Here is a 144,179-nt window from a genome sequence, read left to right on the forward strand (position 1 = left end):
TGTTCTATCGCTGTGAATATCAGTGACTACAGATGATCACATTTCCCCCCCTCCCCGAACATCAGAGGCTATCAGGCTAATGGTAGCCACTGTGAGGAGCTAGAGTAACCAAACCCCGAGGATTTCAGAGTTGGAATAGAATGCTGCTCTATCAAAATGTATTACATTCAACGGATGACAAGGTCCAAAACAAATCTACATCAAACTTTCAGCGCTGATATGACGCTGGGGTTTAAATACGATTTTTGAAACTGTCCGAGAACTGACACAAAATACAGGTGCAAACTGATCAGCTGGTTTGTTGAAATGACTTGGTCAGCGCTGACGCTGTCTGATGATGGATCAAACTGCATAGCCAAATGCCATTTTACTTTGCGTCGACTTGACGTTTGGAGCTGCAACACATTGGGTCAGTTGTTTAGCAAGAAGTTCGGATGAAAGTAAACATCTGGTACAATGTTAAGCTACATGGTGCGAAGCGTAATGTACTATTCGTGCTAAAGCGTATGGGTCCTGCGTACTCAAGCTCCCGACTCCCACACAAAAAGGATTCTCTGTGCTGCTGGGGGTGCAGTGCAGTAGCTGTCACAGCTCCACATCTGGCTACTGGCTGTCTAGTTAACTAGCTAGCTAACTGTCTCAAACTCTGTGGTCTCTCTGTTGTATAGCTAGTGAATTAGTTCCTGTATCATTCGAGAGAAAGATTGCTTTGTGAAATCACTTCGGTGGTTATCGTGTTTCGAAGAAGAGGCCTGTATTTTGGACAATATCTGAGATCAATCGAAACGTTTGAAGTGGTCCAGTGCTGTCTTCTAAAGGAAAACACTTAAGGATTTTGCGTAAGGCACGTATTTTTTAAAGGCAGAGTTGGGTGACATTGCGGTCTCTTTATATCGAATATAACGTCGCCCGACAAAAAAGGGAAAGTGGGGCATTGTCCATCATACGTATTAACGCAGTGGGATTTTTACGTCTGGCCCGCGTTTCCACCCACCCCTCCCGCGTTGACGGTGATGGGTCGGAAGCGGTGTGTCGGTGCAGATTGTTCCAAGATGGCGGCTGGGTGCTGCGGGGTGAAGAAGCAGAAGCTGTCGGGATCCCCCGGGTCGGGGGGTCCTGGCGGGGTGGGGGCGGGTAACGGGGTGGTAGGGACCGGACATTGTGGCTCGGACTTGGGGATTGGTTCCTCCTCGACTGTGGTGGCAGGGAACATGAATCGAGTGAACGGCCTGGGGGGTCCTGGGGGTAGTAGTAGTAGCACCAACGCATTGTCCCCAGCCCCAGGAGGCTACAACTCAACTGGCATCTCCCCGAATCTTAGCCCGGGATGTGGTTCGGGAAGTGGAGGCAGGAAGATGGTTGTTTCAGCGGAGATGTGCTGCTTCTGTTTCGACGTGCTTTATTGCCATCTGTATGGATACCAACCTCCCCGAACACCCAGGTTTACAAACGATCCCTAGTAAGTTCTATTATTATGTTGTTAGCCAGCTAGCTTGGTAGTTAACTACCGGTGCTATTGTGAACATTATCATCGACTGTCTAGTTAAGATAGCTAGTAGTATCTAATGTTCTTAGCTAGCCAGCCATCCGATAACGAAACAATTACAATGTGGCAGTTTAATAACAGTCTGTTAGTTGAATTATGCAAGGTTGGGAAGTTAATATATTGCTGCTGCCACTTGGATAAATAAGTTATTTTCACTAGGTGGTGTGGTGCCCATGAATGCTAGCTAGCTAGCTAGCTAGCTCAACAAAGAAAAAAGTAGCTAGTTAGCATTAATGGCTACGTTAACTTGGTAGCCAGGCAGGGCGAGCGTTGCCACTTCCCAGTTGAGAAAGTTTGGAACACCTCACACAGCGCGTGGTGTGTTTGTCATTTAATCTACTTGTTGGAAAATGAAGCTGCTAGATTCTATTCCGTCATCTAACATAGAGATGTAGAACGTTGATAGCGAATGTGTTTGTTAGCTATATGGCTAGCGCGCTAGTTGCCGCTGTCTGAGCAGCCAGCATTCAGGTTAGCGAGGTAGCATACCTCATCCAGGGAAACTTTAAAGGGGCCATCTGCAGTTGCTAAGTACATTTTTTTGACTAATAAAATAATTATGTACCCATTTGATTCCTGAAGAATATAACTTAGAAATGCCGTATGAGCTTAGTTCAACTGTCATACCCCACCAGAACCCAAAATATAAGTTTGTTTTACGGCAATGTTTGTAAACAAAGTAATTCTAAACTAACACTATATGGCCACAAAACATGGTTAAAACAATAATGATATCATTGATGGTCAGACATTTTATCAATAGCTGTCTATGAATTTGAGTGGTTACATTTCTCCAGCCCCATCCCTCATCTTTTATTAACCCTATCAGTCCCGGGACCCCAGCAAATATTTGATTTTCATTTATCTGTATTAGCCCATGTTTTACATTTATTAGCCCATGTTTTTCATTTTTCTTTCTTCAGGACAACAAGTATAACACACAAATAGTTGCATTCATGAGTTTTAGTGACAAAGGTCAATAAAAAAATATGTTCCGAAAACCTGATAAAAATGTATTTATAAGAATGCTGTATGTAGTTTGCTCATCGGGAAATGAATATCCAACTAGTCAGTGACAACTTTGTGGAGTTTGGGATAAATACATTCTGTTATGGTAATATATGAATAAAGGATAGAATATTGTGGTCACGTCACCACACCAAATAATACCTTAGTCATTGTGATAATCTTGTGACATATTGTTTCTTATATGTCCTGCTAGTCAAAAAACTGGTTTGACAGATCTCGCACAAAACCCCAAATGGCCCCAAAATCATTGATGCATTTCAGCATTGTTGCTACCATATACATTTCACACTGATTCTGTCTACACTCTGTTAACTAGAATATTAGCGCTGCTGTGCCTTCATTTGAAAGTAAAATGAACATGCTGTCCTGTGTATGTATATCCTATGTAATTCTAGATGTTTGAAACTTCATAAATGGGAGGCCTGGAGACAAACTAGCGATGCCATTTATTTCAACATTGTTTTCTTCTTTATAGAACATCAGACATCAACATGCAGCTCAAAACATTGTTATGCGTTAATTCTTTTTGAAATATATTTTTTTATTATGGCAAACGCAGTGCCTTCAGAAAGTATTCAGACCCCTTGACTTTTTCCACATTTTGTTACGTTACAGCCTTATTCTAAAATTGATTAAATTGTTTTTCCTCATCATTCTACACACAATACTTTCCAAATGCGCTGTAGATACAGGTTTCTGTATCCCACTTTTTATCGTCATTCCTTTTGGAAATTGCTGACGTTTCTATAGATATGTAAGGGAAAGAGTGCATATAACATATTTATCTCTCCTCTCCCTTTCACACACATGCATACGCCTGATCACATGAAAGTATATCCTTCCCATTTTTGTCATGTTGGATAGAGGAGGAGTAAAGTAATTGGTTGACAGTTGGACACGTGATCCCATTTCTCAGTTTACACGAACAGGGATTTCTTGAATGAGAGGTCTAGTGTATATATATATATATATATATAGATATATATATATATATATACTAGTGAGAGTATCCGGGTTGCTATTGGTCTATTGAATTGAAGGGTATTTTCCCTTGATTCTGAAGTCCAGTTTTCAGCTAGTGTGTAATGCTAACCAATGTCTTGTGTATGTTGTCATACTGCGTATTCACCCAAGCACGATGCAGAAGAAGAATAGTCTGAATCAGTATGTTCTTTGAGTGTGACATGAAGCAGCTAGTGCTCAGGGCCATGGGGATAATGCACTGTAATCCGTTGATCTGTCTGATGCCCGCTGTCTCTGGATTTAGAGGTCAAAGGAAAGTTCTGCCTGATGTCAGGAAATGGGACTGAAAATCCAAGCATGGAGTGGTAGATGGGAGGGGTTGGAGGAGGTTGGAAACCCAGCCTTTTATTTTCCTTCAAAGGGAAATTCCCCCGTGAAATTATTATTTTATATCCAGTTCTGCTGTTCTGGAAAGACTAAACAAAACCTGAACAAAAATACACGTGTGTGTGTGTGTGTGGTGTGTGTGTGTGTGTGTGTGTGTGTGTGTGTGTGTGTGTGTGTATAGCATTAGGAACTGCTCTTTCCATGACGGACTGACCAGGTGAATCCAGGTGAAAGCTATGATCCTTTATTGATGTCACTTATTAAATCCGCTTCAGAGTAGATGAAGGGGAGGAGACAGGTTAAAGAAGGATGTTTAAGCCTTGAGACAATTGGACATGGATTGTGTATGTATTCCATTAAGAGGGTGAATGGGTAAGACAAAATATTTAAGTGCCTTTGAACGGGCTATGATAGTAGGTGCCAGCATACCGGTTTGTGTCAAGAACTACAACGCAGCTGGGTTTTTCATGCTCAACAGTTTCCCAATTGGGTGGTGGACCATTTTTGATACAAAGGACATCCAGCGAACTGTTGGGAGCATTGGAGTCGACATTGGCCAGCATCCAAGTGGAACGCTTTAAACAACTTGTAGAATCGATGTGGCTGTTCTGGGGGCAAAAGGGGGTGGAACTCAATATCAGCAAGGTGTTCCTAATGTTTTATCCACTCAGTGCATGTTGGGCTGTTTTTCTTCAGTAGAAGGCATCTCATACATTCATATATGTGTATGTATATCTATCTATCTATCTATCTATCTATCTATCTATCTATCTATCTATCTATCTATCTATCTATCTATCTATCTATCTATCTATCTATCTATCTATCTATCTATCTATGTGTGTTTTTTAAGGTTATATATTCTTAAATGGGGAATTGATCACCCAGAGGTGGTTGTTTGCAGGAGGCAACGGAATACACACGGTTCCAGCCCCTCCACTCGGTTCTGACATTACTATGGTACTAATATAGAGCGCTGTCTGCAATCTCTGTCCATCTATGAAGACAATGAACTGAAAGCCCCGCTGTTTCTATCTCTTTTAACGCAGTTGACATCTTTATGCTAATGTTCGTATTGAATAGCAAGGGCTTTCGCTGTGTTGAGACTGCACTCGGGTCCTCTCCAAATTTACCCCCGTTAGCCCGTAAGTCCAAAACGGAGACGCGAGTAGTCTGATCCGTCCAGGCGAGTGTGTTTACCACCAGGAGGATTCACCTGATCAGATGGGTGGGATCAGCTCCAGGAGGAAGAGGGTTGTTGTTGTCTTCTGGGCATGGCCCATCACCATGGCTGTATAATAAAGCAGCTCTGCTGGGGCTTATAGGAACATTAAACTTACCCTTGTACCTCAAGCCTCCAGATTGATTTATTCTACCAGAATGGGGTAGATGTACTGGGCCTGCCAGGTTGATACCAAGTGGCCCACGCAACCTGGTTGTTTCTGCTGAAGGAACTGATGTGAGGAACATGACACCAGTCCCTCCCATCCCCCATCTGATCTCTGCACACACTCCTGCCCACAACACCAGCTCCACTTGTGACCCATACATTAGTAGCCAAGGGAGTGTATTATATGAATAACAACTATTTTCTCAACTTGGTAGATACTTAGCCATAACAACAATATTGAATCTCCTGAATAATCCCCCCCCCCCCCCTCCCCCACACACACACACAGTGTGAAAGCTGGCACTGGGCCTGGGGATTGTAGTGTAATGTGCAATTGTGACTGGTGGGACTGACGTCATCAGGACTGATTAGTAGTCGGTCTGCAGTGTGAAGGTGGCTGTGTGAACTGGGCTCCAGATGTAGCAATGCGCATGAAAACGCCCCTGCAGCCTTTTCTACTGTTTCCACAGTTTGGGATGGCACGGGCCTTCTTTTTATGGACTGATTGGTACAAAGCAAAGGATTAGAAGCAACTCTTAAAACAGGATGTGATGACATAAAACCTATTAACTAATGTGTACCTGTCAAGACTTTCCCTTTGTTTGACTTAGTGTTTTAAATGAAGACTGAGTGACTAACTGGGCACAGTTAAATATGTTTGACAAAGCTTTTTAAAAGCAGCCTTTGTTTGATGTGCTTTGCAGAGACATAGCGTGTCCTCAGAATTGGACCTCTGCAGTGCAGAAAGTTGGTTCTCCGACTGGATTCCATCCCAATGTGTTTGTGTGCCCGAGTTGGCCATGGATGAATACCAAATGGATGAATACCAAATGGGAAGAGATGGATCACCCTTTTACACATCTCATTTAATTGAAACCTTTGAGGATGTCTGCTCTTCACTCTTCAGACATAAAGAACAGTCGGGGTGGGGGTTGCTATGGTATGTGAGGATAGCGTTGGCTGTGGGGGTGGGATGGATGATGAGTGGAACCGTCAAGGTCACAGTATGGCACGTGATGCGATAGGACATCCCTTTAGTATGTGGCCGGCAGGCTGGGATTAGTGTTCAGAATTGGCACACTGAACCGAGTGGGACATCTGGGAGAGGAGAGAGAGAGGAAAAAGAGCCTGAATAGCACGATGAGCACCTTTTTTTTTTATAGGTGCCCAGAGAAGAGCGTTACAGCATCTGAATGTACATTTTCAGTGGACAGAAAGACCATCATGCTGCTCTGTTGATACCTGCCTGAACAGTGAAGACGATTTTCTGGTTTCTAGCCGATTAAACACAGGCCTACTTTGTAGTCTCCCTTTCATATCTGCCCTATTGTCCTTTTTTTAAACCATTTTCATCACTCCACCATGGGGTTTTAGACAGATTTTCGTTTGCTTAGACCTCATGGTGTGATTTGATTCATCAGCAGTTTATTAATAGAAATCAATGTTTACTCGCATGAGTCTGTCTTTTTTTTAACATACTGAACCCATCAACCCTGGCTGCATGTCAAAAATGTACTCCGTCGACCCATCCCTCCAGAACACACACCATAGAAGAAGGTTTACTTAGCAGGCACAACTGACCACTCACTCACGAGACCCGTCATGGATTTTTGTCATGAAAATATCTGATAGAACATTTCTCTAACTGAAAAAAGAATTTCAGTTTTGAAATGGAACTCCCGCTTTTGTCAGACCAGTGGAAGACTATTGATAAATGTGTTCTTTCACCCCTCAGAGGTGTTTGGGGCAACAACTGAAGCTCTTGTTGGCTGTCTTTGCCTCTGCCCTCGTTTTCCCATTTGACTCACACCACGGCCTCTCTCAGGCTCACCTTGTTTGCCAAGGGGTTCCTCGGCCAGATTAAAAGCGATTCATCTTGAGGGAGCTGCAGGCTGGCTTGACTGACTCACTGACTGGCTGTCTGGAGGAACTTGTCTCTCTGAAGTCATCCCATTACATCAGAGCTAAAGTTGTCTGCCTGCCCCTCCAGAGATCACTTCTTATTAGGATCGACTGACATCAATCTGTCTTTCGTTTCTCCCTCTCTCAAGCATGTTTATGCGACGCATCCGTCTCTCACACACACTCACTCTGACAGATTTTTCTGTTGTGCAGTCTCTCGCTCTCCTACCCATCTCCAGTCTTCTTTCAGACTGAAGGTCACTGTGAAGTGGTTGTCCACCGTTCTGTTCTTTTCAGACACTTATCGAGTGCTGTCTGTGCAGTCCAGAGAGGAGTGGATTTAAATGTAGGTTGGCTGCTCCTCAGTTTTGATTATTCGGATCCCCATTAGCCGACGCCAATGGCGACAGCTAGTCCTCTGTCTAAACAGATCTTGCTGATAAAAATGTTGATTAACAAGCAACACCTCCTTTCCTCACTCTGTATCATATTCTCTCCCAAGGCCATCTTTCCTCCCTCCCCCATGCATTGCCCTGGCTTTTAAATATACACTATATATACAAAAGTATGTGGACACCCTTTCAAATGACTGGATTCGGCTATTTCAGCCACACCTGTTGCTGACGGGTGTATAAAATCGAACACATAGCCATGCAATCTCCATAGACAATACATTGTCAGTTGAATGGTTTTACTGAAGAGCTCAGTGACTTTCAACATGGCACCATCACAGGATGCCCCCATTCCAAAAAGTCAGTTTGTCAAATTTCTGCCCTGCTAGAGCTTCCCCGGTCAACTGTAAGGGCTGTTATTGTGAAGTGGAAACGTATAGAAGCAACAACAGCTCAGCTGCGAAGTGGTAAGCAACACAAGCTCACGGAAAGGGACCGACGAGGGCTGAAGCGCGTAGTGCGTAAAAATCATCTGTTGTTCCCTGGAGTGATGAATCACGCTTCACCACCTGGCAGTCCAACGGACGAATCTGGGTTTGGCAAATGCCAGGAAAACGCTACCTGCCTCAATGCATAGTGCCAACTGTAAAGTTTGGTGGAGGAGGAATAATGGTCTGGGGTTGTTTTTCATGGTTCGGGCTAGGCCCCTTAGTTAAATTGAAGTGAAATCTTAACGCTACGGCATACATTCTAGATGATACTGTGGTTCCAATGACAATGCCCCTGTGCACAATGCAAGGTCCATACAGAAATGGTTTGTTGAGATCAGTGTGGAGAACTTGACTGGCCTGCTCTTGTGGCTAAATGAAAGCAAGTCCCGCAGCAATGTTCCAACATCTAGTAGAAAGCCTTCCCAGAAAAGTGGAGGCTGTTATAGCAGTAAAGGGGCGACCAACTCCATATTAATGCCCATGATTTTGGAATGAGATGTTTGACGAGCAGGTGTCCATATACTTCTGGTAATGTACATGAAGTCATGAACCTCAAAGGCGTTTATATTAAGAATAGTTCTACAGTGAGGGGAAAAAAGTATTTGATCCCCTGCTGATTTTGTACGTTTGCCCACTGACAAAGAAATGATCAGTCTATAATTTTAATGGTAGGTTTATTTGAACAGTGCGAGACAGAATAACAACAAAAAAATCCAGAAAAACGCATGACAAAATTGTTATACATTTATTTACATTTTAATGAGGAAAATAAGTATTTGACCCCTCTGCAAAACATGACTTAGTACTTGGTGGCAAAACCCTTGTTGGCAATCACAGAGGTCAGACGTTTCTTGTAGTTGGCCACCAGGTTTGCACACATCTCAGGAAGGATTTTGTCCCACTCCTTTTTGCAGATCTTCTCCAAGTCATTAAGGTTTGGAGGCTGACGTTTGGCAACTCGAACCTTCAGCTCCCTCCACAGATTTTCTATGGGATTAAGGTCTGGAGACTGGCTTGGCCAAACCAGGACCTTAATGTGCTTCTTCTTGAGCCACTCCTTTGTTGCCTTGGCCGTGTGTTTTGGGTCATTGTCATGCTGGAATACCCATCCACGACCCATTTTCAGTGCCCTGGCTGAGGGAAGGAGGTTCTCACCCAAGATTTGACGGTACATGGCCCCGTCCATCGACCCTTTGATGCGGTGAAGTTGTCCTGTCCCCTTAGCAGAAAAACACCCCCAAAGCATAATGTTTCCACCTCCATGTCTGACGGTGGGGACAACACTTTCACCCAGTTGTCCTCTGAATCATTCAGATGTTCATTGGCAAACTTCAGACGGGCATGTATATGTGCTTTCTTGAGCAGGGGGACCTTGCGGGCGCTGCAGGATTTCAGTCCTTCACGGCGTAGTGTGTTACCAATTGTTTTCTTGGTGACTATGGTCCCAGCTGCCTTGAGATCATTGACAAGATCCTCCCGTGTAGTTCTGGGCTGATTCCTCACTGTTCTCATGATCATTGCAACTCCACGAGGTGAGATCTTGCGTGGAGCCCCAGGCCGAGGGAGATTGACAGTACTTTTGTGTTTCTTCCATTTGCGAATAAACGCACCAAATGTTGTCACCTTCTCACCAAGCTGCTTGGCGATGGTCTTGTAGCCCATTCCAGCCTTGTGTAGGTCTACAATCTTGTCCCTGACATCCTTGGAGAGCTCTTTGGTATTGGCCATGGTGGAGAGTTTGGAATCTGATTGATTGATTGCTTCTGTGGACAGGTGTCTTTTATACAGGTAACAAACTGATATTAGGAGCACTCCCTTTAAGAGTGTGCTCTTAATCTCAGCTCGTTACCTGTATAAAAGACACCTGGGAGCCAGAAATCTTTCTGATTGAGAGGGGGTCAAATACTTATTTCCCTCATTAAAATGAAAATCAATTTATAACATGTTTAACATGCATTTTTCTTGATTTCTTTGTTGTTATTCTGTCTCTCACTGTTCAAATAAACCTATTTCAATTTTTCTGTCCCTCTCTTTATGATGGTCATCATGAATAATACTATATCTACCTCTACAAGTTGCTCTGTTCAACAGCTGCATCTTCTTCTGGAGAACTAAGTGAATACTGTAGACTGGAGATGCCTATTTATACTCCGCTCTGAGCATAGACATCTGCTTAGCTGTGAATGAGGCTGGAGCCCTTTCATCGTCTTCCTTATCTGCCCAGATTGTGACTTAGTGATGTCTGTACTAACAAAGTGTATTAACCTAGGCAAGGATCTGCCTTTTGTGTTGTGCTATATCTTTTTTTTTTGATATGGTGTGTGTATATATACTTAGCTAGCGACAGTAATCCTGGGGGTTATTGAGAAAAGGTCTTGTGATTTTAGGGCAAAGAGGTGGAGCTGCTGCCAGGCTTTTAGTGGATTAGTTGGACACCCTAATCTGCAATGTTTCCTGCATATGAGGATCTTGTCGGTGTGTTTTAGTGTTTTGTTGGCAAGAGACTAACCATGACAAGGCGATCAGTTTACAGGGAAGGCAAAGTAGTATATCAGTTGGTGCAATGAAATGTTACTGACTGCTGCCTCATTTGTCTGTCTGTCTCAAATGGATTTTGTCTCCCAATGGGCAGTCGAGCTCAAAATGTGGTGCTGACTAAGTCCAAATGGCCGTAATTAGAGGACAGAGTAAACTGGACAGGTTTTCACAGCCACAGAGCTGCTTTGAAAGAAAATGGTAACTTTTATTTTATCCAGAGAACACCTGAATGTAAAACAGAGATGATCTCTCTAACAGCAAAATACACTGAACAAAAATGTAAATACAACACGTGTTGGTCCCATGTTTCATGAGCTGAAATAAAAGATCCCAGAAATGTTCCATATGCACAAAAACCTTATTTCTCAAAAATGTTGTACACAAATGTGTTTATATCCCTGTTAGTGAGCATTTTTCCTTTGCCAAGAGAATCCATCCACCTGAAAGGTGTGGCAGGCATATCAAGAAGCTGATTAAACAGCATGGTCATTAGACGGGTGCACAGACAATAAAAGGCCACTCTAAAATGTGCAGTTTTGTCTCAACACAATGGCCACAGATGTCTCAAGTTGAGGGAGCAAGCAATTGGCATGCTGACTGCAGGAATGTCCACCAGAGCTGTTGCCCGAGAATTGAATGTTAATTTCTTTACCATAAGCCGCCTCCATCATTTTAGAGAATTTGGCAGTATGTCCAACTGGCCTCAACTACAGACCACGTCTATGGCTAGTGGTTTGCTGATGTCAACGTACAGTGCTCCATGGTGGCGGTGGGGTTATGGTATGAACAGGCATTAGCTACGGACAACGAACACAATTGCATTTCATCGATAGCAATTTGAATGCACAGAGATTCCGTGACGAGATCCTGAGGCCCATTGTCGTGCCATTCATCCGCCGCCATCACCTTATGTTTCAGCATGATAATGCACAGCTCTATGTCGCAAGGATCTGTACACAATTCCTGGAAGCTGAAAATGGCCCAGTTCTTCCATGGTCTGCATACACGCCAGAAATGTCACCCATTGAGCATGTTTGGGATGCTCTGGATCAACGTGTACAACAGCGTGTTCCAGTTACCTCAAATATCCAGCAACTTCGCACAGCCATTGAAGAGGAGTGGGACAACATTCCATAGGCTGCAAATCAACAGCCTGATCAACTCTATGCGAAGGAGATGTGTCACGCTGCATGAGGCAAATGGTGGTCACACCAGATACTGACTGGTTTTCTGCCAGATGGTGAAGGATGATTCATCACTTCAGAGAACACGTTTCCACTGCTCCAGAGTCCAATGACGGCGAGATTTACACCACTCCAGCTGATTATTGGCGTTGCGCATGGTGATCTTAGGCTTCTGTGCGGCTGCTTGGCCATAGAAACCCATTTCATGAAGCTCCCCACAATCAGTTCTTGTGCAGACGTTGCTTCCAGAGGCAGTTTGGAACTTGGTAGTGAGTGTTGCAACCGAGGACAAACGATTTTTACACACTTCAGCACTCGTTGGTCCTGTTCTCTGAGCTTGTGTGGCCTACCACTTTGCGGCTGAGCTGTTGTTGCTCCTAGACGTTTCCACGTCACAATAACAGCATGTACAATTGTCCGGGCAGCTCTAGCAGGGCAGAAATTTGAACTGACTTGTAAAGAAGGTGGCATCCTATGACAGTGCCGTGTTGAACGTCACTGAGCTCTTCAGTAAGGCCATTCTACTGCCAATGTTTGTCTATGGAGATTGCATGGCGGTGTGCACGGTTGTATACACCGGTCAGCAACGGGTGTGGCTGAAATAGCTGAATCCACTAATAAGTGGTGTCCATATACTTTTGTATGTATAGTGTATCTGTGACCAACAGATGCATATTTGTATTGCCGGTCATGTGAAATCCATAGATTAGGGCCTAATACATTTATTTCAATTGACTGATTTCCTTAAATTAACTAACTCAGCAAAATCTTTGGATTTGTTCCATGTTGCGTTTATCTTTGTTCAGTGTATATAACAGAATGTAGCCATCTTATTTTTAGTACTTGCTACACATTGTCAATCAATATGTGTCAGTGCAATGTGAGGTAAGAAAAACCCTTTGCCGGTGTCCAATATCACCACTAGGAATGTGAGAAATCAATGCAAATATTGCCTCAATTGTTTTTCTCAACCCTAAGTGGGTCCTGGATCTTCAAATAAACACCCAATAGAGGGTAGGCCTGGTTTTTACATGATGTTCTAATGTGTTAAACTCTAAAGGTCCCAACATTGTCTTCCCTTCTCTTTCAGCCCGCTGTTCGTCACATGGAAAATAGGCAGAGACAAGCGGTTGAGGGGATGTATAGGTACATTTTCTGCCATGAACCTGCACTCAGGACTCAGGGAGTACACCCTTACCAGGTAAGCCTCTCTCTTAACTTGATCATCATGCCCAGAGGTCCAAGCATGTACTGCGCTTTCCTTTAGGCTAAACCACTGCAGTCAGGCTTTTTCTCCAAACAAAAGTCTCCCTCAGTGGAAGATAAAAGTAGAGCAGCTGGTTCCGACCCGTCAAGCGCTATGAGGCGGAGGGTGGTGAGCAGTGACGGGGGAGACGAGTGTAGGCGCTAGCAGACGCACCGTGTCTGTGTTGTCTCCCTGTAGTCTGCTGGGATATCTCCGGAGGGACTTGGCTGACTGTCACACTTTTGCCTCATAGGCATGAACAACAAAATAGGGGAAGGGAATGAGGGATGATGACAAATCCCTTTTGTGGTATTGAAGTAAAAAAATGATCTGGGTGTAAAGTTGATTTATCTTTTGTGTCTGTTCTTATTATTCAGTCACTGAACGAGACCCCCGCCATCAGAGCAACAATTCTGCTTTGTTGGATTATGTAAGGAAAGGGCTCATTGATCGGGGACAAACGGCATACCAGCTGGACAGGAAAAAATGACTGTGTTTGAATGGGCGGGGGGTGCACGTAAGGCTGAGCTGTAGCTCTCTGTTGCTTTCTCACACACATATAGTGACATACACACTACACTCACTCACAGACACACACTGACATCTGGAACTGGGCTCCTATTGGCTACAAGTTAAGACTCCTGCCAGCCTCCTATTGGCCAGCGCTGTTGCTAGGATGATTCCACACTGAGGCCTATAGAGGAGGTGATGCGCTGCAACAGAGAGATCAATGTTTCTGCTGTTACAGCAAATGTCAAGTTGGACTCGACTAAATCAATTCATTTATTTGATCTGATAACATAGAAGCCCTTACAATAGCATTTCAGCCAAAAAATAATGTTTTATTTAGTTGACATGCATATTTTTTAAGAGCCTCAAGCAGAGTTTCCCTTAGCTTTCGTTTTTAAGTTCACCGTAGGTAGTCAAGGTTCAAGGATAATGCTTTTTAAAGTTTCTTCTGTGGACTGAACTGTACCTAGGTACCACAAATTTCAGTCCTCCCGTTTTTTTGTGTGGTTTTTTTAGAGGGGGAGAGCAGCGTGTTGTCAGGGGGAACCAAAAAAACAGGGCGAGGAGTCCAGATGAGGATGCCAGTAAAGCTGAGGGTTTTCTTCACTCAGTATGAATGCCTTTGTGAGCACGAATGTCATTAGTGAGGCCTGGGTTTCTTCTGGGGAAAAAGGGGGCCTTTTTGTAGTCAACTCGTAACAGTAATGTTATCAATATTACTGTCTTCTTTGATCAAAAGGATAATCCTTCATGTTTTACATGCAAAAGTAATTATGCTATGATTTTCTAGCTTGTTTATCTGAAAATAGCTGTATCTGATCATATATTTTGCTGAGCCAAACAGACAGGGCAGCTTTAGTTTCTGTCTCAGGGCTCGTGCTAACTTATGGTCGTTTTTTGTTTTCAGACACTTTTTCCTCCAGCTGCATTCCAATCTCCCTGGTTCTCATTATTCAAATTTGAAGATCTCATAATGCCACAATCTCACCAGGCAGAACAGAATGCATGCCTGGGAAGATGTTATTGTGTCAAACACACAGTTTGTTTCTGACTGTGCCTGTCCCATCCTCCCTACAAACAATTGTGGCTCGCTTCTGCTGCTGATACTTTTTTAAAACCAATGTTTTAAATAATGTTTTCAAAGAGCAGAATGTTCATGGCTGAGGGAGAGAATGATTATTATACAGTTGCCTGGAAGCCGCTATTGTACCAAGTAAGCCGTGTCCTATAATTATCCAGTTAATGTTTAGGGAATTTAGGCTATACCTCAGCAGTTCTACAGAACACCCCTCCCACTCTTACATATACAAAAATATAACAAGGAGCTTGTGCCTTGGAGCTTGGGTGTGTGTGTGTGTGTGTGTGTGTGTGTGTGTGTGTGTGTGTGTGTGTGTGTGTGTGTGTGTGTGTGTGTGTGTGTGTGTGTGTGTGTGTGTTTTCAGTTATGTGTACGTCAAAGGACATTTGGTGCTGAATAAATCATGCAGCACATGCACATCCAGAGGAGGAACAGCCCCAGGGACTTCCAGGAAGGTTTTACCTCCCTGAGAGATGCTGCTCAGTGCTCACCCTGGCTCTCAGACATGTATGTAACTCATTTACACTGTCATGGCCTGTTCAGATGCATCTTTGCCTGTTTAAAGGGCCCCAACAGTCATTCTGATTCACATGTAAAATAGCCTTTTGTGTGACTAAAACATCACACACACAATTTGTCTGATTTTAAAATGCTCAAAATTTGAGGAAAAGTACTTATTCTCTCATGTCCAGCTACCAGGAAGTCTGAAAAGACAGACTGGGCTAATAGGCCGAGTGGCGGGGGAGCTTACCTTGACGTAGTTCTTTGAAAATGCCTATATCAAGCAACATGGACCCAGTGTTGCAGCAAGATTATCTCAAGGAAATCTGCTGATACACAAAGCAGCTCCCATTGTTTCGCAAATTATTAGTTTATCGTGTTTGGTTATTGTAACAGCATCAATATAGACAATGTTGACCATATAATTTAGCTAACTAGCCCAAATACAATTGTCAGCAGTGTTTATCAAGCTAGCTATTTCATCTTGGACAATTTTACTTTCAAATCACATTTTATTTGTCACATGCTTCGTGAAAGAAAGATGTAGACTTAAAGTGAAATGCTTACTTCCCAATAATGCAATCCAACAAAATTAGAAATGTTTAAAAAAATTATAACACAAGGAACAAATACACAATAAGTAATGATAACTAGGCTATATACGCAGGGGTACGAGGTAATTTGAGGTAGAAATGTTCATATAGGTAGGGATAAAGTGACTAGGCACCGGGATAGATAATAATCAGTAACAGCAGCTTATGTGATGAGTCAAAAGACTTAGTGCAGATATTCCAGGTAGCAAATAGTTAGTTATTTAGCAGTCTTATAGCTTGTGGGTAGAAGCTGTTCAGGGTCCTGTTAGTTCCGGGAACCGCTTGCTGTGCAGGTGAGCGTCTGGGTATATTTCCAGGATGAAGCTCCCAACCAACAGTTATTGTGCTGACGTTGCTTCCAGAGGCAGTTTGGAACTCGGTAGTGTGTGTTGCAACCCGAGGACAGACGATTTTTACACGCTTCAGCACTTGTCAGTCCTGTTCTGTGCGCTTGTGTGGCCTACCACTTCGCGGCTGAGCTGTTGTTGCGCCTACATGTTTCCATTATTAACAACACAGTTGACCGGGGCAGCTCTAGCAGGGCAGAAATTTGACGAACTGACTTGTTGGAAAGGTGTCATCCTATGACAGTGCCACGTTGAAAGCTACTGAGCTCTTCAGTAAGGCCATTCTACCGCCAGTGTTTGTTTATGGAGATTGCATGGCTGTGTGCATGATTTTTATACACCTCTCAGCAACGGGTGTGACTGAAATAGCAGAATCCACGAATTTGAGGGGTGTCCACATACTTTTACATATACAGTACCACTCAAAAGTTCAGACACACCTACTCATTCAAGGGTTTTTCTTAATTTTTACTAAACTCAGCAAAAAAAAGAAACGTCCCTTTTTCAGGACCCTGTCTTTAAAAGATAATTCGTAAAAATCCAAATAACTTCACAGATCTTCATTGTAAAGGGTTTAAACACTGTTTCCCATGCTTGTTCAATGAACCATAAACAATTAATCAACATGCACCTGTGGAACGGTCGTTAAGACACTAACAGCTTACAAACAGTAGGCAATTAAGGTCACAGTTATGAAAACTTAAGACACTAAAGAGGCCTTTCTACTGACTCTGAAAAACACTAAAAGAAAGATGCCCAGGGTCCCTGCTTATCTGCGTGAATGTGCCTTAGGCTGCAAGGAGGCATGTAGACTGCAGATGTGGCCATGGCAATAAATTGCAATGTCCGTACTGTGAGACGCCTAAGACGGCGCTACAGGAAGACAGGACGGACAGCTGATCCGCCTCGCAGTGGCAGACCACGTGTAACAACATCTGCACAGGATCGGTACATCCGAACATCACACCTGCGGGACAGATCAGCATGGCAACAACAACTGCCCGAGTTACACTAGGAACGCACAATCCCTCCATCAGTGCTCAGACTGTCCCCAATAGGCTGAGTGAAGCTGGACTGAGGGCTTGTAGGCCTGTTGTAAGGCAGGTCCTCACCAGACATCACCGGCAACAACGTTGCCTATGGGCACAAACACACCGTTGCTGGACCAGACAAGACTGGCAAAAAGTGCTGGTTGGATTCGCGTTTATCGTCGACGGAATGAGCGTTACACCAAGGCCTGTACTCTGGAGCGGGATCGATTTGGAGGTGGAGGGTCCGTCATGGTCTGGGGCTGTGTGTCACAGCATCATCGGACTGAGCTTGTTCTCATTGCAGGCAATCTCAACGCTGTGCGTTACAGGGAAGACATCCTCCTGCCTCATGTGGTACCCTTCCTGCAGGCTCATCCTGACATGACCCTCCAGCATGATAATGCCACTAGCCATACTACTCATTCTGTGTGTGATTGCCTGCAAGACAGGAATGTCAGTGTTCTGCCATGGCCAGCGAAGAGCCCGGCTCTCAATCCCATTAAGCATGTCTGGGACCTGTTGGATCGGAGGGTGAGGGCTAGGGCCATTCCCCCCCAGAAATGTCCGGGAACTTGCAGGTGCCTTGGTGGAAGAGTGGGGTAACATCTCGCAGCAAGAACTGGCAAATCTGGTGCAGTCCATGAGGAGGAGATGCACTGCAGTACTTAATGCAGCTGGTGGCCACACCAGATACTGACTGTTACTTTTGATTTTGACCCGCCCTTTGTTCAGGGACACATTATTCCATTTCTGTTAGTCACATGTCTGTGGAACTTGTCCAGTTTATGTCTCAGTTGATGAATCTTATGTTCATACAAATATTTACACATGTTAAGTTTTCTGAAAATAAACGCAGTTGACAGTGGGAGGACGTTTCTTTTTTTGTTTGTTGCTGAGTTTATTTTCTGCATTGTAGAATAATAGTGAAGACATCAAAACTATGAAATAACACATATGGAATCATGTAGTAACCAAGAAAGTGTTAATAAAATCAAAATATATTTGAGATTCTTCAAAGTAGCCATCCTTTGCCTTGATGAAAGCTTTGCACACTCTTCATGAGGTAGTTGAGAGAATTCCAAGAGTGTGCAAAGCTGTCATCAATGCAAAGAGTGGCTACAATCAATAAAGAGTGGCTACAATCTAAAATAAACTAATCCAAATATATTTTTTATAACACTTTTTTTGGTTACACCATGATTCCATATGTGTTATTTCATAGTTTTGATGTCTTCACTCTTATTCTACAATGTAGAAAATAGTAAAAATAAAGAAAAACCCCTGAATGAGTAGGTGTGTCTGAACTTTTGACTGGTAGTGTGTGTGTGTGACAATCAATGATGTCAAGAAGTTTGTATGATTCTCCTGTTTGGCATGTCTCTTGATGTAATGACATTACGACGGTGTCAGAGTTTCGGGCAACTTTCCCCATGCTTTTGTTCCATGCTGGCTAAAGACCTAGCTACCTTTATGATCAAACTTTATCGTTGTACAAGCAACAGTAAAAGGAAATAAGGCAGTATCTAATTTCATGCAAAGTAGGCCCATGTGTATTACATTTGGTTATTGTTTAAGTCATATTTCTTAAACATCTTTCACAGGGTTAGTGAGCTTTAACCAACCTGATAGCCTCGCTGGCCCACAGTGGGGGAGAGAGAGGATGCAGTTGATAACTGTGTTGTTTTTGTGTGTGTTTATACGTCTGTGGCTGGGATGAGACAGAGGAGCAAACAATTCATTAAAGAATGCATTCACGCTATAGTGGCTGGGTACAAGCGGTTTCAATGTTTCTCTGTCTGTGTGTTCCTCACGTGATCTGCGCTCGCGTCGAAAGGGCCTTGCTGCAAAGCTTCACCCGCCCAATGATCTGTCATTCACCGTAGGAATGTCATACATTAGTGTGTGTTCGCTGTACTGTTTTATAGATATATACTGTGAAGTAACTGACCACGTTTGGGAGGTCAAGCTCATCAATTCTCTCATCACTTCTGTCATTTATCTTTGGGACCATAGATCCATTCATTGTAGCCCCTCTACAACTGGTATTAAACATATTAAAATATTTAGTAGATAGATGACAATCGGATCACTGTTTGGCGTCCATCTGGTATTATACTGCGTTTTATGGATAAGCCTACCTCAGCAGCGTTGGTCTGTAGAGAATAAACCGCTTAGTATCCTGCTCCACCTCTCACTGTCAGAGGATCTTACAAAGCATGTTGTGTCTCTGTAATGTGTTATGCATGCTGTTCAGAGCAGCCATTTTGTAGAGAGTTAGATCATCGGTTTGTTTTAGAAGACGGCCCTCGTGCTCTGAAACTACCAGCCAGGCAGACTTGTCACGTCCCTGTTGTACTCCCCTCTCGCTCTGCTAGAACTGGAGATGACTGCACCAGGAAAGGAATGTGGACACATCAACTTAGTGGATGCAGTGTTGTTTGTATTCAGCTATAGGCCTAAATGTAGCTTATAACCGTGAACACGTGTGAAACACAGTATTAAGCCAAGCGTATTTGAATAAAAGGGGCTGCTCAGGAAAACTACAGGTTTATTTGTACAATGACTCATCTGAGACTGAGGGTAAGCCTCACTACTCTCCTGTATTTCCAGAGGTTTGTGGGCAATGTTTGTGTGTGCATCCATATTGAGTCTACTGTCTGAGGAATATTTGCCAACCCTGCCCCTCTAATCAATCAGTTTGATCTGCTGCTCTGCCACCAGCAGCACGAAGCGTTCCCCTCTCTCCCATGGAGTCTTTCAAGGGAGCTGCAGGGAATGGATGCAACACGGGCATTAGAATAATTTCTCCAGCCATGGCTGTTTAGCCACAGGCTCTTAGAGCCGATGTCATAGCTGGTCAGGACATTCTAGAATGTGGGTGGACTGTCTACGATCCTGTTTATCGTGACGAAAATGATCGTGTTTTCCACCCTCCTCGCCATTAACCATGTTAACACAGGAAACGGAGGAGCCAGTGAAATGCGAGAAATGGCAGGTATTGGGAGGGCCTGACTCGTAGGGGATGTGTAATTTGTTGCTAAGGGCCTCTGTGAAATGAAGGATGACCAGCTGAAAGCTCTTGAGTCTAGATTGTAGCCTCAAGTGTTTTAGTTGAGGCTTAGCTGTTTGTTCTGTAGAAGGGTGCTGTGTTGTCTTAATAGATGAAAAGATACTCGCATATACACAGAAATGGGTTCCCTGCACTCCGCCTTAGCTGACCCTGTAATCGAATCAAATTGTATTTGTCACATGCACCGAATGCCACAGGTATTACCGTGAAATGCTTACTTACGAGCCCTTATCCAAGAATGCAGAGTTTTTAAAAAGCAATTATTTGCTGAATAACCTAAAGGAAAAATGGTAATAAAATAGCGATAACGAGGCTATATACAAGTCAATGTGCATGGGCACGGGCTAGTCGAGATAATTGATTTTACATGTAGGTAGGGGTAAAGTGACTAGGCATGGATAGTAAACAGAGTAGCAGCTGTGTGTGTGTGTGGTTAGAGTCCAGTGAGTGTACATCGAGCCTGTGCAAGAGTGTCAGTACATAAAGTAAGTTATGAGTAAGAATAAAATAAGGGAGTCAATGCAAATAGTCCTTGTGGCCTTATGGCTTGGGGGTAGAAGTGCTCCGGTGTCGCTTGTAGCAGAGAGAACAGTCTGACATTGCTAAGGCCTTCCTCTGACACCGCCTGGTTATAGATGTCCTGGATGGCAGGAAGCTCGGCCCCAGTGATGTACTGGGCCGTACGCACTACCCTCTGTATGCCGAGCAGTTGCCATACCAAGCAACCATACCATACCAAGCAACCAGTCAGTATTCTCTCGATGGTGCAGCTGTAAAACTTTTTGAGGAGCTGAGGTCCCTTGCCAAATCTTTTCAGCCTCCTGAGGGGGAATAGGCGTTGTCGTGCCCCCTTCACGACTGCTTGGACCATGATAGTTCCTTAGTGATGCGGACACCAAGGAACATGAAGCTCTCAACCTGCTCCATTGCAGCCCTGTCGACGTGAACGGGGGTGCACACGGCCCTGCTTTTCCTGTAGTCCACGATCAGCTCCTTTGTCTTGCTCACGTTGTGGAAGAGGTTGGCACCACACTTCCAGGTCTCTGACCACCTCCCTTTTGGCTGTGTCGTCGGCAAACTTAATGATGGTGTTGGAGTCGTGCATGGCCACGCAGTCATGGGTGAACAGGGAGTACAGGAAGGGACTAAGCACCCACCCCTGAGGGGCCCCCGGTTTGAGGGTCAGCGTGGCAAATGTGTTGTTGCCAACCCTCACCACCTGGGGGCGTCCCACCAGGAAGTCCAGGATCCAGTTGTGGAGGGAGATGTTCAGTCCCAGGGTCCTTAGCTTAGTGATGAGCTTGGAGGGCACTATGATGTTGAAAGCTGAGCTGTAGTCAATGAACAGCATTCTCACGTAGGTTTTCCTTTTGTCCAGGTGGGAAAAGGCAGTGTTGGAGTGCAATAGAGATTGTGTCAATCCTTGGATCTGTTGGGGCGGTATGCAAATTGGAGGGGGTCCAGGGTTTCTGGGATGATGGTGTTGATGTGAGCCATGACCAGCCTTTCAAAGCCCTTCATTGCTACAGACGTGAGTGCTACGGGCGGTAGTCATTTAGGAAGTTTACCTTGGCGTTCTTGGGCACAGAGACTATGGTGTTCACTTTGAAACATGTAGGTATTACAGACTGGGTCAGGGAGAGGTTAAAAATGTGAAGTGAAGACACTTGCTAGCTGGTCAGCATATGTTCTGAATACGCGTCCTGGTAATCCGTCGGACCCTGCAGGCTTGTGAATATTACATCCGACTAGCGTCAATCGGTGTAGTAGGAGTCGATCTTAGTCCTGTATTGATGCTTTGCCTGTTTGATGGTTCGTTGGAGGTCGTAGTGGGATTTCTTACAAGCGTCTGCATTAGTGTCCCACTCCTTGAAACGGCCAGCTCTAGTCTTTAGCTCATTGCGGATGTTGCCTGTCATCAATGGCTTCTGGTTGGGATATGTACGTACGGTCACTGTGGGGACTACGTCATCGATGCACTTACTAATGAAGCCGGTGACCTCAATGCCATCGGATGAATCCCGGAACGTATTCTGTGCTAGCAAAACAGTCCTGTAGCTTAGCATCCGCTTCCTCGGACCACTTCCGTATTGAGCGTGTCACTGGTACTTCCTGTTTTGAGTATTTACACGTAAGCAGGAATCAGGAGGATAGAATTATGGTCAGATTTGCCAAATGGAGGGTGAGGGAGAGCTTTGTACGTGTCTCTGTGTCTGGAGTAAAGGTGGTCCAGAGGTCCCTCTAGTTGCACATGTGACATGCTGGTAGAAATCAAGGAAAACAGATTTCAATTTTCCTACATTAAAGTTCCACTGCTGTCTTGTCAGGTCCTCTCTGCTTATCATGCCATCAGCGTGCCCTCGGATCCTGAAAAGTCAATTACTCTGAGAGATCACTTGCTGTGTGATGTCAGCCACAGACAGTGAGCTGGCCTGTTTTATGTCTTCATTATGTTGCTTCTCTCCGTCTCCCACTAGTAAGAAAAATATCCGGGCCGGTCTCTGCTGAGCTCAGCTTGTCACTCCCAATCCCGGACTGAAAGAAGCAGAGTTTATTTAACACACTGCTATTCAGTGTTTTAGTTTGTTGTTACAGTAAAAGCATATAGAAGAGACAGACCCTTGATAGAATGCCATCACCACATGGGCATTTCACACTTACGGTTGAATTAGGCAAAGGGTGTGGTATGTTATGGCACATGGACTGTAAGTACGAACTGACTCCTTTAATCTGTCTTGTCTGCTGTCATGACACGGGCAGGAAGGTGCTGTCTTCATGTGCAGGAACGGTTGCAACTTGCAGCAGTCTTTTGTTAGGGTGGAGTGGGGGAGAGAGAGGAAAAATTTGAATCCCGGGTGGGGGTTGAAATGAAGTCTGTGGGTCCAGCCAATATGGAGACGCACCTACCAACAAGTCATTTATATTTTACATCCCCTCAGATGGGCTGTTTCTGAAGCAGTTTTTTTTTTTTTTTTACTGCTGTACACACATTTTCTATACATATACTGTCTATACACACCATTATACACTGAGTGTACAAAACATTAAAGACACCTGCTATTTCCATGACATACTGACCAGCTGAATCCAGGTGACGGCTATAATCACTTATTGATGTCAGGAGACAGGTTAAAGAAAGATTTTTAAGCCTTTAGTCAATTGAGACATGGATTGTGTGTGTGTGCCATTCGGGGGGTGAATGGGGAAAACAAAATATTTAAGTGCCTTTGAATGAGGTATAGTAGTAGGTGCCAGGTGCACCGATTTGTGTCAAGAACTACAACGCTGCTGGGTTTGTCACGCTCAAGTTTCCCGTATGTATCAAGAATGGTCCACCACCAAAAGGACATCCAGCCAACTTGACACTGTGGGAAGCGTTGGAGTCAACATGAGCCAGCATCCCAGTGGAATGCGTTCAAAACCTTGCCCAACAAATCAAGGCTGTTCTGAGGGCAAAAGGGGGGTGCAACTCAATGTTAGGAAGGTGTTCTTAATGTTTTGTACGTAGTGTGTATATACAGTACCAGTCAAAAGTTTGGACACACCTACTCATTCAAGGGTTTGTTTAATATATTCTACATTGTAAAGAAATCAAAACTATGAAATAACATATATGGAATCATGTAGTAACCAAAAAAGTGTTAAACAAATCAAAATATATTTTAGATTCTTCAAAGTAGCCACCCTTCGTCTTGATGACAGCTTTGCACACTCTTGGCATTCTCTCAAACGTCTTCACCTGGTATGCTTTCCAACAGTTTTTGAAGGAGTTCCCACATATGCTGAGCACTTGTTGGCTGCTTTTCCTTCACTCTGCAGTCCAACTCATCCCAAATCATCTTAATTGGTTTGAGGTCGGGTGATTTTGGAGGCCAGGTCATCTGATGCAGCACTCCATCACTCTTCTTCTTGGTCAGATAGCCCTTACACAGCCTGGAGGTGTGTTGGGTCATTGTCGTGTTGAAAAACAAATGATAGTCCCACTGAGCGCAAACCAGATGGGATGGCGTATCGCTGCAGAATGCTGTGGTAGCCATGCTGGTTAAGTGTGCCTTGAATTCTAAATAACTCACCGACAGTGTCACCAGCAAAGCACCATTACACCACCACCTCCATGCTTCACGGTGGGAACCACACATCCGTTCACTTACTCTGTGTCTCACAAAAATCTCAAATATGGACTCATCAGACATATTTCCACCTCTCTCATGTCCATTGCTTGTGTTTCGTGGCCCAGGCAAGTCTCTTCTTCTTATTGGTGTCCTTTAGTAGTGGTTTCTTTGCAGCAATTCGACCATGAACGCCTGATTCACGCAGTCTCCTCTGGACAGTTGATGTTGAGATATTATTTGGGCTGCAATATCTGAAGCTGGTAAATCTAATGAACTTAACCTATGCAGCAGAGGTAACTCTGGGTCTTCCTTTCCTGTGGCGGTCCTCATGAGAGCCAGTTTCATCATAGCGCTTGATGGTTTTTGCGACTGCACTTGAAGGAACTTTCAAAGTTCTTGAAATTTTCCGTATTGAGTGACCTTTAGGTCTTAAAGTAATGGACTGTCATTTCTCTTTGCTTATTTGAGCTGTTCTAGCCATAATATGGACTTGGTCTTTTACCAAATAGAGCTATTTTCTGTATACCACCCCTACCTTGTCACAACACAACTGATTGGCTCAAATGCATTAAGAAGGAAAGAAATTCCACAAATTAACTTTTAACAAGGCACACCTGTTCATTGAAATGCATTTCAGGTGACTACCTCATGAAGCTGGTTGAGAGAATAGTAAGAGTGCAAAGCTGTCATCAAGGCAAAGGGTGGCTACTTTGAAAAGACTCAAATATAAATATATTTTGATTTGTTTAACAGTTTTTTTTTTAATATATTTTTTTACTACATGATTCATAGGGGCGGCAGGTAGCCTAGTGGTTAGAGCATTGGGCCAGTAACCAAAAGGTTGCTAGATCGAATCCCCGAGCTGACAAGGTCAAAATCTGTCGTTCTGCCCCTGAACATTGCAGTTAACCCACTGTTCCTAGGCTGTCATTGTAAATAAGAATTTGTTCTTATTTGACTTGCCTAGTAAAATAAAAAAAAGGAGGATACCTAGTCAACTGCACAACCTTCGATTGAAATGTGTCTTCCGCATTTAACCCAACCCCTCTGAATCAGAGAGGTGCGGGGGGCTGCCTTAATCAACATCCACGTCTTCAGCGCCCGGGGAACAGTGGGTTAACTGACTTGCAGAACAACAGATTTTGACCTTGTCAGCTCGGGGATTCGATACAGCAACCTTTCTTATGTGTTATTTCATAGTTTTGTTGTCTTCACTATTATTTTACAACGTAGAAAATAGTTAAAATAAAGAAATCCTGAAATGAGGTGTGTTCAAACTTGTACAAACACACTATATTTATTTATATTGTATGTACTGTGTGTGTGTGTGTGTGTGTGTGTGTGTGTGTGTGTGTGTGTGTGTGGACACCTCTTCAAATTACTGGATTCGGCAATTTCAGCAACCCCCGTTGCTGATAGATGTATAAAATGTAGCATACAGCGATGGAATCTCCATAGACAAACATTGGCAGTTGAATGGCCTTACTGAAGAGCTCAGTGACTTTCAACCTGGCACCGTCAAAGGATGCCACCATTCCAACAAGTCACTTAGTCAAATATCTGTCCTGGTCAACTGTGTGGTGTTATTGTGGAGTGGAAACTTCTAGCAGCAACAAAGGCTCAGCCACAAAGTGGTAGGCCACACAAGCTCACAAAACGAAACCACTGAATGCTGAAACGCGTAGCGCGTAAAAATCATCTGTCCTCGGTTGCAACACTCACTACTGAGTTCCAAACTGCCTCTGGAAGCAACGTCAGCACAGTAACTATTCGTTGGGAGCTGTAAAGCTTGCCACCATTGGACTCTGGAGCAGTGAAAAAGCCTTCTCTGGAGTGATGAATCACGCTTCACCATCTGGCAGTTTTGACGGACGAATCTGGATTTGGCGGGTGCCAGGAGAACGCTACCTGTGGCTGAATGGAAGCAAGTCCCCGCAGCAATGTTCCAACATCTAGTGGAAATCCTTCCCAGAGAGTGGAGGCTGTTATAGCAGCAAAGGGGGGACCAATTCCATATTAATGCCCATGATTTTGGATTGAGATGTTCGACAAGCAGGTGTCCATATACTTTTGGTCGTGTGTGTAACCTGGGTGGTTCAAGCCCTGAATGCTGATTAGCTGAAAGCTGTGGTATATCAGACCGTATACCACGGGTATGACAAAACATTTTTTACATTTTTACTGCTCTAATTATGTTGGTAACCAGTTTATAATAGCAATAAGGCACCTCGGGTTTGTGGTATATGGCTGCATTGCGTCGTGCCAAATAACAGCCCTTAGCCGTGGTATATTGGCCAAATACCACACCCACTCTGGCCTTGTTGCTTAAATATATTCCGGACTCTGACATTGCTCGTTGTGATATTTCTTTTTTCTTTTTGGATTATGTGTGTATTATTATTTCACTGTTGGCGCTAGAAACACAAGCGTTTCGCTACATCTGTGACCAATAAACATAGTTTATTTGATTTGAATCATGGAAGATGTCGGCTAATGCCATCTGTCTTCTGAAAGGATAAAGAAATATGCTTGCAGGGTTTCCTTATTTAAATGTTCTCTTACCAAAGAGATTTGATCTTTATTTTCATTATAACCATAATGCCCTCGGCTTAGTGTGAGATGAAATGCAAATATAACTTTGGGTAGACATTGTCCTTGATAATCTGTTGGTCTTCCAGTTGGAACTGGTTCAAAGTAATGATGCTTATTTTCACCCTAAACGTCCCGTGCCTTTGTCTCCACAGTGCTCTTAAAGACAGCCGCTTTCCTCCCATGACGAGGGACGAGCTGCCACGCCTCTTTTGCTCAGTGTCTCTGCTCACCAACTTCGAGGACGTCGGTGATTACCTTGACTGGGAGGTAAGAGACTGAAACAAGCCAGGTAGCTATTAATTCATCTAATGCAATACTCTTCAGTCATTGATTTTTCATTGAAATGAAATGGCCTCCACATATGTGAATCCAGCAGTTTAGATTGCCTGTGCCCCGGAGAGCAGTACACTCCCCACACAGAGCACACTGTAAAAGACAATCTCCAGTGTGAAGTTGAGATGAGAATTGGATACGGGAAGGACTCTGCTGCAGTGGCACCTTCATGTCCTGAATGAACTGGACCCCATTGCAGCCTGGAGATTCACACTGCAAGGATGATTTAGGCAGACAATCAGCATACACACACACACACACACACACACACACACACACACACACACACACACACACACACACACACACACACACACAGGCAATATGACTTCGTAGTGAGGACATAAGCAGTCACCTTGTTGACCCAGAGGGGCTATACTGCAGGGAGTGGGCCCCAGGGGGGTAGGGTGGAACAAGGGTTGTGACGTGGGTGGGTAAATTGTGTATCACCTACCGGTTTGGATTATAATGGGAACAATCCTCTGAGCTACCTTGACTGGATCGTGGCCCTGTGCCGAGTGTGCTGGTTTACAGGGACACATCCTGTCTCCCTCCATCCATTCACTCTCCTATTACCGTGGCCCTCCAGTTCTCACCCTAAACCTCCAATTCCCTCGCAGCCTCTCATCCCCCCCTTTCACACAATATAACCCAGTATGTTAGGCTTAGTGCAGCAAGACATATTTAGGCATTCTAGTAGGTTGGACAGTGTGGCCGAAGGCATGTAGTTCGTATAGATTTCTCTCTCTGTTGGTCCTGTCATTAAAGTGATCTCTTCTTCTCTCTCTCTGTCCTTTCTCTGGCCTGTAGGTGGGTGTTCATGGCATTAGGATAGAGTTTTTCAATGAAAAAGGATCAAAGCGCACCGCCACCTATCTACCTGAGGTCGCAAAAGAGCAAGGTAAGTGGAATCCTGTGTCCACCTTTATGATCTCTGAATGACTGGAGGTCTTTGTTGTAGAGCGGAGTGGTATTCAAGGGGGACATAAAGGGGGATATTCAAGAGGAATTAACCTTCTCTGTGCAGGATGGGACCACATTCAGACCATAGATTCCTTACTACGAAAGGGAGGCTACAAAGCTCCCATCACAAATGACTTCAGGAAGACCATTAAGTTGACCAGGTAAGAGGCTGCTCTCCTTTCACACCGGATGCTGTCTGACTTCCACTGCTGGCTTGGGTTTTGCCTTAAGTGTAAATTCTGGAAGTGGAAGTGTTGCTCACTGCTGGGAATATGTGACTGGTGCATAATTACTGTAGGTGACCCTCCCAAAGCCCACCCTGGTCCTGTTTGCCACCGTACCTCCAGGGAGATCAGTGACCGATTACTGCTAGATCCATAGCAGCATTAGGAAGTAAAGATTGTAGTGCCGCTGCCAGGTAAGTTGGGGTAACTATGCCTTCTCTAACTTCCCTCTCCTCCTGCTCAGGTACCGTAGCGAGAAGATGACGAAGAGCTATGCGGAGTACATCGCCCACCGCCAGCACCATCACTATCAGAATGGCATCGGGCATCCTCTACCCCCATACAACCATTATTCCTGACAGCGAGCCGCATGACCAATCACTGAACCTCTCTGCGGACCTTTTCCCAGGAGAGCCCGCCCCCTCCTGGTCTAGCTATCTCTACTACTGTACCATTTTATGATGATAGTTTCCGTTGCCATGTTGACGCTCTCCCAGACGTTGACGTGGCAACGGGTGGCAAAATAAGCATAAATTGATAACGACGAGAAAAAACATTTTTTCCCCCCTTTTTATCCTCCTATTGATTTAGTTTTTGCAGCATATATATTGATATCTATAACCCCTTTCGTTCATATTTTTGACAAGTAAACGAATACTAGATTTTCTTAAACTTTGATTATTTTCAAAGAATCCTAATCAGGTTTTTGATTCTGTGGATGGAAGCAAGTCATATATGGTGGACTAGTCTTGCATAATGGTATATGCTCATATTTTGTATAGGCTTTTCTACAGTGTTCCCTTCTATTAGGAATATGTGTTTTTCTGTTGATTCCTTTCTTAGTAGCCTGATTGACATTGTGTGTATCATGTAGCAAGCCATCAGCAGTTCTGGAAGGTTGCATCGTTTCCTCAATTTTGCGATTCCTCTCAAAAAAGTATTGACTGTTAAGGTTGGTTTGGCCTTTTGTAAACCGTTGTAGTGATGTAATTGAGTAGGTGTTGGGACTTGTATACCCAAGATTTTACATTGTGGGGTTGTGATGCCACACAAACAATATTAGCTGGTCTTTATTGCGTTACCCTACAAAACCTGTTTGCTTTTCTGTGTGTGGTTAGCCGTTTGTGAAGTGCACATCTGACAGGACATTGAAACTGCTAGATTAAATTAGGAATAGGATCATGTCAAAATATTTCCCACCATGCTTGACAGAGCCGTTCATTTTCACCCGAGTGCTCATGGTGTTTTTGATAAACACTTCTAGACTTTATTATTTTTTAATTGAACCTTTATTTAACTAGGCAAGTCAGTTAAGAACAAATTCTTATTTACAATGACGGCCTACACGGGCCAATTGTGCGCTGTCCTATGGGGACTCCCAATCATGGCCGGTGGGGATACAGCCAGGATTCGAACCAGGGTGTCTAGTGACGCCTCAAGCACTGAGATGCAGTGGCTTAGACCGCTGCGCCACTCTGAAACTTGAATTGAATTTGTCCGGCTACAGTTGTTATTTTCCCCCTCTCATTAAAACTTGAGAAATGTATGGAGGAAGCCATTTTAACTTCAAATTAGGTTCTGTTCTTTGTCATTGTGAATCAGGCGAGGAATGAATGTGATCTACAGGGCTGGAGGATGTGGTTGGGTTGGAGAGTTGACTGCGGAGTACAGATAAATAATGATCCAAGTCATTGACCTCTGAGAAAAAGGCCTTCATCCTGTTATTCCATGGCAGTTAGTTTGAGAGGAAAAACCAATGAATGAGACTTGAGTCTAGTGACGGGCACATGCTAAAACTACTAAAAGCCATATTCTCTTTTTAATGCATGCTTTGTAAGAGTGGTCGGCTTTTGCTGTTTGCTTTTCTCCCCTCTAATAAGTAACTTCTCCGTGTTTACTTCCGCTACGAGTCAACTTCCGCTACGAGTCAACTATATTCTGGTGGCTTTGGTCCCAAAAGTTGTTTCCCCTTCGATTGTGCTCTGTGCTTGGTCCTGGTTAGGAATCTGGGCCTGTGAGACATTATCTGGCCTTTCTCTAGTTACTCTGTGGACATGGGTTAGCATCAAGGTTTGAACTCCTTTGTCCTGTTTGTGTCCTCCTCACCTCCACTGGTTCGATACCATTTTAACTGAAGCTCGTGGCCACAATGACACTTAATTTAGCTTGATGTAATCAATGTTTACATCCACATATGTTACATGCTCGATGACTGCCCGGTTGCCATAGATGTGCACTTTCATGTGCTCTCGTCAAACGTTAGGAGCTGCTGTGGAGGCTACTGGACTGAGTAGCTAGCTAACGTTAAACCCCTGGCTCTGATCGTCATCGGTTGAGTTGTTCAAGTCACCCCTCCATTAGTTCCTCTTCATTACATGCTGTTGCTGAGGTGCTTGCTGTTTTCAGGACGAGTTACTCCCCATCTCTGTGCCACTAGAGACCATGCATAGGTTGTTGGTCTGTCTTGTCAGCTGGTTTGCAGCAGCTTTTGGCTGAGTTGGTGGGAACCGATGCAGAGGGAACTAGAAAAGGGTGGATCAAGCTGCATTTAGTCAAACTCGACATAAAGAGCCAGGGCTTTTAAAGGAGCAGGGAAGACATTTCCCCTCCCCCTCAAAGTATTCTTCATTGTCAGTCACATCCACGTCCAGTGGTTGGTTTGTTTTAACAAGTGTCGTTGAGGGTTATCTCGTGACCTCTGTGTAGTGTACAGGATTTGATTTGTGTTTTTTGTGGTGACTGACAGTTTTGAGGGGTGCTTGTAAAAAAAATAAACATATTTTCGTAACAGCCTTTACCAACTGACAGTAGGGTAAATCATTTAATTTAATTTTTATATGCAAAATGTTAAGGGCTTTTGGCACTCCATCCACAGTAACCCGAAATGACCCAGATTTCAGTTGTGTTGCCTTAACGAATGATTAAATAAATGTGGACCGGTAAAATGGTGTTCCTCTGTCCCGTACTGTACTGGCGTCTAACCCCTGACCTCAACCTACAGGGCAGTGAAGGTGAACCGGATTCACCCTCGGATAGACACATTATCGTAGTGGGAGGCAGATGGGAAACTTTTGTGGTCAGACAGGCTACTTCATTAATATAGCCCAGTGTAGAAGTGGTTCAGATGATGTGAAAATAAGCTAATCTCACCTGTTCACTGTGGTTCCCTGCTCAGAGATTGGATGACCTTTCCATCATATCCTCTTGGGGTCAGGGAGCTGATGCCTCAGACCATGCTGCTTAGTAATATTGACAGGACAAATTGGCCTACTTAAAGAGAGATTTTGGCCTTGTAGTTTGTCACAAAAACAGTTTTCAGAGAACTGTGGGAAAAGCTATCCTTGCTGCTGAACAGTCAGGTACCCATTTTCTGGTCCATTAAATACAGCACAACCTGAACTTTTTCTGGTCATGCTGCAAAACCAAGTCCACCGCTGTCTTTTACATGCTTGCCGATTTTATATGTATACACAAATGCAATCCATTCTGTTGCATGTGTGTATGTGTATAAAACATGCAGAATGGTTTAATCCATGACATGCTTGATCTACAGCGTAGAGACTCGTATAACTCGTAAAAATAAAATATATTAAAAAAATAAAATGGTGCTATTGGACCTCGTGTTGGGGCGGTCGCGGGTTTCGTGACTGGTCATGCGGACTCATCGATCATATCCGACTTATTATCCTTGATATATGCAGATCTGTTCAACAGGTGTTTTTTCCCTACCAGTGTAAGTCAACACCCTGCAGGTTTGAAAGGACAAGAAGTCCCAACTAATCCCCCCTCCTCGCTTCTCTACCCCCAACTCCCTGCCTCATGGCCTTGGGGTTAAAGGTGAAATCTGTCGTTCAGTAGATGGTGTCATCAGAAGAGAACATTCTCTCCTGCGCTGGGACAGTAAAGAGTTGGAGTGAACAGGGCTGTCACCCCTGATACTCCATCGTAGGCCCTTTCCTTGCCCAGCCCACGACTGGATGTTCCAACAACACTTCATGTTTTACCTCTCTGTGTTAAATCATTTTTACAGCTGTCCTGTACCCTATACTCATCCATGGGGTTGATTAACAGCTTAAAGGAAAGGTTCTGACTGAAGGCTCTTACCAACTCCCTCAAAGGAAGTCCAGCGTTTTAGCCTTCTTCAATATTGCCATGCATGTACAGTAAGTCTCTATAACAGTGGTTTCTTTAAGCTAAAGGCCATGTTGCGACTTGGCTGGACGTGAGGGTGGGTTTAATGGGCAGGTTTAGTGACAGCTGGACGAGTGATTGCTGACGTCATCAGGATGCTCACATAATTAATGTTTGACTGAGACCATTCGTTATCATTAATGTATATCAGGGGAGCCTGGTAGGAGGAGCTATTGGAAGACGGGCTCATTGCAATAAATGTAATGCTGTCAAACATATAGAAACCACGTTTGACAATGAGCCCGTCCTCCTATAGCTCCTCCCACCAGCCGCCTCTGAAGTATGTTACTTTCACATGGAAATGACTGAAAGTTGTCATTTTTTTACCTCAAGTCAAGATTCATGAATACCAGTCAAATGTGATTCTGACTGCTCATTTGCAGCACACCTCTGCCCATTGTTCATACTGACACAACTAGGATAATGTTAAAGACAGAATGTCATTTGGTTCCATACCAGGGTTTAGGGTTTAGTCCCAGCATTCCTTGTATGCATATATCTTTGTTGAATGCTTAAGCTCATATTACCTTTTGTATGTTCGACCGAACCAAAGATGCCTCTGGCCACGTCCACATGCTGCTCTTCAGGCCTGGCTTCCTGTCCTTCCAAAAAACACCCCTGCAAGAGACAAAATGACTTTTCTGTCTGTTTTTCTTTTTTGTACGATTTCTAACTTGTCTTTTGATTTCTTTAGCAACTGCTTATTCAATGAATTTTTGATTCTGTTTGAAGCCTTACCAGGCATCAAGGATAGTGAAATTACCTGGTTGGACAGTTTATTTTGTCACAGATTTTTTCATTATAATTTGTGCAACAAAAAATAAAACCCCATAGCGTGCCTCCTAGATTTATGGGTTTCTATGTGTTTTTTCCTAAAGACCAGCAGTTATACTTCATATATAAAAGATGAGTTTCTCTTTTTTATGCCATTAAAGATGAAAAAGCCTCTTTTCTTTACTCTGGACCCAGTAGCTGCACTGGAATACAATCGCACTGATATACAAATGAATAAAACTTTTATAAGAAAATGTACTTTAAGAAAAAAAACTTTTTTGTACATCAATTATTTTCAAAAAAAAAATATTTTGGATCTAGTTTCTAAATTAATTGTGGTTTTCTATGTTCAGAAAATTAGACACCAAGTTGAGACATGTTGCTGTGCAGAGTGACAGTCTCTGCTGTGGTGGCATGACAGGATGTGGGGTTGCCTGGCGTAACCCCTCACACCCACCTTTTATTTCTATTTTTGGTTCACTTTAGTAACTTGAAAATGTTGATGGAATAATATGAACTGGGAAATAAACGACTTACCTTTAGAGCTAGATCCTTCCCCATTGAATTGCTGTTAGTGTGATGAAACGTAATGGGCATTTATGATAGTATGGCATAGAAAAAAATTACCCACCCCCAAAAAGTGTGTGGGGGGGGAAAAAAATCGTATATATTGATGGGTTATCAGTGGGTATGTGAGCAATGGCTGTGGAGATGTAGTTAAACATTTACCTTAAAATCATTTATCCAATAAAACATTTTAAAACCAAGTGAAAAAATAAATTGTGTGTGCATGTTTTGTGTAATGGGTGTTTTGTTATTACAATCCAACATGGAGTTGGAGCTTGATTGAATGTTATACAATACAAGGTTATTTACAGCTTGGATAATACTAAGTCCTTAGTGATGGGAAGGAAATGATATTGTTGGTGGTACACATTGGTAGAGGTGTTCTCCCTTACTATATAAATCCAATGAATTATTTATTAGTTCCTGAGCTATTCACTGAGAAGACCATTTAAGGACAGATATCACATTTATTGTCAATATAGCACATTGCACATCCAACCCAAAAAGTGTACAAAAGTATACCGTATCCCTTGTTTTTGTAATGTGTACTGGTAAGGGAACACAAAAATCCCTCATTACAAAATGGGAGCAATCGAAGTGATAGGAAATTGTATTTAAAACCCTATTAAAACAGATACTTCCCTTAAAACAGGGGTTCCCAATGACTCTTCTAAAGTAGAGCTATGCAGGTGATACATTAAACAAAAGTATGTGATCGGTTATATAGGATGTCTATATTGGGATAGATATATGAACTAAAATTGGGCTGCCCCTTAAAAATAGCCAACATAGAATGTAGTTTGAAGTGTAATGTATAGAACATTTGATAGAGAATTGACGTTACACACACATTTCATCCGCAACCTTGATATGCCCTATGAGCAATAAAGGCTCTCTTCAATCTGTATCACTGAAGTCATATGTAGCGTTTACCGCTAACTCAGGAACATTGCCTTTACATTTCAATCACGCTGTAATGCCGAACTTCCGCAATACGGATTTAATAGAGCCCTAAATCCCTTTAATGAATCATCTCTACCTTTCAGATCCCCCTCTCGACAGGCACAGGACATCGCTCCTCTCACCCTTCTGACAACCGTGCTGTATCCAAATACCTACAGTGCATTCAGAAAGTATCCAGACCCCTCGACTTTTTCCACATTTTGTTACAGCCTTTTTTTGTAAAAATGGATTAAATAAAACAAATCCTCAGCAATCTACACAAAATACCCCATAAATACAAAGCAAAAATGTTCGCACATTTAAAATAAAAAAATAACAGAAATAACTTTTACATAAAGAATTCAGACCCTTTGCTATGAGCTCAGGTGCATCCTGTTTCCGTTGATCATCCTTGAGATGTTTCTACAACTTGGGAGTCCACCTGTGGTAAATTCAATTGATTGGACATGATTTGGAAAGGCACACACTTGTCTATATAAAAAGGTCCCACATTTGACTGCATGTCAGAGCAAAAACCAAGCCATGAAGTTGAAGGAATTGTCCGTAGAGCTCAGAGACAGGATTGTGTCGAGGCACAGATCTGGCGAAGGGTACCAAAATATTTCTGCAGCATTGAAGGTCCCCAAGAACACAGTGGCCTCCATCATTCTTAAATGGAAGAGGTTTGGAACCACCAAGACTCTTCCTAGAGCTGGCTACCCAGCCAAACTGAGCAATCGGGGGAGAAGGGCCTTGGTCAGGGAGGTGACCAAGAACCCGACGGTTACTCTGACAGAGCTCCAGAGTTCCTCTGTGGAGATGGGAGAACCTTCCAGAAGGACAACCATCTCTGCAGCACTCCAGCCACTCCTCAGTAAAAGGCACATGACAGCCCGCTTGGAGTTAGCCAAAAGGCACCTAAAGGAGACCATGAGAAACAAGAATCTCTGGTCTGATGAAAACAAGGTTGAACTCTTTGGCCTGAATGCCAAGCGTCACGTCTGGAGGAAACCTGGAACCATCCCTACAGTGACGCATGGTGGTGGCAGCAGCATGCTGTGGGGATGTTTTTCAGCAGCAGGGACTGGGAGACTAGTCAGGATCGAGGGAAAGATGAATGGAGCAAAGTACAGACAGATCCTTGATGAAAACCTGCTCCAAAGCACTCAGGACCTCAGACTGGGGCGAAGGTTTACCTTCCAACAGGACAACGACCTTAAGCACACAGACAAGACAACACAGGAGTAGCTTCGGGACAAGTCTCAGAATGTCCTTCAGTGGCCCTGCCAGAGCCCAGATTTGAACCTGATCAAACATCTCTGGACAAACCCCAAAATAGCTCCCCATCCAACCTGACAGCTTGAGAGGATCTGCAGAGAAGAATGGGAGAAACTCCGAAAAATACAGGTGTGCCTAGCTTGTAGCGATATACCCATGAAAACTTGAGGCTGTAATTGCTGCCAAAGGTGCTTCAACAAATTACTGAGTAAAGGGTTTGAATGTAAGGGGTCTGAATACTTGCAGAAGGCACTGTAGGCATTTGGATACAGCACAGTTGTTATTTTTGTTTTTATTTAATAATTTTGTAAGAATTTCTAAAAACCAGTTTTTGCTTTGTCATTGTGGGGTATTGTGTGTAGATGTATTAAATCGTTTTTTTCATCAATTTTAGAATAAGGCTGTAAGCTAACAAAATGTGGAAAAAGTCAAGGGTTCTGAATACTTTACAAAGGCACTGTACATCAAGATACCTTCCTGTAATTTCCCCTCATCCATAATGATCCAACAGGACAGACACTTGTCTGCATTGTCTGTAAAAAGGCCCCTTACATTCTATCTTTCACCTCTGCAGTTTAGTAAAATCAGTGATGGAGAGATGGGACAAAGATGCAGGAGCCCTCTCATTTCTACCACTTGATCCAGCGAAGACGTGAGGAACAGGTTTCTCCTTGTCAGCAGAGGCTGTGACCACCGATATGACAGAGACCGCTGCATCACAACCGTTACTCTTCTAACAAACAAAATATCACAAAGTGATGGCTTTTACAATGGATTAAACATGTCAAAGATAATGTTATCTTAAATACAAACACAAAATGGCAACTTGACCCAAACCTGGGCAAGCACAAATTAAGAGTTTAAAGTGTACAGTAAATGACAATTCAGTGATATGTGGGTTAGCCCCATTTTTCTGAACATAACTACAAAAGGCAACTTTAGAAATAAAAAAAAGAGTAACTTTAAGAAACATGAGTAACTCATGTTCAGGAAATCTGACCAAAAGAAAAAGCAAATCTCCCCTGGCCAACCACACACCAATTACTACCAACTCCAGCAGTCTTCCCATCATGTGTGCATGCAAGCCAACCCTAACACAAAAATAACTTTCATTTACCCTGAAATGCCTAATTCTTTACAGTAAAAAAAAAAAAGGTAAGTGGTACAAGATGCATTAAAAATGTTGATAGAAAATCCCAACATAAGAACAGGCATTGGATTTAAAAAGGCTACGTCCGTGTGAGTCTGTCGGTCTGTTCAGTCGACCTTGCTGCGCAGTCTGGCGGTGTCCAGCAGGTACCTGCAGGTGGGGCCGGTGTGGTAAGAGAAGAGGGTCAGAGCCTTCCCATGGACCAGGGTCAGCAGGGTCTGGTGACCCGCAGCCCAAACCCGGTACCAAGGCCCGTAAAATGGGTCAGAAACCGCTGGACACAACATGTTATTCAGGTTGACCTCGGTCATCTGGGAAGAGGGAGAGAAAAAGACAGAAGTGAGAGACTAGCTAGCAGAAACACAGAGGCCTTGCTTGGTGTTTGCTTCATTCGTGACTTCAGTCAGGCTATAAGAGAGCAGTCACCTGTGTCACACAGCTCATTTGTCATGCTAGTGTGTCATGTACAGTGCCTTCAGAAATATTTACACCCCTGGACTTACTCCACTTTGTTGTGTGACAGACGGGTTAGAAATCTATTTTAATCCCATCTACACACAATATCCCATAATGACAAAAATGTACACAAGTATTCACACCCCTGAGTCAATACATGTTAGAATCACCTTTGGCAGCGATTACAGCTGTGAGTCTTCTGGGTAAGTCTAAGAGTTTTGCTCACCTGGATTGTACAATATTTGCACATTATTTTTAAAATTCTTCAAGCACAAAGTTGGTTGTTGATCATTGCTAGACTGCCATTTTCAAGCCTTGCCATAGATTTTCAAGCCGATTTAAATCAAAACTGTAACTAGGGCACTCAGGAACATTCAATGACGTCTTGGTAAGTAACTCCAGTATATTTGGCCTTGTGTTTTAGGTTATTGTCCTGCTGAAAGGTAAATTTGTCTCCCAGTGTCTGTTTGAAAGCAGACTGAACAATGTTTTCCTCTAGGATTTTGTATGTGCTTAGCTCTATTCTGTTTATTTTTATCCTAAAAAACTCCCTAGTCCTTGCCAATGACATGCATACCCATAACATGATGCAGCCACCAACATGCCTGAAAATATGAAGAGTGGTACTCAGTGATGTGTCTCCTATTACAGCCATTAAACTGTAACTGTTTTAAAGTCACCGTTGGCCTCATGGTGAAATCCCTGAGTGGTTTCCTTCCTCTCTGGCAACTGAGTTAGGAAGGACGCCTGTATTTTTATAGTGACTGGGTGTATTGATACACCATCCAAAGTGTAATTCATAATTTCACCACGCTCAAATGGATATTCAATGTCTGTTTTGTTTTTGTACCCATCTACCAATAGGTGCCCTTCTTTGCGAGGCATTGGAAAACCTCTCTGGTCTTTGTGGTTGAATCTGTGCTTGAAATGCACTGCTCAACTGAGGGATCTTACAGATAATTGTATGTGTGGGGTAAAGAGATGAGGTAGTCATTCATAAATCATGTTAAACAGTTATGTTATTATGTGACTTGTTAAGCACATTTTTACTCCTGAACTTATTTAGACTTGCCATAACAACAGGGCTGAATACTTATTGACTCAAGACATTTCAGCTTTTCATTCTTTATTAATTTGTAAATATGTCTAAAAACATAATTCCACTTTCACATTATGGGGTATTGTGTTTAGGCCAGTGACACAAAAATCTCAATTTAATCCATTTTAAATTCTGGCTGTGTAACATTTTTGGGAGGAAAAGGTCTGTGTGAAAATACTTTCTGAAGGCACTGCATCTTTACTCAAGTACATCACGCAAACTCTCTCTCCATCCAGCATCATGTTTATGTTGAATCCTCTTAAATAACTGTCATGCACATTCTATGTTTTATCTTACTTTACTGCCTGTGTCCTGTACAATGCTGTATCAATTAGGGATGCACATTTTGGTCAATTCTGCTGCCGACTAACCGACCCTCATTAACTTGTCAACAAACGGTATAAAAATGTCCAAAGAGTAAAATGTGACCAACAGAAAAGACTATGAATGTATACAAGGAATAGACATTTTTCATTAAGAGCTTTAAGCTTTGTTTTGCCTTCAATAGACTGAACTGCTGTTTGTGGTGCACCAGCTGTTTGCGGATCTTGCATGTTAATGGAAACATGCAACAAGAGCAAGCCTATCGTCTTACAGTCAAAAGGCTATAGCCTGTTATTGAACATGCAACGGCTGTAACGAAGCAGCTAATAAAACGTACATTTTCAAACATTTATCAAAATGCAATTTGCGGGAAACAGTTCTTAACAGCGCATCTAATTATTATTTAAAAAAATATAGTTTATTTAACTAATGCGAGTGGTTCCCCATATGTGACAGATATCGTCTAGAAACGTAGAAAATAAATAACTAGGATGGTAATATGACTAGGACTGTTCCTTTCGCTTCAGGACAACAGAAGAAAGTTGATATGAAAACCAATAGAACAGGAGAGAAAAGCTGGTTAAATGGCATAAGGAAGTCTTTATAAAATAATTGCTCCAAATTTCTATGGTTGGATTTTGGCTAGACTACTTTGAAGCAAGGTAAGACATTCCTCATTATTTGAAGTAAATTAAAACGTTCAGGTTCCAAACAATTCGAGTGCCTGAAGCTCCCATTGTAAAGTGGTGGGTGACGCGCTGACAGCCTGCCTACCGTTGACTATAGCCTCTGCACTCGAATGGAGAATGGGAGGCGCACTTTAATTACCAGTTGAGATTGAGAAATAGTAGCTCTTAAAATCGTGACCATCAAAATAGTTAACATGCGATTGCATTTAGAATTGTTATGTGCAGAGGTCTGTGGTACTTCAGTACTTCAGACAAGTGATGGGCCATTCCAATCCTCAAACTAAACTCTGTATGCTGTGCGCATGTGATAAGATACATGACGACTAACGACAATACACACGCGTTAATTTAAATTCCACTAAATGATGCAAATTTCCCTATAGAGGTATGCACGACCAGTCAAATGTACTTTCGGCAGCTAAACATTTAATGGTTAACCTCCCTAGCATCAATATATGATCTATGTCTGTAGGGTACAATCTTGTCAACATCCTGTATTTCTGTGTCATGTGCCTCATGTTACTGGCCTCTCCTTTAAGAGCGAGGGGAGCCGTTTCACCGAGTGTCCAGTAGAGGGCTCCCTCAATTAGTCTCTTACCAGGCCCAGGCCCTGCAGGAACAGGAAGTGATAGAGGAACAAGATGCCAGTGGAGAGGATAGCCCACCACATGTCCCCTAAGGGCTCCGGCTTGTACACACCTGCAGTGGGAGAGAATAGACAATGCATGAACATTATACAAAAAACACAGAGCTGAAGATCCAGTTATGGATTGCTTTCAGTTTATTGGCTGGGAGATTAAATCACCATTGGCATTCTTACTCCCCCGTCAAAGAATGCAGCTGGTAGTGGACCTTTTTCTTCCAGAGACCATGCTTTCCCACTTTGTTCAAAACCAGTGCTGACTAGGGATGGTGGTGTCTAGCTTGTTTGCTGTTTCACAAGCATAATCACATGGAGCCTTTGCATTCATGAGGCCCTTCCTACCCCATAGATCCCCATGTACCCCTCCTCCTCTCTCTGGGCCTGTGGGTGTCTCTCCAACAGAGGATTGATTGAAAACAGGTCCATGTGTTGAGGCATTTTTCCACCCCTGTGCTCTAGTCGAGACAGAGTCAATTAAGTCCGGGCCAGAGAGAGACAGCCCAGCAGCACAGAGCCAGGAACAGAGTGGAGGGGTGGAGAGGGGAGGGGGAGCTGAGGGAACAAGCCCTCCATTCATTGTTCCCTCGCTTGCTCTCAACCCAAAGCCCAGTGGACTAGATAGCACTCTGCCATCACAATGCACAGAGAGCCAGTACAGACACCCAGATACACAGAGATTCCTTATCACAGAGTCATCATGAGCTTGGCTAGGACTCTGAGCTCTCTCTTTGTCTCACTGCCATTTCACATCAGCCATTGGAGCAGAATGCATAGACATGGAGTTCCCCTCCCTGCCTTTGGGACTCGGGGCAGAGTGACTCACAAATTCCACTGTATAATTGACAGAGCAGTATCCTATCAAATACAGATGTTGCCACTAGGCAACATGAAGTCATAGCCTACTGTGAACTCCTCTACAGTACAGATATGGGCTTGGTTGTACTGTAGTTGTGTTGTTTAGCTCACCTCCTCCCAACTCTTTGGAAAGCAACTTTTCATTTATACATCTAGTACACAGTGAAACTGCTATGACAGCCCACCCCTATTGTTTAGGGATATGAATCCTTCCTTATGTTCAAAGATATGTTACACGTGTATGATACGGACTTGGTTGTTCCAAATTTGTATGAATCTGTTAGGAGCCAGGGTGTGAATTTGCTAGGAGCCAGGGTGTGAATTTGCTAGGAGCCAGGGTGTGAATTTGTTAGGAGCCAGGGTGTGAATTTGTTAGGAGCCAGGGTGTGAATTTGTTAGGAGCCAGGGTGTGAATTTGTTAGGAGCCAGGGTGTGAATCTGCTAGGAGCCAGGGTGTGAATCTGCTAGGAGCCAGGGTGTGAATTTGTTAGGAGCCAGGGTGTGAATCTGCTAGGAGCCAGGGTGTGAATCTGCTAGGAGCCAGGGTGTGAATCTGCTAGGAGCCAGGGTGTGAATTTGTTAGGAGCTAGGGTGTGAATCTGCTAGGAGCCAGGGTGTGAATCTGCTAGGAGCCAGGGTGTGAATCTGCTAGGAGCCAGGGTGTGAATCTGCTAGGAGCCAGGGTGTGAATTTGTTAGGAGCCAGGGTGTGAATCTGCTAGGAGCCAGGGTGTGAATCTGCTAGGAGCCAGGGTGTGAATCTGCTAGGAGCCAGGGTGTGAATCTGCTAGGAGCCAGGGTGTGAATCTGCTAGGAGCCAGGGTGTGAATCTGCTAGGAGCCAGGGTGTGAATCTGCTAGGAGCCAGGGTGTGAATCTGCTAGGAGCCAGGGTGTGAATCTGCTAGGAGCCAGGGTGTGAATCTGCTAGGAGCCAGGGTGTGAATCTGCTAGGAGCCAGGGTGTGAATCTGCTAGGAGCCAGGGTGTTCGTGATCTTGTCCATCTTCTTTCAAGCGGTCATAGCAGTTACATTTGAAGCAGTTTAGCTTCTTAACTGTATTGGAGAGAAATAGTAAATCACAGATCGAGAGCTCGTTCAATTCTCTTTGTTCAAATTGTAGTCCAGGCTTTTGTCGTCAGTTGGGGAGCTAATTTGAACATAGGCCACCATAGTCTTTTCTTCTGAATTGTTGTTAGGTAAATGATTACTCTTTTTCATAACCATATATGTTCTGCTTTGATGTTAAACATCTTCAAAAAAAATTATGGCATGTCAACACTGGTGTTGAGGCCATGCACAGAACAGCTAGCTGGCAGGCATATTCACTGTCATTTCAACCTCTCCTTGTTCCAGTCTAACCCCACATTTTTTAAGATTACCACCATCATTCCTGTTCCCAAGAACTTTAAGGCTTCGTGCCACAATGTCTACTGCCCTGTAGCACTCACATCTGTAATCATGAAGTGCTTTGAGAGGCTGGTTATGGCACACAACTCCATCATCCTAGACCCACTCCAGGGAGTAGTGCGTACGCCCCAGTACGTCACTGGAGCCAAGCTTCCTGCCAGCTAGGATCTCTATACCAGGCGGTGTCATATCAGGCCCTAAAAATTGTCAAAAGACTTCAGCCACCCTAGTCAGAGACTGTTCTCTTTCCTACCGTACGGCAAGCGTTAGCGGAGCGCCAAGTCTAGGTCCAAAAGGCTTCTTAACAGCTTCTACCCCCAAGCCATAAGACTACTGAACAGCTATTCAAATGACTACCCAGACTATTTGCATTGCCCCCCCTTCTTTTATGCTGCTGCTACTCTCTGTTTATTATCCATGCATAGTCACTTTACCTACATGTACATATTACCTCAATTACCTCGACTAACCGGTGCCCCCGTGCAATGACTCTACTGGTACCACCTGTATATAGCCTCGTTACTGTTATTTTACTGCTGCTCTTTAATTATTTGTTACTTTTATTTTTGATTTATCAATTTTTTACTTAACACTTATTTTTCTTAAAACTGCATTGTTGGTTAAGGGCTTGTAAGTAAGCATTTCACTGTAAGGTATACACCTGTTGTATTTGGCGCATGTGACAAATACAATTTGATTTGAATTTGCATACCGCCCAAACAGATCCAATTGCACTTCCACGGCACTCACCCACATAGATAAGAAGAATACCTATGAGAGAATGCTGTTCATTGACTACAGCTCAGCGTTCAACACCATTGTCCCCTCCAAGCTCATCAAGCTTAAGACCCTGGGACTAAACACCTCCCTCTGCAACTGGATCCTGGACTTCCTGCCGGGCCGACACCAGGTGGTGAAGGTAGGCAACAACACCTCCGCCACGCTGATCCTCAACACGTGGGGCCTCACAGGGGTGTGTGCTTAGTCCCCTCCTGTACTCCCCATTCACCCACGATTGCGTGGCCACATTACTCCAACATCAAGTTTGCTGGCTACACAACGGTGGTAGGCCTGATCGCCAGCGACGATGACACAGCCTACAGGGAGGGAGGTCAGTGACCTGCCAGTGTGGTGTTGTAACAACAACCTCTCCGTCAGTAAGACCGAGGAGCTGACACACGCGTGAGGAAGGCAGGTTCAACAGGTTTGGCATGGGCCCTCAAATCCTCAAAAAGTTCTACAGCTGCACCATTGAGAGCATCTTGACTGGCTGCATCACTGCTTGGTATGGCAATATCACCGCCCTCGATTACATGGTGCTACAGAGGGTGGTGCGGTCAGTCCAGTACATCACTGGGACCGAGGTCCCTGCCATCCAGGACCTCTATATCAGGCGGTGTGAAAGGAAGGCCGGGAAAATCTCCCGCCAGACTCCAGCCACCCAAGCCATACTGTCCTCTCTGCTTCAGCACAGCAAACGATACCGATATATCAAGTCTGGCACTAACAGGCTCCTCAACAGCTTCTATCCCCAAGCCATAAGACTGCTAAATGGCTAACTAAACAGCTACACAGACTAAGTTGACCCTTGTATTTCATTTTTGCACTGCACTCACAGGGCCCTACACACGTACGCAACTGACACACACACACACTCACTTCATCATTGGTCACACACACTCACCATATCTACCTCTATCATTCCAGTATCCCTGCACATTCTACCTATGGTACTGGTACTGACCCTGTATAAAGTATGCTTACTTACTTTCTCGTGTTCTTATTTTTATGTGTTTTTGTTCTACCTTGTTAATTTATAGTATTACATTGTTATTGATTACTGCATTGTTGGGTTTATAGGTTGCAAGAAAGGCATTTCAATGTACTTATGTGTGTGACCATAAAACTTGAAACTGGTTGCAAGAATGGCATCTCTACACTAGATGGCAGTCTGTCAGTTTTCCCCAGGTCTCCACCTCGGTCAGTACAACAATCTCACAACTGGGAGAAGGGTTGATTGGTTGAGTTAAGGTAGCAGTGATGAATAACTCGAGATGGTTTCATTTCTAGGGAAGCACCCATGGAATTGAGACAGAGCACAGAATTCCATAAGTGCAAAAGAAGATGGAACGTACCTCCTTTCCTGAAGAGGTATACCGGCACCAGGTAGAGCATGGAATGCTGAATGTAGTAGACCTCCTTCTCAAACGGAAGCTGAACACAGACAAACAGAACAGAACAGATCGGTGTTCAGCATCTACATGAACATCAGCTTCATTTCAGCATATACACATACATGAGTGTTTTCCTTACTACAATGAACGTTAAACATTGTCCTCCTCCTGCAATTGACATTGTTTGGCTATGGAAATGTTTGAAAGCACAATTGGATCAAAACATGGCTGGTGTTTAGTCTGTGAATAAAAGTGGCGTTCTGGTTTCAGTTAGGCTAATTTCCATTAAAAACAAGAGAACCATTCCCATAGGCATCAGAGTGTAACAGCTCTGTAAAATGGCCAGCTAGCCTTAACAGTAAAAAGATGTGAGTGAGATTGTGGCTGGAGAGGAAATGAGGTGTCTGTGTAAAGCACAGAAAACCCACAGGCTATACACCTTCTAGACCAGGGGTAATAATCCATGCTGCTGCAGGGCTGCATAGTCTTACAGTTAATCACATAACAAAGCTATTCTTTACACTAAACACAATCAATTCCTGTCCATATGGTGACTTCTCTTAATGCATTACATCTAGGAGGAAATAAAGAAAGAAAACACTACGACCATAGATCAGCGGTATTTAAAGTCGGGGAAACTTTACTATTCTAATATTTTTTTAACAAATAATTAAAAAGCACAGATTATTGTATGGGACAATACAAAGGTTTTTGAGATTTTTTTTTTTCTTCTTATAACTGAGTACACGTATTTATTGGTTTCTTTTTATTTTGATAACAGATTAAAATGTAATGAATTGAAGGTTATTTGTTGATGTAAAAATCTAAAATTTGTCATTAGATTTGGGGTGGGGTCAGGAGAAATTCTTGTGGGGGAAAAAAAAAAATGGGGTCCCCGCTAAAAGAAAGTTAGAATACCACTGCCTTAGGTGATCGGTTATGACCTTATCGATGTCTGTAGCGTAGACACAGAACTCTCCTCCAGCCTGCAGACAGACGGGTGTGTGTGTGGAGCCTCAGTGTTGGTCAGGGGTTCCTGAGAGTTGCAGGTCACGTTCTGCGGTTACTGGGCCAACACAAACCCTGCCTGCCTGCCAGACAGCAATAAAAGGAGGTAGGAATTGGTGGCCACAGACCAAGAGCAGGTTAAGGGAACTCAAGTGTACTGAACAAGGCCAAAGTCACATAATAAGGCCTTAGTTATGTAAGTAGCCTTTGTCTTTACTGTTCAATTCCCCTCTCCTATACATGAATTACAGTTGACAGCATGGCTGGAATCCTTGACTTGAGACATTCGAAGGGTGCATTTACTTTCTAATAAGACAAATCTTCTGAATGAACTAAAACAATTCAAAATGCTTATTGCATATGAGAATGACTAAAAATCGCTCCAAACTGGACGCCACAGATGAACAACCTTCAGGAAATAAAACTACATTTCATTCGGGTATTGTGAACTGAACTAGCAGAATGTGTTGTACGATCTGGTTATTTACCACCATGTTCGCTTTGGTTAACTATTAATAACTTAGTTAGAAATAAAGTATACAGTGCCTTCAGAAAGTATTCACACCACTTGACTTTTTCCACATTTTATTGTGTTACGGGATGAATTTAAAATTGGCCTACACACACACACATACAACCCCGTAATATCAAAGTGGAATTATGTTTTTAGAAACTTTTACAAATGTATTAAAAATGAAATGCTGAAATGTCGAGTCAGTAAGTAATCAACCCTGTTGTTATCGCATGCCTAAATAAATTCAGGAGTACAAATTTACTTAACAAGTCACTTAATAAGTAGTGTGACGACCCTCCCACTGTCTGCCGAATTCTCTCTTTGCTCTTGTTTTCCTTATTAGGAGGTCGGTGGGCGTAGCCGGGAGGGTCATCAGCGAAATGGGACACAACTGGGCTCGGGTGTGTCCTGGTGATAAATACACCTTTCCCTCATTCATTGAGGAGACTCACTCCACGCAGACATACAGTTGGATTTTGGTTATGGCATTTTTGTAGCCGTTTTGTGTGTTTGCTTTGGCACCTCTCAACACCCCTCATTATCACATTTATGCACGCAACCACTGACTTACACTACTGACTACACACCCCATTGTTACTTGTTAACTTTAAATTAATAAACACATTTGTTATTTGTTTATCTCCACGTTGTCTCCTTTTTGTTACGGGCTACAAGCCGGTTTGTGACAGTAGCATGGACTCACTGTGTGCAATAGTGTTTAACACATTTTTATTAACTACCTATTCTCTGTACCCCACACATAAAGAAAATGTTAAGGTCCCTTAGTCGAGCAGTGAATTTCAAACAGATTCAACCACAAAGACCAGGGAGGTTTTCAATGCCTCGCAAAGAAGGGCACCTATTGGAAGATGGGTATACATTTTTTTTTTTTAAAGCAGACATTGAATATCCCTTTCATCATAGTGAAGTTAATAAATATACTTTGGATTACCCAGTCACTACAAAGATACAGGAGTCCTTCCTAACTCAGTTGCCGGAGAGGAAGGAAACCGCTCAGGGATTTCACCATGAGGCCAATGGTGACTTTAAAACAGTTACAGTTTAATGGCTGTGACAGGAAGAAACAGGATGGATCAACATTGTAGTTACTCCACAATACTAACCTAAACAACAGAGTAAAAAGGAAGCCTGCACAGAATAAAAAAATATTCCAAAACATGCATCCTGTTTGCAATAAGGCTCTATACGGCTCCTGAGTGGCGCAATGGTCTAAGGAGCCGCATCTCAGTGCTAGAGGCGTCACTACAGACTCTGGTTTGATTCCAGGCTGTATCACAACCGGCCGTGATTGGGATTCCCATAGGGCGGCGCACAATTGGCCCAACCTCGTTAGGGTTTGGCCGTGGTAGGCCGTCATTGTAAATAAGAATTTGTTCTTAACTGAGTTGCCTAGTTAACCTTTTACATCTAGACGTTCCGCTAGCGGAACACCTGCTCCAATATCCAATGATAGGCGTGGCGCGAATTACAAATTCCTCAAAAATACAAAAACTTCAATTTTTCAAACATATGACTACTTTACAGCATTTTAAAGACAAGACTCTCCTTTATCTAACCACACGGTCCGATTTCAAAAAGTCTTTACAGCGAAAGCAAAACATTAGATTATGTCTGCAGAGTACCCAGCCAGAAATAATCAGACACCCATTTTTCAATCTAGCATATAATGTCACATAAAGCTAAATGCAGCACTAACCTTTGATGATCTTCATCAGATGACACGCCTAGGACATTATGTTATACAATACATGCATGTTTTGTTCAATCAAGTTCATATTTATATCAAAAACCAGCTTTTTACATTAGCATGTGACGTTCAGAACTAGCATTCCCACCGAACACTTCCGGTGAATTTACTAAATTACTCACGATAAACGTTCACAAAAAACATAACAATTATTTTAAGAATTATAGATACAGAACTCCTCTATGCACTCGATATGTCTGATTTTAAAATAGCTTTTCGGTGAAAGCACATTTTGCAATATTCTGAGTAGATAGCCCAGCCATCACGGCTAGCTATTTAGACACCCACCAAGTTTAGCCCTGACCAAACTCCGATTTACTATTAGAAAAGTTTGATTACCTTTGGTGTTCTTCGTCAGAATGCACTCCCAGTACTGCTACTTCAATAACAAATGTTGGTTTGGTCCCAAATAATCCATAGTTATATCCAAATAGCGGCGTTTTGTTCGTGCGTTCAAGACACTATCCGAAGTGTAAATAAGGGTCACGCGCACGACGCATTTCGTGACAAAACATTTCTAAATATTCCATTACCGTACTTCGAAGCATGTCAACCGCTGTTTAAAATCAATTTTTATGCCATTTTTCTCGTAAAAAAGCGATAATATTCCGACCGGGAAAGCGTGTTTACGTACAAAGAGAGAGAAAATAACAGCATGGGATACCCTCGTGCACGAGCCTGAGTCTCATAGTACTGTGACCGGCCACTATCCAAACGCGCTAATGTGTTTCAGCCAGGGGCTGCCTCGATATCATTCCCATGGGAGCCGTAGGAAGTGTCACGTAACAGCAGAGATCCCCTGTATTGGATAGAGATAATCAAGAAGGCCAAGAAATGGTCAGACAGGGTACTTCCTGTACAGAATCTTCTCAGGTTTTGGCCTGCCAAATGAGTTCTGTTATACTCACAGACACCATTCAAACAGTTTTAGAAACTTTGCAGTATTTTCACGGCCAGATAAAAAAACGTACCCGATTTAATCTGGTTACTACTCCTGCCCAGAAACTAGAATATGCATATAATTAGTAGATTTGGATAGAAAACACTCTAAAGTTTCTAAAACTGTTTGAATGGTGTCTGTGAGTATAACAGGCCAAAACCTGAGAAGATTCCATGCAGGAAGTGCTCTGTCTGACAATTTGTTGTCCTTCTGTTACATCGCTATCACAGCATCTGTGCTGTAACGTGACACTTTCTAAGGCTTCCATTGGCTCTCTAAAGCCGCCAGAAAGTGGAATGGGGTGTCTGCTGTCTCTGGGCAAAGTATAGGAGCAGAGTTTGTAAGTGGTCAGCCTGGGGACAGTGAGACTGGAGATGTGCGGTCACGAGAACTCGCCATGTTTTTCTTTCTCTCTTTGAATAAATACAACATTGCCCGGTTGGAATATTATCGCTATTTTACAAGAAAAATAGCATAAAAATTGATTTTAAACAGCGTTTGACATGCTTCTAAGTACGGTAATGGAATATTTTGACATTTTTTGTCACGAAATGCTCTCGCTCGTTACCCTTCGGATAGTGACCTGAACACACGAACAAAACGGAGGATATTTGAACATAACTATGGATTATTTGGAACCAAAACAACATTTGTTGTTGAAGTAGAAGTCCTGGGAGTGCATTCTGACGAAGAACAACAAAGGTAATCCGATTTTTCAAATAGTAATTCTGAGTTTAGGTGACCCCGAAGTAGGCGGATGTCAAAATAGCTAGCCGTGATGGCCGAGCTATTTACTCAGAAAATTGCAAAATGTGCTTTAGCCGATAATTCTTAAAATAATTATGTATTTTGTCAACGTTTATCATGAGTAATTTAGTCATTTCACCGCAAGTGTTCGGTGGGTATGCTAGTTCTGAACATCACATGCTAATGTAAAAAGCTGTTTTTTGATATAAATATGAACTTGATTGAACAAAACATGCATGTATTGTATAACATAATGTCCTAGGAGTGTCATCTGATGAAGATCAAAGGTTAGTGCTGCATTTAGCTGTGGTTTGGGTTTATGTGACATATATCCTTGCTTGGAAAATGGCTGTGTGATTATTTGTGTCTATGTACTCTCCTAACATAATCGAATGTTTTGCTTTCGCTGTAAAGCCTTTTTGAAATCGGACAATGTGGTTAGATTAACGAGAGTCTTATCTTTAAAATGGTGTAAAATAGTTGATTGTTTGAGAAAATTGAATTGTGGTATTTTAGTTGGTTTTGTATTTCGCGCCTTGCGGTGCCATTGGCTGTTGGCTAGGGGTTCCGCAGGCGCTAGCGGAATGTCTGTCCTCAACAGGTTTAAGAGACTTACCCAGAAAGACTCACAGCTGTAATCAAATGTATTTATAAAGCCTTTCTTACATCAGCTGATGTCAGAAAGGGCTGTACAGAAACCCAGTCTAAAACCCCAAACAGCAAGCAATGCAGGCGTAGAAGCACAGTGGCTAGGAAAAACTCCCTAGAAAGGCTGGAACCTAGGAAGAAACCAAGAGAGGAACAACCATATGAGGGGTGGCCAGTCCTCTTCTGGCTGTGCCGGGTGGAAATTATAACAGAACATGGCCAAGATGTTCAAAATGTTCATAGATGACCAGCAGGGTCAAATAATAATAATGACTGCCAAGGTGATTCTAATTCTAACATGTATTGGCTCAGGAATGTGAACAGTGGTGTAAAGTACTTAAGTAAAAATACTTTAAAGTACTACTTAAGTCGTTTTTTGGGGGGTATCTGTACTTTACTATTTGACAAATTTTACTTCACTACATTCCTAAAGAAAATAATGTACTTTTTACTCCGGACATTTTCCCTGACACCCAAAAGTACTCGCTACATTTTGAATGCTTAGCAGGACAGGAAAATGTAGTCTAATTCACACACTTATAAGGAGAACATCCCTGGTCATCTCTACTGTCTCTGATCTGGCAGACTCACTAAACACATGCTTCATTTGTAAATAATGTCTGAATGTTGGAGTGTGCCCCTGGCCATCTGTAAATAAAAACAAACCTAGAAAATGGTGCCGTCTAGTTTGCTTAATATAAGACATTTGAAATGATTTACACTTGTACTTTTAATACTTAACTATATTTTGGCGATTTCATTTACTTTTGATACGCAAGTATATTTTAAACCAAATACTTTTACTCAAGTAGTATTTTACTGGGTGACACTTTTACTTGAGTCATTTTCTATTAAAGGTATCTTCACTTTTACTCAAGTATGAAAATTGGGTACTTTTTCCACCACTGGGTGTGAATACTTAAGTAGATAGTGATTCATTTTCAATAAATGTGAGGAAGGGTACAAAAACATTCCTGCAGCAATTAAGGTCCTCAAGAACACAGTGGCCATCAGTATTAAAATGGAAGAGGTTTGGAACCACCAAGACTCTTCCTAGAGCTGGCTACCCAGCCAAACTGAGCAATCCTAGGAAGAAGAGCCTTGGTCAGGGAGGTGACCAAGAACCCAATGGAACCTGACAGAGCTCCTCTGTGGAGATGGGAGAACCTTCCAGATAGACCTGGCACCATCCCTATGGTGAAGCATGGTGGTGGCAGCATCATGCTGTGGGGATGTTTTTCAGCGACGGACTGAGAAACTAGTCAGGATTGAGGGAAAGATGAATGGAGCAAAGTACAGAGAGATCCTTGATGACCTGCTCCAGAGCACTCAGGACCTCAGACTGGGGCAAAGGTTTACCTTCCAAAAGGACAACAACCCTAAACTCACAGCCAAGACGGTGAAGACCAAGACAACGCACAAGTAGCTTTGGGACAAGTCTCAATGTTCTTGAGTGGCCCAACCAGAGCCCGGACTCGAACATCTCTGGAGAGACCTGAAAATAGATGTCCAGCGACACTCCCCATCCAACCTGACAGAGCATGAGAGCATCGGCAGAGAAGAATGGGAGCAACTCCCCAAATACAGATGTGCCCAGTTTGTAGAATCATACCAAAGAAGACGTGAGGCTGTAATTGCTGCCAAAGGTGCTTCAACAAAGCACTGAGTAAAGGGTCGGAATACTTATGCAAATGTGATATTTCAGTTTTTGCTTTGTCATTATGGGGTATTGTGTATAGATTGATGAGAAAAAAACAAGTTCATCCATTTTAGAATAAGGCTGTAACGTCACAAAATGTGGCAAAAGTAAAGGGGTCTGAATACTTTCTGAAGGCACTGTAACTCCTTATGGACACGATGACACTAAATCAAACCCCAGAACGTCTAGATATGATGTGTGAGTGAGACCATGCCCCATGGGAAGGAGAGAGAGAAAATGGATGTTTCTCAATATGCATACTACAGTGCTCCACACTCATGCGCGGAGGGCATTCTCCGAGGACGTTCTTGTGAGGATGAGAGTGTGGAGAAAGCATCAAACATTTCATTTGAGAAGCATGCCCACTCCTCCTACTGTATTACCTCACGCTGCACCTCCCATTCACTGTACCTTCTTCCAGCCAGGACAATGGCAATAGAGACGAACCAAGATATACACAAAGCAAAAGTTATTTCAGAATTATCAGCTAGCCTTTGCCTTGATGACAGTTTTGCACACTTTTGGCATTCTCTCAACCAGCTTCACCTGGAATGCTTTTCCAACAGTCTTGAAGGAGTTCCCACATAAGCCGAGCGCTTGTTGGCTGCTTTTCCTTCCCTCTGCGGTCCAACTCATCCATCTCAATTGGGTTGAGGTCGGGTGATTGTGGAGGCCAGGTCATCTGATGCAGCACTCCATCACTCTCCTTCTTGGTCAAATAGCCCTTACACAGCCCGGAGGTGTGTTGGGTCATTGTCCTGTTGAAAAACAAATGATAGTGGGACTAAGCACAAACCAGATGGGATGGCGTATCGCTGCAGAATGCTGTGGTATCCATGCTGGTTAAGTGTGCCTTGAATTCTAAATAAATCACTGACAGTGTCACCAGCAAAGCACCCCCACACGTCCTCCTCCATGCTTCGCGGTGGGAACCGCACATGCAGAGATCATCTGTTCACCTACTCTGTGTCTCACAAAGACACAGCGGTTTGAACGAAAAATCACAAGTTTGGATTCATCAGACCAAAATACATATTTCCACCTGTCTAATGTCCATTGCTTGTGTTCCTTGGCCCAAGCAAGTCTCTTCTTCTTATTGGTGTCCTTTAATAGTTGTTTATTTGCAGCAATTCGACCATGAACGCCTGATTCACGCAATCTCCTCTGAACAGTTGATGTTGAGATGTGTCTGTTATTTGAACTCTGTGAAGCATTTATTTGGACTGCAATCTGAGGTGCGGTTAACTCTAAAGAACTCATCCTCTGCAGCAGAGATAACTTGGGGTTTTCCATTCCGGTGGCTGTCCTATGAGAGCCAGTTTCATCATAGCGCTGGATGGTTTTTGCGACTGCACTTGAAACTTTCAAAGTTCTTGAAATATTCTGGTTTGACTGAGCAGGTCTTAAAGTAATGATGGACTGTCGTTTCTCTTTGCTTATTTGAGCTGCTAAGGAAAGAAATTCAACAAATTGACATTTAACAAGACAGACCTGTTAACTGAAATGCATTCCAGGTGACTACCTCATTAAGCTGGTTGAGAGAATGCCAAGAGTGTGGAAAGCTGTCATCAAAGCAAAGGGTGGCTAATTTGAAGAATCTCAAATATAAAATATATTGTGATTTGTTTAACACTTTTTTGGTTACTACATGATTCAATGTGTGTTATTTCATAGTTTTGATGTCTTCACTATTATTCTACAATGTAGAAAATAGTAAAAATAAAGAAAAACACTGGAAAGAGTAGGTATCCAAACTTTTGACTGTTACTGTATTTCTCTGCACACTTTCCGTTGAAGCTTGCAGCAATGCACGCTTCAACATATATGTACATACGGAATATGCATTTGAGAAGAGCCCTCCGTGCGCCGTTTTGTACGGTAGTATGTATTTTGAGAAACACCCAGTGTGTACCTCACTGTGACGACACTCCCACTCTGTCTGCCGTATTCTGTCTCTTTGCTCGTTTTCCTTAATAGGATGTCGGTGGGCGGAGCCGGGAGGGTCGTCAGCGAAATGGTACACACCTGGGCTTGGGTGTGTCCCGGGATAAATACACCTCTTCCCCATTCATTGGGGGGACTCTCTCCATGCAGACAGTGATAGATTTTGGTTGTGTCATTTTTTGTGGCCGTTTTGTTTGTTTTGGCACCTTTCAACACCCCTCATTATCACATTTATGCACGCATCCATTCACTGACTACACACACACACACACACACACACACACACACACCATTGTTAATTGTATTTAGTTTACTTCTGTTAATACATATATTATGTTATTCCTTATCTCCACGTTGTTTCCCTTTTTGTTACGAACTTCGAGCCGGTTTGTGACACACCAAAATAGGACAGGAACCAAGCGACTGAGTAATGAATCTGAGACACTTCCATAACCATCTGACCTGATGGTATTCTAAATAAATAGCATTATGTACAAGTTCACTTCCAATCAAATCCTCAAACCTACAGGAACTGATCACAACACCTCTAAAAACATTTACATTACATTTACATTTAGCCTGTTGGGGCTCGGGGGCAGTATTGAGAAATTTTGAAAAAAATATGTGCCCATTTTTAACTGCCTCCTACACCAACTCAGAAGCTAGGATATGCATATTATTAACACATTCGGATAGAAAACACTGAATTTTCTAAAACAGTTTGAATGGTGTCTGTAAGTATAACAAAACTCATATTGCAGGCAAAAACCTGTGAAAAATAGATTTAAAAAAATGTGAATTTTGTGACTGTACTATTTAGTGTCATTGTTTTATAGATACCATAGTGAGAAAGGATTCATTTCGCAACACCTACGGCTTCCACTAGATGTCAACGATCTTTATAAAGTTGTTTGAAGCGTCTATGATAAACAGAGAGCAAATTAGAATGCAAGGAAGTTGACATGTCGTCACTTAATTTTTTTGCGCCTGCGCATAAATCTGAGAAGCGTGAGTTTGTCATTAATTGTTTATCAAGACATAGGATAGGTTGTGTGAAAATATTACTGATGTTTAACGTTAAAAATGGACCAAAAGATTAATGCTAAACAACGTTTGACATGTTTGAACGAACGTAAATAGATTATTTACTAGTTTTTTTTTAGCTTTTCGGCGTGATTTTACAACCCCCCCCACCATGTTTTGTGGGAGCATAATGAACGCTAACTACTTGGTGTTATTTGGACATAAATTATGAACTTTGTCAAAAGAAACCACATTTGTTCCGGACCTGGGATTCCTGGCAGTGCCTTCTGATGGAGATAATCAAAGGTAAGGGGATATTTACAATGTTATTATCGATATTAGATGATGCTAACTGTATAGCATAGCTTATTGTTCTTAGCATAGCACCCCGTTTATTGCAAAATGTGATTTCCCAGTAAAGTTATTTTGAGATCTGGCCATTCGGTAGCAATTACGAGATGATAATATATTATTCTTTGAATGACAATATTATAATTTACCAATGTTTTCGAATAGTAATTTTGTTATGTTCACCGGAAGCATTTCAGAGAAGAAAAAAATCGGAATTTCACGCTACTGTAAAATGCTGTTTTTGGATATAAATATGAACTTGATGGAACAAAAAATGCATGTATTGTATAACATAATGTCCTAGGAGTGTCATCTGATGGAGATTGACAAAGGTTAGTGCATAATTCTAGCTGGTTTCTGCTTTTGATGACGCCTGACCTTGAATTGAAAATGGATGTTTGTACTTTTGTGGCTATGTACTGTCCTAACATAATCTAACTTTATGCTTTTGCCGTAAAGCCTCTTTGAAAATCGAACAATGTGGTTAGATTAAGGAGATGTTTATCTTTTAAATTGTGTAAAATAGTTGATTGTTTGAGAAATTGAAATTATTAGATTTTTGATGTTTTGAATTTCCAGCCTTGTTAGCAATCCCGACTCGGGGTTCATTGCTAACCTGTAGCCCCAACAGGTTAAGTCATTTAGCAGACGCTCTTATCCAGAGCCACTTTACACTTTACCACTTTACAATAGTGCATCTAAATCTTTTAAGGGGGGGGGGGGGGGGGGGTTAGAAGGATTACTTTATCCTATCCTAGGTATTCCTTAAAGAGGTGGGGTTTCAGGTGTCTCCGGAAGGTGGTGATTGACTCCGCTGTCCTGGCGTCGTGAGGGAGCTTGTTCCACCATTGGGGTGCCTGAGCAGCGAACAGTTTTGACTGGGCTGAGCGGGAACTCAGAAACAAATGGTAATAATACAGATTAGGCAGAATTCTTGAGGAAGACAAAATAAACCTTGCATACTGTGTTGTGAGAGCCTGTTCGGGGGCTGGGGCAGCCAACACCATTGAATTTAGTCTTGTGCAAGAGAAACCAAAGCCCTTTTGAGTCGTCAATGGATTTAAGAATGGGTCTATTAAGGGAACTAGAACTAATAAAATGTGGGCTTGGTTTCCATTGCTGATGTGAGTAGTAGTAAGAGAGACACTATTCCAGAGCAGGGAGCAGAGCTCCTCTGAAGGGAAAGTGAAATGCAGCAATGAGAAAAGCCTGAGGACAGAGCGAAGAGGAAGTGGGGGTTGAGGCAGTTTTACAGCTATTCAGTCAGCAGTAGCCAAGTACAGATACTGTAGGGCTCTGCTTTCACTTTGTCACATTCAATCACAGAGTCCGGAAGGCTCATAAAAATTATCTACGTCACCATGGTTACATTGGGTTGAGACAAATTGATATTTGCTGAGATGCTTTACAGGGTCTGCAATTGTCAACTACACAGTTACTTTTGGTTGTCCTCTGGACAAAGGACAGTTGTTAAATTCCTATCCCACAAGTCAAGAAGATCCAGCATATTTTTTGTCCTTAAAATGCTTCTTTCAAATAAATATGGCGCTTTAATCATAAGCCATGCAAGATGTGTTTGTATGCATGCACGCACACAGTACAAAAAGAAACGCAACATTTCAAAGATTTTACTGAGTTACAGTTCATATAAGAAAATCAGTCAATTTAAATATATGAATTCGGCGCTAATCTATGAATTTCACATGAGTGGGAATACAGATATGCATCTGTTGGTCACAGATCTCGTCATGGTATCTCTGTGCATTCAAATTGCCATCGATAAAATGCAATTGTGTTCGTTGTCAGTCGCTTATGCCTGCCCACACCATAAGTACTTTACACGACTGCGGTGGGGTTAAGTAAAAATACTTGAAAGTAGTAAACTGGTGAGGGCCCAAAAAAGGTGCCACTTTTTTTTGCACTGAAACATGCAAAAGAAATCCCTGCTAGGGGGAAATGCAGGTTTTAACTAATTAAACAACAAACAATATGATCTACATGATCAGTCTCTGTGTGTAAAATAAGTGGTTAATGTGAACCTCACTCACAGCTAAAAAATGTAAAGAAAGCAATTCAATGTTTATTGTTGCCTAGACTTTACTGCAAATGACACTGAAGTCTTGAAAGAAAACACACTAATATTGCAGTTAGTCATGACAGCCTTTATAATAGAACGCTTGTGACCACAGACATCTAAATATTGCACTAGGGAAAAAAACATCTTAAAGTAGAAATAGAATGAAACAAACAGGCATTCTATTTTTGCTCTATTAGTGACCACCATAGTAGACATCGATCAAGTGCACAAGGCTACATGTGTGCGAAAATAACATTCACTGAGTAAAACATTAAATATTCCCCCCACACAAGTGTTACTGTCAAGTTCAACACAACAAAAGCAATATATTTGGGCTACACTGCATATTATTACATTGTACACTTTCTGCCTGTGGACATCTGTTCTACAATGTGCCAGCAAAGCATGATACCCTTTGTTGGCATAACTGGTCTCTTTCAGGCAGAGACTACACCTGGCATACCCATTTTTATCCACTGTATTGAAGAAGTGAGAGGGAAAGTGTGTGGTGTTCCTTTCACCTCTATAGTGGCATCCAGCTTAAGTCTGGCCCAGCTCCAGCTGCACTTGTTTAACAAGCAACGCCTCAATTCACCTAATTCTCTCATTCTGAAAATTAACCACATATTGTAGAGGGAAAACATTAGTTCACAGATAGTAGTTACTTCGTTAGCTAGTTAACGAGTTAACATTTCACAGATTGCCAGGGTCCAGTAAGCAACTAACGCGTTATAACTTGAGGAACGGCAAGGAGTCGTATAACATTACCAGTTAATACTATAGCGAATTGGTTAAGTTACTAATGTTAACTCATCTGATGTTGTAACGTTAGCTAGCTAACTTTAGCTGTCTGACTTTATTAGCCAAATAATTTTCACACCATAAACTCAATTATTTGATCGGTTAAATTGGCTAATGTTGCTCAACATTTCTCTGGCTAGCTAACGGAGAATTCAATCCAGCTAGCAAGATACTGAACAATGCTAATACTTGTTCCACCACACCTTCTCCCTCACCTCAAACTTTCCAAATGCCAGTTGTTTTTTCAGTTCCTGCTCATGAAGTACACTTCATCACCTTCTCACCCCCGTCTACGTGGTCAGGCTTCTCACCTACCTCTTCGCTATCGTTCAGGGGACACTGTTGTAAGTTAATTGGCAAACTGCCTTTCCACTCTGCACTGTCTTTCCAGAGCGCGCGCTGATGGTGTAACTAGCAAATTGGTTATCTTCTCTCTTTTCAGGCATGTGCTGCATTCTGTTGTTGTGTGAACAATTGGGTTTGAGCCTCGGACACAGACGGTATTGCTCCAAACGCGTATCACTTGTTCGCATACAGCCAGTAGTCATCCATTGGAGTGTGCCCCTGGCTATCCGTAAAAAAGGAAAAAAGGTGCCGTCTGGTTTGCTGAATATAAGGAACTTGAAATGATTTATACTTTTACCTTTTGATACTTAAGTATATTTTAGCAATTACATTTAATTTTGATACTTAAGTATATTTAAAACCAAATACTTTTACTCAAGTAGTATTTTACTGGGTGACTATCACTTTTATTTGAGTCATTTTCTATTAAGGTATCTTTACTTTTACTCAAGTATGACAATTGGGTACTTTTTCCACCACTGCCCCACCAGCACAATGTCACTCTGATGCCCATACAACAACATACACGTGGTCTGTGGTTGTGAGGCCGGTTGGACATACTGCTAAATTCTTTCAAACGATGTTGGAGGCAGCTTATGGTAGAGAAATGAACATTCAATTATCTGACAACAGCTTTGGTGGACATTCCTGCAGTTTTATATTTTTGTTCAGTGTGATATGCATCATGAAATCTTTGAAACTATGAAGGAGTGAAAGTGAGAGACTGCAAAGCACGCTATTACAGTGAATGGAACTGATGCTAGATGATGGTTACTTACCAGTCTAGTGTTGACCACAGGGAAGACGAGGGCCAGTAAAGCACCGTTCAGCATATGGACCTGAAGCCTGCTGACAGAAAGACAACACGTCAGAAAATGTTTTGCATGTCAGCAAAGGTTTAAGATATATAACGTTCAAAATACAGAAATACAGCTGATATGATGCAAAAAGCAGCATCATATGATGCTAAATGCATTAAACTGGTTGTATTTCTGTATTGTTAAAGTTAGCTATTTAGAAAACTTAATTGGTGACATCCAAAACATTTTTGGACTATATCAACAATGGACTAAAGAAACAAATACCAAAAGATGGTTTAAAAAAATCCACCCAAAAACGAAGTATGCTTAAGTTTGGTGAAGATTGGTGCATATGGCTTGCAGCCATACCATATGATACCATCTGCACTTCAGCGTCACAGTGCTAAGCTATAGAAACATGTGCTACACCGGTTTAACACCAGACTGGCGGTTTAATGCAATGAACTTGCATTTGATTGCTGACCATCTTCAGCACGACATATGTGACATGCCATATCCCTGAAGCTTGTGTGTTACATCACGTTCCCTTTCCTCATGGAACTGTAATTAGCCTACATACCAAATTGTATATATATATTTTTTTAAATGTACCTTTATTTAACCAGGTAGGCCAGTTGAGAACAAGTTCTCATTTACAACTGCGATTTGTCACATGCGCCGAATACCAGAGGTTTAGACCTTACCGTGAAATGCTTACTTACAAGCCCTTAACCAACAACGCAATTTTAAGAAAGTAGAGTTAAGTAAATATTAACAAAAATAAATAAAGTAAAAAATAAAAAACAAACACAATAAAATAACTTGGGTGACTGGAGTCGTACAATTTTTTGGGCCTTCCTCTGACACCGCCTAGTATATAGGTCCTGATGCAACCGGTCAGGATGCTCGATGGTGCAGCTGTATAACTTATATTTTCAGTCTCCTGAGGGGGAAAAGGCATTGTCGTGCCCTCTTCACGACTTTCTTGGTGTGTTTGGACCATGATAGTTCGTTGGTGATGTGATCACCAAGGAACTTGAAACTCTCAACACGCTCCACTACAGGCTCATCGATGTGAATGGGGGCCATGTTCAGCCCTCCTTTTCCTATAGACCACGATCATCTTTTGTTTCTATGCAGACTTGTTCAGCTACATTTCAATTATCTTCTGACTGTGTGGCAGAAGGACAAAGCAGGGCCCTGATTGAAATAGGGAGGGTTGTGGAGGTCACCATGGCTGAGCTCCAGCCCCAGTCTTCCTAATGAGAGTAGAGGCCAGAACAGGGCCCAGGTGTCCTGCAGTGATCCCCACCTTGGGTTTCCTCCCCCTGCTGTAAGACCCTACCAGAGCATGACATTTGAAACCAGTGCCATGCAAATGTAGTTTCATCATCTGGTGGTCAGGCTGAGGTTCCTTCTCAGGACATTTGATAATCACAGCCGAGGTGTGTAATGTTGCAAATAAGTGTTTTATTTTGCACAGCAACTTAAAAACCTAAGTGGACTCTCATCATTGAAGCTCATGTTGAAAAAAAGCTGCCATCATAGGAATCTCATGTTAGTGTTTTGGCTTCCCCCTGTATGTTAGCTAGGCTAGGGGTTAAGTTTTTGGGTTCAGGGAAGAGTTAGCTGACATTAAATTAATTAATTAATTAATTACATACTATGCTGTTTGTTACTTAAATAATTGTCCTTTGTTATATGCTAGTATGTTTTACTGACATAAACTTGTCTTGTGTGACTTAGTAAAAAATCTGAGCGTACAGATTTATGAGCCGTTTTGGGAGCCACCGCAGTATGTGACCTCCTGTGTTTACAATTGGCAGGAATTTAGCTACAGTATGTGGGAATTGCAGGGAGGAACAGAGAATGGTGGCGATATCGGCCATCTTGATCTGCACAGATTATCTAAATTACTATCTACAACTCTGTTCCCCGGCCCTGTTTCTGCACATCTGCTTACTGTCACACAGATAAGAGGATGTACCTTCTATAAAAGGAGAGAGACAACTCTGTTCGTTGGCCTCTGAACTATGAGTGATTGTTGAATTGCAAGATTGTTGCAAATCTTATAATAAAGTTGCTGTTTGAACAATCTACAGTCTCTCCCCTTTTGGTTAGAATTTCCACCACACATGCTATGTAGTTGCGAAGTAGCTAAAAAGTACTAAGTAGTTGCAAAGTAGAAAGTAGTTGAAAAGTTGGTAATTAGATAAAATGCTAAAGTTGTCCATGATGAGATTCGAACACGCAACCTTTGGGTTGCTTGACGTTCACGTTATACACCCACCCATCCTGAAGTAATCTTTGTTCTTATGTAACCATTCCAAATGTAACATATCATACTAATGTAGGTGTCTCAGATTAACATTTACCATGTCTCTTATAGTCTATAAGACAAGGCTGTCAGTTAAGGTGGTGTTGAGATTTCATGACAGTGGGAGTGTGTATTATGAAGGTACTCACCTAAAGATGACCATGGCTGTTTTACATGGCGGACAGGCCAGCAGGAAGATCTGTGGAAAAATAACGCTCGTCAACAATGTTTTACAGATCTTGTGTTATAAACTCCAAACCTTGTCATCTACATGTTGCTGTAGAGCATACTGGATATGCTGTCGTGCTACATGAGAGCAATAAAAGCTGCTTCCAAAATGGTCATAGAATGTTTTCAATGACACCCAACACCTACAGGGGAGATATATCCTAATATATATATATATATATTATCTGAGTTGTTCTTGCCATAATATGTACTTGGTCTTTTACCAAATCGGGCTATCTTCTGTATACCACCCCTACCTTGTCACAACACAACTGATTGGCTCAAACGCATTAAGGAAAGAAATTCCACAAATGAATGTTTAACAAGGCACACATGTTAATTGAGATGCATTCCAGGTAACTACCTCATGAAGCTGGCTGAGAGAATGCCAAGAGTGTACAAAGCTGTCAAGAAGGCAAAGGGTGGCTACCTTGAAGAATCTCAAAATATAAAATACATTTTGATTTGTTTAACACTTTTTTGGTTACTGCATGATTCCATGTGTGTAATACCATAGTTGACGTCTTCACTATTATTCCACAATGTAGAAAATAGTAAAAAAAAAAAAGGAAGAAAAACCCTGGAATGAGTAGGTGTGTCCAAACCTTAGACTGCAATAATATATAAACATTAGTTTGTATACCTGACCTGTGGATGAGTATATATGCGAGTACACACACAATCTATCTATCTACATATATACAAAAGTATGTAGACACACATTCAAATTAGTGGATTTGGCTATTTCAGCCTCACCAATTTGTGACAGGTGTATAAAAAAGAGCACACAGCCATGCAATCTCCATAGACAAACATTGGCAGTAGAATGGCCTTACTGGAGAGCTCAGTGACTTTCAACGTGACACCGTCTATGATGCTACTTTTCTCACGAGTCAGTTTGTCAAATTTCTGCCCTGCTAGAGATTCTCCAGTCAACTGTAAGGGCTGTTATTGTGAAGTGGAAATGTCTAGGAGCAACAACGGCTTAGCCGTGAAGTGGTTGACCACACAAGCGCACAGAACGGGACCGCTGAGTGCTGAAGCACACAGCACGTAAAACTCATCTGTCCTCGGTTGCAACACTCACTACCGAGTTCCAAACTGCCTCTGGAAACGTCAGCACAATAACTGTTAGTCCGAAGCTTAATGAAATGGGTTTTCATGGCTGAGCAGCCGCACACAAGCTTAAGACCACCATGTGCAATGTGAAGCGTCGGCTGGAGTGGTGTGAAGCTCGCCGCCATTGTGATAAATCACGTTTCACTATCTGGCAGTCCGACAGATGAATCTGGGTTTGGCAGATGCCAGGAAAATGCTACCTGCCTCAATGCATAGTGCCAACTGTAATGTTTGGTGGAGGAGGAATAATTGTCTGGGGCTGTTTTTCATGGTTCGGGCTAGACCCCTTAACTCAACTGCATAAAATTACATTCTAGACGAGTCTGTGCTTCCAACTGTGGCAACAGTTTAGGGAAGGCCCTTTCCTGTTTCAGCATGACAATGCCCCCATGCACAAAGTGAGGTCCATACAGAAATGGTTTGTCGAGATCGGTATGGAAGAACATGACTGGCCTGCACAGAGCCCTGACCTCAACCCCATCAGACACCTTTGGGATGAATTGGAACGCCAACTGCGGGCCAGGCCTAATCGCCCAACATCAGTGCCCGACCTCTAATGCGTGTGGCTGAATGGAAGCAAGTCCCCGCAGCAATGTTCCGACATCTAGAGGAAAGCCTTCCCAGAAGGGTGGAGGCTGTTATAGCAGCAAAGGGGGGGCCAACTCCATATTAATGCCCATGCTTTTGAAATTAGATGTTTGACGAGCAGGTGTCCACATACTTTTGGTCACGTAGTGTGTATACTGGCTTCCTTCATAAGATGCTTTTTGTCCAACTCTAATCTAATTATTACAATATCAATTAAGGTCAGGGAAGTTCTTACATGACTTACAGTCAAAAGAACAAGAACAGACTTCCAAGCAAAAGATACTTATCAACCATTTACATCACAGTAACTCTGCAGTAAGATTGTTATTGCACCCACTCAAACATGAGTCATTTAATCTGTAACCCGAGGTAGCTGAGATGATAGAATCACATGTAGAACTGACTTCTATGACCTCTGTGTCTGAGATCTGCAGTACTGTCCTGTCTCAATCTGTTGATCGCAGGTTGACTGAGGAAGACGAGGAGGCTATTGAAGGCCAGGCTGCCACTAGCAAACTAGTCCTACATGGAGAGAAAAGACCCTGCGTATTGTGTACCCTAGTTTTTGTCTAATTTTCCTCCAGTGAAACGAAGTGTGCAGATGAGGAACATCTGTCCTTCCACACATTTCCTGACAGAGCCAGAGAAGGAGCAGGTTAATTTCAGCCTGTGGGCTGAGGAGCAGGAGGACCTCTCCCAACCAGTTTGTCAGCAGGAGTAAGATCCCACGTGACGTGAGACACAAAAGTGGAACAGGATCTGATTTGGAATGTTAAGTAATGGGATGACATCAGCACCTCCTTCCACTCTGCTCCATTCTAATGGCTGAGATAACCACAAGAAAAACAGCATCTATCCACCAGCTCCCATTAGGGCTGGGTGGTATGCTGTATTTTACAATATACTGGTATTGATGCACGAACCGGTTCTGGTTTTTACGTTACATTCTATAACATTATTTTGAATAATAATACCAGTGATGGTGTAGACCTAAATCAGTAGGTTGTTTGTGCAACAGTATCTTCTAAATCAAAGAGGAATACGTGAAGCATGAATATATGAGCTACATGAAGTAGCTAAGAGAAGACATTCAATGTAGCCAAAGATTATAGGGTCCCCTAAAAAACACAACACTTGGGTTCCTACCCTGTCACAACAAAAACTATTGCCATTTTCACGCGTTGTCATTTTCATGCGTTGTCATGTCAAATAACACCTTATTCAAAGTGCCCACTATTATATCCTAACTATAGACTTAGAATAATCATTATATTTACATGATTCCAACAGTTCACACAAGTGTTTAGCTCTAAATTGCAAGTCAAATCCCAATTGCAAATTTTTAACAAAATTAAGGCATAGTTTGCTGGCCCATATCGTGCAGCCCCGCGTGGCATAAAATACCAGCAAATACCGTCAAAATGTTTTAAATACAGTGATATGATATTTTCGCCATATCGCCCAGCCCTAGCTCCCATGTGCAGTAGACCAACACTCCGCATGTATAATGGCTGCAGAATTGATTTTAATTGCTTCACCTCAGAGTGAGAATGATCGATAAATTGAACACTTAAACCCTTCTAAACTGCAATTCACTGCATAGGCTACTAACCCAAAGTAGATGCCCTCTAAAATATTTTTCACTCCCTGAAGCATTTCAAAAACTCATCCAGACAAACATTTCCTGTGGCAGAGAGGTGGACACTGGGCAGGCAACTCTGTGGCTGGAGCAGGATGAGTGTGTAAAGTGGCCTATCCTTCCTGAGGGACAGAACGTCTTCCTGTCTGACTGTGGAGCAGTGAGGAGCATGGGAGCACAGGGTTCAGGGGGCGAGCTCTGGCCTTGACAGATCAAGACAACCATGAGAATGACATCTGCCTGAATGACACAATGTCCTCTGAGCATTACAAAACAGAAACACTACTAGCAGTCTAGCACAATACTCACTAATATGAAGTAGGGTTTAATATTTAGCCGGTATTTTACAAATGTTCCATGCTGATAATAAATCATTTTTCTCCTGGATAACCCGGTATTTCAGGCAAAAACCAGAATTCAAAAGCATATAAATAGGCCTGTCTGGATTTGATTAGGGCTTTGATCGAAAATTCAGGCCTACAAAGTTACAAGTATAGGCTAGCAAATTAGAATGTTGAAATATAATAGGGCCTATTTGTATAATTAGTAGGCTGATGCATATACACACACCTTTCATAATATTTCCCCTAATGTTATTAGCGTGCCTCTTGCTCTCTCTATTGTTGCGTCTTTCCTTCTTCGCTTTCAACAGTTACTTTAAGTTTAGTTGTCCTTGTCTTAATCATTCTCATGACATCGTTGAATAACATAGGACTAGAATTAGATTCAGAAGGCTTTCACTTCTCTTCACGAGGATCGAACGGTTATGGGTCTGAATAAATAACTGCTATAGCTGCTGCCATCGTGCGTTCGCTCTTCTTTCAAACTACCCGTGAGTTCTATTGGCTGCTGTATTTAACATTCAGGCAAACAAAAGCTTGCGTCTCTCTTCGAATAGTCTATAAGTAATGCAAAAAAATAAAAAAAATGTCCAGCAGGCTATTCTAGTCTAGCTTTTCCAGCATGGGACTCTTAGAGCTAAGGAGCGGTTTGTAAGGAGAGAGCAAAGGTGAGTGCGTATTGTGCAAGAGAAAGAGGCTTTAAGTTAGAAGCTTATTATGCATAACCAATCATTAATTAACTAAATATAATGCTAAAACTGCATTGAATGTATTGCCTGCAAGAGGTAGGCTAGTACGTAAACTACTGTTCAAAAGTTTGGGGTCACTTAGAAATTCTTGTTTTTGAAAGAAAAGAAAATTGTTTGTCCATTAAAATAACATCAAATTGATCAGAATCACAGTGTAGACATTGTTAATATTGTAAATGACTATTGTAGCTGGAAATGGCAGATTTTTTATGGAATATCTACGTAGGCGTACAGAAGCCCATTATCAGCAACCATCACTCCTGTGTTCCAATGGCACATTGTGTTAGCTAATCCAAGTTTATAATTTTAAAAGGCTAACTGATCATTAGAAAACCGTTTTGCTAATATGTTAGTACAGCTGAAAACTGTTGTTCTGATTAAAGAAGCAATAAAACTGGCCTTCTTTAGACTAGTTGAGTATCTGGAGCGTCAGCATTTGTGGGTTCGATTACAGGCTCAAAATGGCCAGAAATAAAGATCTTTCTTCTGAACCTCGTCAGTTTATTCTTGTTCTGAGAAATGAAGGCTATTCCATGCGAGAAATTGCCAAGAAACTGAAGATCTCGTACAACACAATATACTACTCCCTTCACAGAACAGTGCAAACTGGCTCTAACCAGAATAGAAAGAGGAGTGGGAGGCCCCGGTGGACAACTGAGCAAGAGGACAAGTACATTAGAGCCTAGCTTGAGAAAGACGCCTCACAAGTCCTCAACTGGCAGCTTCATTAAATAGTACCTGTAAAACCCCAGTCTCAACGTCAAACATTGAAGAGGCGACTCCGGGATGCTGGCCTTCTAGGCAGTTGCAAAGAAAAAGCCATATCTCAGACTGCCCAATAAATATAAAAAATTAAGATGGGGAAAAAAGAACAGACATTGGACAGAGGAAGATTGGGGGGAAAAAAGTGTTATGGACAGACAAATCTAAGTTTGAGGTGTTCGGATCACAAAGAACATTCGTGAGACGTAGAAAAAATGAAAAGATGCTGGAGGAGTGCTTGACGCCATCTGTCAAGCATGGTGGGGGGAATGTGATGGTCTGGGGGAGCTTTGGTGGTTGGTAAAGTGGAAGACTTATACAGGGTAAAAGGGATCTTGAAGAAGGAAATCACTCCAGTTTGCAACGCCATGCCATAACCTGTGGACGGCGCTTAATTGGAGCCAATTTCCTCCTACAACAGGACAATGACCCAAAGCACAGCTCCAAATTATGGAATAATTATTTAGGGAAGAAGCAGTCAGCTGGTGTTCTGTCTATAACGGAGTGGCCAACACAGTCACCGGATCTCAACCCTATTGAGCTGTTGTGGGAGCAGCTTGACAGTATGGTACGTAAGAAGTGCCCATCAAGCTAATCCAATTTGTGGGAGGTGCTTCAGGAAGCATGGGGTGAAATCTCTTCAGATTACCTCAAAATTGATAACTAGAATGCCAAAGTTCTGCAAGGCTGTAATTGCTGCAAATGGAGGATTCTTTGACAAAAGCAAAGTTTGAAGGACATTATTTACAACCTTGTCAACATCTTGACTATATTTCCTAGTCATTTCATGCGCATATATATATATATATATAAATAACTTGATTATCTATTTTGGATGCAATTTGAATGGAGTTGATGGAGGGAGAAAGACAGAACTTGCAAGTGCACTGATATAAAGCAATACTATTCAAGTGATTGTCTGTTTTAAAACTCTGCAGCAAAACATTTTTTTATTCACTATTTAAAAAAAATAAGGTGACCTCAAAGCCAGATGGAGATAGGTAAATTAGACACGCATTCAGTCTTTATATTACTGTAGCACAGACAATGCTGCAGCAAATGTAGGCCTACCTGTCACAAGCTTCCATGAGATAGATGACAGGTCTACATCATTGTGAACCTCGCTCCATACTGAGATGGGCCAGCTTTCCCCACACTGAGCGATGATGATGATTCATCATGCAGAGGTCGTAGTGAAGCCAGATTTAGACATAGCATATAATTTAATAGTTCCATTTCAAGCCATGCTCTTCATATAAATAATGTATTATAATTTACCGGTTTCTTACAGTCATTTATCCCGGGAAAAGGGAGTAGTTTTGGGCGGTAAATTGCCATTCAACCCTAATATGAAGGCACGCTCACACAAGTGCAATGAACAAATGTTTGTAAACTGGTAATATAATATTCATATTACCTTTTCTTTTAGGCTCCATCATTGAGCTTTTTTTGTAATTTAAAGTAGAGAACAACCGATAATTGGCCGAGCCGATATTGGCCTTTTCTAGTCTATTGGCCCCTTCTCTATCAGCTTTGCAAATAGTCCCTCTACATAGCAAAACTGATGCTATGCCAGCCGCCGCTCACCGCCTGAGCCTCGAGCACTGCACAATGCCGAAGAATGTTTAGCTGGGAAAAATCATAATCTAGCTCATTCTCCAACAGAAAGTGCAGTATTGAGAAATGGATGAATTTACAGTGACCAAAAATCGACCTCCTGTTGCAAATATTAGTAGAATTCACTAATATTAAGGCTCGTGTTGACGTGCCCGACATGCATGCAATATGCAAGCTAGCTAAGCAGATAGCTATGTGACCTGTTAGCAAAGATTCCGATAACCAACCCTTTCATCTGTGGTGCTAGCTAGCTGTATTAGCTACTATGCTAGCTAGCAGGCTAGATAAACATGGTGCTAAGATATCAGATAGCTATCTACGTTGGCTGTTAGCTCCTAACATTAGCAGGTTATCATTTTGAAAATGCTCAATTTTCAGCAATGAGCCATCTGACTTGCGGTGTAACCACAGAGTTTCTAAACCTCTTTGGTGTAAAGTAAGCTATTTACTGGTGTGCTGATCTGATCAGCTGCAACCGTGTCCATACAGTAAATTGACAGTTGATAGTCGGATTCGATGATGGTCGTAATAAGGAAAGGAGGAAGTGTTTTAAAATGCCTGAATAAAAAAGGTTGGCAATAGGTTTAGCTACCTAAGAATCGACCTGCATGTTCTAGACCAAGAAAGCTGTAGAGCAGTGTATGTGTATGCATTCTCACTTCAACTACGGGCAGATTTGAGTCAGACAGAACGTGCATTGTCGCTTCATATTTTTTCCCTACTCTTGCTGTCATTGTTATATTACGCACATTCATGGCTTGGTAGCAAATGTCGTCGCCATTGAGCTAGTTATCGTAGTAGCAATAAACCGTTGCCAGCAAGTCATATGAGCAATGGAGAGAGATTTGAAAGGGAGTGGAGTTACAGCCTCGCTCTATCCAATCGTAGCCAATTTCTTGACAGATAGCTGAACTAGCCAACCGAGTCGTTATGAATTTTGTCCTGGCAACTGAGTTGTTTAGAGATGCGTCCTGACAGCTGAAAAAAAAGAGACTATACATAGTAGTTTCATTAGCAACCGTGATCACAAATGACTTTACGTTGGACCATTTGCATTGAATATACAGTTGAAGTCGGAAGTTTACATACACTTAGGTTGGAGTCATTAAAACTCGTTTTTCAACCACTCCGCAAATTTCTTGTTAACAAACTATAGTTTCGGCAAGTCGGTTAGGACATCTTTGTGAATGACAAGTAATTTTCCCAACAATTATTTACAGACAGCTAATTGACATCATTTGAGTCAATTGGAAGTGTACCTGTGGATGTATTTCAAGGCCTACCTTCAAACTCAGTGCCTCTTTGCTTGACATCATGGGAAAATCTAAAGAAATCAGCCAAGACCTCAGAAAAAAACATTGTAGACCTCCACAAGTCTGGTTCATCATTGGGAGCAATTTCCAAATGCCTGAAGGTACCACGTTCATCTGTACAAACAATAGTACGCAAGTATAAACACCATGGGACCACGCAGCCATCATACTGCTCAGGAAGGAGACGCGTTGTCTCCTCGAGATGAACGTACTTTGGTGCGAAAAGTGCAAATCAATCCCAGAACAACCGCAAAGGACCGTGTGAAGACAGAAAACAGGTACAAAAGTATCTATATCCACAGTAAAACAAGTCCTATATCGACATAACCTGAAAGGCCGCTCAGAAAGGAAGAAGCCACTGCTCCAAAAATGCCATAAAGAAACAGACTACGGTTTGCAACTGCACATGGGGACAAATATTGTGCTTTTTGGAGAAATGTCCTCTGGTCTGATGAAACAAAAATAGAACTGTTTGGCCATAATGACCATTGTTATGTTTGAAGGAAAAAGGGGGAGGCTTACAAGCCAAAGAACACCATCCCAACCGTGAAGCACGGCAGTGGCAGCATCATGTTGTGGGGGTGCTTTGCTGCAGGAGGGACTGGTGCACTTCACAAAATAGATGGCATCATGAGGAGGAAGATTACGTGGATATATTTAAGCAACATCTCAAGACATCAGTCAGGAAGTTAAAGCTTGGTCGCAAATGGGTCTTCCAACTGGACAATGACACCAAGCATACTTCAAAAGTTGTGGCAAAATGGCTTAAGGACAACAAAGTCAAGGTATTGGAGTGGCCATCACAAAGCCCTGACCTCAATTCTATAGAAAGTTTGTGGTCAGAACTGAAAAAAACGTGTGCGAGCAAGGAGGCCTACAAACCTGACTCAGTTACACCAGCTCTGTCAGGAGGAATGGGCCAAAATCCACCCAACTTATTGTGGGAAGCTTGTGGAAGGCTACCCAAAACATTTGACCCAAGTTAAACAATTTAAAGGCAAAGCTACCAAATACTAATTGAGTGTACGTAAACTTCTGACTCGCTGGGAATGTGATGAAAGAAATAAAAACTGAAATAAATAATTTGCTCTACTATTATTCTGACATTTCACATTCTTAAAATAAAGTGGTGATCCTAACTGACCTAAGACAGGGAAACTTTACTCTGATTAAATGTCAGGAATTGTGAAAAACTGAGTTTAAATGTATTTGGCTAAGGTGTATGTAAACTTCCGACTTCAACTGTATGTTATTTTATATTCTCAAACTAACAACAGTGCCTAAATTATGTCCTTCTATACAGGTGTGGTATGCTGGAGTGATGCTTCTATGTAAATGTTGTTGCTCAGTAGGCTAATATCAATCCAAATGTTGTGCGCCAAATACAACAGGTGTAGACCTTACAGTGAAAGGCTTAATTACAAGCCCCTAACACTTATTTTTCTTAACTGCAATGTTGGTTAAGTATTTACAAAAAAAAACCTTAGTAAAAATGTTTAATACAATAGAAAAATAAATAGATAAACAAAATAACAGTAACGATGCTATATACAGGGGGTACCAGTACAGAGTCAATGCGCGGGGGCACAGGTTAGTTGAGGTAATTGAGGTAATATGTACATGTAGGTAAAGTGACTATGCATGGATAATAAACAGAGTAGCAGCAGAGTAAAAATGGGGGTGGGGTTCAATGCAAATAGTCCAGGTAGCCATTTGATTAGCGTTCAGGAGTCTTATGACCTGGGGGTAGAAGTTGTTAAGAAACCTTTGAGCTAGAATTGGCGCTCCGGTACTGCTTGCCACGCGGTAACAGAGAGAACAGTTTGACTAGGGTGGCTGGAGTCTGACATTTTTCAGGGCCTTCCTCTGACACTGCCTGGTATAGAGGTCCTGGATGGCAGGAACCTTGGCCACAGTGATGTACAGGGCCGTACGCACTACCCTCTGTAGCGTCTTGCAGTCGGAGGCCGAGCAGTTTCCATACCAGGCGGTGATGCAACCAGTCAGGATGCTCTCGATGGTGCAGCTATATAAATTTGAGGATCTGAGTACCCATGCCAAATCTTCTCAGTCTCCTGAGGGGGAATAGGCATTGTCATGGCCTCTTCACGAATGTCTTGGTGTGTTTTGACCATGATAGTTTGTTGGTGATTTGGAACTTGAAGCTCTCCACCTGCTCCACTACAGCCCCGTCGATGAGAACAAGGGCATGCTCGGCCCTCCTTTTCCTGTAGTCCATGATCATCTCCTTTGTCTTGCTCACATTGAGGGAGAGGTTGTTATCCTGACACCATACTGCCAGGTCTCTGACCTCCATATAGGCTGTCTCATTGTTGTCGGTGATCAGGCCTACCACGGTTGTGTCATCGGCAAACTTAATGATGGTGTTGGAGTTGTATTGGCCATGCCTGAACAGGGAGTACAGGAGGAAACTGAGCACACACCCGAGGGGCCCCCATGTTGGAGGATCAGCATGACAGATGTGTTGTTACCTACCCTTACCACCTGGGGGCAGCCCATCAGGAAGTCCAGGATCCAGTTGCAGAGGGAAGTGTTTAATCCCAGGGACCTTAGCTTTGTGATGAGCTTTAGAGGGCAATATGGTATTGAACACTGAGCTGTAGTCAATGAATAGCATTCTCACGTAGGTCTTCCTTTTGTCCAGGTGGGAAAGTGCAGTGTGGAGTGCAACAGCGATTGCATTATCTGTGGATCTGTTGAGGCGGTATGCAAATTGGAGTGGGTCTAGGGTTTCTGGGATAATGGTGTTGATGTGAGCCATGACCAGCCTTGCAAAGCCCTTCATGGCTACAGACGTGAGTGCTACGGGGCAGTAGTCATTTGGGCAGGTTACCTTTGTGTTCTTGAGCACAGGGACTATGGTGGTCTGCTTAAAACATGTTGGTATTACAGACTTGGTCAGGGACAGGTTGAAAATGTCAGTGAAGACACTTGCCAATTGGTCAGCGCATGCTCGGAGTACAGGTCCTGGTAATTCGTCTGGCCCTGCGGCCTTGTGAATGTTGACCTGTTTAAAAAGGTCTTACTCACGTCGGCTACGGAGAGCGTGATCACACAGTCATCTAGAACAGCTGGTGCATGCTTCAGTGTTGCTTGCCTTGACGCGCGCATAGAAGTCATTTAGCTCGACTGGTAGGCTCCTGTCACTGGGCAGCTTGTGGCTGTGCTTCCCTTTGTAGTCCGTAATAGTTTGCAAGCCCTGCCACATTCGACGAGTGTTAGAGCCATTGTAGTAGGATTCAATCTTAGTCCTATGTTGACGCTTTGCCTGTTTGATGGCTCGTCTGAGGGCATAGCGGGATTTCCTATAAGCTTCCGGGTTAGAGTCCCGCTCCTTGAAAGCGGCATCTCTACCCTTTAGCTCAGTGCGGATGTTGCCTGTAATCCATGGCTTCTGGTTGGGGTATGTAAGTCGCTCTGGATAAGAGCGTCTGCTAAATGACTTAAATGTAAATGTATGTATGTACGGTCACTGTGGGGACGACATCGTTGATGCACTTATTGATGATGAAGCCAGTGACTGTTGTGGTGTTCTCCGCAATGCCATTGGAAGAATCCCAGAACATATTCAAGTGTGCTAGCAAAACAATCCTGTAGCTTAGCATCTGCGTCATCTGACCACTTCCGTATTGAGCGAGTCACTGGTACTACCTGCTGTAGTTTTTGCTTGTAAGCAGGAATCAGCAGGATAGAGTTATGGTTAGATTTGCCAAAAGGAGGATGAGGGAGAGCTTTGTACGCATCTCTGTGTGTGGAGTAAAGGTGGTATAGAGTTTTTTTCCCCCCAATCTGGTTGCACGTGACATGCTAGTAGAAATGATGTAAAACAGATTTAGGATTCCCAGCATTAAAGTCCCTGGCCACTAGGAGCGGCATCACTGGATGAGCATTTCCTTTGCTTATGGCCTTACACAGCTTGTTGAGTGCGGTCTTAGCGCCAGCATTGGTTTGTGGTGGTAAATAGACAGCTACAGAAAATATGAAAACTCTTGGTAAATAGTGTGGTCTACAGCTTATCATGAGATACTCTTCCTCAGGCAAGCAAAACCTTGAGACTTAATATTAGATTTCTTGCACCAGCTGTTATTGAGAAAGACACAGACCGCCACCCCTTGTCTAATTGGATGCAGTTGTTCCATCTTGCCTATGCACAGAAAACTCAGCCAGCGGTATGTTATCCATGTTGTCGTTCAGCCACAACTCGATGAAACATAAGATATTACAGTTTTGAATGTCCCGTTGGTAGGATAGTCTTGATCGGAGCTCATCCATTTTGTTATCCAATGATTGCACGTTGGCTAATATGACTGATGGTAGAGGCGGATTAACCACCCGCTGTCGGATCCTTACAAGGCACCCCGACATCTCTGTCTCTTCTTCATGCGAATGACGGAGATGTGGGCCTTGTCCGGTGTCTGAAGTAAATCCTTTTCGTTGTTTACTCATTAAAGAAAAATCTTCGTCCAGTACGAGGTGAGTAATGGCTGTCCTGATATCCAGAAGCTCTTTTCGGTCATAAGAGACGCAGGCAGAAACATTATGTACAAAATAAGTTACAAATAACGCGAAAAAAACCTGCACACAATAGGTTAGGAGCCCGTAAAACGGCAGCCATCTCCTTCAGGTGCCATATAAAAGTCTCAAACAGATTTGATGTCCTCTGAGGTACCAATGACTCCATTGGTCAGCCAAAATAAATGTAATACATCAATGCATGCACACACTCCTATTGAATATGCATTCACTTGTATTGTGAGTAGGCCTATGCCATTTTAATTTACCCAGTTTATCAAGAGATTTAGCATTCAAATAAAAGTATTACCATTATGTTGTTATGGTGCTACAGATGACAATCTGTTTTCCTTCCATGTGGGACTTATAATAGCCTACAGATCAACATTTGCATAGAAGCATCACCCCAGCATATCACGCATTTATGGAAGGACATCATATAGGCACTAAAGGTCGACTTCAAGTTTTCATAACAATCGGTAATCGGCATTTTTGGACACCGCTTATGGCCGATTATATTGCACTCCACGAGGAGACTGCGTGGCAGGCTGACTACCTGTTACGCGAGTGCAGCAAGGAGCCAAGGTAAGTTGCTAGCTAGCATTAAACTTATCTTATAAAAACAATCAATCTTAACATAATCACTAGTTAACTATCATCATGGTTGATGATAGTTAACTAGTGATTATCTAGCTTGTCCTGCATTGCATATAATTGATGCGGTGCCTGTTAACTTATCAAATCACAGCCTACTTCGCCAAACGGATGATGATTTAACAAGCGCATTCGCAAAAAAAGCACTGTCGTTGCACCATTGTGTACCTAACCATAAAAATCAATGCCTTTATTAAAATCAACACACAAGTATATATTATTAAACCTGCATATTTAGTTAATATTGCCTGCGTTCTGTGCAAGCAGAGTCAGGGTATATCCAGCAGTTTGGGCCGCGTGGCTCGTTGCGAACTGTGTGAAAACCATTTCTTCCTAACAAAGGCCGTAATTAGTTTGCCAGAATTGTGACATAACATTGAATGTTGTGCAATGTAACAGCAATATTTAGACTTAGGTATGCCAGCCGTTTGATAAAATACGTAACGGTTCCGTATTTCACTTAAAGAATAAATGTTTTGTTTTACAAATGATAGTTTCCGGAGTTGACCATATTAATGACCTAAGGCTTGTATTTCTGTGTGTTATTATATTATAATTAAGTCTATGATTTGATAGAGCAGTCTGACTGAGCGGTGGTAGGCAGCGGCAGGCTTTTAAGCATTCATTCAAACAGCACTTTCCTGTTCTTCAAGCACTGCGCTGTTTATGACTTCAAGCCTATCAACTCCCGAGATTAGGCTGGCAATACTATAGTGCCTATAAGAACATCCAATAGTCAAAGGTATATGAAATACAAATGGTAGAGAGAGAAATAGTCCTATAATAACTACAACCTAAAACTTCTTACCTGGGAATATTGAAGACTCACGTTAAAAGGAACCACCAGCTTTCATATGTTCTCATGTTCTGAGCAAGGAACTTAAACGTTAGCTTTTTTACATGGCAAATATTGCACTTTTACTTTCTTCTCCAACACTTTGTTTTTGGCATTATTTACACCAAATTGAACATGTTTCATTATTTATTTGAGACTAAATTGATATTATTTATGTATTATATTAAGTTAAAATAAAAGTGTTCTTTCAGTATTGTTGTAATTGTCATTATTACGAATATAGGAAAATCAGCCGATTAATCAGTATCCGATTTTTTTTGGTCCTCCAATAAATCAGTATCGGCGTTGAAAAACCATAAAATCGGTCAACCTCTAATAGGCACTGCTGTCAGTTTGAGAATATAAAATAACATTCAATCCAAATGGCCCAACGGTCATGATTTGTGATCAAGGATGCTTATGAATTATTTATTTTTTGTATCGTTTGCTCTATAACCTGTTTGTTCATAGGCCTAATATATCACGGTGGCAAGGCATAAGGCCAAGACAAGTCATCAGTGGCAAAATAAATTCAACCACACCTTTGTTTCATTACAAATCCGTAGAGCAACATCTGTCCAGTGAAGTCCACAAACAGTTACATGGCCTACAGCATGGTGAAGCAAGGTAAATGTGTCTGGCAATTTCTGACTACTAAACTATTGATTTAGAACCACGGAGAGTTACCGCAAGTCGCAAAGAAACTATTCCACCACCATTTCAACATCTACTCACCTATGCTAAGTCTAATACAGTGACAACTAAAAGATACCAAAAACGATTTAGTCCAGTCAAACTAAATATATTGTGGCTGTCCATGGCACTGATTTCTGTGTGCAAGTAGAAAAAAAACATGTTGACTTACCCTACTTGTAGTATAGTAATGCCATCCTCCTCTTCCATGTTGCCTAAACTGTCATACATAACACACTTTTTGTTTATGTTGTCCTAGGCTACCTGGCTAAAATGCTTGCTCGCTAGCCTAACTTCCTTTCATGGGCAACGATGCACCAGGCCAGCTAGTTAACATTAGACGTCTACATTTTCATTTTATTTAATTAGGCAAGTCAGTTAAGAACGAATTCTTATTTCCAATGACATCTAGCTACATATTGAACTTCCATCCTCTCAAGCCAGGGGCACAATGTATGAATTTATGGTTGGATCAGATTCACTGTTATAATCATTGGCCAGTACGAAGAATTAGGTAAAACCACAAGTCCAAATCCCTATCTTCATCCATGGCTAATTTAGGAAAGGGACAATTTTAGCTAGCTAGTCACTGGAGGACAACACAATGAGATGCAACAATCCAAGTTTTTTTTTCGTCAATGAGGATTGGCTTCTGATGTGATCGGTCTGATGCTTTCTTGACACTTTTTTTGGTGCACCAGGACCATTCACAGCTGAGCTCACTCAGTTTCTTTCTCTTGTGAGATACATTTCCTTCAATTTGCAAGAGGCTGAACGTATGAAAACAGAGAGACGAAAGATACAAATTAAGGTATAATTTTTTTCTTACATTTTTTGGGGAAGCATGGCTTCCCTTGACATCCATGAATACACACCACTGGGTATCTAACAACAACAAAAAATTGGGCCAAGGCATGGAAGGCTTGGCACATTCTTATTTGCATGTCCAGGCAGGTAACAATGTGCAGCACCAAGGGAAGGAACCAGAGGCCCCATGCTAAGCCCTGCAGTCATATATTTCCTGTTCTCTGCTGGGTGCAATGGCATGGTGAGCCATGTTGTCATCTGCTTAGTTGTGTTGTTCAGTACAATAGACCCTTATGAATACAACTGCTGGCCCATTCTCCCCCAACACCAATTAAAGAAGCATACATTCTTCTAACCCATGATAATCAATCTCCAGAGACTGGTTCAGCTCATATTCAAATCAAACATCCTGGGACATACACATGATGGGACAATTCTCTTTCCAGGGATTTCATTTTGGGTGCCATTTAATGAGATAATGACAGGAAAACGCATTAGTTATTTGAGTGCACGGCTGCACGCTATGCTTTGGTTCCAGTGAGACGACGGTGTGTAACAATGGGAAGTCTGAGATGAAAATGCAGAATGCAATCCAAACAGATCAATGTCCAGGTGGCACTTACAAGATCTAGAAGCCTCTAGGTTACAAGGGACGCTTAAGCTATATACAAGGTTCAGTTGTTTGAGCAGGCCAGAGAAGTGATCAACTGACCCCAAGGTATTCCTGTTTGATATGACCCCCAGCTTCTACATTGTAGGTCGATTCACTGAGTGATTTAGCAATCATTTGACACAAACGCAAATTGATAGAAGAACCATTGCCTAAATTAGTTTGTCGTCGGTCTTCTTGACTGGCACTGTCCCACTCTCATACTGACAACACTGGAACTCAGTTGCCCTGGGTTTAGGTACCTAACCCCATAGACCTCTCTGGCACTCACCTCTGCATAGCTCATAAGTGCTGGCTTTTATTTAACTAGGCAAGTCACTAACTATATAGAGTTCAACCATGGAGCCCACCTCCCCACCCTTAAATGAAAACATACATTTTGTTGTTGCTGCATTTATTTGACAGCATACTACACCGCAGAAAAATCCATTGTTCCTTTGCATGTAAACCCCCCCAACTAACTCCAAAATAATGGTCACAGCAGCAGCTCATCTTTGTCCACAGACTGACCAGATGCCAGACGGATGCTGATGAGGGGCCACAGAACAGACCTGTAATTCTAAACCCCTGGGCCTGGTTTCTCAAAATCATCTTAAAGCTAAGTTCATCGTTAGAACCTTTGTAGGATCATCGTCTAGTCTCCAAGAGGTTCCCCAAAACCATAGTTATTAACGTTGCACTTGAAAACCTAATCTAGAACAGCTAAGTGTGTTTAGATGCTTTGCCCTTCTGCATCACTTTATAGATCTCTAAACATAGATAAACCATGTGATTCTGTCTCTGTGACCGCCGATAACTTCCGACTACAAATACAAAAGTTGCCAATGTCTTTGCAGTTGATATAAACAAGCAACATATAGCCTAAAAAGATGCTTCAAATTATAAAAATATAGAAAACAGTAGGCTATAGGCCTATTTCAAATCATATTGAAATACATTTCATGTTCAATCAATCGAGTTCTATTTTGCTACTTGTAGGCTAAATATATTGAACGAATGTGTAACCCTAACATGTGCACAATGTGCCAAATCAGTGATTTAGTAGGCTATCTGTAGGTATCCAGAGAGTCATACCGAGATATTCGAGAATACCTGCACTGAACACAAGGGGAACTGTTTTCAAACCCCATTGATACTCTAATTCGAAGGTTAGCAATGCTAACAAGTACATGTAAAAATCACAGAGAATGCTAACTAAATGCTAACAAGCACATTGCAAACATTTTATAGTGTCTGACCTAAACTATACAAGTAATACAAAAATGCTACTCACAGTTTTCTGTATTCACAAAACAAATATTAGACAGCAAGGCTTGATCCAGGAGAGGATTCTCTGCTGTAACTAAGCCAATGCTGTATTTTGTAAGAAGCTAACAGGGTAGCTAGACAGCCAACTAGCTACTAAATTAGAAAACCAAAGGCACAACTCCAGAGCATTTAGCACATTTTAGACAGTTAACTTAATAGTTTGAAGAAATCTAGCTGGCAAACATTTAGTTGTGAATTCCATATTGTAATCAGGCTCCTGTCTCGTTGTTGTGTGCTTGTAAACAAAAACCACTTGACTGGGGATTACTGGTAAATTTCATAATGACAAATGTTACAGGATAAATGAAGAACACAATCTTCTGTATCTCCTAATGTATTGAACAACAAAAAAAATGCTACTAAATGTTCACATTTATTTAAAAAAGTCAAATAAATATTTGACTGTATTGAAAAATAATCCCATGGCTTTTTCCAAATACCCAGGTATACACGGTATACTTTCCAAATCTATGATTTTGTGCATTTTTTTGGGGTAAGCATTAGAATAAGCCACCTCAACATTTTCAGCCATAGGGGGTAATAGGTATAGAAGCCCGTTCCCGCCACCAATAAAATAAAATCTGACTACGAGTTATGAGATAGTAAGACATAATTGTATTTTTTATTTTTTTTATTTAACTAAGCAAGTCAGTTAAGAACAAATTCTTATTTACAATGACGGCCGACCAAAAGGCAAAAGACCTGCGGAGACGGGGCCTGGGATTAAAAAACAACATAAATATAGGACAAAACACACATCACGCCAAGAGACAACACAACATAAACAGACCTAAGACAACACAACATAAACAGACCTAAGACAACAACATAGCAAGGCAGCAACACATGACAACAACATGGTAGCAACACAATATGGGAGCAGCACAAAACATGGTACAAACATTATTGGGCACAGACAACAGCACAAAGGGCAAGAAGGTATAATTAGGGTTGCAAAATTCCAGGAACTTTCAATAAATGCTCTGGTTTTACAAAAATCCAGGTTTGAGGTTTACGGATTTCCTGCTTATTCTATCCTGATTCCGCCCTACCTCTAACCAGGATTTCGGCACACCGGGGGAATTTATTGAAAGTTCCAGTAATTTTGCAACCCTTGTCATAATTATGAGATAGGTTTAGGCAATCTGTATCACATGAATTCAATGAGATGAGTTCGAGTTTGGTCTGCCATGTAGCACGCTTCTGTCTATTGAGCTGGTCAGGTAGGTAATCCTGTCTAACGCATATATATATATATATATATATATCTCTCTCATAGTAGAACTGCATAAGTGTTGCTCTCCACTTTCTGGAGGACCAAGTTTTGAAATCAGTGGAATTAGAGTATGATAGCTAAGGTGATGGAGAAAAAACACCCGTCTCTGGATTACATCTTTAAACTAAGGGCAACCATGGCAACCGTAAAGAAGAGGGAGAAGCGTCCACCCATGTATACAGGTAAGCGTTTAGCCAGCTACAGTTTCAGATATGACACATTTCTAATTTAGTCAGAAAGTCATTTTCATTTCAAGTTAACCTCTCTAGGGTAGGTGGCACCAAATCGTCCCACCTACGTAACAGCCAGTGGAATCCTGTGGCGCGTTATTCAAATACCTTAGAAATGCTATTACTTAAATTTCTCAAACATATGACTATTTTACACCATTTTAAAGACAAGACTCTCGTTAACCTGTTTAGGATAGGGGGCAGTATTGACACGGCTGGATAAAAAACATACCCGATTTAATCTGGTTACCACTCCTACCCAGTAACTAGAATATGCATATACTTATTACATATGGATAGAAAACACCCTAAATTTTCTAAAACTGTTTGAATGGTGTCTGTGAGTATAACAGAACTCAAATGGCAGGTCAAAACCTGAGAGATTCCTTTACAGGAAGTGGCCTGTCTGACCATTTCTTGAACTTCTTTTCCATCCCTATCATTTACTAAGGATCTCTGCTCTAACGTGACACTTCCCACGTCGTCCATAGGCGCTCAGAGCCCGGGAAAAAAACAATGTCGTCATTCCAGCCCCAGGCTGAAACACATTATCGCCTTTCTCAAGTGGCCGATCAAGGGACACTGGCTTATGCGCGTGACCCCGACCGCCCCCGCCTTTGGGATTTTTTTCCTCTGTTTGCCGAAAAGGAGATTCCCTGTCGGAATATTATCGCTTTTCTACGAGAAAAATGTCGTAAAAATTGATTTTAAACAGCGGTTGACATGCTTCGAAGTACGGTAATGGAATACTTAGAATTTTATTGTCACGAATTGCGCCATGCGCGCGACACTTCTTTACTATTTCGGATAGTGTCTGGAACGCACGAACAAAACGCCGCTATTCGGATATAACGATGGATTATTTTGGACCAAACCAACATTTGTTATTGAAGTAGCAGTCCTGGGTGTGCATTCTGACGAAGACAACAAAAGGTAATCAAACTTTTATAATAGTAAATATGATTATGGTGAGTGCTAAACTTGCCGGGTGTCTAAATAGCGAGCCCGTGATGCCTGGGCTATGTACTTAGAATATTGCAAAATGTGCTTTCACCAAAAAGCTATTTTAAAATCGGACATATCGAGTGCATAGAGGAGGTCTGTATCTATAATTCTTAAAATAATTGTTATGCTTTTTGTGAACGTTTATCGTGAGTAATTTAGTAAAATGTTAGCGAATTCCCTGGAAGTTTGCGGGGGGTATGCTAGTTCTGAACGTCACATGCTAATGTAAAAAGCTGGTTTTTGATATAAATATGAACTTGATTGAACAAAACATGCATGTATTGTATAACATAATGTCCTAGGGTTGTCATCTGATGAAGATCATCAAAGGTGAGTGCTGCATTTAGCTGTCTTCTGGGTTTTGGTGACATATGCTGGCTTGAAAAATGGGTGTCTGATTATTTCTGGCTTGGTACTCTGCTGACATAATCTAATGTTTTGCTTTCGTTGTAAAGCCTTTTTGAAATCGGACAGTGTGGTTAGATTAACGAGAGTCTTGTCTTTAAATAGCTGTAAAATAGTCATATGGTTGAGAAATTGAAGTAATAGGATTTTTAAGGTTTTGAAAATCGCGCCACAGGCTGGCAGTGGCTGTTACGTAGGTGGGACGAATTCGTCCCGCCTAGCCTAGAGAGGTTAATCTAACCACACTGTCCGATTTCAAAAAGGCTTTACAACGAAAGCAAAACATTAGATTATGTCAGCAGAGTACCCAGCCAGAAATAATCAGACACCCATTTTTCGAGCTAGCATATAATGTCACATACACCCAAACCACAGCTAAATGTAGCACTAACCTTTGACGATCTTCATCAGATGACAACCCTAGGACATTATGTTATACAATACATGCATGTTTTGTTCAATCAAGTTCATATTTATATCAAAAAACAGATTTTTACATTAGCATGTGACTAGCATGTGACTAGAATTCCCACCAAACACTGCCGGTGAATGTACTAAATTACTCACGATAAACGTTCACAAAAAGCATAATTATTTTAAGAATTATAAATACAGAACTCCTCTATGCACTCGATATGTCCGATTTTAAAATAGCTTTTCGGTGAAAGCACATTTTGCAATATTCTCAGTAGATAGCCCGGCATCACAGGGCTAGCTATTTAGACACCCAGCAAGTTTAGCACTCACCAAAGTCAGATTTACTATAAGAAAAATGTTATTACCTTTGCTGTCTTCGTCAGAATGCACTCCCAGGACTTCTACTTCAATAACAAATGTTGGTTTGGTCCCAAATAATCCATCATTATATCCAAATAGCGGCGTTTTGTTCGTGCGTTCAAGACACTATCCGAAAGGGTAAATAAGGGTGACGAGCATGGCGCAATTCGTGACCAAAAAATTCTAAATATTCCATTACCGTACTTCGAAGCATGTCAACCGCTGTTTAAAATAAATTTTTATGCCATTTTTCTCATAAAAAAAGCGATAATATTCCGACCGGGAATCTGCGTTTAGGTAAACAGACGAAAGAAAATAAAGCATGGGGTCGACTCGGGCACGCGCCTAAGCCCATAGTACTCTGATCGGCCACTTGCCAAAAGCGATAATGTGTTTCAGCCAGAGGCTGCCTCGATATCGTTCAGCTTTTTCCCGGGCTCTGAGAGCCTATGGGAGCCGTAGGAAGTGTCACGTTATAGCAAAGATCCTCAGTCTTCAATAAAAAGAGCCAAGATGAAACACAACTTGTCAGACAGGCCACTTCCTGCATGGAATCTTCTCAGGTTTTGGCCTGCCATTTGAGTTCTGTGTTATACTCACAGACACCATTCAAACAGTTTTAGAAACTTTAGGGTGTTTTCTATCCAAAGCCAATAATTATATGCATATTCTAGTTACTGGGCAGGAGTAGTAACCAGATTAAATCGGGTACGTTTTTTATCCGGCCGTGTCAATACTGCCCCCTAGCCCTAACAGGTTAAAAAGTGTACTGTTAGCCACCTAGCTAACGTTAGCCACCTAGCTAACGTTAGCCACCTAGCTAACGTTAGCCACAACAAATTGGAATTCGCAACATATTATACGTTTTACAAATTCATAACATATTGTATGAATTGTAATTTGTACATATCATATGAAATGGATGATGGATATCCACAAATAAATACATACCATGCGAAATGTAACATATCATACTAAATGGAGGGAGACAGATTTACATTTACTATGTTACGTCTACCCCTGAGTCCAGGTTGACGGAAAGGGTGGTACGAATTTACTTGTTGCATGTACACATTTCTTTCATATGTTTTTTTGAATAGGCGTTGTACCTCCTCCAGTGTTTAAAAAAATAAATAAGCCGTTACATCAAACAAAGTCAGTGCAGTCTAATCTTTTACATTTTAACACATCTGATTAAATGCCATCACCAACAGTCATATCTCTGCAATCAGTCACTCTGTTGACGGCTGTATATGAAAACACCTTTTCACAGGCTGCCGTTTATCTAGCTTGTTTGCACTTACTCCTTATTTACCAGACAAATATTGGTTAAGACATAGTTCTCCCCAGCTCCTTAAAATTTGCTAGTTTGCTAGCTCAATTGCTTTATCTTTGATGCTTTTATCAATAGTAACTTCATAATATTCATCATCTAACTCATGATATATGGCTGGCTTTTGTATTTGGTGTAGGGCTGGGTGATATGGCCAAAATATCATATCACAATATTTTTCATAAAAAAAAAAAGTTTTTGGTTCATATTTGTTGTTAGTGAGTTATTAGCCCAGTTATAGATCATTTGTAGTCAGCAATAGGGGAGTGATTGCTTCCTACAAGAACACTAACATATACATTTCAAGACATCTTAGAAAAAAGCTTTTTTTCTGTCTTAAAGAGGCAGTGTTGTATTTTGATACAGGCTTGAATAAGCGTAAGGGTAGCATAATTTGTCTGATTCTCTGTAATAATGGTATGGGAATAATAATGCAGTTTATTTTGAAAAGTGGTTTCTTGCATCAAACAACAACATTTTCAGTGACCTCCTTGTCTGAAGGACAAGTGGATAAACAGGTTCATGTCAAGTCCTGCATGTTTTTTTCAAAGTGTCATGGAATGTAGGCCTACATTGAACACCACACATTGGCTGCTTCTGTAGGCTGAATGATATAACAGCTATTTCCATGTTAAAATGCTATAGGCTGCATTTTCTCCATTGTTTTTGATGGTAGGCCATGCTTGTATGATCAAATAGCCAAAGTACCCTACTTGGTCACTGTTAACTGGAACTTAAAGTGGGTAAAGCCTGTCTTCACAGTAAACACGCTGGAAGTTGCACATAATTTTCACAATGTTTAAGTTTGCACTCAGCAGACTAGAAATTTGCTCAATGCTGAAAAAAAGGCCTTGTTAATTAGTGAACTGTTGGAATTGTGGAAATATAATTATTCTATAGCAGAATATGTGACCAACCGGTTCGTTTCGATCTTAGGAGCACAATTGGGAATTGTGTTTTTTACATTGGATAGAAGTAGAGACTTCTAGTAGAGCTAGAAAATTGAGGAACAATGGGAAAGTAATTCTGCTTTGAAAGTTGATAAACTTGTAACCTCACTTGAGAAAAGGGTTGATCCCAGCTTTCTTTCCTAACAACAGCAGTCAAGCACCCAAGCTAACTGGCTAACATTGACTAGCTTATTAGCTTCTTCCAGACACAAATGAGAGAACTCACTCTGACCATTTTACTCACCCTAGCAGAGCTGGTTAGGCTGTTTTTGTGTTATCCAGAGCATTGGTGACTGTAACTGTGCTGCTGGCAACAATTTGTTTTTTTGCCAACGTTTACTGACACCGTCCCTATTCAACGGGTGTTGAACGTTTGTAAATTCAGCAGTTATTCTGTGCTATGGCACACTCAGACGAGTGCTCTGAAATCAGAGTAGACAGCCAGAGTGAATTTACCAGTTAGATCTATCAACAGTTTTTGCAGTGACATCATGAACATTCTATTGAAATGGTTACTTGCATAGTGGAGTCTTTTATTAGGACATGTAGCTAGCTAGCTAAACAATGAACCATAATCCCAGCGTTACTACCCTGCTTGAGCTAACCAACCCGGTTCAATGTTAGCTAGCTAACAGGAGGCTTTAACTAGCAAAGCAAATTGCTCAGCGATTGATTTTATTTATTTATTTTTATTTCACCTTTATTTAACCAGGTAGGCCAGTTGAACAAGTTCTCATTTACAACTGCGGCCTGGCTAAGATAAAGCAAAGCAGTGCGACAAAAACAACAACAGAGTTACACATAAACAAACGTACAGTGAATAACACATTAGGAAACAAAAATAGAAAAATCTATGTACAGTGTGTGCAAATGTAGAAGACTAAGGAGGTAGGTAATAAATAGGCCATAGAGGTGAAATAATGACAATTTAGCTTTAATACTGGAGTGATAGATGTGCAGATGATGATGTGCAAGTAGAGATACTGGGGTGCAAAAGAGCAAGAGGGTAAGTAATAATATGGGGATGAGGTAGTTGGGTGTGCTATTTAAAGATTGGCTGTGTACAGTGATCGATCGGTAAGCTGCTCTGACAGCTGATGTTTTAGATAGGAATAATACTACACAGATCATACACCTAACGTTAGCTAGGGTTAGAGGCAATGTTCCCTTCACTCTAAGGGACTGCCGCGCAGAAGAAATAGCAGCCTGTGCAGAGAAGCACGAGATTGAACTTCACTGAACTTTCTAGTGTGTGAATTGTGATCGAATCAATGCAATATTAGCCACTTTCAATGCAGCATACCGAATCAAAATGAACTATGCAAGAGATTTTCTTGTAGGCAGAGCGCATTGGAGTAGGATTCTAATGCATTGATAGGCACGACTCAGGCCCATACTTGTCACATAATTGCGTGCCATAACCAATCCGAGCTGCAGTATCCCTACATGCAAATAGACCATTGCCATATATGGATCTGTGCCATTTACTTCGAACTGGACTGCGTTTACTTTGTTTTGAGCTCAAAGCAAGAGCTGCATGTAGCCACGTGTGTACATTTGTTCATATTCGTTGCTAGCAAGTGAGTTATTAGCCCAGTTATAGCTAATTTCTAGTGAGCAATGGGAGAGTGGTTGCTTCCTACAAGAGCACAAAAAGTGTACATTTCTAGCCATCTTTGAAAAGCAAGTCAGGTAAAGGGCTTTTTTTCTGTCTTAAAGGGGAAGTGTTGTATTGGAGACATGCTTGAATAAACTCAGTAGCCAATAGGCAGACGGTAGCATAGTTTGTCTGATTCTCTGTGATAATGGTATGTGAATAATAGTTATTGTATTTTGTAAAGTGGTTTCTTGAGTAAAACAACATTTTCAGTCACCACCTTGTCTGAAGGACAAGTGGATAAACAGCTTAATGTCAATCCCGACATGTTTTTTCCCCCCAAAAGTGTCATGGAATGTAGGCCTACATTGAACACCACACATTGGCTGCTACTGTAGACAATGATAGAACAGCCATGTAAAAATGTTATGGGATGCTTTTTCCCCATTGTTTCTTTATGGAAGGCAACTCTGATAGGCTACATTTTGATCAAATAGCCACAGTAGCCTACTTGGTCACTGTTATAACTAACTTAAAGCGGGTGCAGCCTCAGTGTTCACAGTAAACGTGCACCAGAAGTTGCACAGAACTGTCACAATGTTTCCGTTTGGACTCAGCAGACCTGAAATTTGCTCAGTGATGCTTTTTTTGTTGAAGGAACATCGGTTAGGGGTTATGGTTAGAGTTAGGGGAAGGGTTAGCTAACATGCTAAGTAGTTGCAAAGTAGCAAAATTGCTCAAGTTGTCCGTTATGAGATTCAAACACTCAACCGTTGGGTTGCTAGATGTTCGCATTATACACCCACCCATAATTTCATGTTTTACTTTAAGTAACCATACCAAACATAAAATATCATACTCATTTGGGTGTCTTGGATTTACATTTACTATGTTACGTCTAGTCTATGAGAAAAGGGTGTTTACGTTTAGACTTGGGCTTCAGTGCCCAATAAACAGACTTTCTTTATGACTGCAGTATTGTCCTAACATGCCCTTTCTCTGATCAATGATCTGAAACTGGTAACATTACATATTACATGATTCAACATGATCCTTTCAGTTAATTTGAGTGGGATTAAATCAGACAATTACAGTGCAGTGCACCCCTTTGGGAAGAGGGATACTCATGCATGACATTACAACAGATGAGCCCTGCCTCCTCAACACCCTCTGTGTTGAGTGCTCTCCAAATGTTGTTGGCTGTGGTTCAATATACACACACACACCTTATAGTCAGACTGAGGCTGACTGAACAAACTGCTATTCATGATATCCTCAAATAATTTCTCTATTACTTTTCTTCACCATGTGTCTCTAGTTTTGTCCCCTCTTTGCCATCAAGACTCTTAAAGTGTAGGCTACATCAATATAACTCAAGAAATAGGGAGTGAGGCTAGTGAATCGGTTTACCATGTCAGATAATGCTTGAAGTTTTCATTGGTTATTAAGGAATATTTCATCCTAGTAAGGCATTCCTTTGATTTTCCAATTTCTCCCATCACTGACGCTGATTACGCAAGTAAAACACAGGGTCGGTTGTAATTAAACTACATAATGTATTGCCATATCCACATGAAAGATATTCATAAATCTACATACAATTAGCTAGTTAAAATTCAAGTGGGTGAGTGTTCTCCAGTCCAGATTGTGAGCCATGTATGCTAAACCTAGAAGTTGAGTGAAAACATGGCAGAAGATTTCTACTTAATGTTAGACACGATGGAAAGGCAAAAGTGTTTACCGAGAGGCAGATAAAATGCTTACTTAGTGGATCATGTGCTGAAACAGACAATGGGCATAATCTTTGTACATAGCATAGGTCTCTACACAGAAATTCACAATGCACATTCAACACTAAAAAAGTAGTGCTGGTAGGCCAATCTTAAATTCAACGTCTGCTAAATGACTTAAATGTAAGTTACAATTTAAACTTGGGAGATATCTTACCTGCACCATGGTCATAACATGACATGGATTCAGTAGGTATATCACTGTCTTGGTGGCGAATTTGAATCCGACCTCTACTCCAAACGTCATACACAGAGCAACCAGCAACAGGTTCTTGCCGAAACTGTCCTGTTTCGTCCTTGGCCCATCTTTCGCAATCTCTTTGAGTTCTTTACAAATGTTGATTTTTCTCAATGCGACGACAACTTCCACGATGGAAATCAGAACCATGACAAAACTCTCGCTGATACGTTGTTGCGGTGCAAGAAAGGCGGCACATTCTGGGCCCCCGTTGCCTTCAAACTTTGGGTCCACGCCGCCATACAACCAGTCTAAAAGACTGTAAATGTTATATCTAGACATATTCCTCTTCTCGTGTTGGAAAAGGTAGGAACAAGACGGAATAAAAGACAGTACACTGATTTCCTGTCGAAACATGAACTGCAGTATTTCACCTCGGCAGTGATCTCTATAAAGCTGAGGCAGAAATGTATCCACCAAAGCTGCCACCGCCTCCTATTCTTGACAAGTAGTAATAGTAGCAACAAATCAGCTAGCTTGCGTGGACGGGAACTCGGTGGCCAACAGTGCCAGTGCGAGACCAAATTCCAGGGGGGTCTCTAGCAAACTATAGCTGCTTCTCATTGACATGGAAACGTGGACATTCAAATAACAGCTGTGATTACAGTAGCTAACAGCATGTCATGGCCATGTTACCAATTTGCTGTGGAAAATAGCTAACTGCAAGCAATTGCTAACGTTAGCTAGCAGGTGGCAGCCACATCCGTTTGACAAATATATTGGCTAACCGGTAGGAAGAAAATTGTCCAAAATTCTCTAAAACGTCCGGCTGTAGTTCTTCCGTTGCTATATCTCACCAAGAAAGGTAATTTTCAGCACCCAGTTGCACGATGTGTCACAAACCAGCAGAACTGCAAATATTTTACATCGATCCAGCACAAGTGTGGAAGTAGCTACTGACTGTTAGCTAGCTACTGTATCTAACTAAATGGTTACATTACAACTATATGTGATTTAACGTGCATCGCAAGATACAGTTCTTGCAGCAACGATATTTTATATTAAATAATGTTATAGCTTTGTTCACAAAACCAGTATCAGTTAGTCGTAAACCATTTCAATTTGTCTCTACACTAAATTACTTCCTGGATTGGATAGCTGCATTTAACCCCGCCTTCTTTCCAAGGAACGTTCAGTTAACCCCTTGATGCTAGACCCTAATGTGTTCACATCCCATATGCCTATAAATGTACAATACGCGTTATCTGATGTGTAAAAAATATATAAATACATTCAATAAGAATAACAACAGTGTTCCAGATTTATGGAACAGTTTCCCCTGTCAGATAAGAGAGAGGCAAACACCATTGAGGGTTTAAACATATAATTTGAGGTAGAAACCAATGTATTAAACTGTTCAAATAAAGTTTAGAATTATTATTTCAGTCGACAATTAGACACTTTAGTTTAGTGGACCTATGTTGGGTGGAGGGGCGAAAATCTGATATCAACTTTGGAGGGGACAATTACATTACATTTTCTCAAGAGCAATTCCTGAGGGGGACACCAAAAGTAGTGCTGTAACACATTTAATATGGTAAATGTATATTGAGGAACCAAAGAAATAAGGTGTTTGACGTACTCCTAACTACCGGTACCCAAAACTACACAACTAATCACAACAGCAATACCATTGCCTTTAACAAATCTTAGTTCAGTCACCAGTTTAAGTTGAGAGTGGGGGTATCCATGGCATTTTCCAATTATGTTCCTATTTTACAAGTCCAAAAAATGGAGAACCTTTCATAATGTTGCCAAACAAAGACTCAACAAACTTACCTGAGACTCCCTGTCTCTGCCAGTCTGTCCCTGCATATCTGTCCCCAACTCTGCTGTCTGTGTGCCATCTGTTGCCTGCTCTGCCTAATGACATCATTGTGAAACATTTCCATTAGAATTTCATTTCTTAATTATGAACATTTTATCAACTAGTCTTTGAGATATTAGGCTACTAGGGTTCTTACTTTGCGTTTTGGTGTACTGAAAAATACTCTGATGTCTGTCTTTTTTCTGCCATTTTTCTACCTGGTTGGCTACACACACACAGTATGTAGGTTATTTACAGTAGGAGATGGGCTTCTATCATCTTATCTTCTATCATTCTATATGGGCTTCGATCTAAAAGGTAGCTAGCAAATGTGAAACGGATTGCAGTGACAAGAGTTGACAGCTGTATGAGTTCACCATTTACACAACATATGCTGCAACCTTTTGTAATTTTAATCGTTTGTTTCATATTGGCTGGCTTCTAACAATAGCTGAATTTGCAAAGCTAGCGAGCACCAATTCAGTGGTGTTTGCTATAATCTTTGCTACCCGGGTTAAATAAAGGTGAAATAAAATATATAAATAAAAGTTCCCTTGCGACAATTTAGCTTTTGCAACGAGACCATTAAATATATTTAAAACAATGGTAGAAGAGAGTGTAGTTCTGTTCAGTTTATCGCTAACCTTATCTCAGGGACTTTGAAGCACTAACTTACATGCATGCTGATCTTGGAATAAATTGACGATAGCAAAGATTCCATCTTTGACGACGCCACATAAATGGAATAGGTACTAGCTAGCTTAATAGTTAATATTTGCACGCTAGCTCTGCATATTCAGCTAGTGTGTGTGCGCGCGATTGACTGGATTAACCTCACGTCAGTTACGTGCATTGAGTGCCTTTCAGACAGTAGATACGACCTCTACGTTACCTTGCAAGCTAAGGAACTGGCAGTGGATCAAACCATTGTGAGGCAAAGGGTGGGGGGGTCGCAATCTTTTGAAACTTAAAAACGAGCTATTAAGTGTCTATAATCAGCACAATTGCTTTCATTGCGTATTATTAATATTATTTAAATTACATAGTTATGTTTCAGTGATATATTGGGGGGGACAAATCATATTTTTCCCAGGATGGGGGGGGTCGTGTCCCCCCCGTCCCCCCCGGGATTTCCGCCCCTGGTTGGGTGTAGCCATAGGGTGTGTCTTTCGCAGTATCCTCAGCAATCGGCGTATTCGATTATGCTGAGCCGCGGGGGTTTCGGGCGAAAGAGGGGTGAGAGGAGCGTCATGTTCAAATCAAACTGTAATCGGTGCAGTTTAGTTTTGTTACAGACAAGGCAGCATGGTGCATTGTCCAGAAACATACAACATCTCTTTTCCATAAAATAAATGTTCTAATTTTCTGATTATTTTTCATTGGGAAGGCAGATGAAGCGTTTTATCAAAATCAATCACTTTTGCATGGGAAAACATAATCCTAGTAATTACTTCACGTGCTTAATTATGTCACTTTTGTTTTGAGGCGATTTCACCATAGACTTTGGACGGGGCAGCTGGCTCACGCCCGGGAGGCAGCCCTGTTCCAAATCGAAAGCATTCAACTTTCAGCCGATGCTGAACAGGGCTACGCATGTGCCCGGGCGAGATTATGATGATTCTTCTTCTTCAATGTACAATGTCCAAGGCGCAATCGTGCAAACACCACCTCTTACTTCCTAATCCCAATTTTGAATTTTGGTCCACCGACCTTTGGAGGGCATATAAATGCCGGCCCTTGGGCTCAGAGTCCCATCTCTTTTTTTTATTATTATAATTTATTTGTATTTTATTTCAACTTTATTCAACTTGGCAAGTCAGTTAAGAACAAATTCTTATTTACAATGATGGACTACACCGGGCAAACTTGGACCGACCAAAACCTGGGCCAATTGTGCACACCCTATGGGACTTCCAATTATGGCCGGTTGTGAACAGCCTGCCACACATCTATAAAAATGGCCCTGATCTTACATTTGTCCTCACCTCTACCCAGTGGAACATTAATATTGATTATATCTTGTTTAAAGCTCTTTTAGCCATCTGGTCTACAATTTAATTCCCTTCCACACACAAATGGACTGGGACCCAGTAGAATCTTACTACTACTACCAGTCTCTCAATTCTCCATAATAACATTAATTCCTCCAATAGTAGGTCACTCCTATTAGATTTGCCAGCTGATACACTATTCAATACAGACAGGGAATCTGAGCATGTTATAATTCTGACAGGTTCAACGTCCTCAATCCAGAGTCACTTTACCTCTACCTACATGTACATTTTACCTCAACTAACCTGTGCCCACACACATTGACTCTGTACCGCTACCCCCTGTATATAGCCCCACTGCTGTTATTTTATTGTTGCTCCTTAATTATTTGATTTTGATTTCAGAGCAACTACTATCGCCAACAGTTCAACTGAGTATGCTGACAGTTAATCTGTTAGTCTTCTATATATCTCCACATCAAATTCAGGAATGTAAATCCTTGCTCCGGGGTGAGAAACTGGAAAAATGCTTTAAAACTTCTTCCAATGTAATTGTCAACCAGTTTCCCTATATCACTGACTTCTGACAAATCTTTTATTTTCTTTACCAAGGTTAGAGCAACAACAGGATCTGGGACTAACCATGGAGGAACATCCCTTATCACCACAGAAGGGCCAACCTCCAATTCCCTCAAACCCCTCTCATCAGCAAGCTTTCCAACTGTCCAACCAAAACCACTGCCTAGTTTAATAGTATATTCTATACAGTCATCTAGAACAGTAGCAGTGGGATGATCAACCTTTCAGCCTAACCCAATAAGCTAATGACAATTTATTACGCTGTATATCCAAAGGAATCTACCTCTACTAATAAGGCAACTGCTCGGCATCCGACCGTAAGGCGCTACAGAGGGTAGTGCGTACGGCCCAGTACATCACTGGGGCCAAGCTTCCTGCCATCTAGGACCTCTACACTAGGCGATGTCAGAGGAAGGCCCCAAAAAATTTTCAAAAACTCCAGTCACCCAAGTCATAGACTGTTCTCTCTGCTACCGCATGGCAAGCGGTATCGGAGCGGCAAGTCTAGGTCCAAAAGGCTCCTTAACAGCTTCTACCTCCAAACCATAAGTCTGCTGTACAATTAATCAAATGGCGACCCGGGACTATTTGCATTGACCCCTTTGTTTTTACACTGCTGCTACTTGCTGTTTATTATCTATGCATAGTCACTTTACCCCTACCTACATGTACAAATTATCTCGACTAACCTGTACCCCCGCACATTGACTCGGTACCGGTACCCCTTGTATATAGCCTCGATATTGTTATTTTATTGTGTTACTTTTGACAATTCTTTACTTAAGTTTATTTGGTAAATCTTTTCTTAACTCTTTCTTGAAATGCACTGTTGGTTAAGGGCTTATAAGTAGTCATTTCACGGTAAGGTCTACCTACACCTGTTGTATTTGGCGCATGTGACAAATACAATTTGATTTGATACAGATGTTGATTTAAATGAACCAATACATATCCTTAAAGCTATATACTCGATTCTGTCCAGCCTCTGAAGCCAAGTCTTCGTCGCTGTTCCAAAAACTATACACCCATAGTCAATTGGCATCCTGATCAGAGCTCTATAAATATCCATCAACGATTGTCTGTCAGCACCCCATTCATAACCAGAGACCGAGCGCATAAGATTCACCACCTTCTTACACTTTGTTTCAACATTTATGGCATGATCTTTCCATGTATATCGCTCATTGAACCAAGACCCAAATATTTGTACTTAAAAACCCTCCCCATAGACTGTCCATTATGAAACAACTGTATATTATCAGCAACTTTCTTCTTTGAGAAGAACATACAGCAAGATTTCACCACTGACAATTTAAAACCCCAGTCAATCGACCATCTTTCAACATCCTCTATAGCTTGTTGAATACATTTGGTCACATGAGAGACTTTCCTTCCCTTCTTCCAAATAGCTACATCCTCAGCATATAGGGAAGCCCCAATGCCACTACCTACATTCAAAAATACATTGTGAATCATAATATTGAAGAAAATAGGACTGATAGCACTGCTTTGAGGAATACCATTGTCAACTCCATAGGCATCAGATAAAATGGATCCTATTTCAACTTCAAAAGATTGATTAAATAAGATGTCCAAAATCCAGTTATATAATCTCCCACCAATACCAAGTCTTTCCATCTTAATCAGTAGGCTTTCTCTCCACATAGTGTCATATGCCTTTTCAATGTCAAAAAATACATTAGCCATTACTTCTTTCATGACCAGAGTTTTTTCAACTTCATTGCTCACCTTTACTAATGCATCCAAAGTAGATCTACCTACCTTTACATAATCCACGTTGACATTGACTCAATAAACCTCTATGTTCCAGGAAATAAATAAACCTCTATGTTTCCATCAGTTTACACAAGTTAGAGGTCAGTGCTTTTGGTCTGTAACTATCAGCAAGTGAAGGGTCCTTTCCAGGCTTTATAAATGGTAGTATTACTGCACGTTTCCAACCAGAAGGTTATTTTAGAATTTTTTTATTGAACCTTTATTTAACTAGGCAATACAGTTAAGAACAAATTCTTATTTACAATGCCGGTTTACGTCGGCCAAACACGGACGATGCTGGGCCAATTGTGCGCCGCCCTATGGGACTCCCAATCACGGCCGGTTGTGATACAGCCTGGATAGGTATAACCCCCTCACTTCAAATCGTATTAAATAATCCCAGGAGAACATACATAACCTAATCAGGTATATGGTTAAACATCACATAACACAACTGATTATGATCTTGGGCTGTATATCAACAGTATCCCTTTTCTTCAAATCAAATGTTATTTGTCACATGCGCTGAATACAACAGGTGTAGAACTTACCGTGAAATGCTTACTTACAAGCCCTTAACCAACAACGCAGTTCAAGAAATAGAGTTGATCAAATGTTTACTAAATAAACTAAAGTTAAAAAAAATCTAATCAATCATAAAGTAACACAAGAAAATGTACATAACAATAACGAGGCTATATACAAGGGGTACCGGTACCGAGTCAATGTGCAGGGGTACTGGTTAGTCATGTTAATTTGTAAAGGGACTATGCATAGATAATAAACAGCAAGTAGCAGCAGTGTAAAAACTAAGGGGGGGGGGGGGGGGGGTTTGGACCTAGACTTGGCGCTTCAGTACCGCTTGCCGTGTGGTAGCAGAGAGAACAGTCTATGACTTGGGTGACTGGAGTCTTTGACCATTTTTTGTATATAGGTCCTCGATGTCAGGAAGCTTGGCCCCAGGGATGTATTGGGCCGTACTCACTACCCTCTGTAGTGCCCTGCGGTCAGATGCCGAGCAGTTGCCATACCAGGCGGTAATGCAACCGGTCAGGATGCTCTTGATGGGGGAGCTGTAGAACTTTTTGAGGATCTGGGGACCTATGCCAAATCTTTTCAGTCTCCTGTGGGGGAAAAGGTGTTGTCGTGTCCTCTTGACAACTGTCTTGGTGTGTTTGGACCATGATTGATTGTTGGTGATGTGGACACCAAGGAACTTGATGTACACATTAACATGAGCATGTAAAATCTCACACTTGCATTGCCTTATATACATTGTCCAAGTAACTCCACTTTGTACCCTCGCAAAAGTCTTCCCCAACAAGTCTGCTTTTTCTTTATCAGTTACGGCCAATTTTTTACCCACAAACCCAGGCGAGATTAATCAAACCCCCTCATTATTAGTGCGTGCACGCCCTCTAGTGGTTTTCATTTTTCTTCACAGCTGAAGTGACCCAGGAAATTTCATAGGACATATCATCCGATATCACTCCATGACTGCACTCCCCTCCCTGAAGCTTGTGCTTTCCCACCTGCCCATGGAGAGAACCTACAGGAGATGGGTAATCCAAACAATGGACTTGTAGGGTTCATGCAGCAATGGCAGTGGCTATTAAGTATTTTTTGACAAGAATATAATTTTTTTGCTCAGAACTTGTATATAATATGCACTGAACGTAAAAGTAGCTAGGATTAGAGAATGCAACCAAGATGTAAAGGTAAATGTGCCACCCTGTCTTGACTTAATCTGTGCTTTGGTTTTACCAACAAAAACCAGATGTTTTAGTCTGGTCTAATACTGGCTCCCTCCCAGTGAACATCAAAGACAATGTATATACAGACAGAAAAAAGCCCCACCCACCCTCTGGGGTGGGCGGTAGTGATGAGCAGTTACTTTCTGTACTTTGGGCTTCAAAACACTAAAAAATTTCCCCTCTATGGATGCTGGTGTCAGTATGATTCACCAAAATGTTTATGCAAATGAAAAACTTCTAATGGAGTGCACAGCGAAAATAATGAAATTCTGATTTCTTGAAAAGATTATGAGATCACTGCAGCACTAAGAGGTCAACTTCGCCCCCACCCATCACACTTTCGCTGTTGTAAAAGGTTTTTATGTCAACACATACAATCCATACTTGGAAATATCCAGTAATATCAAAGGCATAAACATTTGTAATAAATGTCTTTATTTTTATTTTGTATTATTAAACTTTATCTACTTACTACTTTGTAGCTACTTTGCAACTACTTATCATGTGAGCTAACCCTTTCCCTAACCCTAACCCCTAACCTTAACCCTTAGCTCTGGGGTTCTGAAACTTTTTCGGCCACGGACCCCTTTTTGATAGCAAATTCATCAGTGACCCCCTCATAATCAGAACACAACGCGAGTGAGATAATAAATGGCATACAAGGAGTTTTACCATGACTTCATGTGCAAGGCCGGAAGAAACAAATCTCAGTTTATTGGAAGGAACATTTTAAAGGTTCAGCTCTTAGCATTGGAGAGAAGAAAAAAAACTGTTTAAGCTAATTTCCTGCAATTCTAACTTTGGTAAAAAGTTAATATTAAGATATCCTTCCCATCAATACTGTCCCAGCATCAACCGTTAAGGCCAGTTCTATGACTGTCCGGCAAATGTGTTACGAGCCTGTCATCTTGTGGTCATCACACAACACCTGTAGTGAACTTTCAAGAATAAAGTCATAACAAGTCTGCTAATTCTCTGAACTTTTCAGAAAACGTTGTGATCATAATAACCTTATATGTTCTGTTTTTAACAGATCCTTCTGAAAGTCTGTTCAAATGTAAATGTTAAATGAAATGTATTCATGAAATAAAAATGCTCCTTTGCTGTTTATTTTTCCTAAAGAAATGTACATAGCCCTGGTCATATGGCCTAATCCTTTTTTATTCTTTTCATGGCCATGATACTGTAGTAGCAAGAGAGAGGTCAAAGAACACCACAACTAAAACTTTCACTAGCATGACCCATTGTCTGTAGCAAAGAACATAAGAACAGAATACAACAGTAGTGACTATGGGGAAAAAAAGACAACAGAACATTTGCAAAAAGCACAAAAATCTGAAGTCATAATACACAATCCATAGACAATGTCAAATGAAACACTGTTCTCTCTTATCTTCACACTAAATATGAACCCAGTAAATTTATGAAGCAATATTATGTAGTACTAATCCAACTGCTAATGTTTCAAAGAAAATGTGGTTATTAAACTCTCTGCTAATAAAGTTCATAATGACACACAAGTTATGTACATTTTGAGCGTAAGTGCGTCAAAGAGCTACAAGAATTGGCTGTGGGGACATTCCCTAAAAGCTGACTAATTCATAATTCCCATCCAGCTGCCGGGAGAGACCCAGGGGAAATTTGATTGAGTGTGACATTACTAAACCATGGTCACTGTCCCCTTCACTGTCACACAAACTTTTCAAGGCAACCCAGAGGAACCTGTCCTCTCAGACAACACAAACATAGGGCAACTCAATGTTTAAACGACTCTCTTCTGCAACCGAGGAAGTAACCTTTTTCTTCTTAGATTCTTAGAATTCGGGGTCTACTGAAGCAGGAAGGATGTGGAGCAATAGGCAGTGCTGCAGAGAGTCACCAAATGAGAGATTCAGGTGGAGACAGGTCCACACAAACCAGCGGGTAGGTCTATGAAGAAATTGTTTCGTCTTGAATGTTCATACAGTTGAAATAATATTTATAAAATAACAAGCTGCATGAGAATAAATGTATTGCAGCCTCTTGTATAGTTTAAGTCTTTAAAAAACAATGAGTTATTGGCTGTTTCACATATCTAGTGGTTCGAAAAGGAACCATCATGAAAGTAGATTTTAGATTCTATATAGCTGGAATAAAATGTAGCTAATTTGTATAAAGATGAAAAGATAAGATTCTGACCCTACATTCATTAAATATGGAAGTCAAGGTTGTGCCATTAACATTAAAAGTCAGATCTGGTAAATGTGACATAACATTAACCATCCAATAAACATAGACATCACCCATCCTTAATGAACAGGACATTTCCTTGTGAGAAATGAATGTGTGAATGAATGTTGTAAAGGTAGTGTGGACACTCTTGGGAAATAAATCTGTAAACTCTGTGAATGATAACTGGAGCATGGCGTTCCCTTCTCCGTCCTACAAACACAAATGTATAGACACTTTCACTTTTACAGTGTCCTTTAAAACAGCATGTAAAACACAACATGTGAGATTGGCTTCTGACAAACCTTGCTGTAATGATATGCACTGTAACTCAAAGTTAATGGAGATGTAAAACTGGATTCAATTTTAATAAAGAATATATTATTGTATCTTTTCCAAGTGTTTCTTGGGGTCAAGAAGTGGTTGTTTGTAATCGATAAGGCAAACATTTGCTTTTAAATTGCCAGGTTAGCCTGGCTAAAATATATGCATTGCCATCTATTTTTATTAAAGAGAATGGTTTGATTTTCACAGCTCAAAGATTGGAAATATTTCCATTTCCATTGAGCTGCAGGCGCCTTCAAGATGGATGTGGACTCTCAACATGGGTCACTGACACCAAGATGTCCATGGCTCACCCAGTACTCAGTGTAAGGTCTGTGTGATCAAAGTACAGCTACATCTGATTACTGGGTCAGTAATGACATTATAAGCTGCATGTGCCCAAACTGAGCACCTCAATAGGTATGGGGACCATTATGCCAACTGTATTCTTGTTTAATAAAACACATCTTTGACTAAGTACAGTGTTGATTATTATTTATTGGTGTCTGCTAGACCAGTGTGATGAAGGGACAGAGATGAGAAGAGGAAGCCACTTTAGACTATTGAGATGCAGCCTTTCTGAGCCAAAAAAACCCACTGTGTCCTCTGCTCTACTTTCCCTTGGAACTTTTCCATCCTTTCTCACTTGGATACATTCAAAATAACAACAACACAAAAGTATATTAGTTGTCTTAACACTTTAATCCAGTTTCCAAACCAAGGAGTCCAACTTTGAAGAAAGCTTGGAGTGAGATTTTACCCAGATGGCGTCCTTCACCAGGAAAGTTGTAGTGTTTCAAAGCTAATTTCCTGGAAATCTATGTATTTTGACATGGCTTAGGCCTAAAAAAAGTGTCAGGTGTATTCAGAATGCTTTGAACATTAAATGAACACTCAAAATTCAACAACTTTGTTACTTTGGGATTTTGGGGGAATTAAATTTAAGGTTTACTAATATTTTTGCAAACATTTTTTAGGTGGTTTGACACTTTATGCAGACAGTAATGCAATTAGATGGGGAGACAGGCAAATGGGAGAAACAGTGGGAAGGTCAGTGGGAATGCTCTGCACAGGAAATACTAATATGAATGGTTGATGGCAGTGGGTAACCAAATCATAGATTACAGTCTCCTTGTCCATAAACTGCCTTCGAGGTAAGGACACAAATGTTGTCTTTTGTAATTTTGGTGAACTATCTTTTTAAAATAGGCCTGGAAGAAAATCCTGCTGGCTCTCCAGGAGGGTTGGCCATCCCTGAGCTGTTTCCCAAGTGATTGGTATTTGAAAATGTTCTTGTTATAACAATACATTTGTCAAAAATCACTCTACCTTCTATCACTCAATCTAATCAATATTCTAGTGGTTTATGCCTACTAGTTGAAGAGCCTTGCCATCATCTTACTCTACATAGACAAAATATGATGCTTTGTGAGTCCCCCTACCATCTCTGCCTAGCATGTGCACAGTGCTAAAATGTCAAAGAATATATTCTAGGCCTGGAGCATTTAATATCCAATGCTTATTTGTAGGACATTCAAAACTGTCTATTAATGGCTGCAATAAGTTGTGGCTGCTTTGTGTGATGTATTGTTGTCTCTACCTTCTTGACCTTTGTGCCCAATAATGTTTGTACCATGTTTTGTGTTGCTACCATGTTGTTGTTATGTTGTGTTCTGCCTTGCTATGTTGTTGTCTTAGGTCTCTCTTTATGTAGTGTTGTGTGTTTTGTCCTATATTTATATTGTATTTTTTATCCCAGGCCCTGTCTACGCAGGAGGCCTTTTGCCTTTTAGTAGGCCATCATAGTAAATAAGAATTTGTTCTTAATTGACTTGCCAAGTTAAATAAAAGGTTAATAAAAAATTAAATAAATATATGCATATTTATAATCAAACTTACACTTTTGGGTTCACAATCTTTTTGACAGAATTCTTTTAGTTACAAATCAGGTCACCGTGCCAAACTTCCCTGCTAAAACAGCGCTACCGTGCTGCTCTTTTGACTGTTTTAGAAACTCAGCAGAGAACCTTCTCGCTCTCCATTCAGCTCCCATCTCATCTTGAGGGGCGTTACTTTAAAATGCAAATCCTTACATTGCTAGACCAATCATATGCTTCAATGTGCCACTGTTCAGTGCTTTGGCAAGACAGGACAATGATAGAGATTCCGTGCGTGATGTTAAATTGCGGTCTCAGTTGCTCCGATTTCAAAATGATTTGAGCACAGTTGAAAAGTTAACGCACTATATACAATGGACTAATTAGAAAAATAAAAACAGTACTTTCCAATGCGTGAGATAGAAGAGGTGCGGCGTGTGAGCGTGAGAAGAGAGTCAATACGTGTAGTGCTAGGGCAAAAAACACAACGTACACCCAGGGGCCCACGACCGAGTTTGGGAAACCCTCAATTTGAGCTATGGTCTAATGAACACCAGAAAGGCAGGATGTGTGTAAAGGCCCTATACATCGAAATGGTACTGGGCCAATTTTGTGATGTAACACGTGACATTTCGGATGGGCTGGGTTAAAACCAAATGAATTGAGAAAAATGGCCGAGAAGAATAAAGGTGAGAAACAAGCTAGCAATAGACATTTTTTAAATATATTGCCCTCGCTAACTATATCACAAAATGTAGTCTTTAATCTGAGTAAAGTGGTCAAATACCATCAAACAAACGCAGTTACGTTAATGCACATGAACACGGTTGTCCTTCGGAAGGTTAGTTAGCTAAGGTAGAATGTGTAACGGTTTATGCTAACAATCGCAGTTAGCTAGCGCTCAGTCTAAATGCGGACCAGCGTTCTTTGTTTGCTAGTCCCCACGCCTGCTATTCAGGGTGGGAGTGCTACGTATTTTGTCAAATGAAATGCTTACTAACTCCATGTTGCTAACTAGCTTCCAGTGCCCTGGGTGTGTTGGTTGGTAGCTAGCTGTGGTAGGCTAATTACTGAACTGGCTAGTTACAACATTTTACATACTACGACACACACTGGGCTAGTACAATCACTTCGAAAATGTATTACTCCTTAACTGTTATGACATTACAGTATGTCTGACTGTTTACTGACAACTGCTGAGGTCTCATATGAGGGGCTAGTGTGAAGGAAGGCCATGTTATAGGACCCCGCCTACTTGTTTTACACTGAACCAAAATATAAACGCAACGTGCAACAATTTCAAAGATTTGACTGAGTTAATAGAAGAAATCAGTCAATTGAAACAAATAAATTAGGCCCTGATCTATGGATTTCATATTACTGGGAATACAGATATGCAAATGTTGGTCACAGATACCTTTTTTTTTTTAAAGAAAAAAAAAGTAGAGGCATGGATCAGAAAACCAGTCAGCATCTGGTGTGACCACAATTTGCCTCATGCAGGGTGACATCTCCTTCGCTTAGAGATGATCAGGCTGTTAATTGTGGCCTGTGGAATGTTGTCCCACTCCTTTGATGGCTGTGCGAAGTTGCTAGATATTGGGGGGAACTGGAACACGCTGTGGTACGTGTCGATCCAGAGCATCCCAAACATGCTCAATGGGTGACATGTCTTGAGTATGCAGACCATGAAAAACTGACATTTACAGCTTCCAGGAATTGTGTACAGATCCTTGCGACATGGGGTTGTGCATTATCATGCTGAAACATGAGGTGATGGCGGCGGATGAATGGGCCTCAGGATCTCGTCACGGTATCTCTGCATTCAAATTGCCATTGGTTTAAAATGCCATTTGTGTTCATTGTCAGTGGCTTATGCCTGCCCATACCATGACCCCACTGCTACCATTGGGCACTCTGTTCACAATGTTGACAATAGCAAACCACTCACCCACACAACGCCATACATCTGCCATCTGCCCGGTACAGTTGAAACCGGGATTCATTTGTGATGAGCACACTTCTCCAGCGTGATAGTGGCCATCGAAGGTGAGAATTTGCCCACTGAAGTCGATTACGATGCCAGACTGCAGTCAGGTCAAGACCCTGGTGAGGATGACGAGCATGCAGAAGCGCTTCCCTGAGATGGTTTGTGCAGAAATTCTTCGGCTGTGCAAACCCAGTTTCATTAGCTGTCCGAGTGGCAGGTCTCAGACCATCCCGTAGGTGAAGAAGCCTGATGTCGAGGCCCTGGGCTGGTGTGGTTGCAAGTGGTCTGCAGTTGTGAGGCTCGTTGGACGTACTGCTAAATTTTCTAAAATGAGGTTGGAGGTGGCTTATGGTATAGAACTGAACGTTACATTCTCTGCCAACAGCTCTGGTGGACATTCCTGCTGTCAGCATGCCAATTGCACGCTCTATCAAAACTTGAGACATCTGTGGTGTTGTGACGACAACTGCACATTTTAGTGCCCTTTTATTGTCCCCAGTACAAGGTAATCATGTTTAATCAGCTTCTTGACATGCCACACCTGTCAGGAGGATGGATTATCTGGGCAAAGGAGAAATGCACACTAACTGGGATGTAAACAAATTTTGTGCACAATATTTGAGAGAAATAAGCTTTTTGTGCGTATGGAACAGATTGTGGATCTTTTATTTCATCTCATGAAACATGGGTCCAACACTTTACATGTTGCATTTTATAATTTTTGTTCAGTGTATTTGTAGAATCTTCTAGTATCACTGATAATGCCAAGGAGGGGGGAAAAGGATACTATTTGAAAGTATTAACAGGACAATTCCATAAAACTGAATGAAAGGGTTTCACTATGTTTTGCAGGATATGTCAAAGATTTGGTGTCTGCCAGGCCAGTGTTTGTTCTTAACCCAGACAAAGCTCTTGACTACTGAGCTAATCACAAGTCTGTCTGACTGAACGAGAACTCGATGCCCATTAGATGTCTTTGGGCTGGTCTATTTTAGGCTTGTACTTAATTCAGCTTTTCCCAATCTTGGTCCTCTAGACACTCTAGCGGCATCAAATGATCAGAGTTTGACGATTAGTTGACAATTTGAATCAGCCGTGTAGTGCTAGGTCAAAAACCAGAATGTGCAGCCCTTGGGGTCCCAAGGACTGAGTTTGGGAAACCCTGACTTAATGGGCAGAGATTTTTGATATACTGATTCCATGGCACATGGTTTATGAACTGATACACAAAACAATGCTGGATTCAAAACTTAGTTTTTCATTTAAAATTATGATACAAAATTCCTGCAACCGATAGAATGAGATATATACTGAGCTGGCAGATTTTGCTGCAACTAGACAGAATCATTAGATCACTTGTTTTGGTACTGCTCATATGTAGCTTGTTTTTGAAGAATTGCAACATTTACCTGGAGCTAACTCTGTAAATAGCACTGCTGGGTGATTTGAAAAGTCAGTCAATCGAACAATAATATACTACTCTTAAGCAAGCATTTGTATCTTTCATTTGCAATCTGTAGACTATGACAATAGAAAGGTTCAGAACTTTGGTGAAATGGCACAGTTGAAAATGTATATAGCAAATGGAAATCAAAACTGGATGGTTTTCAGAGATAGATGGGAGGTACTGAAAATAACAAAATATAACTAATGTCAAATATAATGTCTGTAAAATGTATGTATAAGCTGGAAGTATATGTGGGGATTGGAAATTATGCAGGTCTACCCCCTAAAAAACGATCTAACTTAACTGTCTGGCATCCGACGTGGCGTAAGATACACAATGCACACATTATTTCTACTGTTGAGGCCATCCAACATGCATTTCAGTGTCTTGCAAGGTTATGTGAGCCAAGGACGATTAAGCGTATGACACATTTTTAATTATGACTTGTTCTTCTAGTTAAGAGTGAGGAGACCTTTGAAGTCATGGACGTAGTAGAGTATGCCAAGAAACAGAGATGGTGGAACAAAATATTTGGCGAGAACTCTGGGCCCGTAGCAGAGAAGTATAATGTTGCCACCCAGCTTGCCATTGGTGGAGTGTCTGGCTGGTGAGTCGATCAGTCCTGAATGTGTTAATATTAAACAGAACTAAGCCATGTGAATCTGGTGGTACAATTTAACCAATTAAATTACTTACCAGTTCTCTGTTTGACTGCTGTGTTACCTCTTAGGTGTGCAGGGTATTTGTTCCAGAAAGTTGGGAAGCTGGCAGCTTCGGCAGTGGGTGGAGGCTTCTTTTTCCTTCAGGTAGGGCTCGACTTCTTTACGTACATTTATTTTCTTGTTTTGATGATCCTTAGTTCTAAATGACACCTGACCAATTTATTGAGCCACATTTAAAACAGATTCTGACAGTAATGTTTCATTAGGACATATAGCCTTCCCTGTAGCTCAGTTGGTAGAGCATGGTGTGTGCAACGCCAGGGTTGTGGGTTCGATTCCCACGGGGGGCCAGCACAAAAAAGAAATGTATGCATTCACTACTGTAAGTCGCTCTGGATAAGAGCGTCTGCTAAATGACTAAAATGTAAAAAAAAAAATGTAAAAATGTAATGGAGGTGTGTTTTGACCGTAGACTATGGCCGTGTCCGAAATCTGGCTTGCCTACTACTTACTTAAACTGCATACTGTGGACTAATCATACTACATACTATTTAGAATGTACTGTTCAGAAAAGCAGTAAGTAGCAAATATTAGCAAACTAGGCTCATCCTACTGAGAATGCAACATCTAATGCGCAGTTGCGTTGATTCCTGCCATTCGTTCATTTTGGTACAGCGCGTCCCCTTAGCTGTTTATCAGCTGTTGTCAAACACACACACAGGTCTCAAAGACGATTCTCTGGCCTCCTGAGTGGCACAGCGTTCTAAGGCACTGCATCGCCATAGACCTGGTTCGATCCCAGGCTGTGTCACAGTCGGCCATGACCGGGAGACCCATGAGGTGGCGCACAATTGGCCCAGCGTCGTCCGGGTTAGGGGAGGGTTTGACCGGCCGGGATTTCCTTGTCCCATCGTGCTCTAGCGACTCCTTATGTCGGCCGGGCGCCTGCAAGCTCCATTTGGTTGCCTGCAAGCACCCTTTGGTTGGCAGCTGGACGGTGTTTCCCCTGAAACATTGGTGCGGCTGGCTTCTGGGTTAAGCGAGCAGTGTGTTAAGAAGCAGTGCTGCTTGGCAGGATCGCGTTTCGGAGGATGCATGGTTCTCGACCTTTGCCTCTCCCGTGTCTGTAGGGGAGTTGCAGCGATGGGACAAGCCTGTAACTACCAATTTGGATATCACGAAAAGGGGTAAAAGTACAAAAAAAGGAATAACAAAAAAAGACTATTCTCTAACTCAAGTGTACAGCAAATTCTACTAGATGAAAATACAAAATGAGTTTGACATCCTGGCATTTAAAGCATCCAACATTTTAGAATGTCACAAACGACTATGGACAATTATGGAATGTAGTACATGGAAGATGGGGGGCCAGTACAAATAAAAAATGCATGAAATGTATGCATTCACTACTGTAAGTCGCTCTGGATAAGAGCGTCTGCTAAATGACTAAAATGTAAAATATCAATAGCCCTTTGTATGGAGCATATGGGATGACAAATACACTGATAGAAATTAGTTTGCTCTAATTATTTCTCCAATGTTTGTTATTCTCCTCAATGCAACCCTTGCCCAAGTACTTAGCATTAGGAAAGTGTAAAATGTGCTGTCAAAAGCTTTAATGGTATTTTTCACTGTTAAAATGCTATATTTTGTTGCAAGCAAAATGTATCATTCTGGGAGAAGTAATAAAGTGAATTGTCTTTTAGAATGATTTTGTTTGTGAGAGCTTTGCGTGCGTGAGCATTGCAAAATAAATCTACACATGTCAATAATTTAATCCAAACTGCTCGCGCGTCAACGAGCGTCTGCATAGCCAGGCACTAAAATAGAACTTGGTTCTATTTTTGATGCTTGAAGCGCTGCAAGTCCCGCCTCTCCAATCTCCTCATTGGTTCTTAGGAGCATATACTAGAGGTCAACCAATTATGATTTTTCAACGCCGATACTGATTATTGGAGGACCAACAAAAGCCGATACCGATTAACCGTCTTTATATATATATATATATATATATATTTGTTTAGGCAAGGTATATATATATATATATATATATATATATATATATATATATATATATATATATATATATATATATATATATATATATTATTATTTTTTTTATATATTTTTTTGTAATAATGACAATTACAACAATACTGAATGAACACTTTTTTTTTAACTTAATATAATACATAAATAAAATCAATTTAGTCTCAAATAAATAATGAAACATGTTACATTTTGGTTTAAATAATGCAAAAACAGTGTTGGAGAAGAAAGAAAAAGTGCAATATGTGCCATGTAAAAAAAGCTAACGTTTAAGTTTCTTGCTCAGAACATGAACATATGAAAGCTGGTGGTTCCTTTTAACATGAGTCTTCAATATTCCCAGGTAAGAAGTTTTAGGTTGTAGTTATTATAGGAATTATAGGACTATTTCTCTCTATACCATTTGTATTTCATATACCTCTGACTATTCAATGTTATTATTGGCACCATAGTATTGCTAGCCTCATCTCGGGAGTTGATAGGCTTGAAGTCTTAAACAGCGCTGTGCTTCAAGTATTGCTAAGAGCTGCTGGCAAACACAGGAAAGTGCTGTTTGAATGAATGCTTACGAGCCTGCTGCTGCCTACCACCGCTCAGTCAAATATCAAATCATAGACTTAATTATAATATAATAAACACACAGAAATACGAGCCTTAGCTCATTAATATGGTCAAATCCGGAACCTATCATTTTGAAAACAAAAAGTTTATTCTTGTGAGCCCAAACTGCTGCATATACCCTGACTCTGCTTGCACAGAACGCAAGAGAAGTAACACAATTTCCCTAGTTAATATTTCCTGCTAACATGAATTTCTTATAACTAAATATGCAGGTTTAAAAAAATATACTTCTGTATTGAGTTTAAGAAAGGCATTGATGTTTATGGTTAGGTTCATTGGTGCTTTTTTTCGCAAATGTGCTTGTTATATCATCACCCGTTTGGCGAAGTAGGCTGTGATTTGATGATAAATTAACAGGCACCGCATTGATTATTTGCATCGCTGGACAAGCTAGTTAAACTAGTAATATCATCAACCATGTGTAGTTAACTAGTGATTATGTTAAGATTTGATTTGTTTTTTTAAAGTTTAATGCTAGCTAGCAACTTACCTTGGCTCATTGCTGCACTCGCGTAACAGGTGGTCAGCCTGCCACACAGTCTCCTTGTGGAGCGCAATGTAATCGGTTACCGATTGTTATGAAAACGCGAAATCGGCCCTAATTAATCGGTTATGCCGATTAATCGGTCGACCTCTAGCATGTACCCAGGTGGGTGATTGAACGCTGAACTGAGGTCCACACTCCAGTCCAGTTGGTGATGGTAATACACCTTTAAAGTTGGTTTTCAACTGCCATATCAAGTCCAAAGAAGATGAAGACAAAAGAAGACTGAAGGAGGAAAGATTACAAGAATCTGTGGCTTAATTGCCGGAGTAGAGAACCTTGTGCATTTCAGATAAAATAACAGCCCAATGTTTATATCCCCGAACAAATTATCTAGCAACAGCAAGCTAGCTAGCTAAATGGCCATGAATGTTTCATGTGTTTCGACCTGTCCCCAAATTAATATAGGTGGGTGAGTTTGTTTTGATATTTCAACCTGCGTGTCCTGATCGTGTCTGGTGTGGAAGGACAAAATCAACATGCGCGCGTGATGGCGCACGCGGACACACCTGGTCTAGTCAACATTGCATTTATGCCTTGTATCATATACATATTTTGGAATGTTTATCTGTATATTTTTTTTCTTATTCTTTTCATTGTCATTTAGGTCATTATTGTGGAGTCACTACAATGTTGTTGATCCATCCTCAGTTTTCTCCTATCACAACCATTTAAAATCATTAAGCAGTTTCCTTACTGTCCTGCAGCTCAGTTCAGAAGGACGACTGCATCTTTGTGTCTGGGTGATTTTAATACATCATCCACATCATAATTATTAACTTGACCATGCTTAAAGATATAGTAAATGTTTGATTTGATATTGTAACCGATATACCAATCACTGAGGCTGTTGAAAAGCTCTCTGGATTTTGTAGTTGAATCTGTGCTTGAAATTCAATTCTTGACTGAGGGACCTCACAGATGTATTTATGTACGTATGTATGTGGGACAGAGGAAGGGGTAGTCATTCAAACGTCATGTCATCCCCTATTATTTCTCAGAGTCCATATAACTTTTGAGATTAGTTAAGCCAAATGTGACTTCTGAAATAATTTAGGCTTGCCTAAACAAAGGGGGTGAATACTTATGGAACAAATTCATTTTTTAATTTGTAAACATTTGTAGAATTTTCTTTTCACTTTGACATTATGGCATATTTTGTGTAGATCAATGACAAAAAATTACAATTAAATCTTTCAATCCCACTTTGTAACGCAACAAAATTGGAAAAAAGTTAAAGGGGGTGCATACTTTATATAGGTATTGTATCTCAATGGTTATGATGATCAAGTCACACTGTCATTATTGGTGGGTGTGATTAATTTCCTTCTAGATTGCCAATCACACAGGATACATCAAAGTGGACTGGAAGAGGGTGGAGCGTGATGTAAACAATGCCAAAAAGCAGCTGAAGTTGAATGCAGAAAAGCCCACTAAGGAAGTCAGAACAAAAGTGGATGAGGTAAGGGGTTATCATGGTCTACTACAAAATGGTGGATGTTTCTTCTCTGATTCATGTTTAATATGCTCAGAACTAAAATTATTTTGAAGTCATCCACACCTTTTGTTTTACTCCAGAGTATAAAAGAGAACAATGTTAAAGAACAATACTCTGCAAAACTTTACCATCGATTAAAGGTGCTTTTTCTTTTTTGTCTTACCAGGTGCAGACATTTGTGAAGAAGAATATTATCCTCACAGGAGGTTTTGCTGGGGGATTTCTGCTGGGCCTGGCCTCTTAAGAGCCTCTCATTTCGGTCTTTACTTAATGTTTGTCTCATACAAGGCTGAAAACAGCTTAAACCTAAGCAGCTATCTAGATATGTAAGTAGACTATATTGATATCATATGTCAAGCTAATTCATAGGCTTGATGTGTTTTTGGGCTTTTGGGCATGTGTCAATTTGAAAACAACCGTTTAGATACTATGTCTGTGGTTAAAGTTTATGCATGGTCTGTGCACATATGGCAGGAGCATTGGCTTTAATTTTTCTATGGGTTGTTTTGGTGTGGTACTTATTTGAGAGATTATTCAGATTCACTTCAATAGTTTTATCTGTATGCATTCAGATGGAACTCAGGGTTCTCCCCAGGATTTTTTAAAACAAGGTGTTTCTGCTGAGTATGGCTGGGGGGTGGCCCGATGTGGTGTAGTGGACTCAGTTTTTTTTATTTTATAATAAAACATTTTTACACCTGTAACTGCCATTTCCTGCAATCTAGAGAAAAAATGGCCTATGATACATAAAGTGGCGCAGCGCCTCTTAAATTCTATGGAGAGGACCCTGAAACTGGAGCAATGCACTTTAACGTGTTTTCCCTAATGTGGGATTTGTTTTGTAATATCCTGCATTTTCTAAGTTAAGATCAACAAGGTTGTTATGTGTTTAAATGTTACTTCAGACCAAAGGGTTTGAGTTAAAAGCATCTACATGTATGAGTAAATACTGTATGACAGGACTAGGAGGCCACAGTAACTCAAGTTTGAATGGTATTTGAAGTTAGTCTTACCTGAAAATCAGTGACATTTCAAAGTATAACTCAAAGAAAATCATGTATGCATATTAACCGTCCCCAATAGTATTGACTTATTTACCAGTACAGGAGGTTGCATGTGAAGTATTTATTTGAGATCAAGTAGTGAGAAGGCAAGACTGGACTTTTGATTTTGCTTTCTAATTCCCTGCTTAAGAGTGAGGCGTGTCATGTGTGTAAGTACAGGTTGTGTGCATTATCAAAAGCTAGGGTGTATTCATTATTTGGATTCTGTTGTAAAATGTAGTGCAACGAAACCTGTTTACTCCAAACGTACATTTTTTTGCAATGAAAACTATTAAAAAAAAAACAAATTCAGGTAGGTTCTGTTTGCTTCCTCGTGTAAATGTTTTTTGTTGCAAAGCTTTTTGCAACAGACCAAACATTTCACAACAGACTAATGAATACACCCCTGCCTAACAGCATACAAGGCTCGTGTTTCACAAATGACTATGGACAATTATGAATGTAATACATGGAAGATATCAATAGTCCTTTGTATGGAACATATGGGATGACAAATACACTGATATAAATTAGTTTGCTCTAATTATTTCTCCAATGTTTGTTATTCTCCTCAATGCAACCCTTTCCCAAGTACTTAGCATTAGGAAAGTGTAAAATGTGCTGTCAAAAGCTTTAATAGTATTTTTCACTGTTAAAATGCAATATTTTGTTACAAGCAAAATGTATCATTCTGGGAGAAGTAATCAAGTGAATTGTCTTTTAGAAAGATTTTGTTTGAGAGTTTTACTGACTGCATCCTCCGAGGATAATTGACTGTCAATATAAACAACTCTATTACATTACAACACGGATGGGCAACTCCAGTCCTCGGGGCCTGAGTGGTGTCACACATCTGCCCCAGCTTACAACTGTGACACCCAACTTCGTGATCTTCAGTTAAAAATGTAATTAGTTTAATCAGCTGTGTTTGCTAGGGATGGGTTAAAAGTGTGACAGCACTCCAGCCCCCAAGGATGGGTGTTGCCCATCCCTGCATTAGAAGCGTTGTCATTATATACTACAGTTTCAAGTGTCCACAATCATGTCAGGATGTAGCAGGGCTTTTAGGCTCTGTTGACTTCTGTTCCCTCACAAACCCTAAACCATCAAAATAGTGGCACAGGCCATATATAAACTCCCAGTAATTTATTGGGTATTTACCAACGTTTTGGCATCACTGTGCCTTCGTCAGGGTAATGTCATGAATACTTGAACCAGGTTATGTAGACAGTGTAATTCTTGCAACCAATGACAATAGTGAGGGGTGTGTCTTAATGATTAAGTTAATTAAACTATTAAAAACAGTTTATGGCATTTAAATATTAGGCTATTATCATATAGGAACATAATTGAATATTGTACATAATATTAGCATCAACATACATTGTTTAATTCAATTTCACATGTTTAATTGTTTTGTATTTCATATGTTACATGTAATCTTTTGGTTCAACCTTAATGCATAATAAGCATCATCAACAGGGGGAACATATTAGGTGTACGCTAATAATCTGTAGAAAGAATATACATTTATAAGACTTGTTCATAAAAGAAAGAATTGTTCATATGCAAACCCTGAGCAGCAGACTTCTCACCTGCATGCTCACAGCACTGCACCTGCTCTCTATGTACTTGTTTGCCTGGAAGAAAAACACAGTGGGCTAAGTTAATGTAATACATGAAACCCAATCAGATATCAAAACATTTTTTCACATTAGAAATAATATAAATAGGTAGATAATGCTGTGGAAAAAAACATCACCTTGCAAACACTTCTGAATTGTGCATGTTTGCTTCTGACAAGGATCTTTGTGGCATTGTACAACTATAGAGAAAAGGGAAAACATTTTGAACGTTTATTTAACGAGGCAGGTCAGTTAAGAACAAATTCTAATTTACAATGATGACCTACCAGAAGGCAAAAGGCCACCTGCGGGGCGGGGGCTGGGATTAAAAATAAAATAAAAATATAGGACAAAACACACATCACAAGAGAGACCTAAGCATGGTAGCAACACATGACTGCAGCACAAAACATGGTACAAACATTATTGGGCACAGACAACAGCATAAAGGGCAAGAAGGTAGAGACAATACATCACGCGAAGCAGCCACAACTGTCAGTAAGTGTCGGCATGATTTAGTTTTTTTTAATGAAGCGATGGAGATAAAACGGTCCAGTTTTGAGTGTTTATTGCAGCTCGTTCCAGTCGCTAGTTGCAGCGAACTGAAAAGAGGAGCGAACAAGGGTGTGTGCTTTGGGGACCTTTAACAGAATGTGACTGGCAGAATGGGTGGACGATGAGGGCTGCAGTATATATCTCAGATGGCGGGGGGAGTGAGGCCTAAGAGGGTTTTATAAATAAGCATCAACCAGTGGGTCTTGCGACGGGTATACAGAGATCACCAGTTTACAGAGGAGAATAGAGTGCAATGTCCTATAAGGGCCATTTCTGGACATTATTAATTAATTACGTGGACAAATATTATGAACCATTAACCACCAGTAGATATTACAATTATTGATGTTAAACTCATGATTTTATACCTGTTCTTCAAGCCTTACACACAATATTTGCTGCAAACGTCTCCGGAATTTCGGGTGCTTACTCAAATGTCGTCCGTCTGGATTGGTTGCGCTATGGACTTTGCTGATTAAATTGCAGATAATAATAATAATTCTTATTTTGTTTGTCAAATTTTTTTTTTTGTGGATAACGCACGACTATAAAACGTGTACGATTTTGAGCGATAAGTGGTAAAATAGTTTGTTACACTAATGTAGGTAGGACCACAGACTTATCAGACTCCTTGCAACAACGGAATGTTGTTTCTGTAACAAGTTTTGATAGAAAAGTCGCTAACAAGCTAGCTTTAGCTTGTGAAGTTTGAGAGATAGCTTGTAGTAATTGATCATATTTTTTTGAGAACAAGACAGTTGTAGTACTATAACATGGCAGTGAGCGCAGTTCACCTCGAATCAGATGCTTTTTTGGTTTGCATGAATCATGCATTGAGTACCGAGAAGGAGGAAGTAATGGGACTTTGCATCGGGGAGGTAACGTTTGCAAGCTAGCTATTTAGCTAAATAATTTGATAGCAAAGCAATAACTAGCTAGTTGCCAGTGGCGTGTCCATAACATTTTAAATGGGGTGGCCAAAGTGGGGCATAGACCCAGTTTAGGAGGGGGAGGGCATAACATTTTGATGCAAGGTGGATATTTTTCAGTGTAATTATGATGGTTCGACAACGCATTAAAGCGCGAGTATATGGGTATCTCATACCTAACGCAGTTAGCATAGGCTCGCGAAACTACCTCTTTACTTCCTTTATACTGGACACATACAAATGGTATCCACGCGTTCACCCGACTCTGGGGAAGTGGATAAAGCTATATCCGAAAAACTGTAATTTGGAAAGTTTGAGGTGAGGGAGAAAGTGTGGTGGAACAAGTATTGTTAGCATTGTTATGTATCTTGCTAGTTGGATCGAATTATCCGTTAACTAGCCAGTGAAAGCTAACTTAACTGATCACATAATTGAATTTATGGTGTGAAAGTTAGCTGGCTAATAAAGTCAGACAGCTAACGTTAGTAACCTAACCAATTCGCTATAGTATTAACTGGTATGCGACTCCTTGCTGTTCCTCAAGTTATAACGCGTTAGTTGCTTACTGGACCCAGGCAATCGGTGTGAAATGTTAACTAGCTAACGAACTATCTGTGAAAGGAATGTTTTCCCTGTGAAGTATGTGGTTCGTTTTCAGAATGAGAGAATTAGGTGAAAATGAGGTGTTGCTTGTTAAACAAGTGGATTCAGGGATGAAGTGTAGCTGGGCCTGGCTTAAGCTGGATGCCACTATAGAGGTGAAAGGAAACCACACACTTTCCCTCTCTCTTTTTAAATATAGTGCAGATAAAAAGGGGTATGCCAGGTGTACTCTCTGCCTGAAAGAGACCCTTTGTTGGCATAATTGATAACATGGCCTGCTGGCACATTGTAGAACAGATGTCCACAGGCAGAAAGTGTACAGTAATAATGTGTAGCCCAAATATATTGTTTTTGTTGTGTTGAACTTGACAGTAACACTTGTGTGGGGGGAATATTTAATGTTTTACTCAGTGAATGTTATTTTTGCACACATGTAGCCTTGTGCACTTGATCGATGTCTACTATGGTGGTCACTAATAGAGAAAAATAGAATGCCTGTTTGTTTCATTCTATTTCTACTTTAAGATGTTTTTTTCCCTAGTGCAATATGTAGATGTCTGTGGTCACAAGCGTTCTATTATAAAGGCTGTCATGGCTAACTGCAATATTAGTGTGTTTTCTTTCAAGACTTGAGTGTCATTTGCAGTAAAGTCTAGGCAACAATTAACATTGAATTGCTTTCTTTACATTTTTTAGCTGTGAGTTAGGTTCACATTAACCACTTAATTTTACACACAGACTGATCATGTAGCTCTTTTGTTTTTTAATTAGTTGGCACAGATTATTTTGCATGTTTCGGGGCAGAAAAGGTGTCAGCTTTTTGGTCCCTCACCAGTTTGCATCCCTGTTCATTTTGTCCCTTGACACTATTATAAATCAATTACTAAAGTCTTCTTACAGTGTTTGCATTCAAAGTCAGAATTGTATATAATGGTTTTAGCGTACAGCAGTAAATTCACTTGAAAGTGCCATCCAGAGTGTGAATTACACTGTGAAATTCTAGGGGTTTCTATTTTTTTATTTTTATGGGACATCCTATGTGTGCATGCACACATGGGCTTTATAGTAAAGATGTAATTTAACTGTAAATATTGATACAAATGTTTTATGTGTCAAAAACATAGTGATTGGTTGTGTTCATATCTGATTGTCATACAAATCACTCTTAAAAAGTAGGTTACCTGTGCATGTTTTTCTACTCCAAAATAAATCTAGCATTTGAACACTGCACTGTGCACCCGCCATTTGGATGGAAAGGGACATCTATTACAAACACCATACGTGTAATGACGCTAAGCCTACAAAGTGGTGTTCATTCATGGATTCAAAGGAAGGCAGGCTTTTTACAATAAGGAAACAAATGTATAAAATGATTACACATTCATGTCTATCTCTGTTTCATAATTTTCCCTCAATTCACAAGGGGCTCTATCTTATTTCACCAGAGAAAGCGTCTGAGCGAGGCAAACGGCGCCCCTCTGTCTTAGTATCTGGAGCCCATGTATCTGATGCTGTCTGGCCAAAAATAATGTGACATGCCGTACTCTTTTTATCCAGACAGTATCAAATACATGGGCTGCACATACTAAGACAGAGCGGTGCTGTTTCGCTCTCACGGATGCTTTCTCTGTTGAGATTGATGGGTCTTTCTGTCCGTACGCGTCTTGGTCAAAATGATCAATATGTTCAGAGACGATCAATCAGAACTCAGAATTTCTGGAGGCCCACTGGGGGTGGCCAATCAGATTTCGGGGGGGGCCATGGCCACCCCCTGGACACGTCTCTGCTATCTGCATGCATATTATCTACCTTTAATGTACCCTTTGTTACATTCATATTCTCAATTGGCATATACTCCCAACTTGGTATTAGGGGCACCTGATATTGATTCTAGCTGGCTACCCTGTTAATTCTTCAGCTTTCTAAAGTCACTTGGTTTGTTTACATAGGTGGACACCAACCGCATCGTCCACATTCATTCTGTTATTATTCTCCGACGCTCGGACAAGAGGAAGGATCGCGTGGAAATTTCGCCTGAGCAGCTGTCTTCAGCGGCAACCGAAGCGGAGATATCCTTTGTGCGATGTCTCATTCAATAACTTAAATCTCTCTCTTCTGGTTGTGCCTTGAAGGAGGTCAGGGTTACGTACTCCGTGACAGATGTCGGTGTGACAGGTAGCGGTATCATAGAATTCCTGAGGCCATTGCCATTGTCTCATTTTGATAATCAATTTCCTTAGTAAGAGCTACAGGTTGGCTGAAATGACTGGACGACCGATGCGTGTAGTTGGTTGGTACCACTCTCACCCCCACATCACTGTGTGGCCATCACATGTGGGTAAGAACCAGAGCACCCCTGAACCACATCAATGCCACAACGTTAGTTCTCACTGTTATGGCAAACTTTTTCAGTCAGTGTGTCTGAAAGTCATTAATTTTCTACGACAGATGTGAGGACACAGGCCATGTATCAAATGATGGACCAGGGCTTTGTTGGGCTGATATTCTCCTGCTTCATTGAGGATAAGAACACAAAAGTAAGGGTTAAATGACAGCAGTTTTAAAATATGTAACGTCATTTTGATTTACAAAGGGGCTTCGAACAAATTCTATTATTATTTTGCTCTTAGACCGGTCGAGTTCTCTACACCTGCTTCCAGTCTGTCCAAGCCCAGAAAGGCTCTGAGTAAGTGTGCCCCTGTTTGGAAACCACTGTTTGCAGTGAAATGAATATCCTATCCAGATGTTAGTTAAAATCATCTAATAACACTTAATTTTGTTCGTTTTCTCCCTCATGACTATTAATCAGACAAAGATTTAATTGATTGTCTTTTGACACAAATACTGAATTACATCCCTGATCTGTGTTGATAAAGGTATGAGAGAATCGAGATCCCAATTCATGTGATTCCACACGAGGCCATTGGGAAAGTGTGCCTTGAGTCAGCAGTGGAGCTTCCCAGAATCCTCTGCCAGGAAGAGCAGGACACCTACAGAAAGATTCACAGGTAGGTCGCCTCAGAAGCCCAGGGGAGCATTCAGTTTGGTTCAGAGTTGGCTACGTTGCGTGACTGTTTTTACTGAATGACATGTTTCCCCAAAACAATGTGCACTGTTCTTCGACAGCCTTTGATGAGGTACGTTTGCTCCTATTTCGTGGGTGTGGCAAGCTGTGGCATGATCAATATGGGTGTGACCATTTGAATCGCAAAACTTGTGCAGCACATCATACACACACCATACACAATCGCCCTCTGGGCCACCATAATCACACCGTTCTTCAACTGGTCATTCAGTACAGTACCATTTCAGTTGAATTAACCATTCAATACCATTCTGTCGTACTGAAAGAACTTCATTGGACTATGTAAACTAGAAACCACATGTCCTGAGGCTGCATTTATTGTAGCTGGGGATTTTAACAAGGCTAATCTGAAAACAAGGCTCTCCAAATTCTATTATCATATCGGTTGTGCTACCAGGGCGGGCAAAACCCTACTGACCCTGGGTCTCGACCCCGCCCTGTGCAACTGGGTCCTGGACTTCCTGATGGGCTGCCCCCAGGTGGTGAGGGTAGGTAACAATATCTCCACCTCGCTGATCCTCAACACTGGGTCCCCACAAGGGTGCGTGCTCAGCCCTCTACTGTACTCCCTGTTCACCAATGACTGCGTGGCCATGCACACCTCCAACTCAATCATCAAGTTTGCAGATGACACTACAGTGGTAGGCTTGATTACCAACAACGACAAGACAGCCTACAGGGAGGAGGTGAGGGCCCTCGGAGTGAGGTGTCAGGAAAATAACCTCACACTCAATGTCAACAAAACCAAAAGAGATAATCGTGGACTTCAGGAAACAGCAGAGGGAGCAGCCCCCTATCTACATTGACGGGACAGTAGTGGAGAGGGTGGAGAGTTAAGTTCCTCTGCGTACACATCACGGACAAACTGAAATGGTCCACCCACACAGACAGCGTGGTGAAGAAGGCGCAGCAGCGCCTCTTCAACCTCAGGAGGCTGAAGAAATTCGGCTTGTCACCAAAAACACTCAAACTTTTACAGATGCACAATCGAGAGCATCCTGTCGGGCTGTATCACCGCTTGGTACGGCAGCTGCTCCGCCCATAACCGGAAGGCTCTCCAGAGGGTAGTGAGGTCTGCACAACGCATCACCAGGCGCAAACTACCTGCCCTCCAGGACACCCACACCACCTGATGTCACAGGAAGGCCAAAAAGATAATCAAGGACAACAACCACCAGAGCCACTGCCTGTTCACCCCGCTAACATCCAGAAGGCGAGGTCAGTACAGGTGCATCAAATCTGGAACCGAGAGACTGAAAAACAGCTTCTATCTCAAGGCCATCAGACTGTTAAACAGCCGTCACTGACATTGAGTGGCTGCTGCCAACATACTGACTCAACTCCACTCACTTTAATAATGGGAAAATTGATGTAATCAATTTATCACTTGCAACTTTATATTATTTATATTAGATAATGTTTACATAACCTACATTATTCATCTCATATGTATATACTGTATGCCATACCATCTACTGCATCTTGCCATCTTGATGTATCACTAGCCACTTTAAACAATGCCACTTTATGTTTTCATAACCTACATTACTCATCTCATATGTATATACTGTACTCTATACCATCTATTACATCTTGCCTATGCCGTTCGGCCATCACTCATTTATGTTTTTATGTACATATTCGTATTCATTCCTTTACACTTGTGTGTACAAGGTAGTTGTTGTGGAATTGGTAGATTACTTGTTAGATATTACTGCATGGTCGGAACTAGAAGCACAAGCTTTTCGCTACACTTGCATTAACACCTGCTAACCATGTGTATGTGACAAATAAATTTGATTTGAATGCACCCCAGGGATCTGATGTTTTTGTTCGAAAGCTCGGAAGTTTTCCTCAGGGAGACAGTAAAAAGAGGTGGAGTCTAGATGGAAACTAGTGATGCATTGGCACTTTTCAAACCAGTGTGATATTTCATGTGGGTGGAGCTCTGAACGAAGGTTGTATTTCTGAACATTTGTCTGACTTGCAACAAGCTAGCTAGCATTAGATGCAACACTAATGTCGCATAGGCTACTAAAACTTTGTTCTACACGGTAGTAAAAGAGACAAAACAAGGAAGAGCCTCTCCTGGGGGAAAATGTAATTCTACTCAGTCATTTAAATGGGAGCGTTAACAGCCAGCGCTCCCATTCAAATGCAAAATCCGGTAATAAAGTTCTCTAGACTTCCAATAGTCAAGTCAACGAGATGCAATTTGGATGGATGGCCCCGCAAGACTAACTGGTAGGTACCTCTGATTTGGAGTGTGTTGAGACCCCCTGCAATTTCCTTTGCCACGCAGAAGATATTTCCCCTTTTGTCTACCATAATATACAAAATTGTCTTGCCGCAAAGACTGGTTTCAGAAGAAAATACTATGAACTCAAGGCAGCTCATTGTGTATTGCTCATTGTTAATAGAATAATTTCAGGATTTCATTTCTTTGCAGCTTAACTCAACTGGATCCGATCACGAAGATACACAATGGCTCAGGTTGGTCTCTATGTATTTGTTGATAACTGATATTTAATTGTCAGTATGCATATTAATATCCCCAACGATGCATCCATGTCTTGACTGTGCTTTCTTGCTCCACTTGACGTTTGTGTGTGTTTCAGTCTTCACTAAGAACCTGTGCAGCCAGATGTCTGCTGTGAGTGGTCCCCTGTTGCAGTGGCTGGAGGATCGTCTGGAGCAGAACAAACAGAACATCGTTGAGCTGCAGCTGGAGAAGGAGAGACTAACTCAGGAGTTGGCAACCATGTGAGAGGGAGAGAGTTAAGAAATAGACACGTGGGCCTACCGAGTGGCGCAGCGGTCTAAGGCACTGCTTTGCAGTGCTTGTGGCGTCGCTACAGACCCAGGTTCGATCCTGGGCTGTGTCGCAGCCAGCCGCGACCGGGAGACCCATGAGGCGGCGCCCAATTGGCCCAGCGTCGTCCGGGTTAGGGGAGGGTTTGGCCGGGCGGTATGTCCTTGTCCCATCGCGTTCTAGCGACTCCTTGTGGTGGCCTGGGCGCAGTGCACGCTGACTTCGGTCGCCAGCTGTACGGTGTTTCCTCCGACACATTGGTGCTTCTTGGTTAAGCGAGCAGTGTGTCAAGAAGCAGTGCGGCTTGGCAGAGTTTCGGAGGACGCATGGCTCTCAACCTTTGCCTCTCCCTAGTCCTTACGGGAGTTGCAGCGATGGGACAAGACTATAACTACCAATTTGGATATTATGAAATTGGGGAGAAAAAGGGGTGATGTTGACATGTTCCTCATAGTGCCATAGACCTAACACGAGAACAAGTGACTAAGTGAATCTCCTCATTGCTAACTGAATGCCACCACACACACCTTAGGGAGTGTTTTCCTGTCATCCTCTGTGTACTATTAAACACTATACTGTATTTACTAGAACATGTCACTACCACACTAAAATGTTAGATTTCTCTTTATTTTAGTTCCTTGGCACCGAGTATTGGATGTGTTTTTCCATATTGCTGATATATTTATATTTTCAATGGCTGGTGCAATGTACTGTGAGCATGAAAGGATGTCCCGTGTGAATTGCCAATTCAAAATGTGACAACATAGTATATCCAGGAATTTGCTTATTATAAAGTAAAAAAAAAAAAGAAATGCTAACTTTTGTTGCAATATGTCATGCTTTATTTGTGCTCTCCAAGTTAAATCAAAGCCATCTCCTTTGACAGCGATTGGATTTCTTGTACTTATGAATGTTTTCGTAAGGTATTTCATGGAAATGTTCCAAACCATTAACTTTGTCCGCTCCTGCAGAGTTTTGAGTCCTGAGTGAGGCATTTTGTCATGTTGGTTCTCATAGAAGGGCAGAGGCACAATTTGTTATTAACTATTTCATACGAGGTGGGGGATATTGCTTTACATCCGTTTGGAAAATACAGCGTTGTTAGCTAAACGATGTCTACATGTGAATGTATGGTGTAAACATCGTAGCTTATTTAGCAGCCATTGCTTAGTCATTGTGTGCGTTGTCATGCTTGTATGGGTTCTGTTGTTTTTGAGGGATTAAACAGATTTTTCTCTCTGACTCACCATCTTAAATATTTTTGTCAGTTGACTGAAGCCATACCAGTTTCAAATCTAAGCAATGCTCAAATTGGGTGAGCAGTTTAAATAATGACTGGCTTCATCTATCAGTACACCAAACACAATCAAAAGTAAATGTTTTTAGTACAGGGATAGGTCAGCATGGTACCAACAGCACATATTTATGTTGATTGGTTAAAATAACCCAACATTTTCAGATGGCCTGGTTCTGTGTGTACTATGGAAACAAATAATGTAGACAAGCTTTGAAAAAGATTATCTTCTGACCATCTCTGTGTCTGAGAGTTGCTATAGGAACAGCTTTGCCCATCAGCTGGAGTGGTTCAGTATTCTGGCTGAGTCATGCCGCAGCGCTCACATCAGGGAGATGGAACGAGCAATTTCCTGAGCCATCTTCATTATGGTCTTATTGAGTGATACCTCACAATGCTGAAATAGCCTTCCGCGAGGAGAAAAAGTTGCTATGTGAGAGGAACTATAGAAGGCCCTGTTAGCTGTAATGCCAACCAGAAATCAGTGGCAACTGCAAGGCATCATGTATGTCAGATGATGTACATAGTATGAAGGCCTTTAAAATGTTTTGATAAAATTTGATTTGATGTCTAAAGCTCACTTGAAATCTGGCAATCAGAATGCTTTGGCTGTCATTCTAATCACTATCACAATTATTATTACATCCCCAATCATCCACACACCTTATTTGGTATTCCACTAGGTAGCGGCATTGTTCTCGAGATACAAGGCTTTTTGCATCTCAAAAATAAAAGACAACAGATGCTGAAATGGCCAGATTACCGAAGTAAATATGTGCTGGATTCTTACTTGGTTTTGTGTAATCACATTTTCATCAACAACCCAACACAGATGCTCTCATCAGTGATTCTCTGTGGATGGTGTTTGCCTACGCAGCATAGCATTGCTAATGTGAGATGGCATTGCTTGCATCATTCACTGTGGATCCGAGACTCTCCATTATAGGGGTGGAGGGAAGGGAACCCATGATTCTCGGGAAACGGAGGTTGGGTGACAGGTTGATTACGATAAACTGCTGACCGGGAACTGTGTCTGCACCATTGCTGCCTGCTGTAATTCATGGTGACTTCTGCCTCAGCCCGACCTAGGTTATAGAACTGTAATATATTGCTTCAGAATAGATAAATGGCTAAAGTCATCCTCTGTTAAACCTTTCAGATGACTTTAACATGCCACATTATAAGGGAATTCTGTTTCAGGTATCATTCGTTACCAATGCCACAAATTAAGCATTTAGAAGAAAAAGTGCAATTTGTTGTAGATTTATTGAGGTACTGTCATTGCAATCTAATCCAGAGGGGAACATATATTGTCAGTGGACCTATTCCAAGCAATAATTACAATTATATAGAGCCAAGATAAAATATTTAAGCAAATTCTACCCCATCCTCCTTCACTATTTTGCAATAGAGGCCTCACGTTGAGGACTGAATGCTTTTCAGATTGGATGTTTGGACTGATGACTCCAGTTTTCCAAGTCTTGTTTAGCTTTCCTTTTTTTCTCTCACAATCTGCTGTTGCTATGGAATCCTTGTGCGAGACCAGTGGCCATGACATCATCCCGTTTACAGTAGACAGCCTCTTTCCATCCCCCAAGGACTCGAGCAAGGGACAGTGGTTTGATGGACACGCATCAGCTGTAATTTACTCTATGGATGGAAATAGCCACATTGTCGTATCCCATTGTTTGTGCTGGAAAGAACTCTGCTGGTCTTTCTCCGTAAGCACTACAAACCAGGACTATAAATCTGTAAATATGCTGCAAATGTGTATATGAAATAGAGGCATTCGAAACAAAACGTACACCACTATTACTGGAGCTGAAACACACATGCAGGTACAGTAGGTTCCTCATTAAGTCTTAGACAGTTTTGGAGGTGACACTGGACAGAAGGGAGAAGTGGAGGAGAGCATTATCGCGTAATTTAAATTTTACACATAAATGTGTAATTTGCATAAATGTAGCTTGTTTTTAGACAACTTTTATGGTCCCTACTATAGAATCGATGTTGATGGAGTTGACGTCATGTCATCATAATTCTCAATCATCATCAAACAATGGTATGACAAATATGTATTTCCATAAGGGGGCAGTGCAAGCCTACTTTTACACATCAAGGGGCCGCCTCTGCTGCTTGCACGACATGTAGGGATACAGCCCTACATTTTCAGCGCATATCTAACACAACAGTTAAAAACGTTGATTACTTTATCGTACCAGATCCTGTATATTTACCTATATTCACATGTAGGTTGCAATCTGGTTAGTCTTATGGGTAATTGGTCCTATTACTGTGAAGCCCCTCTGGTTGTGGAGGATGTGAGGCAAACACACAGAGATATAGAGAAAGTGACGCTCCACCGCAATCACAGCGGTTCCTCTACCATCATTTCGGTGTTTATTAGTTCTGGAAGAAGTGCACCTTTTATTGAGTGAGAGGAGTGAAAAACTGTAAGCCTCTATAAATCAGAGTGTGTATGGAGGTCAGGGTGGGGAATGGGAGCGGGGGTGTAAGGCCAGCCCAGGATGGGACACAACAGGGAGTTTGGTGAGGCGGGCACAGAGTACGGCACACAAGTGCGTTTCTGGCTTCAGGGTGAGGTCTTGATGAACAGTCACGTCCCAGATAGTGACAGTGTTTAATGACTATCTCTGAAATAGACAGGGGCCCATCGGACACTGTCCTCTGCAAACACACAAACACACACACACACACTGCTCTTAAAGTGCCTCAGTGAAAACCAGATGCCATTTTACTTGGCCCCTGGGAGAAAAACTGTAAATGTTAATTTTACAGGATGTGCTTTTCTTAATTCCCAAAAGTGTATTTTGTTAATTCCCGGTTGGGAGTTGAGCGTCTAGACAATGATGCTATTTTAAGCTTGGAGTCAGGCAGTAAATGCCCCTCCTCTCTCATTTCATAGTCTCTCTCTCTGTTGTTCTCTCTTGTTTTCTCTCTCGCTCGCTCTCTCTCCTCCCTTTATTTATACAGGTCAGTCAACCATTTCCATCACCCCTGTCCCCAGAGATATCACCTGATATGTGGGTCTATGTTGTCACCGTCCCCTCTAGGCTGTGTTGAAGGACATCCCTCACTAACATCACTTCAGAGGCTTCACACTGGGCTCCCTGTTCTTGTCCCAAAGACTAAAATACACTTACTAAAAATGGCTGAATACAACAAGAGAAAAAATATGATTCCCCCTCAGATTAATTCCAGATATTGCATACATAGATAATATGTTACTGTTAAACCATGTTATTTTTGCAATTTTTGGGATACGTTTTGGATACTGATATTTTTGGAGCCTGAGTTCATTTACCATTTCCAGCTCATGGCCTGAAGAGTGTTTAAATCACCACCTCTCCCACCAAGAGGACCTTCATCTTTCAAAGCCCTCGCTGTCTTATGGTTCCCAACCTATAAACTCTAAAAGTATTTACGTCTTTGATTTAGTCTGAGATGTATTAATCCATTAGAGAAATGGTTTCCCGTTCGGCGTTAAGTCCTGAAGCAGTTTTTTGCTCACCGTGGGCAGTCAGTAGCAGTGGCTTCCCCTATTTTATTGACTTATTTCAATTGAATAAACATTCTGTGATGTCGTAAATCACAGCACACACCAACAAAAAAAGAAAAGAAAGATGAATGTGGCAGTTACAGGTGAGGCAGGAGTTGAAGTGAATACTAAAATGTGATTGCATTTCCCAGGCCTGAACCATGGCGACATGGCATTCACTCCCAGAGATCTAACCCTATTGCATTTACTGTCTATGTTGCGTTTCCTGGCTGTGAGTTAAAAATAATGTTTTTTAAAAAATGCTTTGGATGGACATATTCTGAGCCTATCTGCTCATTTCCTCTATGCTAGTTTTATTAGCCATCATTCATAGCCTTGGCGATGGAGAGGTACATTGACCACATGACTGCAGAGTGCCAGTAAACCATTTGATGATTTCCATTTTCTAGAAGTATATAAAATGAGATATGAGATGGTAGATAAACAGGTACACACCAGATACACCAGCAGCAGCTGCCTTAATGGGACACGACAGTGAGAGGATGAGTGAGCTGTGACACTTCCCCTTGTCTGTGGTCAGAAGCATGACTGTCTGGTCCCAGCCCTAAAACTCTGGCCCACACTCCTCCAGACAACCGTCTCAGCTTGACAAACTTCCCCAGTTTAGTGAGTTGCGTTTGGATAAAAAGAATGCAGGAAACGTGGCTATGTGGTTCAGTCAGATGAGTCAAGATGTGGCTGCTTGGTTCACTTGTCATCGTCTGGAGGGAAGATAACACTGGTGCCCAGACAGCCTCTTGTTCCTTCAGTTGGGCTGCAGAAAGTAGCCTTTTGTTGCAGTGAGTTGAGCTAAGCTGAAATGAATGCAGTCCACCTACCCTTTTTGAAAAATTAGCATTTTCCATGTCCTGTTAAACATTAGTCAAGTGCAACAAATGTGCCACTGTTTGGAGCGATTTCACTTAAGTGGCTCCATATATGAAGGGAAGGCCTTTTTGTCACGCTGTCACTGGAGAGCACCAAGCATAGAGGGAGTTACGGTCGGTTTACCCTGCTGAAAAGGATCCAAATGTGCCTCCCAGGTACCATGATGCATCAACATTTGAAACCATGGTTGGTTGGAGTGAGTGTGTGTAGAGGCGTCATGTCCACAGGGGGCACAAGGGCACGTGCCCCCTCAGATAAAAAAAAGTCTTACATTTTCTTTTTAAATATATATATTGTCATTCAGCTTTCAGATGTGAAATGAATTACTAAACACAATTTTTAAGCCAACATTTTCTCATAATTATTTATAAATAGATCTGTCAGCTGTATTTTGCGGAGGGGGTACACTGACTGGACCAGACCATTCTCCTTCTAAGGTGCACCAAGGAAGAAAATATATGCTATGCAGGACTCTAGATACTCAAGTGCGTGCAGAGAGTATTGTCAGTAGAGGAGGACAGAGTGTCGACTGTCAAGTGCCACACACAGCTTTTTATTTGATTTTAGCTACCGGTGATGAGCAGGAATCATCTCGCAGGAGTTATGTTTGAAAATGAATTTGATCAAGCTATGTAGCCTATTGATTCCTTCTTGATTAATAAAAAATACAAATATCTCCGTAATACTAGCCACCTAGCAATTTTATTAAGTTGGCTTTAGCTAGCCAGCTAGATACTGTAGGTTCCTAATCTCCCAACCTCATAACTAGCTACCAAGCCTTTTCAGGCTATCAATCAAGTTAGAGTAGCTTGTCTAACTATCTTAGCTGGTATGCCTGCTGGCAAGCTTGCTAGACTTTAGAAAATACTAAAATTGCTTTGAACGCCCACACCAGCAGAAATCCTTTTTCGAGCTGAAAGACGATGGCCAGAGCTTACCCATGATGTTGCACAACGATGTTAGTCAATAAGTAATTGTTTTACTCAAAGTAGGATATATTTGGGCTTGAGGTGCCAAATCCAAATGTGTGACTTCGGATGTTTCTGTGAGTCTTACGGGTCTTTTCCAATGAGATGACATGCAAATTATTTTCAGCCTACATTTAGTTTCAGGGCTGGGTTTTATTTAAATGTTACAACCCACCAGCATGGCAATGTTTATTAAATTAGAAGCACCTGCTACAAAGTTCTTCCTATTCTCAAGTCGTCTGAAATTCTAACAGCTTTTCTCTGTAGCCTACACTTGGGTTTCGACTAGATAAAACAGCCACAAAGTCAAAATTGGCTATATCGTACAAATTCATGAAAACAAATATGAGCTTTTTTTTATTTAAGGTTAGAGTGTGGGTCATAAACCCACACTTTATGAGTGTGGGTTTATGGCTGTGTTAACTAGTGACAAACCTACACTTGGTCACATGGAGCAAATTCAAATAGGGGGATCAAACTTTTGTTTTTGCACCTCCCAGCAAATGATCGTAGTCCATCCAATAATGCTCCAAACTGTTCACTAGTTAGGCTATCCATGTTACCAAACCGTTCAATAGTTTGGCTATCCGTATTACCAAACCGTTCAATAGTTAGGCTGTCCATTGTGACAATAATGCTAGTACGAACTCGGACCCAGGCGCAGAGAAACACACAGTAAGGGTAAATCCAGAACATTTACTAAGGTCTTCACGGAAAAAACAACATAATAGCATACTAATCAAAACATGAGACCTAAGCAAAGATCTCTGCCCACAGAGGAACCCAAATAGCCAGGCAACAGGTGAACCGAGAGGTCAATCAACCACAGGTGAAACCAATAATAACAACAATCAGGGGAACCTGGACACTAGAAACAAAGTAAGGGTGCCCTCCAGTGGTAACCTAAGGGAGCACACTCAAAAATGAAACACAACTGTGACAGGACCCCCCCACCCCCCTCAAGGAACGGCTCCTGACGTTCCACCAGGGGTGGCTGAACGTCAACGGAAGTCCTGAATGAGTCCGGGGTCCAGAATGTCCCATGCCGGAACCCAGGATTGTTCCTCAGGACCGTAACCCTCCCAGTCCACGAGATACTGAGTCCCACGCCGGAACTGACGACTGGAGAGGATGCGTTGCACCGTGTAGTCTGGCTGTCCCGCTATCATGCGAGGCGGAGGCTGAGTGGCCGGAACCAAAGAACTGAATACCACAGGCTTGAGTCTAGAGATGTGGAAGTTGGGATGAACCCTCATGGACCGGGAAAGACGAAGATGATAGGCCATTGAATTGATGCGCTGTAGAACCTTGAATGGCCCAACGTACTGGGTAGCCAACTTCCTAGATTCCAAACGTAGAGGCAGATCCCTAGTAGACATCCAGACCATCTAACCTGGACGCAGGAGGAGACCCGGGCGGCGATGATGGCTGGCCTGTCGTTGAACCCGAGCTGAGGACCTCAGGAGCGCTGACTGAGCCCTCTTCCAGGTCCAGCGGCAACGAGAGATGAGGCGTTGAGCGGAAGGGACCGCCACTTCAATCTCCTGATCTGGAAACAAGGGGTTTGGTAACCTTACAACACCTGGAATGGTGACAGGCCGGTGGAGGAACACTGAAGAATGTTGTGTGCGTAATCCACCCAGGGAAGGCGCTGACTCCAAGTGGCGGGGTTGGCGGATACACAGCACCGTAAGGCGGTCTCCAGATCCTGGTTTACATGCTCCGTTTGACCGTTGGACTGAGGATGATATCCCGAGGACAGACTGGCTGATGACCCCAGAAGATTACTGAATGCCCTCCAGAATCTGGAGGTAAACTGGGGGCCCCGGTCAGAGACTATGTCCAGAGGAAGTCCATGAAGGCGGAAAACATGCTGAATGACTAGCTGAGCTGTCTCACGGGCAGATGGAAGCTTAGGCAGCAGAATGAAATGTGACGCCTTGGAAAAGCGGTCCACAATGACCAGGATGACCGTGTGGCCCTCTGAGGATGGAAGGCCCGTGATGAAATCCATAGAGAGGTGAGACCAGTGTCGAGAAGTTGTTGGCAGTGGATGAAGAAGCCCCAGAGGCTGCTGACGAGGAGTTTTGTTCCGGGCGCAGGTTGGACAAGCAGCCACAAAGGTCCAAGTGTCCGCCTCCGCCAAGGGCCACCAAAACCTCCCCTTCAAAAACTCCAGCATTCGCTGCACTCCCGGATGAGAGGTGAGACGCGACAAGTGAGCCCATTGAAGTACCTTCGACCGTGCCCCAATAGGGACAAAAAGTCTGTTAGGTGGATAGCCGTCTGGAACTGTCTCCCTACCACGCGCCTCCCTCACTACAGTCTCTATACCCCAGGACACCGGCGTGAGGATGAGAGACCTGGGGATGATGTATCCAAGCAGCTAGAAAGGGCATCCGGCTTCACGTTCTTAAACCCCGGACTGTAAGATAACGTGAATCTGAACCGAGTGAAGAAGAGAGCTCAACAAGCCTGCCGGGGAGTGAGGCGTTAAGCCTCCTGGATGTAGGCTAGGTTCTTGTGGTCAGTCCAAACCATAAAGGGGTGTTCCAAACCCTCCAACCAGTGTCACCACTCCTCCAAAGCCAGTTTGACCGCAAGAAGCTCCTGATTTCCGGCATCATAGTTCCTCTCTGCTGGAGAGAGATGCCTGGAGAAGAAGGCACAGGGATGAAGCTTTTAGTCTTTAGCCAAGCGCTGAGACAGAACCGCACCCACCTCTACCACGAAGGGAAGAGAAGGATCCACATGAACAAGAATGGGTACAGAAGAAAACTGACGTTTTAGGTCCTGGAACGCCTTCTCAATAGCAGAGATCCAGCATACATGCCCAGCTGAGCCCTTGGTGAGCGCTGTCAATGGCGCAGCCACAGAACTAAAGTCTCTCACAAATCTCCTGTAGAAATGAGCAAAATCCCAAAAACCCTGGACTTGCTTGACTGTGCTGGGCCGCTGCCAGTTGACCACCACTTCTACCTTTTGGGAGTCCATCCTTACACCGCCTTGAGACACAATGTACCCCAGGAAGGATATCTGAGGAACGTGAAACTCAAATTTTTCGGCCTTCACAAACAAGTCTTTGAAGGACCTGGCAAACATGTTGGATGTGTTCAACCATGGACCTGGAGAAGATGAGGATGTCATCCAGGTACACAAACACAAACCTGTGAAGGAAGTTGCGCAGCACATCATTAACCAGGGCCTGGAAAATGGCGGGAGCATTAGTAAGTCCAAACGGCATGACCCGGTACTCATAATGTCCATTAGGGGTGTTGAACGCTGTCTTCCACTCGTCTCCTTGTCTGATGCGCACCAGATTGTACGCGTTCCGTAAATCCAAATTTGAGAAAAACTTAGCTCCCTGGAGTCTCTCAAAAGCTGACGACATAAGAGGAAGAGGGTAATGGTTCTTGATGGTAATGTTATTTAAATCCCGGTAATGGATACAGGGACGTAATCCCCCATCCTTCTTCACAACAAAGAAAAAACCCGCTCCTGCAGGTGAAGTGGACGGCCAAATAAAATCAGTCGCCAGCACCTCCTTAAGATAACTGTTCATGGCTGTAGTCTCTGGACCTGAGAGAGAATACAGCCCTCCTCTCGGAGGAGTGGTGCCGGGCAGGAGGTTGATGGCACAATCGTAGGGCCTGTGAGGAGGTAGTTCGCTGGCCCTTCGTTTGCTGAAGACCTGACCCAGATCCCAGTTATCCCAAGGTACGCGGGAGAGATCAGGCTTGTCATCCCCAGTTGGAGGAACAGGAGAGTCGGAAGCCTCCAGACGAGCAGGGCCGGAAAGGGATGGAGAGTTGCTGGCAGGTGAACTGGCATGAAGGATTCCATCCCAGAACTCTTCCCAAGGGCCAGTCAATTTGAGGAATATGGGTGGAAAGCTACGGATGTCCGAGAACCAGGGGAAGCTCAGGGGATTCCACCAGATGTAACTGGATAAGCTCCACATGGTAATCCAGAATTCATAGCTGAATAGGCATGGTGAGTGCTTCACCTTCCCAGACCCTAGGGGTTGACCATCCAGTGCAGTGACCGACAATGGAATGTCCAGCTTAGTGAGATGCAGCCCCTGTTGGCAAGCTAATGTGCGATCTAGAAAACAGCCGGTAGCCCCAGAGTCCATGAAAGCAGGAATGTCCAACTGCCCATTGTCCCACCGCAGGTTGGCCGGAAGCAAGGTGCGTACCATGTCGACAGCTGGAGACTCTGACTTGCCAGTATTCTCTCATCTACTGACGAGTCATCCTGTTTCCCGTCAGCTCGGGACAAGAGGCACGGAAATGTCCAGGCTGTCCACAGTAAAGACAACGTTGCTCGTTAATCCTGCGCCTTCTCTCCAGAGCAGACAGTCTGGTGCGTCCGAATTGCATCGACTCCTCTGAAGGATATGAAGGAGACCCAGAGATGAATTGAGAACCCAGACTGGGTACAGAACAAGCATACGCAGCATAAGGCAGTGGAACCAACAAAGAATTGACTCCCTCGGCGGAACCCGAAACACTGAAACCAACACGAAACTCCTCCGTCCTCTCCCGACAACGTTCCCGAAGCCGGTTGTCAATCCGAATAGCCAGAACGATAAGCTCATTCAGAGTGTCAGGGTTGTCCCAGGAAGCCAGTTCATCCTTGAGAACCTCGCTGAGTCCGTTCAGAAAGGCTGAGTGAAGTGCCTCAGTATTCCAACAGCTCTCAGCGGCGAGCATCCAAAAGTCAATGGCGTAATCAGCTATGCTCCGGCTGCCCTTCCAAAGCGCAATGAGTCTTTGGGCAGCATTCCTGCCACTGATGGGGTGTTCAAAAACCCTGTTCATCTCCTGACTGAAGCTTTGCCAATTAAAACAAATATCTGATTGTTGCTCCCATATGGCCGTGGCCAAGGCCAGAGCCCATCCTGAGAGCAAGAAGATGACGTATGCCACTATGGAACACTGTGGGAAACGTTGATATCTGCAACTCGAAGACCAGCGAACATTGGAGCAGGAACCCACGACACCTCCCAGGATGCCCCTCATAGCGCTCCGGTGCCGGGAGATGAGGCTCCCCGAGGGGAGGAAGATGATGAGCTGGTAGGGAGTGGAGGGTTAGGAACCGCCACAGGTGCAGCAGCCGTTGCTCCCATCTGTCCTGTCTGCAGAGCGGACAAAAGAGTTCTTAAATCCTCCGACAATGTCTTCAGCTGCGCCTCATGGCGACCAATCACAGTTCCATGCTGGATGAGAGCCGACCATAGATGGTGGAGCTCAGAGTGTCGCTTGAACGATGGAGAAATCTCTGCTGGGTCCATTGTTGCTTAGGTCTACTGTGACAATAATGCTAGTATGAACTCGGACCCAGGCGCAGAGAAGCACATCAGGCAGAGGTAAGGGTAAATCCAGAACATTTACTAAGGTCTTCACGGAAAAAACAATATAATAGCATACTAATCAAAACATGAGACCTAAGCAAAGATCCCTGCCCACAGGAACCCAAATAGCCAGGCAACAGGTGAACCGAGAGGGCAATCAACCACAGGTGAAACCAATAATAACAATCAGGGGAACCTGGACACTAGAAACAAAGTAAGGGTGCCCTCCAGCGGTAACCTAAGGGAGCTCAATCAAAAATGAAACAGAACTATGACAATCCATATTACCAAACCATTCAATAGTTAGGCTATCCATATTACCAAACCGTTCAATAGTTCGGCTATCCATATTGCCTACCCGTTCAATAGTTAGACTATCCATATTACCCACCCGTTCACTAGTTAGGCTATCCATATTACCAAACCGTTCAATAGTTAGGCTATCCATATTACCCACCCGTTCAATAGTTAGGCTATCCATATTATCCACCCGTTCAATAGTTAGGCTATCCATATTACCTACCCATTCAATAGTTAGGCTATCCATATTATCCACCCGTTCAATAGTTAGGCTATCCATATTATCCACCCGTTCAATAGTTAGGCTATCCATATTACCAAACCGTTCAATAGTTAGGCTATCCATATTACCCACCCGTTCAATAGTTAGGCTATCCATATTATCCACCCATTCAATAGTTAGGCTATCCATATTACCCACCCGTTCAATAGTTAGGCTATCCATAGTCTACCTAGAAATTCAGAAACCTAGGAAAAAACCTAGAGAGGAACAAGGCTCTAGGCGTTCTTCAAGATGTTAAAATGTTCATAGAAATAATAATCACAGTGGACATAGAGGGTGCAACAGGTCAGCACCTCAGGAGTAAATGTCAGTTGGCTTTTGATAGCCCAGCATTCAAAGGTCGAGACAGCGGGGGGGGTTGTAGATGGAAACAGCAGGTCTGGGACAAGGTAACATGACCGGTGAACAGGTCAGGGTTCCATAGCCGCAGGCAGAGCAGCAGAAACGCCCGGACAGGGCCAACCAGGGAGGATATCACCTCACCTACTTTGCCAAAGCACAGCCCCCACACCACCAAAGGGATATCAACAGACCACTAACTTACTGAGTATAGGCTGAGTATAGCCCACGAAGATCTCCCCCACAGCACAAGCCAGAGGATAGGAAGGATGGCAGAGTGCAAGCAAGCCAGTGACTCAGCTCCCGTAATAGGGTCAGAGGCAGAGAATCGCATTGGAGAGATGGGAGCTGGCCAGGCAGAGACAGCAAGGATGTGGGCCAGCATCCCTGTGGAACACTTTATACACCTTGTAGTCAATGCCCCGGTGAACTTAGGCTGTTCTGAGGGCAAAAGGAGGTTCATCTCAATATTAGGAAGGTGTTCCTAATGTTTTGAACAGTCTGTATATAGCTGCGCAATTAAAATAATGCATTCATATATAGCTAGCTAGCTTGCTGAAATGATAACAGAGAGAACAAAGAATATAGCTATTTGATAATGTCAGTGTGCATGTCCAAATATTAATGATGTCTGGAATCCGACACGGTTTCACTGGAATTAACGGCAAGAGTCAGACAAACGTCAACCCTCAACATGTCAACAACTTGTATAGGCATGGTTTAGCTGAGACTCATTTCTTGACAGGTAGGCTGGTAGTCTTTGTCTGAAATAATAATTTTTGTAGGGCATACCCCGAAGTGACTCTTTTCTCTGTATGCAAGAATTTCCTCTGTGTTTTCTTAGGAATTCAGCATTCTCTGTGTTGTCTTAGGAATGCCTCATTATCTTACCAACCCCCATTGTCATACCTCTGGGTAGCAGAGGTTCTGTTGTCTAAAGGTTTGTAGGTCTAATGTCTGATTGGAGGTTAATTTTACAGTAATGCTATTGGTCAACAACTCAGATTTTGAATCCAAACAACTCAGATATTATAAAAGGGTCTTATCTTCATTGTCTCTTTGTCTTTTTTGTTCCTGGTCTGCAGTGGTGAGATTCCTATACCCTTTCTTTCTCTCTCCCTCTCCCATGAGCTATGGGCCATGGCTCAAGCCCCAGTTTCTTTGTCTCTCTCTCTCTCTCTCGCTCTCTCTGATCATGCTTAAAATAATGCCTTGTAATGCATGGTAATGCTTTGTAACTTAGGCTTTATGACTTGTATGTGAATCCATTCATTTTACAAAGTAATTAAATACATTTTTATTTAGAATTAATTCTCAGACATTTCAAGTCCAGCTACTCAACTATAGTCTTGCATATTGCAATCCCAAGGTGCATGTGAAGACAGGAATTATTCAAAATAGGTGCGGAAACTTCCTCTGAGGTGGGCCTTTAATTATTGGGTTATGGTATACTATATACCTGTGTGGCAGTTGTACTAAAGGCATAAAACTTCTTAAAGAATCAATATCATTCAATAACATTGTGTGTGTGTGTGTGTGTGTGTGTGTGTGTGTGTGTGTGTGTGTGTGTGTGGTGTGTGTGTGTGTGTATGTGTGTGTCTCAAGTATAGAGAGTGAGATCTATTTCTTCTCTGGTGGCAGTAAACATTTTAATAGCAGCTCAATCTACATGTTGACCTCTTTTGCTCTCTCTATGGCGATTGCCAATCTGTGAGGAAAGTGTCAACAGTATGCTCTGAGTCTACAAGAACTCTCGGGAACACTTTTGCTGAGTCATAAAGTGGGCAAATCTTAACTTTAGTAACTCTCTCCCCGCGTGTGTTTTAGATGTCCTGTCACAGTCCAGTCAACCCACTTTATCATGATGGAGAAATTACATTTATAACTGCAGAGGCCATTACTGTGATTGTGACTAAACAACACCATGCAAACATTTTGTCAACAAATGAAGCAGAAGTGCCTTTCAGCCCTCTTACACAGATCAAATTGTCCCGAATAACAGAGAGAGGTAGAGGAGCTTTTTGTGAACTCTGCAAGGCAACCACTGTGCCCCAAGCATGCCACTGTAACTGCACTTCCTGTGTCACGAAGACGGGGTGTCGCTTTGAATTAGGTCCCCATCACCCCACACAAAAAACAAATGGCCCGGAAGTGGGTTAGAACATATAGGCCAGTGTAACAAGAGGTCTTTAGTTTAAATCAAAGTCATTGCTTGATGTGAGACCAGTATGACTGTGTGCGTGATAAGACAAGTTGATTTATATTTGCGTCTGTGAGAGGGATGGGATGTGTGCCTTCCCATGGGCGGATGGGTAGTGTACTGTCTCTTGGATGCCCTGGAATTAGAGAGGCTTTTTGACTTGAACTGATATGATGTAAAGAGATTTCTAACCCTGAAGATGGACAGGACATATGACATCACCAGCCAGTAGCCACAGACTCTATTTCTCCTCTGGGAAGAACGACTCAAAGCTTATCGTTGGCATGGTTATCTACAGCGAATATTGAATATGTAATTTGATCAGCAACGCAATGTGAAATGCACTCCACATAATGGCACTGTGCAATATCGATTCTTTCAGTTATCGCTCATTTTATTTCTGTCCTGTGACACTATACTCATCGTGTAGCAGCTAAACTAGATCTGGTGGCAATCCCCTATTAGTCTACTACAGGCAGCAAGGGAAGCACATCATGCATGGTCAATCCATTGAGTGATGTGAACTGTAACAGGAAATGAGAGGCCGTCACAGACCCCTCTTCATCTGGAGAGACAGGATATAAGATACTTGACCTCTGACCCATATCACTGTAGATCACAATCTCTGCTCCTTAGATTATTTTGTTCCTAATTGTTCCTTGCATGACCAATGTGTTTGTTTGCAACAGACAAGTTAAGCGACGTCCCTGTTCTACTGAGAGATCTCGGATTTGTGAGTTTCAGAATGAACTGTGCAGTGCTACAGTGCCATCAGTATGAGTCGACAGGGCACTCGCTCCCGACCTCACTTACATGCCTCAGTCAGCCCTGTGTTTGTATTGACAGCCAGGTAGTGTTTGGCCTTGTTCGATATGGCGGTCGCTTCACTGAGCCGCAGCTAAAGAGATCATACCAAAGATGCAGGAGAAACAGTCCCTCCCCACTCTGGCAGGATCTTTGTCTGCCTCTGTCGGGTCAATACCAAACACAATCAATGGAGGTTCCAGGGTCGGAAGAGCATTGTGGTGATGTCATTTCTCTGTTTGGGCCATGGAAGAGAGTGGGTCAAAAATGCCATGGTACATGCTATGGTATGCAAACTTGGATGTAATTGTCTAGGATGCAATGCTTTAGTTAACCTAAAACGTGTCATTGCGGAATCTATCCAAATGAAGACACCTACTGGTTGCAGTCTAATAACAAAGAGAGTGCTGTATCACCAATGATGCCTGCATGTAAAATAAGGAATTAGAGCTGCTTATCATGTTCTATTTCCTGTTGTCCAAAAGCCTCTCCTTGAAGACAAAAGAGAAGAAAAGGCGACTCATGGAAATAAAAATGGGACGGGAGAGATTTGAGGAGCGTCTGGCAGGCTATTCTCAGGTTCAGTGGTTCATTTGATGGGGGGGGCTTTACCAAGCAAGTAAATAAAATATGTTTTGCTGTATCAGGCACTTTCAACAAATTAAAGTCAATACAGCGGAACGGCCTGTTCCTGGTTCCCTCCGTCTGGCAGCAGTGATGAGACAGAGAGAGACCTGGGCTCTATGAGCTGCTGCAGCATGATGCTCCACTTCCACACTCCATCGTTCCCAGCCTCTCCCCTCTCTGCCACCCGCCACGTATCATTAGAACTATTAATAACACCTGTCCAATAAGACAAACCACTGAACCACCCTGACCTAAACATGTCAAAATCCATATACTCTTTCTATGATATACCGTATCTCCAACCCCTCTTAAATGTTTGATGTTGAGGTTTTACTTGTGAAACATTTCCCTCCATACCAGTAGGAAATGTGTTTTAAGAGGAATAAGGAATACTCTAAAAGTAACATATTATACAAGGCTTCCAACTGGAATTCCCAATTGCAACAGTTCTACCAGAACAGAGAGGAACACAACAGGAATAGAACAAGTATGGTGGGATTTTCCCCCTGCAATGCTTACGCATCTCCTCAAACTGGCTTTTTGCCCACAATCACATTAAAGTACAAACTGTTCATCTTTGTGTCTCATATCTCTTCTGACGGCTGTTCCGGACCCACTCTGCAATCAGAGGGAGAAGTTAGAGGCAGTCGCTGGGAAACCAGATTGTACCTTTTCTCCCTCACTGCTCCCTGGAGTCTCTCTGCTATCTGTGGAACCATTTCTGTACTTTCTCCACATTTTCCCCCCATCCCTCTGCTCTGTGTCTTGCTCTTTAGTTTGCTAGCTGTTGTTTAAGTTCCCCAGTTCACGTGGAATACCCCACATGCACGAGCAGCCACATGCACACCTACAGTATGTTATTTCTCACATGAAAACATGCACACATTCACATTTTCTCTGATTCCAAACGTTGTTCTGCTAAGCCCGCTATTATGCATGAAATTATAGCAGTTACTCATTTGCTGGCATTCATGGACAGCAGTGGTATAACATAATTACACAAATATTTAATGTGGAAAAATCTCAGTGTACATATGGATTACAGAGGACCTTTGCATACCAAGTAAGGGTTTAATTCACATTTTGAGAATGGAATAGAGAATGTCCTTTAAACCGTTTCAATGCATTCTCTTCTGTTGTGTTCCATTGGTGTAATCTGTGAGGGACAGTCACCTGGTGGAAGACTGGGCCATGGGTCTTTATTTGTCTACTCATGACGAGAGATACAGCCATTGTAGAGATTAAAATCATGTGAGCGGGAAGCATCAATCTAAGAGGAGGGCCTGCGCGAAGGCTAGCCCCCTCACACCTCCATAGGTACCCTGTGCAGGACGTGGCTCAGATACACTCCATTGAGCTCCTCATCTTCTTGATTTAAAGGTCTCTCAAGTGAGGAAGACAGAATGGGAGGGGGAGCGAGGCAAAATGTTAGAACTGGTGAATTTCTTTCTATCCTCTACTCTCTCAAATCAAATCAAATGTTATTGGTCACATACACATGGTTAGCAGATGTTAGTGCGAGTGTAGTGAAATGCTTGTGCTTCTAGTTCCGACAGTGCAATAATATCTAACAAGTAATCTAACAATTTCCCAACAACTGAGAATATGTACATACACTGCTCAAAAAAATAAAGGGAACACTTAAACAACACAATGTAACTCCAAGTCAATCACACTTCTGTGAAATCAAACTGTCCACTTAGGAAGCAACACTGATTGACAATAAATTTCACATGCTGTTGTGCAAATGGAATAGACAACAGGTGGAAATTATAGGCAATAAGCAAGACACCCCCAATAAAGGAGTGGTTCTGCAGGTGGTGACCACAGACCACTTCTCAGTTCCTATGCTTCCTGGCTGATGTTTTGGTCACTTTTGAATGCTGGCGGTGCTTTCACTCTAGTGGTAGCATGAGACGGAGTCTACAACCCACACAAGTGGCTCAGGTAGTGCAGCTCATCCAGGATGGCACATCAATGCGAGCTGTGGCAAGAAGGTTTGCTGTGTCTGTCAGCATAGTGTCCAGAGCATGGAGGCACTACCAAGAGACAGGCCAGTACATCAGGAGACATGGAGGAGCCCGTAGGAGGGCAACAACCCAGCAGCAGGACCGCTACCTCCGCCTTTGTGCAAGGAGGAGCAGGAGGAGCACTGCCAGAGCCCTGCAAAATGACCTCCAACAGGCCACAAATGTGCATGTGTCTGCTCAAACGGTCAGAAACAGACTCCATGAGGGTGGTATGAGGGCCCGACGTCCACAGGTGGGGGTTGTGCTTACAGCCCAACACTGTGCAGGACGTTTGGCATTTGCCAGAGAACACCAAGATTGGCAAATTCGCCACTGGCGCCCTGTGCTCTTCACAGTTGAAAGCAGGTTCACACTGAGCACGTGACAGACGTGACAGAGTCTGGAGACGCCGTGGAGAACGTTCTGCTGCCTGCAACATCCTCCAGCATGACCGGTTTGGCGGTGGGTCAGTCATGGTGTGGGGTGGCATTTCTTTTTGGGGCCGCACAGCCCTCCATGTGCTCGCCAGAGGTAGCCTGACTGCCATTAGGTACCGAGATGAGATCCCTTGTGAGACCCCTTGTGAGACCATATGCTGGTGCAGTTGGCCCTGGGTTCCTCCTAATGCAAGACAATGCTAGACCTCATGTCGCAGGAGTGTGTCAGCAGTTCCTGCAAGAGGAAGGCATTGATGCTATGGACTGGCCCGCCCGTTCCCCAGACCTGAATCCAATTGAGCACATCTGGGACATCATGTCTAGCTCCATCCACCAACGCCACGTTGCACCACAGACTGTCCAGGAGTTGGCGGATGCTTTAGTCCAGGTCTGGGAGGAGATCCCTCAGGAGACCATCCGCCACCTCATCAGGAGCATGCCCAGGCGTTGTAGGGAGGTCATACAGGCACGTGGAGGCCACACACACTACTGAGCCTCATTTTGACTTGTTTTAAGGACATTACATCAACGTTGGATCAGCCTGTAGTGTGGTTTTCCACTTTAATTTTGAGTGTGACTCCAAATCCAGACCTCCATGGGTTGATAAATTGGATTTCCATTGATTATTTTTGTGTGATTTTGTTGTCAGCACATTCAACTATGTAAAGAAAAAAGTATTTAATAAGATTATTTCTTTCATTCAGATCTAGGATGTGTTATTTTGGTGTTCCATTTATTTTTTTGAGCTGTGTATAAATATAGTCTGATGGCCTTGAGATAGAAGCTGTTTTTTGGTCTCTCGGTCCCAGCTTTGATGCAACTGTACTGACCTCGCCTTCTGAATGGTAACGGTGTGAACAGACAGTGGCTCGGGTGGTTGTTGTCCTTGATTATCTTTTTGGCCTTCCTGTGACATTGGGTGCTGTAGGTGTCATGGAGGGCAGGTAGTTTGCCCCTGGTGACACGTTGTGCAGACCGCACCACCCTCTGGGGAGCCCTGTGGTTGAGGGCGGTGCAGTTGCCGTACCAGGCTGTGATACAGGATGCTCTCGATTGTGCATCTGTAAAAGTTTCTCAGGGTTTTGGGTGACAAGACACATTTCTTCAGCCTCTTGAGGTTGAAGAGGCGCTGTTGCGCCTTCTTCACCGCACTATCTGTGTGGGTGGACCATTTCAGTTTGTCTGTGATTTGTACACAGAGGAACTTAAAACTTTCCACCTTCTCCACTGCTGTCCCTTCGCTGTGGATAGGGGGGGTGCTTCCTCTGCTGTTCCCTGAAGTCCACAATCATCTCCTTTGTTTTGTTGACGTTGAGTGAGAGGTTGTTTTCCTGACACCACCTCCCTGTAGGCTGTCTCGTCATTGTTGGTAATCAAGCCCACTACTGTTGTGCCATCTGCAAACTTCATGATTGAGTTGGAGGCGTGCATGGCCACGCAGTCATGGGTGAACAGGGAGTACAGGAGGGGGCTGATCGCGCACCCTTGTGGTGCCCCAGTGTTGAGGGTCAGCGAAGTGGAGATGTTGTTTCCTACCTTCACCACCTGGGGGGCGGCCCGTCAGAAAGTCCAGGACCCAATTGCACAGGGCGGGGTTGAGACCCAGGGCCTCCAGGTTGATGATGAGCTTGGAGGGTACTATGGTGTTGAATGCTGAACTGTAGTCAATGAACAGCATTTTTACATATGTATTCCTCTTGTCCAGATGGGATAGGGCAGTGTGCAGTGTGATGTGGACCTTGCATCGTCTGTGGACCTATTGGGGCGGTATGCAAACTGAAGTGGGTCTTGGGTGGCCGGTAAGGTGGAGGTGATATGATCCTTGACTAGTCTCTCAAAGCACTTCATGATGACAGAAGTGAGTGCTACGGGGCGGTAGTCATTTAGTTCAGTTATCTTTGCCTTCTTGGGTACAGGAACAATGGTGGCCATCTTGAAGCATGTGGGGACAGCAGACTGGGATAGGGAGCGATTGAATAAGTCCGTAAACACACCAGCCAGCTGGTCTGTGCATGCTCTGAGGACACGGCTAGGGATGCCGTCTGGGCCTGCAGCCTTGCAAGGGTTAACACGTTTAAATTTGTTAACAGTCAGGCTGTCCAGTAAAAAATCTGGTCACTATTCAGACCAGATTTAGTTGCAATAATACTGTAACTATAACGTTTTTTCTAAAATGGTCTCTTGTAAATGAGGCTTGGAAGTATGTAAGGAGGAATAACGTGGCTCTGTCGTGCTGAAGTTCATTCATGGTTTACCAATGTGCCTTCACTCTCTCCCCCTTCTCTTCCTGTCCTCTCTTTAATAATAACCAAGGGGCTGCATCTGCAGTAATTTCACCCACGGTCGCTTTGCCCCCCTGGCTTGGTGGGACTTCCTGGAGGAGGGCCTGGTGTCAGTGTAACCCAATCAGCACAGACTGAGGTGTTCTGCAGCCACACAGCCGAGCATGGACAGAATTTATGTAGCAGCCCCCCAGCTCTGTCTGTGTCCTGTAGTGTGGCGGAGAGAAGTTTTACAGACGGGTGGATCTTGCCATCCCCAGAAGCTACTGGCAAACAGGTGAGAATGGCTTTCCATTCTGCTGTATTGAACTGGTAATGAGGACAGACCAGCTTTCCACATGGAGCTCCCACCTCCTGCTGACACATTCTCAGACAGTGTCTGGTACTCTGAGCTTATTGCCGTGACACACAACATGTGATTCATTATGCTTATTTCAGGAAGTTATATTCATCAAAACAGAAAATAAGCTCAGTAGCTGAGAGTTGCTGAGCTCATGGTTTAGAGAGTGTGAGTGATTGGTGATGTGTGAATTGATTTGATATTTGAGAGAGGCATGTGGAGCTTTTAGCGCTGTGCAGTGTGGGACTGGGAGCCCTTGTGAGAGCGACCCCAGGAGGGATGCCACATTAGCAGTGCGACCCCCAAGGCGCTACCTCGCTAAGAGGTTAGGACCTCTCGGCTGTGTGCTTGCGCTGCAGCTTGTTCAGCAGGATAGAGGGCCTTGACTCTTGTTGATGCCATGACGAACCTGCTACCCCCGGGGGTGCCACAGATGTTACAGGCTTGCAGGTCAAGGCTCCCCTGGAAAGGAGCTATTGTAGGGAACTAAGTGAAACACCATCATACAGCACCTTTAATGCATTATTTAAGCGTGATGTGTGGTATGCAGTGGTGTATAGCTGATGGTACTGCATGTATAACAGCAGGTATACATATAATATTGTTGACAAACGGTGCAGTGATTATGGTTGCCAACAGAGAATGTCAGGATGTGAGAGTAATTGCATATTGATTGATAAACAACATATCTTTAAGGTCAGTGGATCACATCCAGTCATTCTGATTACATTAGAAGCTTCAGTACACGGTGAGTGGGCATTTGAGGCAGAGCTAGCAGTGTGACCCAACTGACAACAGCTCATTTTCTTCAGTTTTGATGAAAAAGTATTGCTCTTTTTTGTTGGCTATACCATGGTTATTATTTCCAGGTGGTATTTTAAAGAAGAAACAACACTTATTTTTCAAAAAACAACACTTGCTTGTTTTTTTTTGTGCTGAGTGGTGTAAAACACATGGACATTATTTTCAAGTGGGAATTTGAAAATAATGCCAGGTATGTGCAGAGCAGAATGGTATCATCTGTCAGTATTCTGTGATCAGTGCTCACTACTATCATATCTCACCAGAAGATGCTGCTGTTGCTCTCAGTCCAAACATACAACCAACCTGCTCCTCTTTTCCTTGTGTCGCTTTTTCATGTAAATAGGAGTGAAGAACATGAAAATCTGGCAGGACCACAGCACCTAGACATTCCCCTCTTCCTCTTCTGGTCCGTCCATTGATCTTTTGTTTTCTGTGGTTCATTGGCCTGTGGTTGTTTTGATGCTCTGTGTCAGAGGAGTGCTCAGAGAAATGAAATTGCA

The 144,179-nt window shown here is 42.2% G+C and overlaps 4 protein-coding genes across 7 annotated transcripts; 3 read left to right on the top strand and 1 right to left on the bottom strand.

Moving 5' to 3' along the window:
• The first annotated feature begins 418 nt into the window (after positions 1 to 418).
• On the top strand, positions 419 to 34,167 carry LOC106603167 (nuclear protein AMMECR1). Its single transcript, XM_014196477.3, has 6 exons — positions 419 to 1,459; positions 12,913 to 13,023; positions 27,055 to 27,169; positions 28,046 to 28,136; positions 28,263 to 28,359; positions 28,667 to 34,167. Exons 1-6 carry the CDS (start codon positions 1,014 to 1,016, stop codon positions 28,779 to 28,781), a joined length of 975 nt encoding a protein of 324 aa, XP_014051952.2. The 5' UTR covers positions 419 to 1,013; the 3' UTR covers positions 28,782 to 34,167.
• Positions 34,168 to 34,401: 234 nt separating this feature from the next.
• Positions 34,402 to 90,512, bottom strand: tmem164 (transmembrane protein 164). 2 transcript variants are annotated; one of them, XM_014196478.3, is made up of 6 exons: positions 89,330 to 90,512; positions 62,103 to 62,152; positions 59,616 to 59,685; positions 44,933 to 45,011; positions 40,491 to 40,591; positions 34,402 to 37,635 (listed from the first exon to the last, which is right to left on the bottom strand). In XM_014196478.3, the coding sequence occupies exons 1-6, from the start codon at positions 89,765 to 89,767 to the stop codon at positions 37,432 to 37,434; spliced, it is 942 nt and encodes a 313-aa protein (XP_014051953.1). In that variant the 5' UTR covers positions 89,768 to 90,512; the 3' UTR covers positions 34,402 to 37,431. The 2 variants fall into 2 exon arrangements, with proteins under 2 accessions (XP_014051953.1, XP_014051954.1); XM_014196479.3 differs by having other exon boundaries at positions 59,616 to 59,682; positions 89,330 to 90,511.
• An 11,733-nt stretch (positions 90,513 to 102,245) lies between these two features.
• On the top strand, positions 102,246 to 111,241 carry fundc2 (fun14 domain containing 2). Of its 2 annotated transcripts, XM_082974499.1 has the most exons (6): positions 102,283 to 102,415; positions 104,102 to 104,221; positions 105,620 to 105,770; positions 105,894 to 105,969; positions 110,373 to 110,501; positions 110,704 to 111,241. In XM_082974499.1, the coding sequence occupies exons 3-6, from the start codon at positions 105,646 to 105,648 to the stop codon at positions 110,779 to 110,781; spliced, it is 408 nt and encodes a 135-aa protein (XP_082830625.1). In that variant the 5' UTR covers positions 102,283 to 102,415; positions 104,102 to 104,221; positions 105,620 to 105,645; the 3' UTR covers positions 110,782 to 111,241. The 2 variants fall into 2 exon arrangements, with proteins under 2 accessions (XP_014051959.1, XP_082830625.1); XM_014196484.3 differs by lacking the exon at positions 104,102 to 104,221 and having other exon boundaries at positions 102,246 to 102,415.
• A 2,315-nt stretch (positions 111,242 to 113,556) lies between these two features.
• On the top strand, positions 113,557 to 121,337 carry LOC106603169 (lys-63-specific deubiquitinase BRCC36-like). Of its 2 annotated transcripts, none has more exons than XM_014196482.3 (8): positions 113,557 to 113,703; positions 117,242 to 117,361; positions 117,543 to 117,630; positions 117,741 to 117,829; positions 117,923 to 117,978; positions 118,169 to 118,300; positions 120,827 to 120,870; positions 120,996 to 121,337. In XM_014196482.3, exons 1-8 carry the CDS (start codon positions 113,599 to 113,601, stop codon positions 121,142 to 121,144), a joined length of 783 nt encoding a protein of 260 aa, XP_014051957.1. In that variant the 5' UTR covers positions 113,557 to 113,598; the 3' UTR covers positions 121,145 to 121,337. The 2 variants fall into 2 exon arrangements, with proteins under 2 accessions (XP_014051957.1, XP_014051955.1); XM_014196480.3 differs by lacking the exon at positions 113,557 to 113,703 and adding an exon at positions 114,407 to 114,638.
• Positions 121,338 to 144,179: the final 22,842 nt, after the last annotated feature.

The sequence above is a fragment of the Salmo salar genome, chromosome 04, assembly GCF_965601325.2.
Source record: "Salmo salar chromosome 04, fSalSal1, whole genome shotgun sequence".
Taxonomy (NCBI): domain Eukaryota; kingdom Metazoa; phylum Chordata; class Actinopteri; order Salmoniformes; family Salmonidae; genus Salmo; species Salmo salar.

Coding starts and splice junctions, on each gene's coding strand:
- LOC106603167 (XM_014196477.3), top strand. CDS start 1,014: ATGGGTCGGAAGCGGTGTGTCGGTGCAGATTGTTCCAAGATGGCGGCT. Junction 1,460..12,912: donor AGGTTTACAAACGATCCCTA/GTAAGTTCTATT, acceptor CTTCTCTTTCAG/CCCGCTGTTCGTCACATGGA. Junction 27,170..28,045: donor GTGATTACCTTGACTGGGAG/GTAAGAGACTGA, acceptor TCTGGCCTGTAG/GTGGGTGTTCATGGCATTAG.
- tmem164 (XM_014196478.3), bottom strand. CDS start 89,767: ATGTTTCGACAGGAAATCAGTGTACTGTCTTTTATTCCGTCTTGTTCC. Junction 45,012..59,615: donor CTGTGGTCAACACTAGACTG/GTAAGTAACCAT, acceptor GTCTGTGTTCAG/CTTCCGTTTGAGAAGGAGGT. Junction 40,592..44,932: donor ATACCTCTTCAGGAAAGGAG/GTACGTTCCATC, acceptor CTCCCACTGCAG/GTGTGTACAAGCCGGAGCCC.
- fundc2 (XM_014196484.3), top strand. Junction 105,970..110,372: donor GAGGCTTCTTTTTCCTTCAG/GTAGGGCTCGAC, acceptor ATTTCCTTCTAG/ATTGCCAATCACACAGGATA. Junction 110,502..110,703: donor TCAGAACAAAAGTGGATGAG/GTAAGGGGTTAT, acceptor TTGTCTTACCAG/GTGCAGACATTTGTGAAGAA.
- LOC106603169 (XM_014196482.3), top strand. CDS start 113,599: ATGACTGCAGCACAAAACATGGTACAAACATTATTGGGCACAGACAAC. Junction 113,704..117,241: donor CGAAGCAGCCACAACTGTCA/GTAAGTGTCGGC, acceptor TTGTTTACATAG/GTGGACACCAACCGCATCGT. Junction 117,631..117,740: donor TGTGTGGCCATCACATGTGG/GTAAGAACCAGA, acceptor TTTCTACGACAG/ATGTGAGGACACAGGCCATG.